The sequence below is a fragment of the Eutrigla gurnardus genome (genome assembly GCF_963514095.1).
Source record: "Eutrigla gurnardus genome assembly, chromosome: 20".
In the NCBI taxonomy this organism is placed as follows: domain Eukaryota; kingdom Metazoa; phylum Chordata; class Actinopteri; order Perciformes; family Triglidae; genus Eutrigla; species Eutrigla gurnardus.
In genome coordinates, this window is record NC_139931.1 from 11,704,652 (window position 1) to 11,828,895 (window position 124,244).

The following is a 124,244-nucleotide window of genomic DNA, read 5'->3' on the forward strand; positions in this document are numbered from 1 at the left end:
CAAAATATGTAACAAGGAGAGTGAGAGAAGACAGAAGGGATGGCGCTGACTCAGTGTTAGCACTCTGTTTTGAAGAAAAACACTATCAGGTTTGCATTTTCACCCTGTAGAATAATAATTATGCATCATTTTTCTCCGCGACATGTTACGGCACTAAGTGAATACCGCTCCGACGGTAGATATTGCAGTCTGAGGCATCATCCCCTCGCTCACAGCGTCGGCAAAGTCAAAGCTCGAGCGCGGAGCTCTCATTTCTTCACACTTTGAAATCATCAGCGAGGATTAGGCTGGTCTAGGGGTTTTATGATATACAGAACCCGAGTGATACTGAGGTCTTATTAAAAATCAGATTTCATCAGTCATCTGCTACTAATATGATACAGGTTTTTCTGTCAGACCGCAATAATCTCCTTCGCATAATTCTGTTTTTTAATCTATTTTTGTAAATTATTTCTTCATTTAAATGACTAATATATCCACAAATCTATTTATATATTGAATAGGTGTATTGGGTCAGCCTGACAACCCCTCTGGAAATTTCATTAGTCTGGGGTTTCAGAGATTTTGGTGTCTCATTATAGTGTAAATGTGGTTTTAGAGGCTTTTTCACTCGAGAAGAATGACTTCCAGGGCATATATGAATACATGGTTCATACATATGTTTAATTAAAAAAAGGGCATACTTGTATTATAAAAACCCAGTCCACCATTACGAGTCTGTAATCTGTTTCATGCTGCATGCAGGACTGCAGATGTTGAAGTAGCTGATTAGGGCTTTTGTTACCTGGATACCTTCTCCTTCCAGATGAAATTTATTATCATACCGTACCTCGCTGCAGTCTCGCTGAATTCAAATACGCTTGATGTTCTTTGATATTCTGGACTGTGCATCAGGGTGGTCATGGTTGCGCTCTTACTACAGGCACAAATGTGTAGAAGCAGATGTACACAAGCGTTTGCTGCCCACACACACACACACACACACACACACACACACACATGCACACCACCTAAGTGGTTTCATGCTTCAGCATCCTAATAGTCTCTCTAACCCCGCCATGCCAATCAGGGAACCTGGAGTAGAGCGGACAAGCAGGTGGGCCAAGTCTCAGCCACAGAGCATCATGGGAGATGAGTTACATCAGATAAGGACAAATACAGGATCAGCCTCTCAACCCCCGCAGCTCCTTTCATGATGGAGTGCTGCAGCCCCCACTGTATTTCCAGACAGACTGGACGCAGGGCACACACGCTTGACGGACGCCACGAGAGAGGCTGGAAATTGATAGTGCAGCGAAGGGGTTGAGTTGAGGAAGCAGCGGGAGGGAGGCGGAGGCAGCGAGAGCTTGTTGCAAAAGAAAGCACAGATGGCCTAGGGCTTCAACATGGTGGGTAGAGGAAAGAAGAACGGAATAAACTAATTAGAGGGGCTGAATTTCACACACACCTCCATCAAGTCAGCAACTCCCTACCTCCGCTTGAAAAAAAGGTTTTATCTATAAATCATTGTTACGCACAGAAACCGAGACTTTGAGATGGAAATACTAATATCAAAGCTCAGGGTTCTGACGCTTCGCTGCATCCTGCAACACAACAACAGGAAAAGCGGAGAGTTTGGATTGAGTGGCGGCAAATGTCGCCATAAATCGAAGCCAAGGTGGAAATTCAAACTGGGCGTCCATATCGGGCATTGTGGCGGTATAAGCTGGAGGCCATGATGAACACATTAGGGCTGTGATCTCTGTATTAGCCCGAAACGAGGACATTCCCACTTAACTAAAGGAAGCGATGGAGAGGAGGGGTAATTTAAAATCAGTGACAAGGCTTTAAATACCAGCCAGGGATCACAGTTGTGCCCTTTGGCAAAGTAATTATTCACTCCCTTAGAAGAAGATCAGGTGAGGATGTGCGGTCATGTGCACGCACATGCATTTGACGGGGTGTGTGTCAGCAGTGTGTGTGTGTGTGTGAGTGAACCGGGAGGGAGCGAGGGAGGTGTGAAATGTTACAGTTTCTCCTCTTTTCATGTAACTGAGAAGTGTTTATGCCAAACTCTTCAGAGGAGAGAGCGGGTGCTCAGCTGAGGGCTCATATTAGGTGATGAACGTGAGAAGGAAGAGAGAGGAAGGCGTAAAACAAGAGTGGGTAAAGGTTAGCTCTCCACCGCTCCATCACTGTCTCTGGCCAGCGCGTTCCCTCCTCCTGTCCGTATTTCCCCCGCTTTATAACCTTCAACCAGAAGCGGCGTGATCTGGAGAGAGAGCTCTCCTGCTGAGGCCAGACCGGAGTTCAGCCCAGGGGCTGACAAGATGAAACCCTTTCCTGGGAAACTGTCCTTCAAAAAGTGCAGCCTGATGGGCTTTTTTTTTTTTTGGCCCTGGTTTTGCTTCTATCTTTCCCTAACACATCCTCGGTACTTTCCTCCTGGCAACACTCCATTTCCCTCAAGCACCCTCTCTTGCCCGGAAGTCACCAAGTAGCCCCAACACACACAAACAACACACACACACACACACACACACACACACACACACACACACACACACACACACACACACACACACACACACACACACACACACACACACACACACACACACACACACAAGCGCACACATTTCTGCAGGTTTTCTTTTTGCTGACAGTCCACTCCTTACTGTAGAACTGCAAGGCTGTTGCTTGACAAGTTAAAGTAGCGTTGGGGGCCCTGACGTTCTCATTATCTTTGGGGGCTGTTCACAGGGTGCTACCCCCCCCCCCCCCCCCTACACACACACACACACACACACACACACACACACACACACACACACACACACACACACACACACACACACACCTCCTGCATGAGTTCATCACAAACACAACGATGTGCAGACTCAGCTCAGCTGCAGACATTCACACAACACCTCAATCAGTCTTCATTTGCCGCCTCTTCCTCGTCATATTTCAACCCTTACCTGCTTATTTGGGGAAGAGAAAAACAGGGAGCTCTCAAATGAGGGGAGTTACTTTGCCCCTTAGTGAACAGTTGGATTTTCACAATAGGTTATTTGTGAAACATTTCTAAGGACCGTGTGACCCAAACATAGCAGCAGGCAGGCGTATCCCCCTACAGGCACTCAGGCAAATGACACATAAATGAATGCTGTAAAAGTAAAGCTCCCCTCGCATAACACTAAAACACATTCAATGGACAAATAGTTGGCTCACCTCGGGAGTTTTTCTTTGTAACAACAAATGCGAGGCTTCTTCATATGAAATAAAAGCGTCTGGCCATGGTCCCTCTGTAAAATGTCTGAATAAACTTCCCGCTGTAAAGACCTCTTTTTATTGCTCTGAATGAAGTGAAATCAGAGGCCAGGCTCTGCCATTTACAACTCAGTAAAAAGACAACGCGACGATAGAGAGAAGGTTCATTGCTGGAAGGTAATTGGAAAACTAGACTTTAATGTGGCCTCTCAATGACAATGGACGGTCATGCAAGTCTCACTCCGACATTTTAGCAAAGTTATAAGAGGAGGAGAGCAGCCTGGTGTTGATTAATTATCTCATGTTGGAATAACTTAAATGTTGGCCAAAAAAGAGCAAAAACTTAATGGCAGCGTTGCAGCTCCCCCAGTGTGAATGATGGTGGTGGTAGAAGTACATCCATTAAACTAAGTAAGTTTATGTACATAAATTGTTTGGTCACTTCAGTCCAGAGCAACAAGCTGTAAACACTGACATGATATCGTCCTGATGTAGGGGGTGGTATAACATTATGTCAGCTTCCTTTCTGTATAAAAGCCCACATGATCATGTGTGTCACTTTTCCTTTTTGCTCTCATCATCTGGCTCTTTGGCTGCTAAGTGCTTCACTTTTCACCACATAATCACTAAATTGCCATTTGGTGTTGATTGAATAAATAGCATACAGTTGGTTTTCGGAGCTTTTTCACTGAACACTCCGGCCATTGATGATGCTGACGAGAGGAGCGGAAGTGAAGTTGTTTACTTGTCAGTAAAACCAAAACAATGAGCTGAAAAACACTAAAAATATCTGTAAAGCTGAGGGGGAACTGCAGTCATGGGTTAAATAGAAAACATTCAAAAAGACACTTCACACAGAATTAAATTCAATTATTCAGTGTGAGAATATATATATATATATGTTTTTTATCTTGCAGTAATGATGACCAGCAAAGTAACAAATATAGCTCTCCGGTACAGCAGAGGAAGTTAAAGGAGTATAAAAGTACAGTGAAAATTAACGAGTACACAGAAGACAACACCACAAAATTTAACTAAAATACTTCAGCAAACAACAGAATTCCCCTGAAGAGTAAATAATGACCTGAAAAACAGCAAATATACTTCAAATACTTCAGCCAAATGTGTACAGACATACTGTATCTCAGTACCTCAATGTAGTACTCACCACATGAACACCAACTATTTAAAGTATTTACAGCCAAGGTGGTTTCTTTCGGCAGTGTCCCTATTCAAAAAGTGTTCTCTATAATGTGCTGACAATTCAGCAAATATTTCCCTGCTCATTACCTGCAGAATAACATCAGCTTGTATCTGCTGCCTGCACCTCCTCAGACCACATCTTACTGTAAAACAGGATTACAACTCTCAGCCCAATCAGGACCTTGGTACTAAAATAAAAGGCCAGTCACGAGCAAATTAATGTCAACATGTTTGAATTCGTCCAGCACGAGTACAAACAAATTGTATAGTATATTGAGTGACCATTATTAAAAGTTATCATGGGCGTCGCCACCATGTACATTTTTTTTGTTCAGTCTGATTGGCTCAGCCTGACCCTCAGCCGTCACTGACTTCCCTCTGAAGTTACACAGAGAAACGAAAACATTTTGTAATGAAAAAAAGTGGTGGAGATGAGAAACAAATGGGTGGCATGGATCATCAAGTAGCCTGGGGAAAAAAAGCCTTGTGTAAATTAGAAATGAACTCTCAGATTAATATTTAGGCTATCATGAGTGTATGCCACTATGGGATCACTGTGCAAAAGCTTGTTTTGATTCTGTAGTCAGTTGTATAACTACCATTGCAAAGGCATTATAAAAAAACGTCAGTATAACAATGATAGGCCATATTTAATTCTCATTTTCATTTCTAGGAACAAGAGAGATTAGATATGGAAGAGACATCTTCTAAAAACATGTTAGAATGCACCAGAATGTGGGAAATAGGACCTACTTAATTCCAAAATTTTCTGGGGGAGGACCCCAAGACCCCCGCCTAAACAGAACCCCCCCACATATCAAATGCTGCTGATGCCCCTGGGTTGGGGTTGGGGTTGGAGTCAGGGTTACTTCCTTTTTTTATTTTGGCTGTATCTCCGGAACGGTAAGTTGATGAAACCACAGTTCAACATTGGCTTTATGCTCGTTACGTATTGTTGTTCCACTTGACTTTAACTCAAATAATGATCTTTTTTCAAACCTTAACAAATTACTTCTGTTATCTAAACCTATATCATCATAATCAAGATATGGCATCGTGCTGATATGGAAATATATTTGTATTTTTGGTTCAGAAACATAATCTATGGTTTGCAGAAACATGACTTAATTTTCCGTTTCGTCCTGAGCTTCAAACATGACCTCACCAAGAGCTCGCCGTACCCGTCTTGACGTAAGCTATGAAATACCGCCACGAGGGAATAATAGCCAACCGGGGAGCTGATGCCATTCGCCTTACTATGCTGTAATGTGTCGACCTTCACCTTAAAGATTTTACCATTCCACTATAACTTCTATTTTGGCTTTTAAATAATTGGATTATGGAGGTTGCATGGGCCAGGGGTTTCTAATTCATCGCTGGATGCCTCCTGCATTATGATGATTAATGGCTGAATCTGCAGGGCCCTCATATTGGCTTCAGGTTGTCTTTTCAGACACATACATATAAAACTGCCTCAAATGTCCACGGTGAGATTTTAAATTCTGGGTCTGCTTCTGAAGATCTAAATCACGGCCAGAACGCTTCCTCTCCACACACACACACACACACACACACACACACACACGCCATGGAGCTGCTGGGGGAAGGCAATTCCTTTCACACTGAGGGATTTCTTTCTGCATCAAACAAGTCAGGCAATTGGAATTATGACCAGGGTCAATTCTCCAGATGAAACGGCGAGTCTCCCTTCTCCTGATAAATTCACTTTCCACCCACCTCCTCTTGACCCTTCCACCTTGGGGGGGGAAATTGAGTTATTCAATGGTGCAGCTATCACCCTGCAGCCATAACTTTGAAAGCTGACCTTACTGCCTCTCACAAACATGGTAGTCATAGCGCTGGCTTATTGATGGAGGCTCTTTAACATGGTTCCTTTGTCTCTGCCCGGGGCAAACAAAATAGATCACCTTTCACCAGTGTCTTTTTAACTCCCCTGCAACACAGCGGTAGGAGGTGATGGTTACCTGGGGTCAGGGGCAAAGGGCTGCCACGGTCCCTGTATATACACGCAGTGACACATCACCGCTGGAAACTGCCATACTACGTGAGCTACGGCTCCCACAGATTGAGGTTGAAGGTGGCCCTTTCTCCTCTGACTCTATCCATCACCACTATCACACCATAGGACGGATGTGGAGGGGCAGATTTGTTGCACATAAATACAATCATGTCCTCACAAAAACAAATGTCTACACGTGTCTATCTGAGTGTTAAGAAAGACAGTCACAATCAAAGACACGGGCGACCAGTCAGCGGTGGTGTGTGGGTGGAGATTTAAGGAGGGAGGGGAGACGGATTGTGGGAGGGAGATGTGTGGGTGATGTGGGGGAGAGCAGCATAAGACGAGGGCGGGGAAGTGGATGTTTTATGAGGCCCTTAACATTTACTTCCCCAGCGTTTCAATCCGCCGTGTCCATTAAGGACGGCTGCTCCTCCTACGTGTTCCCCATCCGTCAAAGTCCACGAGACACGAGGCCCCACACTGACGGACAGCTTGATATGATGGAGGGAGAGAGAGTCAGCATCAAGCAGGGGAGGGAGGGAAAGTCAAAACGGAAGGAGTGAATGAGAAAAAGTGTAAAGCAGCTGAAAACACGGTCACGGCCGGAGAACGGCGACAGAAGAACGCTCTCAGGTACGAACAATATGGTCAGAAATGAGTTCCTGCGCGAAGAGCTGAAGCAGCATTTTGTGCCGTGTTCAAGGTGGGCTGCCGTCCCTTTTGCTCGTCTGAAACGCTCCAGAAATTGTGTGACTCTGCACAATAAACCATGCGCACACTGCCTGCAGAACAACATATTGCGAGGAGCAGTGAAGTCAAAACAAGCCATAAATAAAAATGGACTCTGAGAAGCTAGAAGAGGTCTCCATTCCCTGTGACAAAGTGTGAGGTGTGTGTGGGTCAGGGAGGTGTCCAGCTCGGTTCAGGCTTTAATAATATGTGAAGCCCCTGCAGGTCACTGCTATTAATTCCAAACCTAGCCAGCTACCCTTTCATTAATCTAAATTTAGAGTCTAGACTTAGCTCCCGCTTGATGCTGCCGTAACAGAGGGCTCTGCTAACCAACCAATCACAAAATAGATTTCCTGCCCTCTAGCCGACCGAAGACAAGGTCCACTATCTGCAAACTAATCATAGGCGCAGTCTGAAACTCCCAACCTGCTGGCAGCCAAGGTCGGCCGACTACTGACCACCATACAGACCTGAGGTGAGTTTTCTGCAAATCACAGTGAGACAGTGGGAGGCTGAACATCTCAACCAATTGAAATGCATAAAATGAGACTTCTTAATGAATACATGGAGCTAATGATCATAGTGGTGATGAACAGCTGGTTCGCGTTTGCCGTTCATCTGCCTTCGGCCTTTTATCTTAATTAACGGCACACATATGTGCAGCGATGTTCCCGCTCCGAGGCGGCCCCGGCCGGCACTCGCCGGCGGCATACGTGGGTCAGACAAGGAAACGTGGGGGAACTGGCTTTGCAACACATCGGGCGAGAGTGAGAAGGTAAATGAGACAGAGATGAAGAGGAGGGGAAAGAGGAAGGGAGAATGTTGCTGAAAGGAGACAGGAAGAGAGAGAGGGAAGGAGGAGGATGGGATGGAGAATGGATAGGGGGTTATACTATGCTGTAACCTTGTGTTCCCCTGGCCATGCTGCCCCTGGGCTGCTGTACCCCCCTCCAACAATTAATCATCTGATACTGAGCTTACTCAACCGACAACCAGCTCCCCCACATCCTAATTAAGCCGGGAGTGGAGAGGAGAGGAGAGGAAAAACAAAACTGCAGCTAAAAGACAACAGATAAAGGAAAAGGATGGTCACTGACAATGCAGAAAAAAGAGCAGCACATGTACAATACAGTAGAGTTAGCTGGAAGCCAGAAGCAAATGAGGAATAAAAAAAAGGGGAAGAAATCCAAGACTCACTTCCTATGGATTGGTAGTGAACATAATGAAAAGCCTGTGCCAGCCTGCGTCGAGGACCATCTATCTACCAGACTGGTGAAGCAGGCACCACGCTGGTGCCAAGGTTATTCTGCAAAGCTCAAAGACTGTGTGTGTGTGTGTGTGTGTGTGTGTGTGTGTGTGTGTGTGTGTGTGTGTGTGTGTGTGTGTGTGTGTGTGGTACACTTAATAAAATAGAGGGCGAGTGAGTGTGCATATGTGTGCTTATTTTGAATTTGTGTGTGTTGCAAATGCTGAAAGACACATGTGACTATATGTATGTGTGTTATAGCTTGTTTGTAAGTGGAAGTAATAGGCATGCGTGTGCATGTATGTGTGTGTGTGTGGGTGTGTTATTGTGTATGACTTGTTTTTCATTCCGCAGAAGCCTTTTCATCTTTGGTGCAGGATGCCCAGTAGATTTGATGTCCCTGCTCTTCTTCTTCCTGGCTAAGAGACACTTGTGTTGTCCCGGCCACCTGCCAGCCAATTAGCTGAGCGGGCAGAAGCAGCTGCCCGGTAGCAGGTGGACGTCCATCCCAACATCCCCACCACTTGCTAATGCTAATGGCTCTGATATCAGGGGCCACTGGAGTGGACTGCCGGGGGAGGCAGGTCAACTGTGGATAGAAATCACTGAGGCACAGGAAAGCCCTCTTGTGGAGTCGTTCATTAACCAGCATGCTGTCATGTTAATGCTAACTGCCTGGTATAGTCTTTTGTTCTCAACGATGCCAGGTAAAGTTGTTATATGGCTGGGTTATTACAAAGTCTCTTGATTTGTTGCCATGTCGTCAAATTTAGCATTCTCAAATACTTTTAGCTTTAGGCAAGAAAACGACTTGCTACTAATTCTACTAGGTTTAGTAAAAGATCAGGATATTAATTCAAATATGTACTTTACTTTCACGTTTGGTGCCTGACCTCCTCCATACGAGGACTCTACTTCGACTAACCGTATTTGTAACACATCAAATACAAACTTAATCCAAGAGAAAATGTAATTGACAATGCAGTTTTGTTGTATTGGAAATATAATTTTAAGGAGGCCAGGCTGAGTGTGCACGTTGTAAACACAATACTCACTAAAATATTCAAAGCATCTTAACTAGATTTCAACAGAGGGTTCCTCTAGGGCCGTAGCAATTAAGTTTATATTGTGCATCAACAGTGCAAATTACCAAACAAACTTGCCGTGAATCAGATTACCAGAAAACAAATTGTGACAGTGAACCAGTTGCCTTTGGGAGACTGGTGGAGACCTGCTTTGCATACTAAGGATGAATTTATACTGTACTGATACTTTTATCTACACCTTTGACATCAGTATTGGTGGAATACTTTCACATCTTTTTTGTCTACGATTGTGATTTGAATTGCTTTATTTTTCTATGTTAATTCTAGGCAAATTGCCTTTGCCAGGAAAGTTAATTGCATCACTCTGCATACAGCATCATTAGGCTATTCTTTGGTACGCCTTAACAACGTGTTAGTAAATGTGTAACCGCTCATGAACTGGCTGCAAGTTGTTATATCAGTCAGCACGGACACAAGCAAAGTGGGATGCTGGTTGTTACTTGTGAAAAATGTGCTCTAGACATGCAAATATTTCTTTGCGATTTTATGATCGGTTTTCCCCCTAAATCTTCCATACACTGACACCGATATTTAAAAATAAAGTTGCATTGTCCCTGAGTCTTTTTATCTGCAGCCCAGCCTTGTGTGCTCCATCGATCCCCCCCGTGCTCTCCATCACACTGCAAGGTGAATAATTAGCTCAGTCCACAGGTGGAGGCAGTGATGAGGTGGCTTTTTGTGATCAGACCCGAAATAGGCCTGCTCCTCTCCCCCTCGTAAAATGCCTCGACCCTTTTTCACTTTTATAGATGGAGGTGTGATATATGGCTTTATTTACGAGGACAGGCTCTGACAGATTTAATATTTTAATTCGATTTTACGACCTGAACATAGGGCTGCGCGGGACTCTTTATGAGTCACCGCCATGAATGGACGGAGCGGCGGGGACCACCGGGCGAAGACAGGAGGGCAGGAAGTGACAGATAAAGCCATCCCTCATGTATCTCTGCCTAAATACCAAGCATATCTCTGCCAGCTCTAACGTCTGCCCATGCTCCTCCCCCGCATGTCTCTATCATCCGGCGACAGTCCTCCCCCCCCATCTCCACTCCAGCCATAACTCCATGAGAAGACATGGCCATGGAGCAGACAGTGCCAGTCTAATAGAGGGGAAATTGATGGTTCAAACGATTCAGGGCTAGTACTGGGGGGAGATTCATGCCTGAGACAACTCCGAGCTATTGGTTTAGAGATTGATGAATCAGAAGATGCGGCCCTAAAACTTTCCAAGCTTTTCACGGCCCCAGCGATGCCCTGCCAATACTTTCCCAGTTCAGGATTCACAATACGAGCAGCTGATATTAGAGCGAGAGCGTTGGGAGAGCTGATTGATGAACGTGATGGTTCCAACTCTTCTGTGTAGATTGGTGGTCATTTTAAAAACAGAAGTCAAATAGTTTTTCTCAGTGAACAAAAAAAAGAGATTCCCACACCCGTCTAGTAGCATGAAAAGTTTGATTACTTTTAATGGAAATCAATAGGGTTTCAGCACTCGCTCTTCGAGAGAATTTTTAATCAAGAGAAATTCATTATTTTACCGTACCCCACACACACGCGCACACACGCACACGCACGCACGCACGCACGCACACACGCACACACGCACGCACACACACACACACACACACACACACACACACACACACACACACACACACACACACACACACACACACACACACACACACACACACACACAGTGGAATCATCTGTCTGAAGAAAAAGAACCAATAATAATCAAGATAGCTCCTAACCTGGACGCCCATTTCCCCCCCCCAATTTTCCTGCCAATTAAAGCGTTTATCGTTTGACACAATATTAACTGGCCTCAAAGGTTGATTGAGTAAAACTTCCGAAACAGAAACTTTGACCAAAAAAAAAACAAAACAAAAACAAGGAGGTCTTCAAAGCGCCATATCCAGTGGGACTCAGAGCAGTTCCCATGGGAACTAGCAAATGAGCGTCTACCCAGCCTCACCCCTCCAGCACAGCATCGGGAGAACATAGTGATTATCGATCTGTCTGAGGGGCGAACAGCTCAACCAATCAATGCCCCTTTGAGTCCCCTAAGGATTGTGGGATAGAGGAGTAACTGTTTGGGGGGGGTTAGTGATTTCTGTCCAACACAAATCACCACAGGGCTTGAAATTGGTTTAAAAGGCCTGGTGCCCCTGGCCCCTTCCTAGACTGGCATCAAGGCAGAGCGCCACTTACAGGTATTAGCACGATTATCCCCCCTGGGGATGGAGGTGAGAAGCCGGTCAGAGGCTGAGCAGACCAGGACAGAAGCAATCAAAACACTTCACAGCCTGGTGGGGTACGGTTCATACCTTTCACCCACACTCACTCGCTCCTGCTTGCTAAGTGTGTGCAAGCATTGTTGAGTCGTAACAAGGCACAGAGCGAATGATTAATACAACCACAACACAGAGAGAGACAAAGACAAAGGGAGAAAGGATAATTAGAAACAGAAGAGGCTACGACAAGTCCTGGAAGTTTTAGACTTAACATGCTGAAACAATTAAATGGTCAATTAGACACTTGACAAAATATTAACCGATAGCAAGCAAAAGTATTAAACATCTCTTGCTCCAGCTGCTCAAATGCATGGACAGTATATAAGAAGTGTGACATTCATGAAATAACATACACATTTTGAAAGGGTTAAAGTTCTAAGACAAAAACACGGACAAATCCCAGCGTGGACATCGCCGCGGTAGCAACCTATCAATCAGTTTAGCCACTCCCTAAAGCATACCCTGCTTTAAAGTCTATTTAACTCTAAATAGCATAAAACTAGCAACTAAGAAGATTGAACTCATGTTGATGACGTTTACTGAGGTAATAAACCAAGTAAGAAATCAGGTAATTTTCTCATTGTCTTCTATACAATCAGACTCCTTTTTGCAATCAGTCGCCCCCTGGTGGCCAGTAGAAAGAATGCAAGTTCAACACACTCAAATGTGAGGACTTTTCTCTGTTTTATAACAACATATCATTGGGGTCATACATTTGGCCACCTGGTTAATGGAAGTCCAATAGATCAGTTTGGAGTAGACATCACCTTCACATCACTGCAATTATGCACGCATTGCTGTGGTAGAAAAACAGCGGAAACAAATTGAAAAGGATGATAGCCTCTGCAATTAAAATGTCTCCTGCCGTCTTCATTTCTAGAAAAAAGCATCGCCGAAGACGCCCCCTTTGAAGCAAAACGCAGGACGGCGTTTATGGTTGCAAGCCATTAAACCCTGATTAAATCATCCGGAATTCTCGTCTCTGCAGCTCATTTCATTTCAGATTTCTCCAGCGTTTTTCACACACAATGGCAAAATCAATGATCTAGTTAATAATGATAAAAAAGTCACAACCACAAAACTGTAATTCTAAGTAGGCTTTTTTTTTTAATAGTTAACACGATGATTAGCATGTAAGCAGAAGTAGCATGCATACAGACCACGTTAATATACAGCATGGCTAGCTAACATTAACCAACACATGGGTTCAATCATGTTATTTGCTCATAATTCTACGTGTATTGCTGCCTCTTTTATGTTCCCTGCTAACCCGATTTTTTTCTATGCAAAGTGCAAAATGTTTAAAATGTAAAAGGGAAGTGTTCTTTTTGTGGTAATCTGGTTAAGGTTAGAAACAGATTTTCTGGTTTCTGTTAAATGTTGAAGTAAACGTGTCTCTTTCTCATACTACACTTTATTCTTCAAACGTATTTAACCAAGAGCCAAAAACACAACTATAAAAAGGTTTAATCATCGTTGAGTTATCAAGTGGATATTAGATTACAAGAGCAGATATTGTGAGAAAACAAATTGTTGTATGTTTCATACAATTAAAGGGGGATTTTTTTGTAGTTTGGCCATGATTCCTATACATCTATAATGATAACTTTCTACTCAACAAAATTAATTGCAGAAATCTGTGAACAATATCACCAAAAACAAGTCAGACAGGGAAAGAAACATGAGCAGACGATTATAGAAGTTGTCTCTGAGAACAAGGTTAGCATAACTTATTTGGAAGAGAAAATGAAGACAAATTTGAACCCAGTTTGTTCTAAAAATCTGCCACTGAGCAGCTTTTGGGTTAATCTTTAACCCGCTGCACTAATACTTCCACGACTGTTTTGTACCAACGTCCCCATCTTCCCAGATCTCAGCAGCTACCTGGTTGCTACAGTAAATCTACCGGAGAATACAGGCTCAGCGAGAAACTGATGTTTAAGCTGTGGGCCTTCTTCTGCACTCAACAAGTCACCCACTGATCAAACTGAAGGCCAAGAATGGACTCGCCCCCTGGAGCGGACTAAATAATTAACAGACATTTAATTAAACCTATAAGCGAGCAAATTACCCCCAGGGCCTCGGGGAGCCGTGGGGGTGGAGGGGGAGGCATCTGGAGCGGAGGGCAGGGGTGTGTGTTATATGGTTGATATAAGCTAGTAACAAACACGGAGGAGAAAGTGGCCTGATGAGCACATACGCCAGCGCAGCCCGGCCAGCTCATTTACTTTGACATTTGAGCAGAGCCATCGCCGCGGGAAGCGACTGTAAGGAGGCAGACACCATCGGACTCACAGGACTGACTGACACTCGGAGGCCCATCCGTCTGAGCCCAGGTGAATGAGACGAGAGAGGCCGATCAATAAGGCAATGGTTTGATAGAGTGTTTGTGAGTGGCTGCATTTCCAGCTATTGAGCTTTCTGCGTTTCTAATAAGGGGGAAGATTTATAATGGCAGCTAACTAATGACTGAGCACTTGAATGGTTGAGCTGACAACCAGAATGTGGTAACCAGTGGAGCCAGAATTGATTTAGAGAAATGAGGATTTCAAAGGCTCTATATGTAACCCAAGTGTAAACCAGAACCTGCCGTTCCTCTCACACGAATCAGCTCGTTTTTTAATACACAGAAAACACGGGTCATAAACGCTTTGTAAGTACTTCAAGGATTATTTAAAATGTGTAATTTACTCAAATGTATGTGCCCCCATGAATATACAAGATTAGGACTTAAACTACTCCTTTATTTTGGGTTAACTTGCATTTAATAATAAATGATGTCTAATCCACCAATATGGCTTGAATTTCCCAATAATGTGTGATAAAAAAAAGAAGAAAAAAAAGAAGAAGAAGAACTATGTACTCTAATTCGACCTATTCAACATTTAGCTCTGTAAGCTACATATTCTTATTATTATTATACATATATTTACTAAATGTATTTGTGCAAAGCTTTAAGGACATCTGTAAGTGTTTATTAATAATTGTAATTTTTGTCACGAATGTAACTTCTCCAAATAATACATATATTGTATCAATACAGTTATGTTTAAACACCTTTTCATTCAATATCTGTTAGTACAGATAAACAATTTGGTTAATGTTTACATGGTGCTTATTGATACTAAATTGGCGAACTTGCAGTAAATTTGCTTACAACAAATGTTTTCATATTATATTTCACATTATAGTGGAATTCTTGTGACTGATTGTGATGGATTTGCAGATTTACTGATCGTCTGAAATAAACTGCATGAGGAGACCCAACAGTACAATGTCCAATTGGTCCTCCAGTTCCTACAGTTCCACTTAAATGACTTCTCCGCTCCAAATAGTACAAGACATGGAGCATTAAGATCTAAAAAACACCATCATTTTCATCAGCCTAATATTGCAGAAACGCGAGTAAGATCATCTTTCTCATTGGTTACAGTGACGGCACTCTCATTTAATCAAATTAAATCTCAAGAAGCGTGTCCCGCCACACACCACCTACATACTCTCCATCTCACACACACACACACGTTTCAATCTTCTCACACGCCTGCACACTCTTAGGTTCGTTCGCTTGCTTCCCAGTGGCACAAGCACTCAGAGATCCAATCAATCACACCTTTGCTCAGACACACACAACAACACACACAGGGCAAAAAGGCACATAGGCAGACTTGCTAAGTTCACTACCGGACCAATGATATCCATTGTTTTACCCATCAGCCCCCGTGGCACGCCGCAGAACAGATCACTCTCTTTTCCCTCCATTAAAGCAACTCCCGACCCTGATGCATGCGCCTCTTTTTAAATGGTGGTAAAGAGGAAATTAATCTCTCCCTGGGCTGCCGTGGCAGGATATTAATCGAGCAGCTTCACTCATCTCCTCATCTCTTCTCTCTTTGCCTGATAATCCCCTCCTCATCAACAACATATGCAAACCGCAGGTGAACGAATGGAGTAATTGATTAGGATGTGAAACTCCCCCTCGCACTCTTCTCCCCTCTTCTTGCTTTTCCCCCTTGTGTCAGCCCCTCTCTTGCCCATTGTTGCAGGTGTAGAATTTGCCCACCAGTTACAACAAGATATTGATGCGACTGGTGTCTGGTTTTTTCGTGTTGATTTCGAGGGGGAAATCAGTTTAGGATCGATTGCAGCCGAGTTTCAACCTTCAATTTAGCGACAGTTGGTCTTTGTTTAAAAGTAAGTAATTATGGCCACAAGTAGGCTAAATGGCATTCAGAATCAATCACTATGTGCTGAGTGATGGAGAGATAAAATAACTACGGTACAAAAATAAACATGTCTCCTGGGAACAAAGACGTCTGCCTGTGGGCTCCTCTGTAACAGATACGCCACCTTGTTTTGATCGGTGATTATAGCTCCCACCCTGAGCCCATCAATGTCACCGCACAGCAGGGGGGATGAGAAAAAAGATTATATATGTATGCACACACCCATTATATGTAAAACAGCACATGATGAACAAATTTGTGGTTTGGAACAATGTTGCAGCATCTTTTCTCTGTTTGACATGTAACAAATGAATGGGTGTTATTGTAAGAGACAAAATTATGACTTTATGAATAGTGTTCATATCGTTCCTAAGTGCATCTTCACACCATATCTCCCCCCCGGGTATATTAATACTGTTTCTTCCAGAGCCGCTCTCAGCTGAGGAGCCTCCAGTGAGAGCCGATAAAGCAACACGATTCTTATCTGAGCATTAACCCCTGTACTGCTCCCGGAGTTTACACTCGCCGATGTTGCAGCGTGAGGTTGTTGTGTGGACCCTCGGGGAGACAAATGGGGCTGATAAAGCTAAGCTCATTATGTGTTACTGACACATCGGCCAGGGGTCAGGCCTAATCTGAGCCCAGAGGAGTCCGGAGGAGCCCGGACGCTTGGCCACTCCGCGACCTGGCTCTGTTACAGCCCTTAATCGGAGCCGAGGTTAATGCGACTGCCTCTCCATGACAAAAGCAGGGGGGAGAAAGCAGAGAAATAAGCACCCTCTCGCTCTCCCCGGAGATCCAACGCTTAGCCCACACGACTGAGCCACGAAAAAGATCACGGCACAAAATAAATATCATTAACCCACAATTAAAACCCTGTTCTCTGTCCTGACATCCTTTATTGTTCTCATATCTCTGTCCAATTACAACATGCGGGAGTAATTACAGCTGCATTAAAAAGTAATGAAGTTATACGAGCAGGACGGTTTCCACGGGGCAATCTGACAGAAGGTGGAGAGGAGACGGAAACGGCTGGCGCTGGTGGACAACCTGCTCATCGCTGCCCATGAGGTGAAACGTCAAACAGATGACTCTGCAGCACCCAGCATTAGCCACAAATCAGCTGATTCTCCCACGTGGCAAACCGCAATCAATCACTCTGCCTCCCGGGTAGCCATTATTTGTTTTTTTTTTAGCTTTTTAACTGGTCAACGTGATCTCGTAGCCATGGAGACAGGATCTTGCCCAGAGGACACAGTAAATAAATGGCTGCCTGATCTTCGTAACGTGCGTTGAGAGATTTGAATCGGTAACACTGCACTGTTCGAGGCAGCAGAATCAAGGATATATAGTTATCGGTTTAGTTCCTCTGATGAATGCGTGTGTGTTGCCGTGTAAACACGCTTGTTTTTGTGCGTGTGCGAATGGGCGGTGAATTGCCGGAGTGAGGCTGTTAGGCGAGGGTCAGAGATGAGAGCGAGGCAATTTGGAGTTGGAAATGAGTGATGTCCTTTCTTATTTGAGCGCCACAGAAGCCTCAGTCTCTCAGACGCCGCCTCCTCTTACATGCCAACACGCCCGTCGTGTCTCAGCTGGCCTCCGTTGTGTTTGTCTCTCAGCACATTGAAGAGAGAGAGGGAGAGAGAGGAAGAGGAGGCCGGTAAAACAACTGAGAGGCCACAGTGATTTGGAAATGAAATATCAGGCGCGGCCTGTGAAGAGGAGGTAATCTCCCTTTAGAGGGAAAGCCAGAAGATGGAAAAAGACAGCGAGGCGGAGGAGAAGGAGAGGAGGAGCGGAGGGGAAGGAAGAGAAGGAGAAAACAGAGGGAGGGAGTCAGGGAGCTGGGATGGTTTGAGCTTGTGTCTGAGCTGCTCCACACATGAGTGGAGATCTGACACTGACACAGCACTGGTCCCGCTGGTCTGAGAGCTGCACAGAGAGCCGTGGCTCTGAGGGAAGCTCTCGAATTCTCATGGAAGGAAGGATGGCTGCAGAGGACGGAGGACGGATTTCTGGAGGGAAAAATCATAAAATGTCAAGTGGAATGTAAAGGATTTATGGCTGAGTGGCCAGACAGGAAGGATGAAGAGATATGTTTTGTTGTTTTGCTGTGTTAGAATAAAGTGCAGAAAGACATGAAAGATGGAAGGTCATAGGTCAAATTTGAAGCGAGAATGCTACAGGTGCGTTGTGGGTGCTTTAACCAACTGAACTGGTCGAGACGAGATCTCCACATTAAAAGCCCTCCAAAGCGAGGCGAGGGCAGAGCAAAAACATATTTTCTATGCTAGCCTCGTTATTATCGTCGTTTAGCCACGCTGTAGCTGCCAGTCGCTCCTCACACAATGCTGATTAAAGCCTGATGGATTTTCGTCTGATCTTGTGACATCGTGAGAATCTAGCTGCCGTGCCAACTTCCACCCACTGTGGATTTTGTGTCTCTATAACAACAACCCATTATTTCCTCCATTTCTACACAGAGAAGAGTCGGCTACAGGTCACTATGTGAACGTACACATGTCACTTTTGGGCATTTGCTGAAAAGTTGTGAAGACAGACTGGATTTGCATACAACTCATCCCAACTCGTAACACTGTAATGGGAATTTTGGATGTTTGTACTTTATAATCAGAATATTTGTCAGGATAGACGTCGATCCGCATCTCCTCATCTGACTGTTATGCTATGACGAAAATGAATGCCTGTTTGTAGATGATATGAACATGAGTGCCACATTGACATAAGATAATTTCAGGACTATGACGCCTGTGTTCTGTAAATCTTGACCTTGCCTGTACATCTTGTCTTTGTAAGATAGGACATGATCCGTCCTTTGGTTCCTCCTCCTTAAAAGGGAGACTGTTGTTGGACTCAGGGTCTTCCCTGCTGATTCTGAACCTTTGCATTAGAAGGCAGGGGTGAACAGTACTTTCTTCTGCAGATGAGAATACTTAGTGGAATAAACCTCGGAGAAAAAGCAGATCCTGGTTGTTGATCTTTATTGGGCAGATTCATTTTTTCCACAACAACACTTAAGGCAAAAAATCTACTCGGTTAGGTTGATTGAAGTTTGTTTTTAAACGTTACATACGTGACAGTTACTCAGAGTGTCTAATAATGCTTTTCATTGGGGTTACTTAAAAGCCTGGAGCGCCTCAGACAGACGATGATGCTGAGGGCCGTGACCAAACTACGCTCTTTGATTGGGCTGCTTCATAACCAAGTAAAAAAAATCAATATTTTATCAACAATATATTTCTTTGTATTGCAGACAGGGCAGCAAGAATTTCAAAAAGCAAGAAAGAAAAGGGCAAGCTATTGAAAATAAAGACGCACACAAAACACCTACATGTGCTGCAACAGGTGCAATTTTTTTCCTGCCACATTGAACAACTTCAATGTGTTGTGAAATTATCGACTGTAAAATGTTGTTTACAGGCTTTGCCTGCGAGTTCAAAAACATGATGACATAATCATATATATATATATATATACAAAAGAAGGTGTTTCGATCCATTTTGATTGCCATGTAGCTTTTATGCCAGTGACCATTTTTGCCCCTTCTGTCGGTCCGCTGGCTCCAGGATCCATCGGGAAGGATTTGAAACTACATTACTGAGGTATAAATGAGGGAATGTCAACTAGACCTGTCATGGCTGTCTAGCACACCTGGCACTATCTTTTATTATTGAAGATTGTTTGGGATGGAGCAGAGACAATACCTGGCTAACGAAACACCGATACAATACAACTTGCAATAACGGCGGTGTGCATGATGACTGGGATTGGCGACACAGGTCAACAACAATGGATTCTTTGATAAGCATCAATCCAGCTGTCGGTCCTCATGGGGCTTTGATCGAGTGGTTGTGTGCTGTTGTCGAGAGGCTGGCTGGGGATGGAGGTTGGTGGGAAACTGATAATGGGCTTCAGAGAATCACAAGAGATGAACCCCCGTTGAGAGATGGAAGACAGAAAGGGGAAGGGGCTGAAGGAAAAAGCAGCAGGGCAAATGAGAGGAGAGAATGGGAAGGATGGAGCACGCTGGATGGGGAGGGAGGTTCGCCAGGGCCCATATTTCCCCCCCCAGTCCCCTGCTGGATGACCAGCACACAGACAGCAAGGTAATGAGTCCCAGTCACAGCTGAACACACCGCTGTGCTTTACAGCACCAACAGAAAGACCTGCCACCATGAAAAACAGACTGCGTGCCACAATCACAAACCCCACAACAAACACAGAGTCAAATGGGGTCCTTCCTGACGTATATCTCCAATATAATTACGTTTGTTTGTGTCTTTGAAGGTGTGTAAGGGCATTTTTTTTTCAGCCACTTGCCAGTGCAGACAACCAGGACACCCGCGGCGTGCTCACAGCATGCACTCGCTCTGCCTTGCTTTCGCCTCTTTGCCACCTGTTCGGTCTTCTTTCCGAATGAACCAGCCAAGTGCCTACGCCAGATAGCAGCATATCACATAGGCAGGCTCCTTTGGTTCCCAGGGAGAGAAAAAAAAAAAGAAAAAAAAAAAGCTTGTATCATGGAGCGTTCACTCACATTTCACATTCACTAAATCCATTCAGTAATCTCCTTATGCGTGTGACATGGCAGTATCAGAGGAGGGTGTTGAGGTAACTGTCAGGGAATTTGATGCGAGTTCCCTTGTCACAGTCACTTTGGCTCGCTCCCGTCACTCAGCCCGCCGCGCCCTGAGGGGCCGCTGACAAGAGCAGGATCGGGCGGGCGGCGAGGATGTCCTACAGGGCACTCATTCCAGATACAGGACTCTCGATGCGGACCTGCCAAGTTCACGATGGAAAGGCATTTGTGCACATCCCGCTCTGGCTTGTGGAAACAGTCTTTCATCAAATAAGTGGCATTGATTTTGTGGAGCCCGAGTCTTTGTTGCTGTATGTATATTGATTTTGTCCATCTTTGACATGTCAGGCTGGGAGTGAGCCGTAATGTGAAAAATGACCCCCCCTGTCTGCCAGGGAGCCAATGAGGCGATGCCAAAACACAGCAGGGAACCCTGCCATCAAAGCGACGCCCGCTGCCCAGCCACATTACAGTCTATTATTTTAAATTGGGGGTCTTTTGATGCAATTGGCACTTACAAAAAAAAAAGGATGCAGCAACTGCAACTCCCATTTTTCTAAACACCCTTTGTAGCTCTGGCCCAAAAAACACAAACACACACAGAAACGCACACACCAAAAGCCATCTGAGAGTATGAGCGTAATCTAGTCCTCACCCTGAGTCTCCTGTGGGTGTCTGTGGTTTGCTGTGCCAGTGAAATGAAAGCAGGCCTCTCTAATAACAGCGAATTTAATACCAGCACTAGTCCCTTAATGAGAGTGCCCTGTGTTTGCTCTAGGCTCATATCCGCAGCACCAGTGGGAGAGGAGGCGAGGGAGGGAGGAAGGAGGGAAATGTAGTTAAAATCTCCCATTAGCATCACCTCCAGGGCAAGCGAGCATCCTCCCCAGGCGTTGGCGGGGGCGGCAGTCTACGTGTTCGAGGGTGGGGTGGCATGGGGGGGGCAACGAGATGCCCGTCCCTGCCTCGGCACAGCTGGAGCTCCTCAGATGGCGGTGTGCGCCGCCATTAATAACACCCAGAAATTACTATGGCGCTTATTAGAAAACAGCATGACACTGGAGATCGGATGAGAAACAATCTTCCGCGATAGCGAAGAGAACGGCGAGAATGATAAATGATGTTAAAAAGAGAAATGGAAGATACATTCAATGTCTCTCCATATAATCTGATGGCGGGTGAGGACCTAAGAATAAAAGATCAAAGAAGGAAGGGGGAGTATCAGATTTTGAGGGTATGTTTGTGCATATTTGGGATATTTTGTGGGGTATGTATAATATTACATTGCATGCAAACAGGGGAGAGGGGCAAATGAAAGCATTACATCCAGTCAGGTGACGGGAATACTTTCACAGTGGTCAACCAATTAAATAGCAATCCTTTAGCAATTAGCATGTCGGCCATATGAGGAAACAATCCTAAACAAAAACAAACCATTGCAATCATCTCTGCTTTAATAGTCTTGGTGAGATCCCCTGAGTGTTTACTAAACAGAGTGATTGCGGTGGAGATTTGAATATTTAATAACAGGAAGAGATCGGAGAGGAGCAGCGTCTGGGGAGAACAACAATCCGTTTGGACTCAGTGGGCAAATGAGGGAAACTAGGCTGAGCTCATTGAATTTGTCCCTGTGGTATTAATGAATTTTAAATGAATTTTATGGAATAGCCATAAATACACACTCGCAAAACAGTGAGCGGGGAGCTTTTCCATCGCTTCATATGGAGACAGAATATCTGACTCTTTACAATGAAGGTGCCCTGAAACAAGGCAGCTTTGGGTATTAGGGAGCAGACAGACAGATGTGAGGCTCATCGGGATTGGAGACCACTCCAAGGTCGATTTGATAGAGATGTTTATTTTCTAACAGCTACAGTACAAAATGCTTCTCCTATGGGACACATGTATTTTCAACACAGTGCATTCCTTAATCCAACCCTTCCATCATCTTATGCAGTTAAAGGGATCAAAATCACCCACGCATGTAGATTTATGTCTTCCGAAACATCCAAAACCAAAATATGTAGTCGCATGTCAAGTTTTTGAGTTCAAAGTTTGTCTCTGAACACTTTTTACTCTCTCTTTCGACTCATCGCACCTATTAATCATCAAAACGCCACCAGTGTACGACCTCGGCAATAGGAAGAGCACAGCGTATCTTCAACTTCAGTCCAGGAATGTGCATGTTACCATAGAAACTGTTTAGATATTTTCTAATTAGGTGCAACACCAATCAAACACACACACACACACACACACACACACACACACACACACACACACACACAGACACACACACACACACACACACACACACACACACACACACACACACACACACACACACACACACACGGCCAAACAAACACTATCATTTTAAATCTTCAAATTAAAACATATCACGTTACAACAAAAACATGTCAGTGTTTGCACTGTAATTGACACAAATATGTATATGCTTTGTCTGCTATCTGTTTTTTCATTTTCTATATTAATTATACATTTTTAAGGCATAGCTATTAAAATTGTAAAAGTCCCTGAATACTTTTTTTGAAATGTAAGCTTCACTAAATGTAAAGCACTGAACTATTTCAGTTTCACTGTAGTTTTTGGATTTGGAAGAGTTCACAGTTCATCTGGACTTTCTTAGATCGTAGGATCAACTTTTTTTTTCATCATCACTTGATGATAATTATTAGTGCATGAATGTGGTCATCACCATATGTCGCAGCTGAAGGTGGAGCTAATTAATTTGAATTACCCTATATAGTTTGTGATGATCTTATCTTAACCTGCAATTATACAGCATCATGCATTTGTTGATTACATTTTCTATTAATAATCTGAATCTGCAAGTAATGTTATTTATCAAAATATCAAATAAATGAAAAATTAAATGGATATTAAATAACAGTGGGGTTTACACGTTCCAATACCACTAATGAAATCACAACACAGAAAAGCTGGCTTGGTGAAAAACACACATCGCAATATACAAACACACACACACACACACACATCTATATATATATATATATATATATATATATATATATATATATATATATATATATATATATACACACACACACACAGATACACGCACACACATGGAGACAAATTCTTGCGAGCCCAGTCCAGGTCTATTAGGCAGGCATCAGGCATTCGCTGTGGGCCAGGTCTGGCTGGACTCCCAGGTTAGAGGACGTCTCCTCCTGGCTCTCTCTTACCATCTGCTCCATCCAGAAGGCTTGCACCACTGGGGGGAGGAGGGGGGCCGCTGGTCCATCAGATCCAACCCAGAGGAGAGGAGAGGGAGGGGGAGGGAATGGAGGGGGGACACTGAGGAGTGTGGTGGTGTGCTGGGCACTGATGGAGGACCACAAAAAGCTGGAGGTGTTCAAAAGGTTGTGCGAGAGGGGTGGAGGGTGTTGGTGGAGAGACAAGGAGGGGGAACAGTCGGGGCAGGGCAGGGCTCAGCTGTCCTGAGGGGAGTTACAGGGTCGTCTGTTACCTGTCCACCTCCGACCAAAGCCATCTGCTGCAGGGAGAGGGAGAGGGAGAGGAGGTGGCGGCAGGTGGGGAGGGCAAAAAGCAGACGCTTGTAGAAAAAAAAGGTGCTGATGTGAGATCTACATTTGTGTTCCTCATTTTGGTTTTAATTACTATTTCATATTGTGCCCAGGTATGTCGGTTTTTCTAACAAGACAGCAGGGTAATCGAGGAAGAGAAAGGTAATTGAGAAAGGGAGGAAATAATATTAATGATGGATTGAGTTGGTGAAGCAGTCAGGGAGAGAAAGAGAAAGAAATGATTCTTTTCTGCATGGATATGAGCGTTTAATTGGACACTGTGCTTTCAACTGGGCGGATGCAGGGGCGGCTGCTGACGCAGGGAGTTTTGGAAAAATTGGGTTTGAAACAAGGGGGGGGAAATTCTTCGCTGAAATGAGAGATGGAGAGATAAGGCAGAGCTAACACAGGACAAAGGAAAAGGTCAGGCACTTCATCTGAACGTGACTTCATCCCCTCTGCCAAATCCCATTCCAAATGAAATATGCCATAGAGTTCGCAAAAAAAAAAAAAAAAAAAAAAATCATCACACACAGCATTGCATGCAGCCTTCTGATCTCCCATTCACTGGATTTATAATTGACAAGAAAATGCAGTGAGGACGCCCGAGGATATAGAGAATGTATATCCCTGTCGTAGCTATGTCCTCATTCTGTCCTGCTCCCTGCTAGCCAAACACAGGTGGTGCTGGACTGAAGGATGGACACGGCTTAACAGTGGATTTACACAGAGGGTAACTCCCCCATCAACCGCTGAATAAGTTCAAACTCAGAAAGGCTTTAGCCGCTGCCGTCCCTTGACAATGACATCGCTGTTTCACACATTTTTTTTTTTATTATGTTGCAAATCAACGGCTGATTGTCAAAGGTTACAAAACAAAATCAACCTGTGAATACAAAAATACTTCCCCTTGAGATCAGACTCTTAAAAACAAACACAGCATGACCAGCAGCATCATCAATTTCATAACTACAGAGGCAATCTAAAAACGGCCCTCGCCTCCACCAGCAGTTGAAATTTGCGAACGCAGACTTATTATATACTATTTATCAAATCACGACCGCACATATCTTTAAAATTTGTCGGCAAGCTGCGAGCCGTCGGGGGTGTGTGCTACATCTCCAGCCCCGACAGAGTGATAACAGGACGTTCACTCACTCACCAAACATGTCACTACAGGCACTGTTTCCACCACTTCTCTAGAAAATGATTCATTATTGGACAAAGACGCATTAATCTGTACATTTCTTGAGGACACCAGTGAATTCAAACCAGAGTCAGCAGGTTCTTGATTTGCCGCTCTAAACAATCAGTGCCTGGTAGTTATTTCCTATAATTGTATAACTGATGCATTTCTTTGTCCTGTCGGCATCAGTGGTTTGTTTGGAAAACATTCGAAAGTCTTGAATTGCTGCTAAGTGGCCGTCTACTTAGTTAAAAGTGACTTGTTTTTCACAAAAGTTGTATCGTTACAAAGATCCATGGAGGCTCAAAATATTTGGTATTTTAAGGGCTCTTTTGGTTATGAAATAATTGCTGCTAATTAAAATATATTTGATTATAACTGATAAAAGATTGATTTTCAGAGGTGGAAGAAGTACTCATCTCATTTTAGTTAAGAAAAAGTGGCAAAACCACAGTGTAGTAATACTCTCTTTGGAACTAAAGTAAAAATGCAAAAGTATAGCATCAAAAGTGATATACAGAATATATGAATTATAATTGATGCGTTAATCTGACCACCATTTTAAAGCGTCTCACAGCTATGGTGCTCACAGTGCAAACAAGGTACCAGTGTAAACATTGTTTTGGAGGCTGCTTCCCAAACACACAACTTCCTGATAGACGGAGCTGACAGATGAGGGGCCACCAGCCTCCCAGCCGGTGGGCAGTCACCATGCCAGGCATGGCTGGTGATATCAGGTTTTTATCATGGCTCCCCTGCCGCGCCACAATTAGCAGTCATTAGCAGCTCTGGGGAACTGGGTGGGGGGGGGAGCGTCGGGGTAGGGGACAGGCTCCGACAGCATGGCGAGAGCTTATAGTGCTAATCAGGTCTGCTTCTGCATCCCATGACTCTACTCATCCACGCCTCCACAGCAAACACAGTCCCTTTGATGTCTGTGTGTGTGTGTGCGTGTGTGTGCGCGGTCACGACCGTGCACGGAGAAGCTCGCACCGCCACCACAGAATAACTCCTAACATACACACGCTGTCATGTAGAGATTGAGGCCGATGAGATGGAGTACTTAACACAGTCTAGAAATCCCACAGGATCAATACTTAGCCAGAGTTATTACCTAGTGTATTACATTTATATTGGCAACGCAGCTCTGAAAGGCCGCCCACGGTGAACCGTGCGAAATTGATGTCAAAGGTGACACCGCGTGAACGGAGCATAAAAGATAATGTGGAAGCAAAACCAAATAAGAGCAGAATCCAGACAGCAGGTTAGCATCACAAGCAAACTTAGATGGCAATTCTTACAGATAAAGAGGAGCCGAATGGCCATATACAGCAAAGTGGGCCTCTGGAAAATGACATTGATGCATAGAGAGAAGCTACAGAAGAGAGTGGCTTTCTTTTTTTTTTTTTTTTTTACTGAGGCAGCAGACTGACAGCTTGTCCTCTGCCATGCCCCCCCCCTCCCCCCTCCCCCCAGCTCTTAGATCGGCGGGACGGCAACATCTCATCTCTGCTGCTGTGATTTGTGCGTCCGATCACAGAGGCGACCACTTTTACAGCCGCTACATCGTCCCGGCTAAGCAAGATGTGGCGTGTGTGTGCTGTGTGTACGTCCCTGTGTGTTTGTGTTGCTGCCTATGAAAGGAAGACATTAATTTGCTGTATCATTTTATGCCCCACCACACCCATACCTCTCCACACACACACACACACACACACGCGTGCTTTAAAGCCATAGCTGGCCTGTCTGCCATAACAAACAGCTCGTGTTGGAGAACTGAATTTAAACCAGGGCCATATCGCATATTTCTGTACATGAGAGAAGGAGGACGGAGAGAGAAACACATCAATAAAGATGACACCGTTTAAGAGGCAGACAACCTTTACAAAAGAGCGCTGGGTTTAATGGGCTGGCCCCCTGGCTCATAAACCACAACCACATCTGACTGCCATGAGACCGAGAGCCGGCTTTAGTCAAGGCTGCTGCGGAGAAATGTTACCACTCGCGTTGCAACGACGGGTCTTTTTGCATGAATCAATCACGACCGCAGGAACTCAAACAATCTAGGCCCAAGGACTGCAGGGCGATCAGCCTGTTGAGGAAGCGATGCATTAGGTGTGTGCTGTGCAGTGTAGCTAACAACCGTAGCTGATGACTACTGTGCTAGCACACCTTCGTCAGGGCCAAAGTGGCCTTCACGGCAGCCATTTTTAGTGTTTTTGTGGCTACAAGCATGGAATGGGAAAGAAACTGGCACTAAAAACGTCCTAACGTTGCACTGAAGAACAATTTTGCTGTAGTTATTCTTTAAATGGAATTTTGTGTAAATTTACTGCACTATTTCTCCAAATATTGTACTTCACGCTCCAGCTGAAGTTTGCAAGAAGATATTTTTACATAAAAACATTTCTGAAGATTAGAGATTCAAGATTAGCACCACCTGTTCCACCTGAGAATCTGTGCTATTTTGCATAGCATGCTAAAGAAGTATTTGGTGTCCTTGGAAAGAAACATTGTGATCTCCAATGGAATTCAAAATAACTAAAACAGTTTATCACGGCCGAGTAAAATGGCGTTTGTATTAAACGATGTATATTCAATGCTGATGTCATATTAAATTAACTGCAAATATTCACAGCAACAATATTGATGCTGCTAAATTGCCAGATAAACAAAGTTTGGGCTTTTCTCAAAGTAAGTAGTCAAGAAAATGCTCTCTGATGTGAAAAATAATGGGCTTGGCCAAGAAAATGTCTTTTTTTTTGGCCTCAATACCAAGTCTTGCACTCATGGTGTATTATCACTTCATGACTCATCAATATAAGTATTTGTTTGCTGTGGCTCAGTAGTGATAATACTGTTGTTTTTTTCTTCACAGTTAAAGTGGAGTTCATTGTTTATTATATTTTCATATTATCTCATTCATGAAGATAAAAATTAAGAATCTAATTTTATGAAAATGACCATGAATGATTCCAGCATCTCGGAAGACAATATTGTCATAAACCACATCATTAAGAAACTTATAATTGTTGTAACCAAACGAGTAGGGTGATTGTTGGCGTTTATGAAATATACACGTCTGTGAAAGCAGAAGGCTCAGCAATATTACAAGTGAGTGATCAGCGTATAAACTGTAATTATTGAACAGGAGTCAGTGGCCGGGGGGACGAGGCACAAAGCCACTGGAATATCTACAAGTATATCACATCATTTTGATGTAAATGTATGCAAATACATGCAAAACCAGACGCTGACCTCAACTCGCCAGACAAAAGAGCAGTAAATATCAAAATTTCAAAGTTTTAACCACTCTCTGTTTTGCCACCTGACAAAAACACTCAACATTTTTTCTCATTAATATGCAAATGTCGGGAATCAGATTTGTGCGTAAGATTGAATTAATCCCTGCCACCCCTTCCGCGTGTGCCGTAATCACAAATTACAGACAGGCGTCTGACGGTAGGCTAAAGCCTTGAATCCTGTCAGAGGGTCTCTTACCTCGGGGGAGAAATCCCAATCAACCCAACCGGTTGGACACACGGATACAGCAGCAGCATAGTAATGTGGCACATCCGCTGTCAGTCTCAAAAGGATATTAATTCTCCCTTTTCTCTTTCCCTTATCTCTCTGTTCTTGTGGCGTCATTGTGGAGCAGCTACAGTAGGCCCATGCTGTGGCCGGCTTCCTGACATGTTAATCAGCGGGGCAATTTGTTCACATTTAACAAGGGGGGATGTTTGAGGAGATAAAATGGCTCCATCCTCACTGCAGGATTCCTTAAGATTTACAGTTAATGAGCAGGGTGCATGTGGAAAAAAATGGAGATCAGAGGGATGCCACTGGTATTCATTCATCCATCCATTATCTGTAACCGCTCATCCCATTCAGGGTTGTGAAGGGCGGGGGGGATGGAGGAAGAAACCGTTCATGCTCGCAAGCAATTTAAAGTCAACAATTAACTTAACCTGCATGTCTTTTGACTGCAGGAGGAAGCTCCACACAGAGGGGCGGGGCCAGCCGGCTAGGACCTGCCTCCTTTAAACTGATCCTATATCATGACGATGTGTCTGCATGCGAATAGCCAGAACTATTTCCACAACCACCAAGTGGGTGCTAAAGAAACGGGCAGCCCCACGCTTCATCAGCTTATTTGTGTGTCTTTAAACGGATAACAATCGTCTGGGGCGGTGCTGCAGGATGCAGCGCCTTTGCTCTTGCAAAAATAGATTCATTCAGAAAGTGGCCGGGGAGGAGACTACCTGTAGTCAGACTCACATTCGAATAACAAAAGCTAAATGATTAGATGTCGAGTTTCATCTAACCGATATAGATGATTAAAAAAAGCCCTGGGGAAGTTAGTTAGTATGATTTCTTATAGAAACCTCCCTCTTGTTTCTCATAGCTGTCATGTTATACTGTAATTGTTGCCTGTTTATGCATGTGTGCACATTTCCAGTCGTTGCTGTTTGCGTGTGCACTATGGAATCCTGTGTAAATCCTAATTCGATTGAACATGTGTATTGTGTCTCCTCAGCAGCTTCTCCCGGAACCCAGATGGTTGCGTGATGAAATAATAAAGACGACATGAACATCCACCTGTAATGTGAGTGTCTGCTAAGACCGGGCGGACTCCGGAGACTTTCACAAGCAGAGGAGTGAAAGTGTGACGTCCCCCCCCCCCGTGAGCGGCATCGGTAGTTACATCTGTGAGAGAAGAGAGGCAACATCCATCCATCCATCCATTTTCTACCGCGTATCCAGTATTCAGGGTCGCGGGGGGGCTGGAGCCGATCCCAGCTGTCATTGGGCGAAGGCAGGGTACACCCTGGACAGGACGCCAGTCTATCGCAGGGCCGACATGTAGAGACAAACAACCATTCACACTCACATTCACACCTACGGGCAATTTAGAGTCACCAATTTACCTATCCCCATCCTGCATGTCTTTGGACTGTGGGAGGAAGCCGGAGAACCCGGAGAGAACCCACGCTTACACGGGGAGAACATGCAAACTCCACACAGAAGGAACCCGGGCCGACCCGGGGATCGAACCCGGGACCCTCTTGCTGTGAGGCGAGAGTGCTAACCACTACACCACCGTGCAGAGAGGCAACATGAGAGAAAAAAAAAAAAAAAAAAAAAAAATAGAACGGGCCTCATTCAGATGACAAAGAGGGACAGACAATGGGCGTAGCGGCATTATTTCAACTCCCCTCTGACAGTACTCTAATTTAATGAGGCACACTGTGAGCGCTCGGGTGAGCCTCTGTCTCACTTTGTCTGGAGCAAGGTCAATCTGCGAACACAAGGGCACACAGAGGAAACAACAACAAAACAAAGCCAGGCCTTGTACAGGAAAAATGAGAAAGTGAGATTACAAACCACCAACAGTGCAAACAAGAAAGGCCATGCTGGCAGCCCAGAATATCCAATAATTAAACTATAATGGCAGACATGTTGTAAACAATGTTTGCTGTGCAGAGAGTGGTAATAGCATTTTACCGAGGAGAGGACCTGGCCAGAATATTAAATGGTGTTGCTCACCTCCCCTGATGTGTTAAAGTGCAACACTGCAAACACGGCTAACCATCGCCGCAGTGACGACAGCCAAGCAACAACAGCGATGATCTCTTCCCCAGACAAACACACACAGACTTAGAGAGACAAACTCCAGCCTCTTGGCTTCGCCACGTCCTTCCTCCCTCCATCTGTCTGTCACCACAGACACACACGCGCCATTCCAGGCAGCAGTCGCCTGGCAACATGGCTGCAGCCTCTGAACATATTTCCCAGTTCGGGTAAGATATACACTTTCAGCTATAGTGTTATTTCATTAGAAGAGAGCGTGTGGGTTTGTGTTTCTGCATCTCTGTCTCCAGCCACCTGCTTTTATTGGAGCCTGCCCCCGGAGTGTTTGCCGGGGGAATATTAAAAAGACGACTGCCGTTGAACGGGATATTATAACATAATTAGCAGGGGTTCCGGGCTGGCACACCGCACGAAAACAGATGGCCTGCTAATTCTATTAGCAGGGCAAAAATGGCTGCATAGCTTTTAAAGCTGGTAGAGAGCTGTGACCTTCAAGCCCTGAAAGTGGCCTCGCGCACAGACCCCCAAACTATTACAAGATACTTTCACTGACCCTGGACACTTGTTATTACAGTTTTAATGAATTGGCAAGACCTGTATGGGAAAAACCTTCACAGTGCAGTGGTCCCATATTATTCAGTTTTCTTGTTTTTCTTCAGGTTCAGATAAGATTAAGACCTTTAATTATGTTTCAAATAAGTGAAATTAAGCTGAAAAGCTTTTTGTTTAATAAAGTCATATTGACCTGTCATAGGAAAAGCATAGGTGTTAATAACAAATAACATTAACAACAGCTCTCTTCAAGTGTCCCAGGAAGCCATGACAGTGTGACAGTGAGCCAGCATGACCAATATCCTGAAACTGAATCAGCGGAATGAAATTCAGCCGTCATTAATTTCATCCTTCACACCCGTGCTTTCCCTACACTGACATGTCAAAATGTCTTTTTGTGCAAAAAAAAAGAGCATATTTCAGTGGCTGTAACTCAAATTAGCCGCTAAATGGAGACTTTCCAGGCGACCTTTTTCACAGGAGCCATTTGCACTTCTCCTAGCAGGCGAACCGCAGGTGAAACGCATGACGGTTACTCTGCTGCACTGCTAATTGCAGTCTAGCCACACGTAAAATTACTAGTACCAGAAAGTGGCGAAAGGAAACTCACACTCCCTTTAGGAAGGAGGCGTGCGAGGAGCCTGTTGTAACTACTCGCAGGCCGTGCAGTGGCTGTTGTTGTCGTGTCAAAATGAAAACCAAGAGAAAGGGCTTTATTGATGTTGCTTTCCCTTCGGTGAACGTGTGACATGGTGAAAGCTTCTTCCATTTCAGTGTTATTAATGACTTTTGGAGCTCAACCAGAATGGGCAAAAAAAAAAAAAGACACAAAGGGTTAGCAGGAGCAGGATTTGAGTGATTGATTTCTCGCGTAGATGGCACCACCTCAACACTACCTGGGTGTATTAAATGCCATCAGGCTGTGTCTTCCTTTAATTACATTGCCCGCCATATCTGTGTTATATTATTTCATTTACTTTAGGATATGAGCAACAGTGTGAATATCTCTTGTTCCCTTCCTGAATACGGGACTATCCATGCAGCATGTGTTCCTGGAAAGATAACTGAGGCCTTTTTTACAGTATGAATGTTTCCAACGATCAGAATCTAGCTGCAGGCGCCCTAAATGGAAGTTACATTTATTTTGATACTGCATGTGTATAAGTGGTGGACCATTTGAATTGTCCATTTATATAAAAGGGAAGATAAGCTGTGGTCACATGACTTCATCTATTTAACATCGAAATGGGCCGTAGAATTAAACATAATACTGCCTGGTTCTTAATAAATGTTACCATCCATCTTTTCAGTTGAACATCCTCACTTTGGCCACAGAGGCACAGCTCCGAGATGTTATCAGAGCATAAATCGTAAGAGATATTACATCGTGGAATATATTCTCTTCTCTGTTTATTAATCCAAAACCACATTCGAGACTGTGATTTCAATCATCCTGGTCAAAGAATGATGAATGAATACAGTTTTTATGTACAGGAGCCGTGGAGGTAAAGCAGCCGTCTGACTGGCCGTATCCAAACCTCTGCTCTGCCCCGAATACTGAATACTGATCCTCCGACTGTCATTCTCACACCCACTCACTTTTCATCTTTACCTCAGCCCCGACGTTCTCCTTCCCAGGTTTCAATATGCCGTCCTTCATCCTTCATTTCTCAGAAGATTCCATTTACCTTCTCTATATATTTCACTGACACATTTTCCAGCCCTTCTCTGCTCTTTCTCTCAGCCCCCCCCCCCTCTTCATCCCTTCATCCCTTCGCTGTCCCTCTCCCTCTAAAGCAATCATCCTTCTTCCTTTCTCTCTTTATTTACATGACACAGAGGTTCTCTTAGAGGCAGGTGTGGATGGCAAAAGGCCGGCTTTTACAAAACGCTTCAGGTTTTAATATCTTCCCCTTGCTTTTCATCAGAACCCAAGAGCTTCACAGCAGAACCAACGGTCTTCTCGTAATCATATTGTCCTTCTGTAAATATCACGGGCCCAGTCTCATCTTTATTTTATTACCACCTCTATCACTAAAGACTCCCAGTGTGGGCCGATATGGTTGAGGCTCTAGGGCCAGACGACGCCGGTGTCACATCCTCCACACAGCCTGCGCAAATTACTGCAAGTGAAACACAGAATACTTCTTCAATATAGAATGAAACCTAAAGCAATAGTTAGGTTTATATTTGGTCTAATACCCTGTCAGGACAATAAAAATGTCTCTTGTAATAGAACATACCTATACATAACATATCTCCATTGAACATTAGGTACAAATCTCTGATAAAACTGTATTAGTTCATAGCATAGCACATAAAATATATTAGAGGTTTGAAACAGAGTTGGTGCAAATATCCAACTTTTTGTACTTGTTCATTTGGGAATTGGCTTGTGCTTTGATGGTTGACTGGTTAAAAAAAAATCCATCCTTCCTTTTTCATATGCGGGGTGAAATAATCCCTCGAAACAATTACAGAAGAGGTAAATTCTGCTCCAACTCAATTTGCTCAATTTACAAAGAACTGCAGAAACACAAACACCGGGCAGGCTTTTCATCGTTATATGGACTGGCTGATATGGCCCAGCGGGTAAAGCCAACCATCCTTTAATTACAGGGTTGGCAGTTTGATTCACATATTCTTGAGCAAGACAATGAATCCCGATCACCTCAGATGTTTGAGTCAGTGGGCGCATGAAAAGGCAAATCGCCAAATACTAACATAAAAGGAGTTCATCAGCCACATGTTTTTTCAACAAAAGCCAATATTATGTTATCGCAGATATATCTTCTGTATATATGTCGTTTCGGCCGATAAGTAACAAGTACAGAAATGCCAATCTAGGTTTGTGGTCATTTATAAACAGTTTCACTATTACTGACAATTATCTTTACAATTCTTAAAGGTGCTATTGACAACATTGATAACATCCAGCCACTAGATGTCGCACTCGCACCCGTTTTTTCCGTTTTTCCACACTAACTGGCAACCCCAAAGACTACGCAGAGATACCACGTGATACCGACGTCGTCATTCTATTTGCGCACATATATATACTTCCCAATTATCAGTATGAACCTAAAATAAACCAGTATACAAATAAAGCAAATGAGTGGTTATAATATTGTAGCAGAATGGAAAGTTAATAACATTCTAAAAACTTTTTTAAATGATAATTATGCCGTCTATTTTCAAGCTGCATAAGAAATATAAAGAATATACTTGCCACAAGGACAAATATCAAACTTCCAAAAATAGTCCAATCCTCACTGCCAAATGCAATGAAGGGCATTGCGAGTTATTAAGAAATGAATGTATTTGATTTAGTGTGCGCAATAAAAACAAGTTGAGGAGATTTATGAGTCTTTGGACGCCGTTGTAACATCATAATGTTTTACAGTGAAAGTCACAGCGTGAGCATGATGGAGTCGAGATACTGGTGGGGGTGAAAGAGTGAAGTATAATTAACAGCAAGGAGATGATTTTACAGAGGTTGTGGCGACATCTGGTTGAAGAGAAATGTGTGAGAGGCCTCAGTCAGCTGACTGCAGGTGGAATAGGAAAATATATCTTATCCGAATATCCGAGGAGACGCCATCAGACAGCTGATCGGTCATGTGAGTTAAATGTTTCCGACGTCAGAATTTATTATCCCATTTACCGCATCAACGCGTGTTCGGCAAAGGCAAAAAAAGTGAGCAGAAAACTTTTGAAAGTTTTCAGAAATTTTCCATACAGCTTTTCTAATGCAATACTTACAAATGCACAGCTAATCACATACACATACTTTACATATACATTTCTTCTCGTGAGTAGGTCAGACTTGTATTCATAAGCAATTCAATAATAACAGACTGCATAAATAACAGCCCATACCACGACAAACACACACACGCGAGTGTTACTGCACTCCGCCTGAACTTCCTCAGAGGCTGAACAGATGTTTTGTCCGACAGAGATCTGAGCTGCATCTTTTCCTCAGCACAGAGGAGAGAATAGTTGGAACAACAAAAATCCCCATCAGACTCCTCATCAGCTAAATAGTCCACAGCAACAGCAGCCTCTCACATGCTATCTGAAGCACGGTGTGGAGGAAATCGTCAACATGCATCACATGTGCGTAGTCATGACAAGTGTCCCATTGTGGAGTCCTTCATTATGACCAGCCAGCACAGTCTCGTCTCCCCACTATTTCCGTTTTATAGTGTGCGTCACGTCGACAGCTGTTTATTAATGGATTCCCACTGGAGCATCACATGCAACTCACTGATTGCTGCAGAACAGGAGTGATTCAACCTACTTACTGTGTGGCCACTTTATGTAAGCTTTCACACTGCTGCTCTCACTCTTTTCTGTGGGGGGATCCGTCCAATTATAGCTGTTCTGTTGCGTTTGGAATAAAAAGAAGAACAAATGATGAGTTTGCATGTCGATAAGAAACTTTAGCAATAATGTAAAAAAAAAAATCCAAGTCATGATAAGTTATGTTTTACAGCTTTAATCTATGGTGAACTATTTGTTTAAGCCCCAGACCGTCTGCAATTACACACTCCAAATTAGCAGCAATGGAGCAGTGCTACATATTAAGGCATCGTGCTCGCAGTCATTAGCTGGAACGATAGCACATTGATGATTATTAGTCCCATCGTTGCACTCCCACCTTTGTGCAGCTACTGTAATACATTCATGTATTTATTGACTTTGGATTTCATGACGACGTGGCTCATTAAGACACACAAACTACTGTCACCTTTAGGATCCCATAATATCTCTCTCTCTCTCTCACACACACACACACATGATATTTTTTACTTTTGTTGTGAAGCACTCTGAACATTGTTTTTCATATCATCATTACCAGTGTCTTTCTATAAATTGTAGCTAATGCACCTTGCCCAGAAACACATGCATTCATCCAATTTATTTCTCATATAAAACCGTAAGTAAACAGAAACCACCCACGCCGTGTCACTCCTGAGTGATACGGCTGGTTGTTTGTTGTCATGTTATTGTCATTTTCTCTTAATCATAATGCCGGGATGAAGAAATGAAATATTAGCTTCATGGTCAGGCGATCTTGGCCGCAGATTTTGACGAGGACATCTGCAAACAGAAGTAAACGACTGACTGCCCTAATGCTAAGATGCAACGAACACAGAAACAGTCAGGGCGAGTAATTGGCCCACTGCAGCACAGATATTGTATTTCCCCAGCAGAGAAATAAACCGGCCCTCAGCAGTACCCAGAGAGAGAGAGAGAGAGAGAGAGAGAGAGAGAGAATAAGAAAGCCTTACAAGTAAAGATAATAGTCGAGTGCAGTGGGGGGAAATTGGCAGATTGAGGAAGAATAAGTGAGAAAGGCAAGAATCCTTTGCATTTTAATGAAAACTTTAAATTGAACGTGAATAAAGAAAGAAATAAACAACAACAAAAAAGTAAGCAAAACAGAACCGGCTTTGGAGGTTTTGATGGAATTCTTAACCAGACAGAAGTGTGTGTGTGTGTGTGTGTGTGTGTGTGTGTTGCACACTGACGAGGAGGGCTGACACGCCTCACTCAGGTGTGAGCAGCATGTGCGATGACTTGAGGACGGACCCGTCAGCTCACCTGAGTGATCAGGGACTTCAGCGGAGGGCAATCGGCCGTTTGAAGAATTCATGAGGTCCTGAAAGAAACGTCTCATAAGCAGCGACGATTTCACAGAGTCAGCTGGACAGAAATCTTTTACAACTAACGAAGGGTAATAGTCAGAGTGATGGACCAACATTTCTCACAGTGACCTTTCAGGTATGGCACGGCTTATTTGTGTGTGTGTGTGTGTGTGTGTGTGTGTGTGTGTTGCCTGATAAAAGTGGATAGAAGGACGAGTGACCTCATACATCATGCTGGCATTCCTCTGCCCAGTGGTGAAATTAGGGATTTTCTATCACACTGTCATCTCTCCTCACATTCCAGTATATACACACACACACACACACACACACACACACACACACACACACACACACACACACACACACACACACACACACACACACACACACACACACACACACACACACACACACACACGTCACAAGGTGATAATATGCAGGCTCGCAAACTCATCTGGGGAATTATTTACAAAAAAAAAACAGCTATGAAATGCGGATTGCTAAATGTTAATGTCAGTAATGTTATAAAAGAAGAATTTGAAACAACTACGCTAGCTTAGACTCCATGGGAATAGCATTAAAACAAGCGGTGCTGTCTGGCGTTCGCTAAATCAAAACAACTCAACGTATCAGGGTAATTAACAGTCCTATGCCTGACACCTTGATTGGCTGCCCCCAAAGAGGGCAAACATGCTGCTGTAATGACAGAAAAATACATATTCTTTGAGTGTCTCTGCACCAATAAAACCCTCCCCGTTCGTGCACAGGCAATTATAGTTGTTATGTTGTGTTTGGAATAATTGGAAGAAGAAATTATGAGTTTGCATGTCAATAATGCTATGGTGAAATATTTGTTTAAGCACCAGACCGACTGCAATTACACACAAATAAGCAGCAATGGAATATATTATAAAGAGATATAATATATATATTATATCTCTGTCCAGTAAAAATGGCTGAATATTTCGAGGCAACCAGGTAACCCCTCCCATTGTCAGCTGGCAGAGAGCTGTCAGAGGTCGGAGGTGTGTGTTTGGATTTAATTTGGCAAAAAATAGCATGCTGTGGTCTGGAATTTAAATGACACCATCTCAAAGCGATACCTTGCTCACATATTAAACTGCGAAGTGCGTCAAACGAAGATGATTATCTGCAATTTTACCGTCATTAACACCAGACAGGACAGGCCAATATGTCCCCACTTTACAAATATGTCCTCACTCTCCGTGCAGGACTAACACTCTAAACTTGGTACTCACGAAGATAGAAGAAGGTGCACACACGCACACACACGCGCACACACACACACACACACACACACACACACACACACACACACACACACACACACACACACACACACACACACACACACACACACACACACACACACACACCCCTAAACCTCAGAAGGTCAAGCTACTGTGGGTTTCTGCCTGTTTCCATGACACTGCCCAAGGGCTACACTAAACCTGACTATCAATCTGCAGACAAACCGTACACACACACACACACACACACACACACACCTGTTTCCCCTCTCTCCCTGTTGTGTAATATGAGCGTGCGGCACGGCTATCTGTCAGTGATCTGGAGATGTAGCAGGAAGCTCAGCAGCACCTCATCTGAGCAAAAAACTTGCTGATTAGCACCAGAATTATCCTATTAACAGAAATGATTTCACAAGCTTCAGCATACCAATGAGTCATTACAAAAGTTTCATCTGATACTGGCGCGAAACTTATTAAATCATTTAATTGTGAGATTAAAGTGGGCTAATTTGACAAACCAGCGCTAATCAAAAATGACAATAGGACAGCCTTGAGGCCCGAGCGTGGATTGCAGGCTCTCGTTTATTTATACATTTTTTAATAAGACCGACTGAAGGGACAGAAGGGGCGTCAGCGAGGAAATTAAGATAACTCAAACAGCTGAAACGGCAACAAGGTAGAGATTGTTTGCCACGTCATGTCAAAGCGCTAAGAGACGATCAGAATAAAGGCACAATTGCTGCCCGGCGAAGGAGACACAAAGGCTCGAACCAACCTGAGACCCAGAGATGATAACGCTGGAAGTAGCGGACTGTGATTAATCAGTGACAGCTAACCACTAATTACAACCCCCAATCAATTACCTCAACGCTCATTATCTAGTCAACACACCACCTGGAGAGCCCTAATGTGCTTTACTTGCTGTGGGAGGATTCGGCATATACTCTTGTCTTTAGAAAGCACTGACCCTGAATGGAACGTGTGGGAGCTGCTCAAGAAGAAAATGTGAACAGTGTACAGCTTGAGTGTGTAAGTCTTTGTGTTTTGGAAAGAGACCAAGTGAATAATCCCCTGTATGTATTAATGCATTGTGTCTTTATAAGGCATGGGGAATGCAAACGTGTGTGGCGAGGGGGAAAATCTCCGCCGTGACCACAAGCCTCCAGCCTTTGCTTTACATTCTGAGCGAGACGAAAGATTAAAGCTCCTCTCCCAGCAGCCCTCTAACAGAGCACAACCCAATTACACCTCGCCGGACCTGCACCACGAACCAAGGGGAGACAGACGGAGGCTCAGCCGAGAGAATGAGACAGACAAAAAGGAATGAAGATGAGGGAGGCTGGAGGGACGGGTGGGGAAGGGGTTCATCTACGCCGAAGGAGTGATTGGCATGAGGGAGGGGTGAGGGTGAGGGTGAGGGGAGTTGGGTTGTTGAGTGCAATGCAAAGGAAGGTGTCAAGAACAGAGAGTGAGGGTGGAAATTGGATTGAGAATATCAGAGGTGAAAGGAAAGGAATGTCAGACGTCTCCCCGGGGATCAAATACTGTATTCAGTTAAAAGATGCAACTCTAAATGGCAGGTTAAAAAAGAAGACGGTTTGCTCTTGTTTCACAGCCTAAACAGTCTGTTTTGCTTTGAATGACCTTTGGCATTTTTGATCTTGACCAATGCGAAATAAAAAAAAAATGTAATTCCAGCAGACATCAGGCCAATATTAAATTAAAACGTTAATTCCCAACAATGCAGCCAAAGAACATCATGTGTGAGGGAATATCCTTCTTGAATGATGATATCTCCTGGTTTTACTGCCATCACTCCTCTTAATGGCTACAACTGCCCAGCAGAATAAAACTAGTCCATCCAGTTCTCTCTAGTTGTCAAAAAGCATTCTGCAAACCGAAGAAAAATCACACATTTAAGTAGAAGTCAACAAGGCAGGCTATACGAAAGTATAAAGTGCTCAAATAAATGAAGACACGCCATCACAAAATCAATTCAGATTGTAGATATGGTGGATGTTTATTATCACCAGTTAGAGTTGGAGACGTTATGCTGCCAATGACACCAACACCAGAATGTAACGTGGCGTACCGCAGACTGACGAGACAAGTGTAGACCTCCTACAACATGAACACACAGATAAGTGAATCCTCAGCAACAAATGACAGAAACATCCTCCTTCACAGCCTCCCGAAAAATGTTCAAAGCAATTATACAGTTGGTGTTTGTACCTATCAAAGAGTTTGATGCAACATACAGTCAGGCAGAGGAGGAGGCGAGGAGAAGAGATGAAACGGGAGAGATTAAAAGTGTACGTCTGCTGTCTTTCTCCGTTTCCTTCTGGTAGCAGATACTCTTTGCGGGGAGTGAGCAGAATTTAGCAGGTCTGCTGTGGGTGACTGATGATGTGGGTTTTTTGGAAGCCAATACCAATTCATCCCAAAAGCTGCAAGCTTGCTTCCTTGTGAAATTTGCTCTTGGCAGGATGGAATGTCATCTGGACCGACATTAAGGCCCCGGGACGCGACAAACACTGCATCCAGATACTTAACTTTGTGCTCAGGTGAGTTTCAACACACTTTTCTGACACTATGAATCACCTATATCACATCTGTGAGCATGCTGCTGCAACGTCTGCAAACTGGTTCCATTTGGTTCCCATATGATGCAAAAAAGACACGCCCGAGACGTCATAATCCAGCAGCACCTTCATTACTACGTGTAGCTGTTAAAGTGTGTGACAAATTAAAATTCTGACTGGATGATGACGAATGACATTTCACTCTGAACCAGAAATGTCAAGCTCATGGCTGCACGAGGAAAAGTCAGGAGAATGTGCCGTACAAGATCCTCAACCAATCACTTGTGGAGTCCGTGGGACCCGTATAGTTTGCTCAATGACACCTAGACCGCTTTTTTGTTGTGGATGGATGATATGGATTTTCTCAACTGCACTTAGGTTGCAAGGGACTTTCAAACTGACCAAACACACTAGCCTGGGGTCTGGAAAAAAAGAGCTCTCCAATTGTACTAAAATGCAAAAAGACTCTCCACTAAATGTAATTGTAATATTCATTTTTACACCTGTAGAATCTACAACAGTGGAATTCAAGGCCTTAAAATAGACATCCAGTGTAGCATTAATCATGTGGGGGAAATGGTTTGGTGTGTAGTCTACTGCCACCGGTGTAAGAGCATGAGCATGAATGGAGATCCCCTCCCTCCCAGACATGGGCGAAGTATAAATAAATAAGACATGGCTGTGGGGGTCACCGGGCCGCGACCTTTTGGCCCAGTTGCTTTGGGAGTACAGGAGTGCAGCCTCAGCTAGCTGCTCCCCCAAACTGTGGAGGGCGAATTTGAATCAGCGGCGTGCCGATGGCCGAGGCAGTGCATCATGCTTAACGAGGCGAAAGAGGGCTTTCATTTACCCATGTGCAGGTAACAAATGGACCGCGGTGCTCATAAGACAACCCTCACTCCCTCTTCTCCTGTGATGTCATGCAGTGGATCTCTCCTATTTTTTCGCTCCTTGACCAGACCTCAGCCTGCATCAGAGGATCTCATTTATTAGGTTGAAACTCTTTAACTCTTCGGATACCATTCCTTCTTTCTTCTTTTGCTTTTTACTTGGTTGTCTTTGCTTTCCTTAGATGGGTTTAATGATCGGTGGCATCAATCTTTGTGTTTGTACTTTGGTCCCAGCTCTGTCACTTTCGTCCGGGATGAAATATCTCAACAACTTTTGGATGGATTGCCGAGAGATTTTGTGCAGACGTTCACTCTGTTGATCCCCTGACTTTTCATCCAGCGCCACCAGCAGGTCATCAATTTCATTTGTCCATTACTTTGACCAAATACCTGCAAAGTGAATTACTTTATCATCAGCCTCAGCTGTATATCATGTTTAAGTTGACTGCTAACACATTCACATCTTATTGATGGTGAATGTGGAGGACATTGTACCTGTTAAATATCTGCATGTTCACATTGTCATTGTGAGCGTGTTAGCATGCTGATGGTACAGGAGCATTTAGCTCAAAGCACCACTGGGCCTAAGTACAGCCTCACAGAGCCGCTAGGACGGCTGTAGACTCTAAAGTCTTGTTTGTTTTTATAGTGCTGTTTTGCCTATTACTGTATTTTACTATTCATTTCACTGCTGTCTATAAACCAAACTGCGCCTAAGAGACATTAAAGCCCTTCGACTTTACTTGCAGCTCTCTTCGTCTCCCCTAATGCATGCTTGGATAGACTCAGGCTCCCATTTATTTTTCATTCATCTTTCCTGCTCCTTATATATCTTCAGCCCTATTTGGACAGGATTAATACTCCAGAGGGAGACGGGTTGTAAAATGTTTCCCCTGCGATTTTGGAAGTAAGGCAATAATTCCGGACGGAATTGCAGCCATTGCTTAAACACAGGAAGTGTTCTTTTTAAGAAGATGCGACCCGATCGCATCCGTGGTTTCAGCTATTTCACTTCAAAGCGCAATGCCGCCTGTTAGATCCCAATAAACAAATGGAGCTCTACAACGACGTGAAAAATGATGCATGCCATTTATTGCTGTGTTTCTTGTGGCCTTGGTGCGTTTCCACCATCCGACTTATTTATTTTCTACCCTTCCCCGCTACCTCTCTCTCTCTCTCTTGTAATGAATCTTGTCCTGATGAGTTCAACTCTATCACTCCTTGGCTCCACAGGTCTCATTATAGCCGGGCCAGTAGGGAACATTCTAATAAACAGATGAAGATGACACTCATACAGCCTGCGCACGCACGTAAGACACACACAACCTTGAGGAAAAATTACACCAGGGACAAGCACAAAATAAAAACCTTTCACTTGATTATTTCAGGCAAAAATAAATCACAGCCCTCAGACACCCACTCCAACCTCAGAGCAAGAAAAATAGTGATACAATAACAACCGCGGCGAGAGTGCGGGACATGCGGCGATAGATAACCGTGCTTCCTTGTTAAGAGGAAAAAAATGGACACACACACGCACTCAAATTATGAAACACATGCACCTTCCTCTGTTGCGCTGTGCACAATAAGTCTTGCTTCATTAAAGCCAAATCTCATCCACTATCAGTTTACAACCACAGAAGTCGTTTGAACCACCGGGGAAATACAATTCCATTCCGTTTCGGGGTTATCTTAATATATGAGCTTGTCTCCGCCACATTGGTCTGCGGTTATGAGCCAAGCAAACACCCACAGCACTGCAATATTGCACCGGCACATTCACAGGATGGATTGGTGCACACAAAGCAATTAGCAGCTCATACATATATGCGTAATTGTGTCCGTGTGTGTGTGTGTGTGTGTGTGAGAGAGAGAGAGTGACTCAACTCCCAAGTCTGGTTCTTAAATTTCCACATCCGGAGTTATTAGCAAACAGTTCATTGTGGATCGCTGTTTGTTTGCCCGTGCACATCCCTTAATACCTTAGACAACCCTTTCCAAATGGAGGATCCTCCTGCTGTGTACGGCAGGTACAGTATGACAGCAAACCCACTGCTGCCGCATTGTCAGAGTAAATAGCTTTATGAGATTTAACTCACTCGGACACGGAGGAGAAGGAGAAACAAGACAAAGTGAGCACAAAGAAGACAAATCTCTCAACGCCGCCGATGTCTGAGGTGCTCCGGCCATCCATCCTCCATCGCTCCCTTCATTCACCATGTCTGGCCCTATCCCACCTGTATGACACCCCATCGCTCTTCATCCCTCTATCCATCCATTATCCCTGTCACTTCATCCTTTCATTTCTCCGCCCCAAGGCCTGAGCTCCCCCTCGCTTGTCACAGATGATACCATCTGAGTGGATTACTTGGGATATCATGAGGGATATATGGTCAAATATCTCCTCACAAAAGGTTATGATGTGCTCTCATTACTGCGGTGTTAGGAAGCACTGGTGCCTCACACGGTTGGGCACCACTGTTTTAATGAAGCATACTTTATAAAGGGTTTATAAGCTGTGACTAATAGCTTTATTAATGCTATCGTATCAGTTTCACTGATGTCATTAATTCAAAATTCAAAATAATAGTAATTAATTAGTAAATAATTAATATCTTTTTTCCCCACAGAAATCTATCAAGTCTTGGTTTATAAATATTGGTTTTGATTAAATGGATTTTTGGTCTAAACGATTCGCAGCTCTATTTAAATGGATAAGTAGTCGAACTGTGCATTAGACTAATTTAAGAGCTCATTCAAAACACAAATCAAATTATAAGAAAAAATGTTTTGTTAAACACTCACCAGCTAAATGGATTTTCACAAAACATCCAAAGTTGTCCTTATTAATCTCATTATCCCTTATTAGTCTCATTAATGTTCTGATAAATACATCTATCAAGCATTAATAATCAAAATGTTAAGTATGCCTCATTAGAGGCAGACAGATAGTAAGTGACTATATGGTGAACATAGTGGAGCATTTAGCACCTTAACAGTCTGATATTTCAAGAGTTGGTGGAGACCAGATCAGAACTAATAGGTGAATGTTGGACTTCTCGGACCCTCCACCCACTTCCCTCTACCCTAAGTGCTGTCTCCTCCTCCTCATCTTCCTCCTGCCGGGCAGGGCGGACCAGCAGGAATCAATCTCGGCCCGGCTCGTCCTCCTCTTTAGTGATGGCAGGCTGACACGGACGCAGAGCTTGTCACAGGCTTTCACAGCATTGACCTGCTACGCCTCGCTCTCCTTCCTCCCATAAAAGGAGGAGTGGAAGACGGGGAGGCGAGGCGGAGGTACAAGAGGAAGAGCGGGGAGGAGGGGAGCATGCATAACAACCGAGTACGCCTCTCCACATGCATCGCTCTATCCATCTCCCCCTGACGGTCTCATCTAAGGCCAATGGACACACACACACAGGGACGGATGGACAGACACACACACACACACAGACACACACACACAGACACACACACACACACACACACACAGACACACACATCTTTACAAAGACACAGAAGGTTGGCTGCAAGCTGCTTCTCAAGCTGACTATCAAAGCTAGAAAAAGAAGAAGAAGAAGAAAAAAAAAATCACACCCTGATGCCTCAAACTCCAGCTCGTATGAGGGAAGGTCACGCCGCCAGTTAACAAAGCCTCCTCCCAACTCAGGGACATTCCCAAAAAAGCACATTGTGCTGACATACACGCCCGCTCAAAGAGCGCCATATGTTTGCCATGTTCTCACACACACACACACACACACACACACACACACACACACACACACACACACACACACACACACACACACACACACACACACACACACACACACACACACACACCTTAACTGTGAAATTCTCATATTCCATAATACCAGCTGGAAGAAGACATTGCAGAGAAGAGTTGCATTGGATCATATTAGACTTGTGTCTAAGTGTATATCGGTTATAAGTGATAAACAATTATTATTACACAGTTTTATCGAATACTCAATTCTGATTGGTCAATTACGGAACTTCTATGATCTGATATTTCTCCATAGGAGACCGTTGCTATGGACGCAGTTCTGATCTCTGTATGAATATTTTTAAGCAATACTTTTTTCAAAGCAATAAAATAATGTTTGGATCAATATTACATATTAGATAATGATTGATTTATAAAGCAGGTAGCTGTGTAACGAGCAGCAGGACTCAGAAGCGCCTCGTTGATTTCACAATAATAACCGGCTCGCTGTACATTATCCCTTGCTTTTGTATTATTTATTACTACCTATACTTGCCATGTTGGGACATATATCAAAATCCACAAATATGCTTAATGTACTATATGTGTGATTTCGGTCATAGCGCACAGCACAATAATGTGACAATATTTCAGGGAGAACTTTATTGTCCACCAAGATGGATAATCGTCTTTGGTCCATCTGGCAGTTCACAAACACACACAGCACAACACAACACAACACTGTGTGGATAAAGTAAACACATTTAAGCAGAGAAAAACAAAATGAACAAAATAGTCTTTGAGCGACCGAGCAAGTCGGCTCGATGATAAATGACTTTGTGTGCACGTTCTTTAAAAGGGATGTTTACACACGGGACATTCTGAGTAAGCAAATGACTGGTAATGTGAGGCGTCCATGGCTCAGGAGTGAACTCAAATATGCACTTGTATTAAGACGATGCCAGATATCCCGGGAGATGGTCGGCCACGACCAGCTGTTTGATGAGGGGCGATTTACAGGGCTCAGGGATGAGCTCCCCTAAAGCCTGCTGAGCATTGACTTTGGTCAACAAATCGAATCCCTGCTAAGGTAGAAAGGTCCGGCCTGATGAACTGCAATCTAAGGAAGGCTACAGAGACCGAGTCAAACAGGCCCGCGACCTGAGGATGACTCACCCGGCTCTCAACAGCTGGATATGAGCCCTTGTGATCAGACGAGGTGAGCGGCACGTGCACTGGGGATTGAACTTTGATCACGACAGGATTAAGCTCGGAACTGAAATGTGTTGCTCACACACACACCAACACACACACACACACACACACACACACACACCAACACACACACACACACACTGATCAGGCAGCAAGCTGAAAGAGGCTGTGTGTTAATGAGTCAGTAACTAAGCATAATGAGAAATAATGATGATATCAAGGACGGAAAAGACATGCCAGACAAAATATAAAACATCTGTATTTTTATTGGTTCAGTCAAAAGGGAAATGTTCTGTGATAAAAGGTGAGTACAAAGTGTTTTTTTTTTCCCCATTATGGGTTTCTTTGATATATTTTTTTTAGAGCCGGGCGGACATTTTTATTAATCTCCTACATTGTGTTAACTCACTGGCTGTTCACACTGAATGGAAGAATGGAACCCAATTTTGTGCAGTGACAATTCCAATAAAGTTCATTCAAACAAGACAGCTGTGCCCCCCCCCCAGAGAAAGAGAGAGAGAGGCCGTGTTTGTGCAATTCCCATATGAATGAAAAGTATGAAGAAAAAAAGAAAAACGTGGAGCCGCTGATGGCTGGAGGATGAAAATGACATATGCGGTGTGTTCTGCAGTTCTCTAATTATTAAATTATTAATATTATATTATATATATATATATAATATTATATTATAATTATTAAAACCAGCTCAGTGCACTTGAGAATGGATATTTTGTGGGAAATCGGACTGCTCAAAAAGTAATCCAGTGGACCCAGTTGTGCCAGAACTCCAACCAATAGCTGATAATTCAGTCATTTAATCTGGCATCATGAACTCTAACTGCACGTCACAGGATAACCAATAGATGTTGAGGGTGAACACACAGTGTCTGTCCGGCTTAAGGCACAGGCTGGAGAGTGAACATTAAAACATGTCCATTTTTGTTTTTTTGCTCTAGTAAAAAAAAAAAAAAACCACAATGCTTTGTACAAAATCATCAACAATGGGAACAATCGTCCTTCACATTCTGGTTGGTCGATCCTTTTCACGTGTCTTTTCATAGTGAAGCACAGTTTGGGCTTTAACACTTGAGACAAACAAGACAATATGCCACAGTATTGTATTTACAGGGACTCAGCACTGACTTTTCCTTTTAAGCCAGAGATCAGTTCCTCGTGTGACTGACTCACAGATTATGGTTTTATCTTTCCAATACCCTTAACAAAAGGATTAAGGATATATGGAATACGCCTGGCTCTGAGCTTGCAATCCATACATATCCAGGTTTTAGATCTTATGGAAGTCTCCCCATCCCCACCTACAGAGATGTGTAGTACCTCCTCTGTGGCTTCAGTCCTCTAAGTCTCTGGTCAGCCCAGCTGAGCAGCTCCTACTAGACATATCCTTGCTTTCAGTCTCCGGCGCCTGAGGGTGGTGTGCAAGAGAGAGGAGGACTCGGGGGGGCGGGGGAGGAGCAATGAGGTTGCCGGTACAAGAAACCACAGCAGTGTTAGGACAGGCGAGTCCCTCCGCACCACTAGGACTGTTTGAGACGTTTTCTTGGGGGACCCAGGAAGGGGCACTGAGCCGAGGCCAGGGAGTGATAGGCCTCTGCCACCAGGTGTGGGTGAGAGGACACCATGGACCTCCAGCTGGATGTCTCCATCACATCAGCTGCGTGACTGAGAGAAACAGTGCAAAGAGAGGAGAAACAGAAGTAGAGGAAAGTGTGGAAAATGTTTAAGGAAAGAACTAAACAGTGACGAGCACAAGTAAACAAGTTTCACAAGCGCTTCGGGATTGTATGACTCCATCTGTGTAGTGCAGTCTGCAACATTAAGGATTTGTCATACCAGCTGGCAGAGCTGTTATTTACTTTATATTTTTAAATGTTTAACCCTAAAGGTCTTTTTCGGAGAAATAACATCACACAAATAAAAGGCAACTATCATAAATATGTAGGCAAGCGATGAGAAAGTCTGTTGAGTCACATGATATATGATATCATATCATTTAGCTCACTAGTTCCAGACCTTTTTGTCGTGACCCTTTCTAATCAATGAATACTTGCAATACATTTCACACATTATATACCAAAAAATGATGAAAAGCCTCAGGTTGCCAAATACATTTACAGAACATCCTGTGAGTCTTTTATTATGTATTTAACTTAGCATGTATGTATATGCAGTACACCTTTGAGCCACATGAGGGAGCCTGAATATTCGTATTCTTCTGATAATTGTAGCCTTTTTACATAGAAAGTACGACTGTTAATTAGATTCAGATAGTTTTACTGATGAAAGAGAGGGACGAGAGCCTGTTAACTCCACCTACATGTGTTTATCTGCTTGTATTTATGAATAAACATGTGTTTCCAATAACGCATGCAGAACATAAAGTTTTCAAATGTATATATCTACATAAAATCATTAGTTTACCAATTCAAGATGATATAAGTTGATCCAGAATTGGCAGTTCATTTACATACGAAAGTACGTCTTTTCACAATTCATAAATAAAGGAAACGCTGATACAGTACATGAGGATGGGAAGGAACAGAAAGCACAGTGATGATTATTAAAGAGGAACTTCACATGAATTAATAATTCCTAATATAGCTCTTTTTTTTGTTTGACTCCATGAATTACTGGTGCTTTTCAATATATTTTTAACTCTTTGGAGTCCTCCTGGTTGGAGCTTCTGCAATATGAAGCCAAAATGTTCATGTATTTAATTTCTGATCAGTTTAATCCACAGATGTGTTTCCATCAGCGGACCCTGTGGCGGTATTCAACCTCCTGACAGCCTCAGGGTGCTGGGCTGCACTATCACGCACACCGCTGTGTGGCCTTTAATGACATTTTTCATGTTTTGCTGTGTGTATCTAAACAACAGCATGTGTGCCTGTTTATGTGTGTGTGTCGTGGCATTGCTACACTTGGCATATGCGTGGTGTGTGTGTGTTTGTGTGTGCTCCAGACCTCCAGCCAACCTGTGACCCTCCCCTGTATGGATGAGGTGACCCCCTGCTTACAGTAATGGCCAGTGTGCTGAGGCTGAGGCAACAGGCCAGCGAAGGGCACGAAGAGAGCAGCCACAGCGTGAGAGGGAGGAGGAGGGATGGACGGAGGGAGGAGAGAGTAAGACAGGGAAGTGAGGAAGAGAAGCGGCTGCAGAGAGGGACAGGAGCAGTGATGTGAAGGTAAATTAAAAAGAGGCCAAACTATGACCTCCAGCCAGTGGTAAACAAGGCAAACCACCATTATCAACAAAAAATACTTTCAGAAAAATAACTTTTTTCCTTAATTTCCTATTTCTCACACTGTGTTTGTACTACTTAATGTGATTCCTCCAATGAGTTTACTCTGGCCTTAAGATTCATGTTTGGCTAAAAAAAAAAGGTGGGTAAAGTCTATTCTCTAAACAAAGTGGATAAAGAGTGTCTGGGTGACTTTCCTCTCCGCTCCATCCCTGGGGAGGATGAATAAACGAGACAGAGGTGGGTTAAAGACAACTCCTATTGTCTCCACTAAATGACTGTAAGCTGCTTGTAAAGGCTGGTCTGGAAAGAGGTTGAGGTGCTACTGGGGGGAGGATTATTGGTTCCTCTGTGTCGTCCGTTTTCTATATTCGTCCTCTAAATTGATTTTTGTTTTGTTGCTGTCCATTGTGTCCGCAGGAGGAGCGTTGATAACGCTTTGCTGGCCAGGAGTCCCCAGTGGCCAATTTCCCCACCACCACAACAACCGCGTGGCAAATTAAACTGTCATAACGCCCATAACCACAATTAATGACTGGGATTAGGGGCAGAGATCTGCATTATTGAACACCTTTAGGCATACATGAGCTCTTAAGCACAGAACAGGGGTGGAGGCAGGGAAGATGGGAGTGAGTGGAAAGGGAGGGAGATGGAGCTCGTGCAGGAACAAGGCCCGGAGATGGAGTAAAGCTGTAAAGAGAGGACAGGGGAATGAACAAAGGGATGGATAATGTGTCTGGCTCCGAAAACAGAGGGAGAGTATTTAGGTGTAGTGACTGGGAGAAAGCATTCTGTTTCAAATGGGCATTCAAATAGTGGATCAATCACCTCTCCGTAGACATGAATAGCATTCATTGCTGTTAATACGGCAGTCTTACCTAAACAGGCTGCCTGCAACGCGATTAACATCAGCCGCTGAGCTTTATTGCTAAATGGCCGATATGATACGGCAGCAAAAATGGTCCGATCTGGGGATTAAATTAAATTTCCTTGGGAGACAAAAAATTCCTCCCACTGAAAATTAATGACTTCCTCTGATGAAAAGCTAACTGTATAAAGTGTGTGTGTGTGTGAGAGAAACGGGAAAGAAAAAGTGTTTGCATAAGCGCGGAAGTAGTCTTGGAGATGAACAATCTGGGGGCAGGTAGTGTAACTCACTAGTTGATGAAGTCGACGGCCTGCGTCTTGAGCTGCTCGGCACTGTGCAGATCGGCGAGGATGAGGATCTCGGCGGCGTTCTCCGCACTCAGACTCGTGCACAGAGCGTCCTCGCACATCACCTTCAGCCTCTCCAGAGCATACTGCCGGTGACAGGGGAGCCGGGGAGGGAGAGGAATACAGAAGGGAAACCAAATTACTTAAGCAGCGCTGCCACAAATAACTGTTGTCGCACTGTGTAATGATACGGAAATACCGAATTACTCCACAGCAGCGGCAACAAGCCTCCGATTGAGTGAGGAATAATATAGCAAAGAGAAGGAAGAGCGACAGTTAGGCAGACTGAGGGGGGAAACACTTCAGAGGCAAAACCTAATGTTTAAAAAATTGCAGTAACAATAACCGTCTCTAATATTCGTACACACTTCAGATTGAGTCATGCCGGTTCAGTAGAGACGACGAGGATTTCATATTGAGCGCAGTATTTATTAACACTAATGATGTAAAGGAGCTCATTTAAATGAACTTCCACTAAATAAGACTTGTGCGAGGATGTCTGAGACTCACATAAGTAAGCGAAACAAAGTGTTCTCTGCCAACAACCTCGAAATATCGCTGAAAGAAAAAAAACAAAAAACACTAATTTGAAAATGCAACTTTGCTCTCAAGCGTGAAGGCTGCAAGTGAGGTGAGGGGATATCAATATTTCTCTCCTGAAAAATGCAGAAGACATTCAAATCAGTGTCTGGGTTTTAAAAGTCCTCCCAAAATGATTTGGCAGATTTTTGTTGTTATTGAATATTTCAAAACTCCTTTGACAAGCTTATTGCTGTAATCATAGAAATGATTTAATCTTAATGTCTGCATGCTAACATGCTCACATTGACAACCATAACATGCTGTTTATAGCAGGTATGATGTTTACAATGTTCACCATCTTAGTATATCATTTTTTTTGCAAATTAACACAAAATACAAACAGGATGATGGAAATGTCATAAGTTTTGCAGGTTGTGGCAAGTGTTCAAATACTGGTGCTACATTAAAGTGATGGTTCGGAGTAAAATGCACCCGAGGTAATTTCCACACTGACATCCAGCCAAATACCCCCTCAGAAGCATTTTTAGCGATGGTCAACATTGGTCAAGATAGGGCAGCCGAATGGCTCAGTACTGGCGCGAACGGTACATTATGTATATTTCGTAAATTACCCCACTAATAATGCATGGAATGTTACCAAACTTCTGCAGTAGTACACAAAAGAACACTTGCCTGATAGCTTCTATCCTCGGCTGCTAACGCTACCGCTGCAAAACATTTTTATAAATGCTTGTATTATCAGGTCAACAAGTGTTGACAAGTGTTGACCTGATAATACAAGCATTTATAAAAATTCAGCGAAACGTTTTCATACTCTCGCGTGAAACTCGCGTCACGGAAACAGCTGGGTAAATACGGAAGTGGCGTCGACGCACCTGTAGCGTTAGCAGCCGAGGATAGAAGCTATCAGGCAAGTGTTCTTTTAAATAAATAACTTTCAAATGCCTCGTTTTGCGAGTACAGACCCTATGTGTACTACTGCAGAAGATTGATAACATTCCATGCATTATTAGTGGGGTAATTTACGAGATATACATAATGTACCGTTCGCGCTAGTACTAAGCCATTCGGCTGATAGCGGCTATCTTGACCAATGTTGACCATCGCTAAAAATGCTTCTGAGGGGGTATTTGGCTGGATGTCATGGTGGAAATTACCTAGGGTGCATTTTACTCCGAACCATCACTTTAAGTCAGGGGAAGCCCAAAGTTGTTAACAATTCATCCTATGGGGACCATGAATGTATGTACCAAGTTTTGTGCCAAACCATCCAGTGGATGTTGAGCTGTTTCACAAAAGAGACAAAGCTGACCTGTGTGAATGTCAGTTGGCCTCATCCTGCTAACCGTTAATGCCTGCAACATTTTCCGGCAATTCATTCAACAATTATTGAGTTATTGAGCCATTAAAAGTTGGGAAGATAAAATCCTGCTTTATAACGAGCAGCTTGATACTAATAATAAAGCAAATGCAATACGCTCTCAGAAAACTTTCTCCCAAGTTAGAGTGGAGGAGTAAACAAACAAACGATGAGGATTCATTGTATATCTCCAACATTTATATTTTCTTACAAAAATGTGTGTGTGTGTGTGTGTGTGTTCAGAGCTTGAGGAGAATTTTAGGGAAGGCATACCAGCTTAAGTACATGCACACGGTAACAGATGCTTGCATATTCAAACACACACACACACACACACACACACACACACACACACACACACACTCCGTGTACCTTGTCAGCTGCAGCCAGCAGGTCATCAGCCATCTTGTCCAGGTTGGGGGCCTTGCCTGTGTAGATGAAGCACATCATCTCTTTGAAGACATCTGGCTCCACGTCATTTATCTCCACACGGTTCTGACGAGAGGACAGGGGGAGAAGAATACACACAGGGTTACAGAATGAAAGGCCAGAGAAGAAGAAAAAAGAAAAAGAAATCTGAAGAACCTTCTGAACAGTCTGACCACGTTTTAACATTCTAGTTAATTTATTTAATTCTTTTCAGCGGATTCCTGAAAATTAATCCTGAACATTCATTCCTTGACGGCGCCTGCAGCCAGCAAAGTAGGTTTTATCACTCGCTGGCACAGTGACGGGAACCTGAATCTCTCCCTCTGCACCGAGAGGCAGAACAAAGCAGTAAACCAATTATAACGGTGCTTTATCGTCACCACGGTGACCAGCGGCGTTTTAGCAGGGTCAAGCCGAGTGTACCAACAGCTTAGTGCGTTTGTGTAAACTCTGACCGCTCGACAGTAACACAAACACACCAACAAATAATGGAGGGAGAGTCTGAGAACAGCCGGGTTGAGTTTCCAATGTGCTGCAGCGCCCTTTTACAGGAACACATACAGCACACATCAATACCAGGCATGTGAGCTCACATATAACGTAAAAACTAATAACCTGCTCCATAATGCACATCGCATCTGCGTGTACTTATTAGCCTCAGACTTGAAAAATACAATTTCTCATCACAGCCTGTGCTTTCCCACTTCTGCTTGTTTGCACGCAAGCGAGGAGCTTTGACATACAGAAGATGGAAACTTGACTCATTTCATTCTGCTGATTTTTGACTGCAAGGTGCGTCAGAGTGCTAATGAAATAAAAAGGCAAAATAGCAGCACGCTGCAAGTCACAAGAGAGGAGCGAACAAGGCTTCCTTCACCTTCCTTCTCATAAACAGATGATGCTTCTGTAGTTACAGTGTCTGAAGCTCCCCTCTATCCACAGAGCAGTCCTCCATTAGAGTGCTTCTTTATGAGCTCATTTGTCTCTCCTATATAGAGTGCTGCGGTAGAGTGTTAACCCATCTATCTGTTTTCTCTGACGCCGTATGGGGACGTGGCCCACCATCTCTCCCTCTTTCTGATGAAGACGCCCACTTAAACAGCAATTAAGATGCACTTCCTGCCTCTAAGCTTCATAATTTCCCTGTTCGAGGCGCGCAGGCATCAATATTCCGCTGACATGACGGCTAAATCACCAAGGTTCAATTTCACCACCTCCTACCAGATGAACACAACCAACTGTAGCATGGTGAGCCATGGCACGCACACACACACAGAAATACACACACGGACACGGAAACACACTCACATAAAAACACACACACACAAGCATAAACAAGCTCAGATGCAAACACTGCATGCGTTGTTGAAAGACGTGGACACTAAACCACAAATATATTTAAAAATGTAAAATAGCCATTTTTTCCAACACATGGATAAAGATTGAAGAAAAGGTTGTGTTTGAAGAGCCTCGTCGAGTGTCAACCATCGCATGGACAAAATATATTTTTTTGTTTTGGTTTATTTTACTTAAATGTACGAATATTTGACCTTCAAAATGCTGGTGAGGAAGAAATGCTCACACAAACTACGTTATACTGTACGCATAGAAAGTGTTGCCATTACATAGTTGGTCCACCAGAGGGCACTGACAAGTTTATTTTTAAATTGTAAAATGCTCAGTACATAACAGTTCTTAAATAAAGTTATATTTTCAGGAATATTCATGTTGTGTGTTAACGTTAAAAAACAAATATTATAGTCTTAGATTTTTTAAACTCAAATACTGATAATCAAATATCCAGTATTGGACAACCAAAGGGTTAATTCCGATAATGCCTTACAAACACATCATGGTAGACAGCTAACATCCTCCTCCAACCTCAATTCCACACTGGGAACAGTGAGATGATGAACACACTGGTATCGTCTCATTTACTCTACAACCAACAGCTTGCACCTTCGGAATGCTTTTCAAATTCAACGCGTAGTGGCTTTAAAGACACCAGATAGTAGAGTAGCAGTCAACAAGACATGAAGGAAACAGGTTTTGAGAGGTTTTGAGAGGTGAAGACTTCCTGACGCAACAGAGAGAAAGATTAGAATTGAGAGTTTGGGCTCGCTGCTGAGGGAGCAGGAACAAGAGAGTCAAGTGCTCGACTCACCTTCTTACTCTCTTCCATCTCGTGCTCAAACATGGCACTGAACACTGGCGAGCGAGCTGACAGAGAAACACAAGACAGAGAGAGAGAGAGAGAGAGGGAGAGTGAGAGAGAGAGAGAGGGAGGCTTGTTATTGTGTGTAATGTTGATGCACGGTGAGGTCTCTGATATGCGTTAACGGCCTGCCACGGGGCCGGAGGAGAGCGAGGGGGATGATTGACAGCGGTGACAGCAGCAGAAGCATCACGTGGAAAAAAGCGAGTGCGGCTCCGACCCGCCAACTGACTCGTGATGACCTCGGAGGTGTGTTAACCACTTTAATGCTCGTTTGACACATCGTGCTTTAATTAGGATCTGTCTTCCTGTTTTGATAGCACGGTCGCCTGCTGCCACTCAACAGACTACTGTATTATAGCATGCTGCTCAGGCTTATTTCCATTTAAAAAAAATAATACTCACATTTTTTATTATTTTTTTTTTTTAGCTTTTATGTCCATACAAATCCCAAATTTGTTCCGTCTCTTGCTGCAAGAGGACACTGTTCACCAAATTCAAAAAAAGTATTTTTGAGGAAAGGACAGTTCAGATTGCGGCTCCGTTTACAGAAAACGAAGCAGAAAGTGGAGACAAAAATGCAAAAGGGCTGCTGATTGCGTGTCAAAGTCCTTCAAAGTAAAACAAAGTGTGTTTGCAATGCAAATAGAATTTGTATAACGTGAGTTTCATCCAGATTTCGTATTATTGATTTCCATAAACAGATTTTTCTCCACACAAATCACATCACAGTTTCAAAAACCAAACCCAGTGACCCCAAAGTACTGGAGCCACTGATAGAAAAGGACACATGGATTTTAATGTTTGCGTTATTATCACTGTTTAAGTTTCCTCTCTGACTACTTCGGATGCTCCCCCAGCTGGAGGTGTTATGTTAAATCCCTTGCAGAAACCGACCATGTTAACTGTCTGATCCAACCACAGCACCAACAAATGATGTAAATCAGTCTCATTTCTGTTCCTTGAAACCACGGCTATATGATAATTCTGCATGCTTCAAATAATCACCGCATCCTGTCTCCGTCGTTGTGCTTAAGGCAACATCACAGAGGATTTACTCCCTTATCGCCGTGACAGCGGTTCGTCTCGGCCGAGGATGAACCTCACAGACAGTCTGGGTCTGAACTTCATTACCAGTTGTTGTTTAACAGCGGAGAGAAAGTGTCTCTACAGAAGGTTAGGACTTTAACCCGAAGGCCTTTTACGAAAAATCCAATATCAACCAGCGTGCTTCTTCTGATACGGTTCACTTATTAATGATGTGTTACATTACTGTTCACGAATGAAATGAATGCTTAATTAGGTAATGATTAAAATTTAACAAATGTTTTAACACATTATTAAGTGTGTGTCAAAGTCACTGATATGCTAATTAATTTAAGTACTTAATAATGAGTTATCATCCTCACAGCTAGCATTTAATTATTCATTTGAAAGCGTGACGTCATCCATCAAACTCCACACAGGCCGCAAATAAGTAGAATGCTGATAATATCAGTATAATGTGGACCACGAAGTGAAGGGAAAAGTTATTAATGGGACACGGTGGTTATAAGGTCAGCACCTGCTGCTTCGGGCGTAAATCTAATCATCAATTAAAGAAGTAAAATGAAGTAACATCAGGTCCCACAGCATTCAGCCTGTATAATGAGATATTCCAGATATGCTGTGACTTCCAATCAGAATAAATTCCAAGGTCAGGCCAGGAACTAAACCTCTATCCACCACAACTTATAAATAAACAGCGTTAGCTTTTCATTTCTGTTTTCAAGTAAATCAAGTCTGGTTGTCAAGATCTTTTTTACAAAGATCCTAATTCCTTTAAATTATGGCTGTGGCAGGCATCTAAATAACGTTCCGGTCAGTGTCGGAGGGAGCAGGATAGGTTTTAACCACACAGCAGTGGGAAGATTTAAGTGTAGAAGCTCAAAAGTTGAAGTGATGTTTAATAAACTAACAATCGGGGTCACAAAAAATGAAAAATGGATCATCGTAAATCGTTTGTTTTAATACACTTGTGTTTTCTCTTTCTTTTGTTTACATGGGAGGCGGAGCTGGAAGCTGGACAAACAAATTACGATTTTTGGATGGTTGATCTCAATAATGATGAGGATTTTACCATCAGAAAATATAACTGACAGACAGAGAAGAGAGAGTTTGTTGAGTCATCCAGGTCAGATGACATCTAGATGTGCCAAGTCACAGACAACTTCATTCTTGGTTCTTTGTAGTCACCTCCAAATAAACAGCTACGTCAGTCAGAGACATGGACTTGGTGTTGCTGCCGATCCTTTCGGCAGATATCAGGTCAAGTCACTAACTGACCAATGAACGGCTCATGAATGTGTGTGTGCATCCTGGAATGGAAAGCAAACTTAGCAGCTAACGGGCAGGTAAGACTATGGGGACAAATCTACAGTAAGTCTGTCTGGTGCAGCTCAATACTGGTGAGCTCATACTGCAGCAACAAAGGGAAGGGGCGGGCGAGAAATAGAGAGAGGGATAGGGGGGGGGGGGGGGGGTCATAGAAAGTGAATTGAGGGAGAGGAGAGAAATTCGGAGGAAGAGAAGAGTAAACAAGAAAGAGGAGTGAAGGGAACTGAGCAAGATTTGAGTGACATAAATACTGAAATGTAAGGAAGACCAAAAACAGAGGGATGTGAACACAGACAAGGAGGACGGAGTGAGACGGGAGAGAGGAACGAAGAGAGGAGGAGGAAAACAGAGACGGGAGAAAATGAAAAACATGAAAGTAGAAGAAGGAATATTGAGAAAAGGTAAGAAGGATGGAGAAAAGAAAAGAAATGTTGAGAGACATAGAGGGGGGACCGATGTGGTATAAAGATCACATAGCCAATGTGATGCCAATTTGAGTTGCTCTCCCTCCTTCGTTTGATCCCTCTCTGTCCATCTCCACGGCGATTAACGGCCGGGAGAGTTGTCACGGGAACGGCCGAGAGGGGGAATAACGAGGAGGAGGGACGTCATCTGGACCAAGTAGAGCGGAGAGGGAGAGAGAGAGAGAGAGAGGGAGAGAGAGCGAGAGAGAGAGAGAGAGAGAGCGAGAGAGTGGGAGACCCCAAACCACAGCAGCACATAATTAAAATGGCTCCTCACACACACATTTCAACAAATCCAATAATGAACAGCCGCTCATCCCTCCACAGAGGCACACAGTTCACCAGTTTCCTCAAACCTTTCACTATGTGACGCTGTCTGTCATTAAAGTGCCAATATCTGCAACAAGTTGCTCACCCCGGTGTGCATGTGAGCACGACAGGGCGAGGCCAACGCACACTCTATGAAGGCCGACGCAGGCTAAGTGCTAATGGGGCCAATGGCTGATACTTTCGATGGAAATTCAATGTATTAAAATGTAACCATCCCCCTGGCAAACAAAAATTAATCATTAAAATGTTTAATTTGATGAAGTACTTCCGAGGGAATTCCATTCTGATCAGAGAGGGAAAGCATTTGAAGGAGGATTTAAAACTCTCAAATAAAATCCAGGATAATGACAAATATTTACTCCAACTCGTTGGGAGGTTCATCTTAGAACTTCAAGTCAATTACTTGTTACTTGTTAATCTGGTGTCTTTCATTGATTTCCATCTGTAGGCAACGGGACAAGATTTTGGTATCGGGGGCGAAGTCCGAGTAGTATTGACCAATCACGGTCGAGCTGGCTTTGGTTGAACGCACAAGAGGGGGAACACGTTGGCCGAAATGCAATGATTTTGATTTTAATTAGCTTGAGAACTGTATACTAGTGAAACAATGTGATCAACTCAGACTCTCAACTTCAGTGTCGTAGCTCAAGTTGCTAATCAGATTGCAAACAACAAGCAGAGCTCAGCTATCCGCTGGCTTCTGAACCTTAGAAATACAGAAATATCTGTCGTCACACCGATAGTTTTCTTAATAATGCCTTTTTATGATGCTTATGTGTTATATTATGTACTGACATGTATGGTTGTTGATGTTGATACTCTTTTATGCTCTTTGTGCAAAGCTAATTCCCATAGAGGCAGAAAAGATGTCACTCATTCATTTATTTGTTCATTTTGTTTAGACACCAAATTTGATAACCTATTTATAAAGGTAATTTTTCAAGCATAAATGGAACATATTCACTGGTTCAAGCTTCTCAAATGTGACGATTTGCTGCTTTTCTTAGTTTGAATTGATTATAATTTCAGTATCCAGGTGTTGGACAAGATAAGCAATCTGAGGACTTCACCTCGGACATAAAATGCATGTTAATGTGTGTATAACTGGAGTTAACGTCTCCATTAGTCCGTATGATGCTACGTTAACGACCTTGTGTATGTGCCACATGAGAATAACCATCTGCATGACGTGAAAGTTAAGTTAGAGACACCACAACAGAAATGTAATAACATGAACAAGGTTTTATACTTCACATTTAAGTCTAAGGGTTTGGTCATAACATCCATCCTATGATATTTCCCCACGCAAGCGACACACAATGCTTCGACCATCTGAATGATGAGCAGATGTCTTTACACATCACTGAATTAAAAGGATATTCTCACCTGCCAGGATGGCTTTGTGCGCCAGGAATTTTTGGCCCGCAACACACAGGGAGCAGTCGGTGAATCGAGAGTTTTCCCACAGATCTCCGAGCTCCTCGGCCAGCCTGCAGTCAGGAACCTTCACCATGTTCATTGTGGTCTCGCCTGAGATGTTCACCGAGTCCTGCACCACACTCACCTGGAAAACACACACGAAATACCACATTCATTAACTCTGTCAGGATCACGGGATCGGTCGCTTGCTCATCTGCGAGTGAGTGAGTGTGCGCCTTTGCGTCTGTCCACAGCCAATCTTGTATTCTGCTACAGCAAAACTGCTAAATATTTTGCTCAAGGACCTCCTGTGGTTGCGCTGGGCCACACTTCTCAAAACACCTTGTATTGCCCGTTTTATACTGCAATTGGTTGCCTGGTGGTAGGCGTTGCTATTGATGAAACCCACTCATTTTGAATGAAGTGAGTTTTACGCCGCCTTACATGTCACTGGCGTATAGAAGTGTGGACCAATTGTCGGTTATATTCATTCAATCACACAATAGTGGTGGCTCTCTACACCATTCTAGTTTGCTTCTTTAGCTGCCTGCATACATAGCAGCACTTATACATCCAGAGTTTTCAAGGGTGAACTGCTCCTTTAACACACTCACAGGTTCAAACTGGGGCAAATAAAACGCATGCACTGTTTATAAAAAGAAAATAAATCAGCTGCGAATGATTAATGTGGGTTCCTTTCCTCGGTAATCAATACATCAGACATTCAATGAGGCTATTCAAAGACAACCTATTCTTCCTTCTTTATCCAATCAGATCGGCTACGCTCTCAAACAAGCCAGAAAATCGGCATTGTAATCAAATTGGGTGTGTGAGCGTGTGTGTGTGTGTGTGTGTGTGTGTGTGTGCATGAGAGTTGTCTTCCCTGCTGACTTCACCACCTGTTCCAGACAATGTCAACCAGACTCATTTATCTCTCAACAGGACTCACTGCAAACACACACACACACACACACACACACACACACAGACAGAAAGAGAGAGAGAGAGGCTCATGAGCACAAACACTCTCTCTCTCTCTCTCTCTCTCTCTCTCTCTCTCTCTCTCTCTCTCTCTCTCTCTCTCTCTCTCTCTCTCTCTCTCACACACTCACACACACACACACACACACACACACACACACACACACACACACACACACACACACACACTAATTACTGGGTAATTTCCGACAGCCTGGGCTGACTGACTTGCAGTTTTGCTCCTGCTTGCTGTGTCATATAATCAAATAACAGGTAGTTACTGATACTGAGAATACAGATAGTTAGGGATTTCAATATTTACAAAGTTATTTACTCACTCACAATTGATAATAAACAGACAGCTAAATACAAGCATTATACCAATTTTAGAAAAAATCTACAGTAGTCCTTGATGGGGTAGCAGTAATAAAGTATTAAAGTGTGTCTGGTTCTTCTCGAGGTCCTTGAATCAATTTAGCCAATAACATCAATGGTGAGTAAGTCTAAGTCTTAAATAGAAATAAATCATCCAGTTGAGTCATAAGTAAAAACAATAGCAATGACATCTGGGAGAGTGCCGTGCTGTAGCCTTGTGCGTTGTTTCCGCCCATGATGAAGCTGTGGCCAATGCGTAGCGTCTTACAGGAGGCAACCGTGAGTCAGGCGACAAGGCAGATGGAGGACGGAAGGAGCTGGTTAGATGGGGGAACTCATTAATGTCCTGGATGTCCAAGCTGTTCGCAGGCGGCCTGGGGGACACAGCCAGCAAGGCGAGGGTGGACAGCCTTATTCACCCACAACATGGAATGTGTCCCTACGCTGGAGTGCCTCCTGCGTTTGCAGCTGGGGTTGGTGTCTACGCCAGACTGTACAGAATATGAATGAAGTCTCCGTGACATAACCCATAGGTTTCTAAAGAGCTGCCGTGAAGCTCAAAGTGGCTCCAGCGCCATCTTGGCAGTGACAACACAGGCTAACTAAAAAATCGGTGGAGCTTCAGCGGGCTGGACATGAGAGACGACACACGCCTGTCACTCAAAATGATGACTCCCTTAATTATGCTTAACATTAAGCGTCAATATAATTCAAACAGAGGAGAGCAGATTTGGTTTTCTGGTTTTCCTCCTGAGCCAAGACTCCTTGCCTAAAGTTGGGATCGGCTTCCCCCGACCAAGGGGATTATGGACCGAGCCTGAAGGCCATGGGAGCAGTTATCCTGGGCTGTGGCTGCAGTTTAAACCTGTCTGTCTCCCTGAGTTAAGCCAGCAAGTAGCAATGTCTTCCTTTACTTGTGAAACGATAACATGGCAGTTTCCACACACAGCTATGGTTTTATAGCTGGACCCCATGTAAAGTCAGCAGGTTAAATAGCAGTGGTTTATTCCCGGTTGGTGGTCCCAGACAGCTGAAATCCTCGAACGCGGTGGGTGGTGGGTGCTTCACCCAGGACTCCCACAGTGATCAAAACCAGCAAAAACACAGAAGGAAACCTATGTTAAAAACCCTGATGGTGTTCTGCAGACCAGAACAGTTGTCACATGTCTTATTGCTTTAAAAAAAAAAATATTCTCATTATAGTTTTATATACTTTGTGTGTTTTTTTCCTCTATTTTTCTGTCCGGCTGCAACTACTGAATTTCCCCTCTGGAAATCATGTATCATAACAATTCTGCTAAAAATAACTAAATATCTATTGGAGGTACCAACACAAGTGGAAATCATTTGGTGCTGTCCTAAATTCCAGTAGGAATAAAGGGCGGTATTTGACATACCAAACTGACTAAAGAAAACAACTTTGTGTGAGATAAAGGTGAAATAATAGTAGACAGCCTTGACATAATCCTCCGCCAGGGCTGCGCTTTGTCACCAATCCCGTTTGTGATATTCATGGACAGGATATCGAGGCGTAGTCGGGGGGAGGAGGTTTGCAGTTCGGCGTGCTGCGGATCACATCGCTGCTTTTTGCAGATGATGTGGTCCTTCTGGCATCATAGGTCTGTGACCTCCATCACTCACTGGATCGGTTCGCAGCCGAATGTGAAGTGGTCGGGATGAGGATCAGCACCTCTAAATCTGAGGCCATGGTGCTCAGCAGGAAACCAGTGGATTGCTTGCTCCGGGTAGGGAATGAGTCCTTACCCCAAGTGAAGGAGTTCAAGTACCTCAGGGTCTAGTTTGTGAGTGAGGGGACAATGGAACGTGAGATTGGCTGGAGAATCGGAGCAGCGGGGGCGGTATTGCATTCGCTGTACTGCTCCGTTGTGACGAAAAGAGAGCTGAGCCGGAAGGCAAAGCTCTCGATCTACCGGTCAATCCTCGTCCCTACCCTCACCTATGGTCATGAGGGAGGGATGACTGAAAGAACTAGATAGCAAGTACAAAGCCGAAATGGGTTTCCTCAGGAAGGTGGCTGGCGTCTCCCTTAGAGGTAGGGTGAGAAGCTCAGTCATCCGTGAGGGACTCGGAGTAGAGCTGCTGCTCCTTTGCATCGAAAGGAGACAGCTGAGGTGGTTCGGACATCTGGTAAGGATGCCCCATGGGCGCCTCCCTAGGGAGGTGTTTTAAGGCACGGGGAAGACCTAGGAGTAGGTGGAGAGATTATATCTCCACCCTGGCCTGGGAACGCCTCAGGATCCCCCAGTCAGTTTTGGCTGATATATTGTTACTTTGATTGAGCTATATTTCTTACCCGACCATGAAATACAAGATCTAATTAACACTATAATGATTATGACTATAATAAGGTCAGATTTCAAATGAGGTGCAGCCTTATTTAATTAGTGTCAATCTTAAAAATGGCATACTCTCAACATAAACCTTTTATAGAAATGCCAAAAACATGTACATCATATTTTCCACCAATTCCTTAATAATACTCCATTATGTTATACAAATTATTTCCAATACTAAATAAAATCTAAAGATGTTTTCATGTCATCCTTCATGTAACTTTTCATTGCTGACATCTCCCTAACACATTCAGTAAACTGCTTTAGAGAAAAATCCCCACAAAGTGACCTTGCTATTAAAGCCTGAGGGATGCTGACACCCATGCCCCCCCCCCCCCCCTCCCCTCCTTAAAAAAAATAATCCGTCCTCATCCATCCCCTCCGTCCATCTGCCCGCCTATTCGCCCAATAGCACATCCATCCACCTATTCAACTTCAACAAAAAGAGTCCTAGAATAGGAGGAGAAGCACATACAATAGACAAGTGCACGGCAAGCAGGAAATTGAATGTCAAGGAGCCTTGTTTGCTCCTGATGGAGGTTTGAGAGTTAGCCTGGAGGGGACAGAAAGACAGAAGAGAAAGAGAGACATAAGGAAAGATAATAAAACAGAAGAAAAGGGTGAGAAAAAGGAGGAGAGACAGAGAGAGAGAGAGAGATTGGGAATATATAGGGATAATAATAGGCAGAAAGAATACAGATGCAGAGACGAGGACATCACACATAAAGGGGGTGTGGGTTGTGAGAGGGGTGTTAGCAAGGTGGGATCTACAGTCGGAGATGGCCTCTTATAAACAGCAGCTCATTTCTTGCAGAGAAATGACAGGGACATAGTGAGAAGAAAATGTGACTTTTCTGAAGAATAGAGCATTCATTGTGTGTGTGTGTGTGTGTGTGTGTGTGTGTGTGTGTGTGTGTGTGTGTGTGTGTGTGTGTGTGTGTGTGTGTGTGAGAGAGAGAGAGAGAGTGTGAATGTGTGTGTCTGTCTGGTTTCCATAGCTGGGTCTATTAATCACACTCCAGGGGGATGCAGGTCTGTCTGACTGACGTACATCCATCTCCTAACACTCGCAGAGGAATGTTCTTTTTCTCTCTCTCTCTCTGACACACACACACACACACACACACACACACGAGGAAGAGACAGACCCGTTCACAGACACTGGCATTCATAAAACACTGATTAGCGATACAGAAGGCCTGGTAGAAAGGGAGTTTTGTGTGGAGGAAAGGAGGGGAGAGGGATAGAAGAGAAGGGGAGAGGGAGAGGAGACGGGAGAAGAACAACAAATACAGAGAAGAGAGAGAGAGAGAGACAGAGACAAAGAGACAGAGAGCAGAGGACAGAAGTTCAGTCAGCTCAAGTTGGAATGAAAAATGGCTTTAGGAGAGGAGTGGGAGGAGGGCGGCGCTGTGGCCTGAGTACACACTGAAAAAATAAACAAGTCTGAAAAGTGAATTGGAAAGGGAGGCCAGCGAGCCTGGTCAATGCATTTCAGTATAAATAGCCCAATTAGCATGGCGGAGCCGTCGCTGGGCTCTGAGACGCAGCGTGGCAGAGCCAGTCTAATTACTGGCTAACTTGACCAATTATTCCACTGTTTAACCAGGCAGAAACGAAATCGCAGCACCTGGTTATTTAGACACACTGGCTGCCCCGACAGTCTTCACGCCATTAGCTGTCATCTTCAGTCATTGTCAACCACCTCCTCTTTCTCCTCCAAACACTCCCTCTCACACTGAGTGGATAGGGATGGAGTTTAGCTCCATTTGTAGCTCCATTTGTAAATGCAGAATAGACCAGCATCTATGATATTAAGTCTATCATATGAAGCATTATAGATATTGTTTTTCCTATGAAGTGTAAATGGAACTGCAACTGCATTAAGTTGCGCAACCCTGCCTTCGCCCATTGACAGCTGGGATCGGCTCCAGCCCCCCCGCGACCCTGAATACAGGATAAGCGGTAGGCGATGGATGGATTTTGACCTGTGATAGATGAGTCAAGAGATCATTAAAGTGATTAAAATGCATCCTTAGGGTATCATGAAAGTCTGAACCAAATGTCATAGGAATTCATAAGCAGTTGTCTAGACATTTCACAAAAAGCAACAATTCTAACCTGCTGTTGGTGCCAGAGGGACAGTCAGGCCATCACCAAAGTCAGTAGGATTCATCCTCTGAGGACCAGGAATGTCCGAAATTACATGCCAGTCGATCCAATAGTTAAATATAACTATTAACTTATTTCTTAATTTAATGTCGACTTGTCATTATCATCAAGTTTCTGGTTATTTACCTTTTCAGAGAAATCTGGTCCTTTTTACCTATTGTATACCAGTCATCTACATGTCAATTAATAGTGTAAGTAATGCATCAGTGTAAATCAATGGCAAATTCTGACCTGATGGTTTTGGGGGGTCACCAATGTCACCAATCTCATTAAGAATCAATCATAAAATATCTTTGCCAGAACGCATTAACTGTCAGGTCTGCGTGCCCCGAGATCAGATCTTGCTCGCATTGGGATCCAGACCACATGCCGAGTTGACATGGCTTGCATTGAGTTCAGATCTCAGTGAGATGTGGACAGCATGTTGGCACGACCAAGACAATTTATCAAACTTGGATCACCTTCACCCCCACAGGAGTTCCTCTCTCGAGGAGAGCAAAGGGAAGAGAGGAGGAAAACCAGGACTGGAGCCCAGCTGGGTTCTGCTGCAGAGTCACGTTTAGTTACTGCTGATGACAATCAACCCGATTTGAATGCTTCAAAATAAAACCGCTATAAATAAAGAAAAAATAATGGGGAACTTATAATGTGAAGAATTTACAGGAAAATGAGCTTAGGACCAAATTAGTGGAGCTGTGTTATTGTTTAAACACATCTACTAATACTGCAAGGAGGCAGAGGACAAGTAGCAAAAATAACAGGACACTTTTATTCTGAACAAAAATGTGTTCCATCGCTTTACAGCAACTCTTAAGACCAGGACATTAATCGGAGCCCCATCAGATGAGGCAGGTTGCACTGAGGTGACATGCACATATGAGGACACAGCTGAGTTCCCATCTGGCGCATCCGTTCACAAAGGTCGCATCGGAAAGACAAGTGTAACCACGGAATTAGTCCCAGCAAGATGCTGGACTAACCGACCCACTGACTTTTATTAATTCCCCAATGGTGTTTATTATAGCAATGATGAAGACAGAAATACATCCTGTGGACAACCGCAGGTAAAAAAATAACAGTAATGAAGAATCATCGCCGCTATATCACCACAATCATCGTTTGTTTTGTTAATTAAGTTCCCAGGATAAGTACTTATAAGCGCTCGCCTCCCAGTTAGTTCCACAGACATCAGGATGGATCTGTCGTAAGCTCCCTCTCAACCCTCCAGGCAACGTAGAGTTAATATTGAGTTTTTCGGTACCCAGATGATTTATTCATCAAGCATCAATCTTTTTCTGCCTGTTTACCTGTTTGTTTATGGATTTACAGCGTTTCGCCATGTGTGAAATAGTTTGGGGGGTAAATTTAATCAAATTAAATTCATTAAGTTATGGAACTCTTGTTCTTTCCTTTGTAACTGATCTGCATTTCTGCTGACTTTATGGGTAAAGAGGCATTCATTATCTGTGGAATATCCCTAAGAACTCTATGCATTTGTCAAGATATGTCAGTCACATATCACACATTTTCACCGCTGTCAACACATGGCATTCAAATTTAATCTTTAAATAATTCTACTCTCAACATCTCATTCTATCTATATCAGAAGGGCTGCTAGTCTATCCACATGCAAGCTTTGGAAAACAGGTATGTATTATACATAGTATGGTATGACTAACAGAAGTAAGCACCTGTTGATTGGGGAAACAATGGAGAGCTGCTGACAGGCAAAAGCACAATGTCTAATAATGTAATGATCTTCCTAGAATCTATGTAGTTGTGTGTTTTTGTGACAGATGACCGATCTATCCACAGACTTGTGTATGCATTTTTTGAGACATTCTTCTATAGAATAAACAAACAAAAGCTGACAGAATGAGGAGGAAAAAAAAAAAACCTGGCAGAGGCATGGTCCGACAGTAAGTTTCGGGAATGGCTGCCAGGTTTGCAAACAGCTATTGGCAGAATGTAAGGCGCATTTTAATTGTTAATAATGAGAGTGATGATGGCAAAATGGTTTCTATCTTTACAGCATTAACTGCATTATACCTGCACTATGTTTCAAAATGAAAAGCCATAGTAGTGATGCCACTGTACAAAACACATGTATTCAACAGAATGATTCAATTATGACACATTCAATATCTAAGTCTGTATTAGCTGACAAATGGGACAAAGGGTAAAGTGAGCAGTAAGCCCAATTTTCATTAAAATCCAAAAATATACCCTCAACACGCAGGCAAACGTTACAACAGCTTAATAGATCTGCGATCTTTAAACTTTTCCTCTGAACCCTCCAAGCACAAAGCTCATCGCCAGCTTTTTATGATGCATGACTCGCCCTCCGCTCTCTAGCCAGCCAGAGTAAACAGGCTTGATGTCACGGACCTACTCTGCAGCCTCGCTTTCTCCCTCTTCCTTTCTTATTCATCCTCACCACCCACTTTTAGATGTTATTGCTCATGAAAATCAAAAACACTCAGAGCAATGACAGGATATTCTGAGTAAGCCGCCCTCTGGCAGATGCAAAAGGTGACTGATCTGAGCAAAACTGAAAATAATAGCAGAATCTGATTTGCTCCCGACACCATTAAACAAACATAGCCCCAAACCCCAAAGCCATTAAATAAAAGGCAAAAAATAAACACTGCACTGGCTGTCCTCAGAAGACAATAGCGAGAACATCCTTTTAATTACAGGCTATTCATCCAAGTTGTATAATTATAATTATATTTCAGCCACCTTATTTAACCTATACAGCGCTTGTACTGTCCTAACAAGATACTGTTTGGTAGGTCTTTTGTTTTGGAGCACAATGTATGACGTGCTTTGTGTTTCTGTGTTTGCTTTTAAGAAAAACCCCAAGAAAAACTGGCCAGTGACAAACACTGCGTTGAGGCTGTAAAAATAAAAGAACATAACGTAATGTTGCAGGCTGCAGACTCCTCAGCAAGGTTACCAACGTTACACAACGTTCTTCTGAAAGTAGACTTGCAGTATGAAACACATGAAAGTGCTCATGATTCTTCACTCAGATTTAATCTTACATAATCACACCACAGTATGTACCTACTCATGTGCTACAGCGGCCTTTCTGTTGGCCGTGTCCATTACAATAGCTCAGTGCGCTGACAGGTGGGCCGGCCTGCTATGGACACTGAGGTATTTAGGTATATCTGCACAGACAGAGGCACATTTCATGCATGGTTGGAAGTCAAGCTGCTGAATGAGCGTCGTGGCCTGTGTCCAGATTTACAGCCAAGCGTGTTCTGCCTGGCCAACCCTGTTCCACACACACACACACACACACACACACACACACACACACACACACACACACACACACACACACACACACACACACACACACACACACACACACACACACACACACACACACACACACACACACACACACACACACACACACACACACACACACACACACACACAGAGAGACCCAGTTTCACCACTGGCAGTGAGCATGAGCCTCTGCATGGTGTCTGTGAGCACCAGCTATTTGGGTCTCGTTTTAAGCACTTTTGTTTTCTCTGCTGGAAGATCACAGACTCTAAAGTGATAGCTTTGAGACTCTGAGGCCCAATCTAAAGTGCTTGAAGGAAATGTTTGGACAAATAAACCAGATAAATAAGCAGGCAAAAGCCCCTTGTTTGTTCAGTTTCTGCCATCTTTATCTTGGGAGAAGCAAAGAGCTTTCGGTGGGATTAAAAAGACCTGTTGATGTGGTGCTGCTGTTGCAAAGGGCAATATCTATTATAGGATCCTTAGCGTCTTAAAATAGGCGACGACGAGCTATCACAGTAATCATCCCATTGCGGGAAAAAAGGTTCAAGCTTGTGCTCTGTTTGCTCATTCTCCTTCTGTGTCTCGTCTCAATCAGCATTTGTATTTCCATTTCTCTAAATTTGGCCCTGATCCCCTTTTCACAATCCAAATCATCTCACCATTTTCACTGTTTGCTCCCCAGAACTATGCAAATATATTTTACCTAACTTTCCAATTTTCCAGAAATGAGAAATTGCTTTTGTCTTCAATCACCCCCCCCCCCCCCCCTCCTTAAAAAAACAAAAACAAAAAAAACCTCAGTATACATCCTTTCTCCCTCGTCCCATCCTCCTACCTCTTTCTCTTTATCCTGCTCAGAAAGCTGGTTAGGTGTGTGTGTGTGTGTGTTGCTCAGTGTGCAGGGAGGGAGCAGCTGGAGCATCTGCAGTCGTCTCCTCTGACAGCAGCACGGCATATGGCAGGGCCCTGTGAAGGATGGGTGCTGTCACCCGGCAAAGTGCTTACCCACCGACAGGAGAGGAGAGCTGCACTAACACCATGAGGAAGAGGAGGAAACAGCTGAACATCAGCACCCTACTCATTTATTCTCCCGCCGCCAACTCGCCCCAGGAGGAAGGCACTGAAGAAAAGACCTCCGACTGGCTGGGGGGCCGGATTGGTGGACTCACTACAGCTCCATATCACAATGTGCTCGCTCAGCAATGCTCACTTCCGAATGATCAGGTGGAAGATCTTATTTAAATCTGTAACATCAAATTATTGCTAATGCTAACTTCTTCCTGTGATGATGCATCTATAAAAGAAAAACTGCAAACAAAAAAGCATTTTTCATTGAGTTTACAGCCACAGTCTGTGCATATATTCACCATCTGATTTTACCAACACAGCAGCTCGGCACACAGTCAGCTCCTGGACTAAACTTGGCACTGAACCTCCGAGACGAGATCTGCAAGTGAATGAGAGCTCACAGTTCAGAGGCCGGATTTCACCGAGCTCCAAAAAGAAATGACTCACCGTGATTACATTTACTTTGGTCAACTACCCGACACTGAAAGTATTACTTGTTTAATTATATACAATGTTTAGCATATATGGAGTGGGTGGAGGTGGAGATGGTGTTGAAATGCCGAGGTTAATGCAGCCAAACACATTAGTTCAGTGGTCAAGTTTGATGAACACAAACCAACACACATGTCCACTATCGCATCACAATAATTACATACTGTGTCCACTAATGAAAGCCTTAATGCTTGCTATTAGTTTATGTACTTAAAAGCCACTAAAATCTTCCTTGTGTGTCTCGTAAATCCCATCACTGTGTATTTTTACACCTCCTTTGTCAGAGGCAGTGAATTTTCAACTGGTACTGTGACCTCAGCAAATCCAGCAGAAGATATAATTATCCTCTATTGATTTGTGTGACCCCCCCACCAGCCTGCCGGGTGCATCAGTGTTCATTTTTGATATAGTTAGTGTTTAATGACGTCAGTGCTTAGTCACGGGAAAAAAGCTTTCGTCACAAAATTCACACTGCAGGTACGGCAGAATGTTTCACGCCTGAGTCTAAAAAACAGGGTCAAAAATCGGTTCTTCCATCTGATGCAAAAAAAGGAAAACTCATTTCGCAACAGCTTTCAACATGAATGGAAGACAGGAAAATCAATCTAATTATTATAAAAAGGTTAACATCAGTCCATAGAGCACCTCTTGAACCTGATATGGATTTGACTCAAAATAGGTGACTTTGATGCTCAGGTAGGCAACCCACGTCTGCCACGCCGCTTTCTTACGGCCCTCAAATACAAAATGCTTTTAGTATATTGGCTACAGAACTAAGAGGAACGGCTATCGACTGCATGCCTGCAAGCCCTCCAATGCTTTACACACATATGCACCTGTTGTGTGGACGTATCAGTATGTCTCTATTATCAATCTGTCTATCAATGGCTAAAGACTATAGAGTAATAATCGGTAGAGTACATCGTGTCTGCATGGTGGATTTCCCCTGTGAAATGAACGCGTCTGGCTGCAGCAGCAGCTCTCTGACTCCACTTGTGGCTGACTAAAAGGTGGGCTGGTGTGTTCCTCCACTTCCCAGCAGCCAATTTAACATGACTGACGGATAAGTTTCACCGTAAACTTCTTCCTCCCAAAACAACCCCTTCTTTTCCCTTTAGTCAGTCAAAACAGACTTCCAGTCTCGTAACCATTACAGTATCAGTCATCCCGACTCTGCCTGCAGGCAAATCACGGCAGCACGGAGTTGTAGAGATTTTTTTTCTTCTGGTAGTACTCTAAAAACTCTCAGAGCATCGGCATTATCTATAGCTTGAACAGCCATAGATAAAGCAATGGTTCGACCTCAGAGCAAGAGGTTACCTGCGCTGTGCTGACAGGGAAAAAGAGAGGATTTAACCTCTTTTACCTCTGCGTCTCATTAGAGGAGCAATGAGAAAAGAAGGTGAAAACATGTCTCATCGACATAAAAAACATTCTATTTGAAACTAAATCTAATCCAAACCATCTTGACCCTTTTTTTTAATATATATTTTATCCGGTATCATCTTTTATTTTTCCTCAGCCCAGTTGTTTGGATGCCACCCAGTGTGCCCACTTTTCCTTAGAAGGCAGTTCCTTCAAGCTCTTCTCACTATGCCTCCTTCCCCTCCTCTTTTATCTCTCTCCGTCCCTCATGCTCTCTTTTGACAGCCAACGCAGCACCTTTAATGGGATCTCCTCATTAAATACCTGCAGGTGTCTGCAGCGCTTTGGCAGGGACGCAGAAGAGAGAGAGAGAGAGACAAAGAGGGAGGCAAAAAAGTGGGAGAACAGTGGCTGGTGTTGTTCCCGCTCTCCAATGTGACATATAGTCAGATTCTCGGTCCTAAATGTGAATCACTAATGTCTCCGGAGGCAGATGAACCAAGTACTGGGACCAAGGGTCAGGGAGGGAGATTGAGCCAGTATTCCCCTCCAACAGTGATCTGGCCTCTCCTCATAGTGTTTGCATCTCTATGACACTCTACACAGAGTAAAAGAGGATGAGACGAAGGAGGGCAAGGAGGGAGGAAGGAGAAGTAGGGAGGCCAAACAGAGAGGGGGGAGATGAGGACACATGGGAGAGGTGAAGGTAGAGTGAAGGGGGGAAAAGTAAGAAAGTGTAATGCTGGAAGAGGGAAGCAGCCAGAGATGAAAGGAAACGGGGGAAGAGGAGGAGGAGATTGGGTTTGAATGAGAGATAAGATGGAGGGGGAAAAGAGGAAGTGGAGGGGATGAGAGAAGAGAGAAGAGAGAGGGAGTTGGGCTCCCCGGCGATGGGGCTCTCAGATGCAGGACGAGACCATCTGGACGAAAGCGGAGCCAGGTCTCTGACGTTAAACACTGGGCTTCACTTTCACATGGAAGAAGACAAGCGAAAGAGATTCAAACACACGTTCTGCACTTTCCCACCACCGCCCTCCCAAAATCTAACTCCGCCAACCATCCGGCTCACGTGTCGGTGGAAAACGCTACCAGACCTCACTTTTCCCAATCTCATCGTCTGCTCCAGATAATATCCCAGCTCCATTCTATAACATGCACACACCAAGAACTGAATTTAAAATACCGTTGTCTATATATCAAGTGTCTGACTTGCTTTAAGAATAGGAACTCTGTAGACTCTCTGAGGTCATCAGGGGGCTGTTCTGCTGAATCTTTCCTGAGGTTAAAAATTATTATGCAGCACACAGCTGGAGAAAACTTCACATGAGACTTCTAAATATCAAATAAAATAGAAAAAATGTTCCCTGCCTTTTTTTTATTTATTTATGTTTGAACCATATTGATTTTTCCTAAAATGTGTTGTAGAAATCAGGTTTGGCTTGCCTCCCTTGTTCATCAGCAGAGCTGGCAAATTACAACGCATATTTATGGGGGAGGAAGTGGCCACAAAGGACTTGAACCAGCAACCCCATCTCCTCTCCTTCAGGAGAGTGGATGCATTCAGTGAGTGAGGACTCTTCAAGGTAACTAATCCCTCTCTCTTCCAGCTAATTCCCTCCAGCAAACAGTCTCATCCTAAGAATTACATCCCAATGAGACACACACACACACACACACACACACACACACACACACACACACACAGTATATGCATAAGATAATCCAACACACAAACACACGACTCTAACCCCCATCCCACATGGCTGTGGAGAAGCAGCACTGCCCCTCCTACCCCTCTGTCAATAAGCCCAGTTTGGAAACACTTTAAACAGACTTGCACATCGCTCCGCTACAAAAAGGGAAAACTTCAAGACATGCTCTTCTCCATACCCGCAGGGTTAATTAGAATTGTTTTAAACAGCCACTGCCATGCTTTTTAAACATTTATGGGTGCATGCATTACAACTATGGCATTAACATATCCGGAAAGTTTAACCTCTTCTCAGCTCCCTGGCTCCATTATGAGGAGCAGAGGGGGGACGAGAGAGAGGACAGTTGACCTCTGCTGCCCCCTGTGTTACAGCTGAAAAACAACAAGGGAATTTTCAATGAGGAGCAGCAGTCGGCTTTGGATCAGAGGAATCGGAGCCAAGCCACCATGCCGGCTGAATGACAATCAGCTTGAATGTTAGAGATGAGAGAGATCTACACCCAGAGGCGATGTAGTACCAATATAAACATACATTATTCACTAACAGGGACATACAATGAGCTGTAGTGTTGAGGAAAAAGAAGAGTGAGAATTACAGTTCTGATCACTCCGAGGCAAAAGCACCGACGCAAACAATACATTAATTTTTTTAGATTTTTATTAAACTGATTTATTCTGGGGAACTAAAAGTAATTATACTACTGTACAAACACTTCAAACCTCACAGCTTGGGTTTTAAAAGTTAATGACAATGTCTGTTTGTCTGCAAAGTTGAAATATGAATAATAGTTTTGATCAAGCAATATAATCAGGATCATCTTTTTTAAATGTGTTCTATGGATTTCTTTTGTGAAAGATTTGGATGTTTAAACGACAGAGTGAACTCTGGGTACAAACAAATAGTTCAGAAAACCTGTCTCAGCCCTTACCTCACAGAAAAGGGTTAGCTTGTCATCGGGAAGCAGGCCGTTGGCCTCGTCCAGCAGGAAGTCCCTCCTTATGAACTTTTTGAAACCCCAGTCCTTCCCCTGGACAAAGCGGTACGCTCTCTGGCTCTCTGGGAAAGAAAACACACGGACAAACAAGGAGAAACACGATTATTTGGAGACTTTCACAACGTGATTGGGCCCTGCGTGTGTGAAATGTGTGTGCGAAAGAGAAAGTTTGTTATGAGTCATGGCCATAAGCAACGGAGAAACAATGGTGAAAGAGGCTGGGTGCAGGAAGTATTGCCTGCAGGGAGCTTTTAACACTTCAGAAGAAAGCAGAATCTCTCTCTCCCTCATTCTCTCTCTCCTTCTTTCACTCACTATATCCTCTCGCTGCCACATAAAAACGAGTGGTAAACATGAGACAGAACTGCTGTGCCTCTTTAGCCAAGAAGTGAGAAATTGCAGGGATCAAAGCGGTCCAATTATCATGTGTTTATGGAGTGCCAATTATCTCTGACAGTGGCAAGAAGGATTCAGTAACACTCAGTTGCACTACAAAGACGTAGGAAAGGTGCAGAAGTTCTTGTGTGTACAATAGTCACGCTGTGGGGGTGGTCACAGAGTTCTACCGCCACCGAACAGTCACAAGCGCTCACATACCAGGTCAAAAGATAATGACTGTGGACTATGACTGCTGCGGAGATCACAGCAAATTGAAGCTAATTGCCGACAGAGAGGAAGCAAGGGACTAAAACATACATTCTGCAAGAAACCGGAGCTCTGTTAGAGGGATGTAACACCATTCTTTGGAGGAATTACATCATTCGCCATTTTGTTAATGAGTCGAAAACGCTTCCTCGGGCGCTGCTCTGGGATTTCTGAGTGTGTTCAGCCGAGACAAGCTTCAGACTGTTTCTGTGTGTGGAGACATCTTTGTCTATTCCTATCAGGACGGACATGCCTCACCACATGATGATGGGAATAACTTAAGGCTGTGGACGTCGGTTATTATGTATCCTGTCCCATAAGGGATTACATGGCATCAAAGGATGCAGGGAATCCACTCAAAACCAATTCAATTCACTAGTCAAGTTTTTTCATTTCTCTGGTTGGTGCCCACACGATGCACTTCACATGGTGTTAGCATGCATCTGGATGATTGGATTGTGTTGAGAAAGAGCAGAATCACAACGCAGGATCAAATGTATATAAAGCACACTAACAATCTAATCACCATGAAGTCACCAGAGGAGGTTGTCTGATGTGTAACAGCGGTAAAGCTGGACAATAATGACAAAAATCACTTTATTTTTGACCTCATACAAGATCATCGATACTGCAACGATATTGAAGGGTTGACCATTGCTGCCTTCTTAAATTATTCACACAATGAGATGTTTGATAAATAATGATAGGTATGTGAGAATCCTAGTATCACTTTACTGTAATGCAGCCTTGAAAACAAGGAAAACACTTATTACAACATTATCCAAAATTTAAGATGATATCTTGTCTCATATCAAAATATCGATATAATATTAATACATTGCTATATCCCCAGAAGAAGCATTTGTGCAAACCCAACAGAGAGTATAAAGAGGATGGTGAGGTGCACTACACTCAACATGTACATAAGTATATACATTTTTTATATTAATGTGATGATGAAATATAAAGTTTGAGACATTATAAAATGGAAAACAAGAAAAGGGTGCAACTAAAAAAAACTGTATAGAACCAATGCCTGCTTCAGCGGCCTGAACGCTTATACTAAAAGATATATTCAGTGTTTTTTAAAGCCTCCAATTTATCATCTATGAAGATGTCTGCAGGACATGAAAACAACCTATAGCCATGGACAATCTACAGATTCATCTCATGTGTGAATGCCATATTATGAAGTAGTAAGAGGCTATAAGCTGCACAGCCACCACATACCAAGAGGCCGATCCCCTCTCACATCCATACGTCTGCAGTGAGTGCGGACTACATGTGTTTAGCCCCAGCAGTTCAAACAGATTTGTCTTCAGGCTGCTCTTGCATGGAGATCCCAACAGGAGATCTGCTGACAGATCACAGTGTGAAGCACTAAGATGAAGTGTCAATGCTGCTGTAAGATCCTGTGTCAAATCCTCCGTTCTGGATCTGAGGGAGGGGGGGGGGCAGCCTAAGAGGGGATTGTTGGGAGGAGTGCAGTGCATATGCAGTTATTCTAACCACTGCTCATGCAGGCAGTCCTCCACTATAATCCCCTGCCTCCAGGGACTGTGTACGCAAAGACGCTGACAGAAATCCCCATGCAACACACACACACACATGCATAAGCATGCAAGCAAAAAAAAAAAATTACAAATCCTTGTACTCTACTTTATTCATTGTTCTGTCACTGAGTGTAACAGAGGGAGAATGGCGGTGTTTCCCAAAAAAAAATAGAGTTTTCGATCTCTCTGAAAAGTAAGTCAAACTTCTGTGGCTTCGATACACTGAACTGTACTGTTTGAGGCTGGGTAGACATGAAGTAATAGACAAGGTACAAGGATCCCTCTTGACTTTCACCCACTCTTTCATGCCCTTTAAACATGTTTGATAAGACCTGGCATGTGAAACCCACTTGAAGACCCGAGGCACAGACGTTCCTTGTGAAGTTGTGTTATTGGGTAAGAGGAAGAGGGTGAAGACTTCCCCAGCGGCGGCAGTATCTAAAGCTAAACCCGGGTGTGAGGAGAGGTTGGCAGGAGAGTGAGACGGGGGCAGAAACCAAGCCAAGAGGCAGAGGTGAGGAGAGGTGAGAGGGAATACTGAAAGAAGCAGGCGAGGGAGAGAGGGGTACGACTTCCTCAGTGTGTACCTGTGATCGCGAGGGGCCTGTGTGTGTGTGTGTGTGTGTGTGTGTGTGTGTGTGTGTGTGAGAGAATGTGCACATGCATAGAAGCACCAATAATGAGGATGGACGTGTGTGAGTGTGCATGTGTGGGTGTGTGTGTGTGAGAATGTGCACATCCATAGAGGCACCAATAATGAGGATGGATGTGTGTGTGTGTGCATGTGAGTGTGCATGTGTGAGTGTGTGTGTGTGTGTGTGTGTGTGTGTGTGTGTGTGTGTGTGTGTGTTGAGCTCAGTTAATGCCATGCTGCCATTTCTAGTGGGGCATCAGAAACCTGCGCTGGCAGAGAATCAACTGCAGGTCAGATCGCTGGCGCTCACTCTTTCTGCGAGTTGGCCACGGCGGCGGGAGTACAACCACTCTGCCAGAATACCAAAAAGGAGCTGGACGGGGGTGGAAGGGGTCGGAGCACTTCAGAGATCCAACGGGGGGAAGTGCGAGCGATGAAAAAGGCCAGTGTGACGGACAGTTTAGCAAGCATAGATAGGAGATTGTGTTTTGTGTCACAGCTGATAATGAAAACAAACTATGCTTACAAGGTTGACATGTTTAGGCGTCACTCAATAAAGTAGTTCCTACCATGTCGTGATGTGCTGTTACAGTTTCTCACCATGCCAATGAAATAGCAAAGGCGGTGGAGATGGTGAGAAAAATCGAGCGACGGAGAGAAGACGAGGAAAGCAGCAGCGACGCCACGGTGTTTAAGTGAGCGGGGCATCCATATTCAGGCGGGGGGCTCGGGGGCACGGTTGGCACACAGAAGGAGAAGGTCGCCAGAAGACGAGCTGGCATGTTGAAAAGTCGATACGGCAGCCAGAGCCGACATCTTTCTCGCTCTCCCTGTCTGACACTCTCCTGGCCTTCCCTTTCACACATTCAACTTCAGCAAAGTCCCACCACACTAACCACTACTCACGACCACCAACAGACCAAGCTTGCATATATTCCCCAATCCCTCAAAACACATTGACGTGAAAGCCAATTAGCATCTCCATAAACATGTGACAATCATCTCATCCGTAAGTTACCAAATATGAAACCCTTACACACCGATTAACACCGCACGAAGCAGGGAGATGCACATAAACACGACGCGCAGCCTTTCCGAGAAGAAAATCTCCTCTCTATTGAAGATGGAGCTCTCTAAACTCGTGTCAGCACAAACATGTCTATTGACATCCTATCTACCGATGTCAATACCATCTGATTATGTACAGACTGACCAATAGCTTCTCCTCTATTAGCCGGGCTCCGCTCACACACACACAGAATGCCTGATCAGCTCCATCAGTTACAGAGGGCTACCGACTCTGACAAGCTCACACACAGAGCTTCAATTAACTGAAACAGAAAAAAAAAATTCACTGAATCGCCAGCAACAAAATATCGTAGCAGCCCACAACAAAGAGCTGCCGCAGCGACACTCGACGCACATAAGCTCACTTAGCCTTTGGCTACAAAACAACAAAACCTTTGTCTGTAGGGGAGACTTAACAAGGAGACTATTTGAATACAAACCAGCTTTCTATCTCTCCTCTGCGAGCTGTCAGAACAGCAGTCTGCAGGTGGGCAGATGTTTTACTCGGGCAAAAAGGAGGAGGAGACCAGTTACAACCCACCCAGCAGCCTCAGAGGAGAGAACCGGCACATTAAGTAAGGGAGAGAAATGATGTGGCCAAGTCGAGACTATGGGAGTACGATGTGAGGGGGGGGTGTTGGGCTACCACTGTTGCCTTGCCTGAATCTATCTCCATTAGCAAGTAGGGACCATCAGAGGATCCAGACTGAGACACACACACTCTCTAGTGGGGGGCTCGGGGGCCTGACTGATGCGGATGTGGTGTTTCATCAGATAATGTCAAGCGTTCCAGTCAAAAGCTGCCATCGTAGAACAGCCTTCAAATCTTGGACTGTTTCCATAGCTCCTCAGTGATGCTTTAGTTCTCAATATGCACACGCCAGTCCACACAAAGAATACCTGCAGAGAGTCTGCATGTAAATGAAACGCCGCTCGTCTGGCCGATGCTTCCGCGTTCGTGACGGAGATTGGCCTGTGAGTGAGTGTTTGCCTCATCCAAAATCTACAGAAGACAGAAATTCAGAACGACATGTCAGCTGCTCAGGTGTTCAGCTGCTTCGATACTAATGTTGTTCGGCTTTCTTTCCAATGCAGTTTGAAAATGTTGCGTTCTTTACAGATTATCCACTCATTCTTCTCCCTCACTATTCCCGTACTCGCACAGTTATACACCTAATATGCATTGTATCAGAAATTGATGCATAGGAGGCCAAGCAGTGACCTGCCACATAAACAGTCCACAGCCACCACGCTTTTCTAATTATGACACTTTGTTTTTATTTGGCCTTCTTTGCTAGAGGCCCGGATTAAATTGGATTCTAAATGATCCAGAACCAATGGGGCAATCTTTACTGCCGTATTCTTAGACGGAGTGTTCACTTAACTGTCACAAATATGGTGGCAGTCAGGTAATTTTCTCCTGTGACAGGGCGAGCGAAGATGAGGGCCCAGGTCTCCCCAGGGGGACAGTGGGAAGATTGGAGGATGGCATATGGCAAAAATGGGATGGGGTGTGCACCACGGAGCACACCATTTATAGACGAAAGCCCCTTGAGACACAAAAGAGAGGAGGAGAGGAAAATGAGATCCTCTTCAGTTCACTCGGTATTCCCCGCTCAGGCTTTTTCTGGGGTCATTTAAGAGAGCAGTGTTCACGAAATGGCCAACCAGTGAAATCACACACCTCCAAGGCCTGTTTATTACTCATACCGCAGGCAAATCCTTCCCCACAATACTACGCGGCACCGGCACACGGTATAACAGGCAGGAGAGAAAGCTTTAAGGACAATAACCGCAGTGAGGTTCAGTTTTCATGAGTCCGGTGGGATAAGAGGCGGTGTTGCAACATTACACGGCAGGAGCGATTTGTGAAAGAGAGGAGAGAGAGCGGTCTATGCGAGCAAATGAGCGACACACAAGGAGGTGGGAGTGTCAAGTTCACATGGGGGGATGTTTCTCAGCAGGAAAAATGATTTCCCTTTCTACACAACCTTCACCGCAGGGGGTTGTACACAGTTTTCGCTGCATACGCCTCCGATTTAAACACACTTCCGCCTCCCACCTCTCCTCCTCTACCTCCCACCCGCCTCATCTTCCCTCCTGCACACTTCCTGTACAGTACGCTGCAGGGCACTGGGAGAGAGGGAGGCAGCCAGAAAGCCTGATAACCAGGAAGCGGTCACATCTGGTCCACACTAATTCAATTCCACACAAGTTTGCTTTTCCTCCCCATAACATAACCCAATTAAAAAAAAAAGGCAGGAATCGGAGGCACATTCATTTCCAATTCATCAACGGGCAGAGGCGGACGAAGACTTCTAAAAAGGTTGGGTCTTTTTTAATTAAAATCAAAATTGCCCCACACTACTTTGAATTATATATTTACTAGAAATGAAACCAACTGGCAGTGATTACACCAGCCCATATGGCTATCAATACCTCGCATTATTAGTCACACTTGGAGCATTAGACACACTCCCTAACTCCTGCATTTACAAATTTCAGTGCCCCAAAGACACAGGTGTGACAGGAGTTTTTAATTTGGAACCTCTCAAACTTTAAGATATGCTCAGTTTTCCACTGAACATATTTATAATGCAAGTTGGGCCAAAACGGTATTTCACTTATTAACTTATTTCCGATTAAAGAAAATTAAAAACGGAGGAATCAGCTGTTTTTAGTTACACTTACCCATGGCTTTGGTCTCTTCTCCCTTGGCATTGAGGATAGAAAACTTAAACTTGGCGCGCAGCTCACTTTTTGGGCAGCTCACTAAGAGCAAGTAAAGTGACAGATAGTCTTTACTCTCCTCATCCAGACCTTTAGGGTTCACACGCAAACACCTGGAGGGAGGAAAAGAAAGAAACATACTGAGCAGAAAGCTAAAGCTGAGAGGTAAAGTGACGCTTCGATTTCTGGAAGCATTTTTCTGAATGTTTGTATGCAATAATAAAAGGATTGCATCGGTAATGGCCCTCTGGCTATTAGAACATATTTCAGACTTATTTTGTTGAAACTGTTCCATCCTTGGCTTCACAGTCAGATCGATTGCTTTCATCCACAACCCTTCACTTGCCAAAGTGATGGTCTGATGGTATTGATTCTGCAATACACACTAGTGTTTATAGCATGAAACCGTGTAAGATCATTATATCTGTTTAAGTGAAGTGGAAGATCCAACACAGAAAAGGGCGTAAGCTTAATTCAAAACCACACACGAGTCACTCCGTAATGAAAAGCATTTAGTTCCACAGGGTCTTTATACTGGGATGAAATATGGTGGACCAAAAGAGTCTGATCCTTTTTAAAAACATAGCCTTGTGCCGAAGCCTAAACGTGTATGCCAATAGTCCAATGTCAAACTGAAATGGCAAAAGAAAAATCAATTTCTATACATTCTGTAATGTATGATTCATTTAGTAGGCAATTGCCCAATTACTTGTGCTCCACTTATCAAATGAACACTATTAAAACACTATTAGAAGATAAATAGAAAAAAATGGCAGTGACTGAACATTTAGGATTTTTTCATACTGGCGTTGTACTGCCAAACGTCTATTCCATGCGTGAATTTGAGGTCGCGTCTAGGGCTTTTGTTGTGAAAGGTAAGAACTGAAGGAGGGAGTCTGGTCTGTGCTGTATTTGTCATGGTTGAAAGGAGTAATAAAGTTTTGCCATCTTGTGCATTTCAAATATGTCCGTTCCACACAACATGTTCAGTTGACGCCTTTATTTGAGATGCGAAAGCCCTGAAAATCCACCTTGTTCCAGAAAACATTGGCGCTTTCTCATTGCATAATATTAGCCTTCAGTCTAAAAATGACAGCAGATCAAAGAAGAAAAAAAACGTGCAAAATAATCTCACGGGAAAAAAACCACCCCCGGTGTGTGAAAGCCTTAAGTATTTTCATTATTGTTACAGTAGTCGTGCTCTCTCTTGCTGTAATGCCTAAAGGTGTGGTGCTGACCTGCAGTGTACTCTGAATCTCATTTCTCTAACAAGCATCTATGAAATCATCAGCAAAACAAGCGATAACCTCTCTACCGACAGTGAGGTATGATACAGCAACAATGTTCACTCAGATCATATGAAAAAGCAGGTAAATAGTCTTGGTTGGGCACTTCCAGGAAGACGTGGACTAATGGCTTAATATCCAAAAACAACTTTGAAGAAAAGCCCGGATTTCTCTGAAAAATGTCTATTTATTTCTCATTCGAGCAGACAACCTCGATCCCAGACACACTGCTGTGTGTTATATTATCCAAGGCTAAAATCATTGCTTTCAAAAATCAGCCCCCTTCCAAATGGACATGTTTTTGTGTGAGATACAGAATATTTTCCCCTGCTCTCTGGAAGCTCTTCCGTGAACATGAAACAGTCCGATTTTAAATCAAAGTCTTGCGTAATGGACCTGTATCCCTATATAAATGGTAGTCCAGAGGTTCTTCCCCTCTAGCCGCTTGGTCCAGCTCCTCAGGGGGGATCCTGGGGCCTTCTCAGACCAGGTGGGATAAATAATCCCCCCCAGCAACACAGACGAGATGAAGGCACACTAGATGCCACTGAAGCAGGCGTTGTTTCAATGCTGTACCTCAAAGATGGAACAAGTGGATCATGCTTGAGAATGCTTTACCCCAAAATCTCAGAGCGATATCGATATCTGATGGCTTCAATGACCAGCCTTCACTCACCATTTGAGTTTGTCGTTGGCTCCAGAGGAGAAAGTGGAGCTTTTGATGACTTCTCCCATCTCCTCGCGGCAGAAGCTGAAGTTGTTGATGGTCCACATGTAGGAGAACTTCACCACTTTGATCTGTGCGGGAGAAGACACGGTCAGAGCTGAAACCGGATCTATTTTATTTATATATTTATCTATTCTAACATAGGTAAGTGATGTTTGGTCAGCCCGGACTTCAAAACCGCACATCAAAACCGCCTTTCATCTTAATAAACACCAACAACAAACGCAGGGAGAGAAGAAAGGATATTGTAAAAGTGGCGGCAGAAAAAAAAATAAAACAATTTTGCAAGAGGACATGAAAAAACAGACTTCATCAATAACATTTTATCTACCTCGGCTCTTAACGGGAAAGTGAATTCTGAACGAGCAAAGCCTGCAGTGACTCAAACAAACGTCATTTCACAGAATACGTATAACTTTTTAACAAGGGAAACAAATCAAGCTTCTCGTATTTAATATTCATATATAGTTTTTAATTTGTGAGGAAAACACTGTTACAGGAAAAATCCTTACAGGGTTTATTTCATTTAATTGCTCATTGCCCGAACACTTAAAATCACTGAGGTATATTCAAATGACCTTCTTCTGTCTTGATAGGCAAGTCCACACAGCAAAAAAATCACTCACTCACAGTTTATATATATATATATATATATATATATATATATATATATATATATATATATATATATACGCCCTCCCTCCTCACCTGAGTGTAACACCAGCTCTCAGCCACAGGGCCGCTGGACATGTCCGCCGGGGGAGGGGGACTTGGGGCTCTGGACATTGCCAGTCTTGACACGGAGATGACCTGAATGGGGCCAGAGTGCCGGCCAGGTGTTGGGGGTGAGCTGCTATGAAGCACAGGGGGAGGTAAGGGCCAATAACCAGTCAAGCTGCAGTACGTAGAGCTGAATCCATTCCACCGGGACGTCCAACCTCCGAGCTACGGGGGCGCTGTAGGGACACATAAACAAAGTCATTACAATCACTTTAAACTCGTGAGGCACATTGCTATAGGTGTATGTTCCTGTATGTGATAATGTTAAAGCAATTCCTCACTGAACGGTTCGTCTAGTTGAGCTTTGACCGTTACGTCATTTTGTTTGTCATCAAGATCTGATGTGTGATTTAAGTGGGGTGTTTTTAGAAGCAGCGTAGGCAGTGAGGGGTCTGAATTAATTTGGTTTAAAAGGAGTCGTCAGCATTCAAAGCACAGCAGCAGCTAGAGCTCTGCTTCGCTGGGGGAAGCCTTCCTTTATCTGTGCATGTTTTTCGCCTTTGTTTTGCTTTGAGAGGAGCGGAGCAGTGTGCCAGCCATCTGATTCCAGCCAGGCTGCAGCCGTCCACCGTGGCTCCAAGTGAAGTGCGAGACTTTCATCTCAAGCTGCCAAGTCCGTACTCTCACAAACACACGGACAAGGTCATACGTTTCCTTTCAAAAGCCAGAGATGGCTCAGAAAGGTCAAAGTTGTTTTCAGAAGGAATTTCTTATCCAGAACTGCTGCAATTGAGATTTACACCGCGTTTGGCTGCCACATTGCAATTGGCACAGGGAAGCTTCCTCATTATTTTTTGTCTAATTTTAGGTCCCTTTCGTACTCTAGCAGTCTCGTGGGATTAAAAGTCTTGTTGGTAAAAAAGAGGAGGGAAAAAAAAAGGACAGTTTGGTTTCAAAGCTTTATTTCTCTGCTGCCTAAATCTCTCATTTCCGCTGGTTCCTCCCCACATATTTCATACCTAAGTCGACACAAGGTCTCCGGATCTGGCTTTTCTCACTAAACTTGTACGTTCCCCCCGATCTCCTGCCAAAGAAACCCTTCCACTCCGCTGCTTAATTAGTGGCTGATTGAAGGAGGAGTTCAGGACCTGAGAAAACTTGGCAGAAAGTGAGTATCAGAGCAAGAGCGCAGAGCGACAGAGCGAGAAATGAGGGAATGGGTGAGAAGGGAGACAGACCTCTGTCTCTGCAAGTAGATTGTAGACAGGAGAGGCGACCTCAACAGCTCCAGACCCAGACACGACTTAATTAATGTTTAGAGATAACGCCTCCATCTGATCTTCCTTCATACAGTGCCCCCCCCCCCCCCCCTCTCCAAACACACTTTTCTTCTTTTGTGCTATTTGCATCTGACGAAAAACACTGGTGGCATTTTCGCTCACTAAAACAATAAAATATTAATCACAAAAGTTGGGAGAACAAGGCTGCTCTGATTTGCAATTTAAATTACCTGAGACTTCCTGGCAATTAATTATGGTCTATATGAGTGAGTGAGGGTGTATGCGCAGATTTGAGCAAGTGTCTCTGTGTTCGCCATTCCTGCTTTGTTTCCCAGCATATCTGAAGCACAATTTACCAAATACGTTTCTTCTATCCTGTCCTTTAAAGAGCAACATGAATGGCAAGTAATCACAGGGAATCAATTTAAGAAAACATGACAACACTGGCAGCGCTGCTAACAGCCTCGCAGCTTTCTAAATAGACCCAGATGACACTTTACCAGAATAAAGCTTAGGATGTTTTTTTTGTTTTTTTTTTCATCCTTTTCATGACAGACATCAAGAGCAGAGCGGCAGGAGGAGAGCAGCAATAACAACTCGGAGAGATGGAGATGGGCGCTAATCATAGGACTCCCTCAGAAGAAATGTCTGCAGACAGTTCATTTGTCATGGGAATCAGATGATGACAGGGTGAATGGGAAGAATGACTAATAGGTGATAATGCGCACAGCGGAGAGAAAATAAATATTGTCACATTACAGTGTACGGCGGTCAGATTTACAAAGACAATGTTCATCCAGAGGCAATTAGGACACAAAGTAAGGCAGTAACGGAGGTGCTGTGCTTCAGATAAGGAAGTGTTGTTGCTGCTACTTTGGCTCCATCGGCGTCTTGTAGGTTGAATAAAAAGCAGTGGAAATAATGGTGAGAGCGATGCAGAATCAGAACAAAAGTTCAGCTTCTGCACAGTACACGTCTTAATTTTTCCTCTGGCAAATACAGCAACTAAAAAAAGAGATTATCATATGGCATACATGCATACAAAAGGCCCTGCAGTGAATACGACATTGTGAAGCCTCAGTTCTGCAACACTACAGTTTCTTATTGTACTGGGGGTGTTTTTTTCCCTCGAGTATAAATGATAATGTTTCATTATGAGCTTCACAAAGACGGTATGTACCGTACCTAATGTTCTTTTGGTTTGTTTTTCATTCAAAAGATTCAGATGAAGCTTTGAGTGTCTCATTTCTGAAAGGAGATTTTTAAATCCTTAATTTGAAGAAAGTGATTCATCGGTTAGTTTTATTTTAGTGAAATCAACTTCTTTAATGAATATAACTATCAGTGCGTGCTTCCCAGAAGGGAAACCGTTTTCTGACTACAATGCAAATGTTGCTTTTGAAAAGCTTAAAGCCAATACATATGGACTGAAGCAGAATATTTATTTCCATAAAAACATGGTGTTACATAGTTTTTTTTCCCAATAAATCTGACTTTTGGACTCTACAAGTTATTTGAAACATTTGGATACAATCAAGTTGGAAACAAACTTTTTCATTCAGTTGAATAAGATTGTATAGATCTTCATAACCGGGATTACCTCAATACAAAAAAACATTATGCAACTTTGTCATTAATAGTTTTAGAGTATTTTGTTACGATTCTTCTGTGGAATTTTTGGTCAGTCAGTGATTGATTAATTTATTAATTAATCCATTCAGCACTAATACGATGTGTATTCATCTTTCATTTTTATGGAAACACTATCTTTCATGAAAAAAATATAAAACACAGGATTCAAACTATGATGAAGTTTCAGAGTGCTGAGTCAAACTAACAGCTGTTTTAGCTGAACTGGGACCCAAAGCAGTCACCACAAAATCAAGAAAGAAAGGGATTCGTGAGACTGTAGCTGCTTGTGTTTATCTATGTACAATGCAGCAAGTTTGTGAGTAAGTAGAGAGAGAGAGAGAGACGGGGAGGAGGAGCAGGGGCAGCCTCCATCCAACATCCCCGTCCGATGCTTGTTTTCAGAGAGAGGAGCCAGATGAGGAGAGTGAGACCTGGAGCACATTTATATTCATTACAGAGAGACAGTCTGCTCTCCCTCTGCCAGTCCAGGCACCATCTCCCTCCATCTCTCTGTCACACACCTCAACACGCAGGGGAGGAGAGTCTGACAAACCAACAGACAGATAGCTTCACCTTCCTCTGTAGAAACAAGAGCCGAGCGAGGCGTTGCCGCCCGCATCTGCCTCCCCCATCAGCATGAGAGCTGGAGGTCGCCGGCTGCTCAGATACTGACCGGACCGTTTCAGCCACACGACATGCAGTAACCACATCACAAGTTACACCCAGAGTCGACACAGGATGCTCAGCTCATGGTGTAATAAAGCTGGAGCAGGAATATTAACTGCATCTCTGGATTTGTTGATAGCATACATTTCTGCACATATGTTACCTCCATCTGCAAATGTGATCATCTGAACAGCTTACAATGCATATTTACAGTCAAAACACATTTCTGTTCATTTGTTTTTCCATCTGAGTGCATGACAATCTGATTAAGTGGTGAATGTACATGTTGTCAAAGCCATTCACACCTGCAAGTTGAGGGTGTATTTTTAACTTGCCCAGCTGTCAAACTGTACTTATTAATTAATTCCATCTTTCTCATTTCCCTCATGCAAAAACAAATCATGAGCGCTTGTTAAGTCAGTGTGATATAACACAAGTCCAGGGCTCTGGTGCTTAAGACACTTACCATAATTATCTTAGCGCAATGTCCCCCAGTTCAGTACCCGCCGAGGACCTTATATGTCATACCCCTCTTATCTTTATGCTTTCTGCCTGGACTCAACCATCACCATCACAATAAACACATAAATTCTACTTTGTTTAAACAATTATGAATTCAAAAAAGGCACTTAACCTTTTCACTGTTAGGATGCAGACACACTACAGCTGCTGGCAGTGTAAGCACTCAGATCTTACTACTGAGTGAAGCAATACTACAGGGCAGAAATAAAAGTTATACATTACTGCATTCAAATTATTGCTCAAGAAAAAGTACAAAAATGTCCTTTTTTTAAAAGAGACCTTTAGAAATATTGCAGCTGGTAAAGGTGGAACTAATATATACACAGAAATATATACAGTACTTGAGTTAATTTACTTAGCTACATTCCACCACTGGCTGCTGGTAATGATGATGCCCTGCAGTTCTTTCAATGGATTTGTATGAAATAGTTACTCCCCAAAATGCTTCAGTATGGCCATATGGCAGGGTTTCCAGGCGACCAGGCCTGCTGTGAAAGAGGAGGTGAAGAGTGACAGAGCAGAGAGATGGAAAGCCTTCTGAAATTCATTAAAGCTATTACAGAGGCACTAAAAAAGAGAAAATAAAATTATGAAAAAAGGAAAAACACACACACACACTGAACATCTAAAATCCCTTTAACTCACAAAATGAAAGGGGGACAAAAACAGGGAAGTTCCCACTAGCCTCTCCCTCGGGGAGCCGCTTATGGGAGGAGAAGAAAATGGGTGGCGTGGTGCAGAGACACCACCACCACGTGGACAGGGGGTGGAGTTGTGTGATTTGGCTGCCGCAGAAAAGGAAGGCATCACAGCAGGGATCCTGGCGTGTTTAGAGGGTCACCTTGTGCGACAAAAGGCGGCGAGCAGAACAGCGCAGTACAGAGACGGGCTGCAGAGTTTAGAGGGACGGACTACAAAGAGTGAAAACATGCCAGGAAGCTGAGGCTAAGGGACAGAGTGTTGCAGCTTTGAGCGTATGCGTGACGCATTTCTGAACGTAAATCAAACGCCCACATGCTCACTCGCTTTTTCACAGCTTAGCATCAACCCTGTGACTTTTTCTTACACCCCCCCATCACCACCCTCTTCACTTCAGCTCTGGTGAGAAATCTGACAGAGTTTGTGAAGCCTGTTCATTATGAGGTTAGATAGCATTAAAAGCGGACAGCTAACAGGCAAGCGTGTGCAATCACATCTCGGGGATCAGCACGATTGATCAAGTGAAGTAGCTGACTCCCATTTTCTAAAAAAAAAATCATATACAGCTGGCTGGAGGAAAATTTCCTGTCAAATAAGCACACACACGGGAACAATATGCTTGGAAGTGATTCCAAGTCTCCCTTATGAGAGATTCAGGAGTTTTTCGGCAGCAGAGATGAGCAGTGGTGTATCCGATGTTAATGGCAGGAAAACAAACACGAGAAGCTGTGGGCATAGGGAAGGGAAATGTCTTCTCAGGTGCGAGTGAAAGACTCATGTGTGAACCGGACTGAATGTGGAGTTTTATGAAAACACGTCCGCTGTAAAACAGTGTCCGTCCATCTTGCCCGAGGCACTGCTGATGGCCCTGACACTCAGTCAGAGAGGGTGAAAACAGGGATAAGAGAACGCCGGCATCAGTGGGCACACATGCATGACAGGGCTCGGCGGCGGTGGCGGCGGGTTGGGGAGACACTGGAGTGTGTCGGATCCAGGGCCGCAGGAGGTGTGATGGATTAAGAGGCGCTGGCAGAGACAGAGGCCCTCCCACCGTGGCACAAACCCACAGTGAAACAACATCACCATCCTTCTCCATATCACTGGTCTCCTCTCCCTCTCCCTCTCTCTCTCCCTCTTCTAACTCCTTATTCCACCCCTTTTTTAAGCCATTACCTAAACTCCCCCATTTTCTCTGTCTCTCTTAAACCCAGTCATGATTGCTATAAAACCAGGCAACCATGCCAACACCATACTTCTTCCTTACTTCTTTTTGTCCCTCATCTCCTCCTTTAGTAGATATAAAATTGAGAAATGTATTCATTTCTGCAGCTAAGATAACGGAAATTACCTCAAGCAGCCCGACATCAAGAAAATGGGATAATTTAGCCCAAAATACTGATGTGAATATGCTAGATGAACTTCACAGCATACAGTCCACCTAAATTCTGGTGTCACCGTTGGGATAAGCAGTCATTGCGTGGACTATATAAGGAAAAACTATCATATCTTTAACTCAGAGGGGGGGAACAATGAAATCATGTGAATTTGATGACTCCATAGCTTTTTAATTATTCAAATATGCATGCTACAGAGGGATCAGTGCGATTCTCAAACCTTGGTGACATGAGAGAAAGAAGCTCAGCCCTCAACACTAGAATATCTATCATCATTTAATATGATCAATTGCCTAAGGTGGTTAGGAGCCACCTCGGCTGAGGTAATTCAAGAGTTGAAAAAGACAAACAAGAGAGTATTTTGCATAATCCTTTCTTCTCTCCCCCCATCGCTCTCCTTTCTCTTATTGATCTCCCCCAAACTGCTTCCCTGTTATGCAGAGCTGACCGGCTCCTCCGTGACTCAGTGTCTTTGTATTAAGTCTATATTTGAACACAAGCTCCAACACATTTAAAACATATTATACAATCGATTTGCTTTAGCTACAGTCAAAATGTTCCAAAACCTGGGAAGTTTACACATCTGACCACAAAGTTCAATCTGTGAATAAATGTTGAGTAAATACACTGTCGAGTGTACTTCAATACATACAAAAACCTTTCAGTCTCATCACATTACACATGCAAAATGATTTGAATACGCTTCCTTCTCCTAATATGTTGCAAACTCAACCTAAAACATTTGATATTACAAATTCAATATGATAATGCAAGAAGATAAAGGGCTGAACTGGCAGACACAATCGTCTTAAACCCCTGCACAGCTGCTCTACTCACTTGGCGGTGGTGACAACTTTGCATGTGGCTTATGCAGACAACCCAAAAGGCTGCATGAGTACATGTGTGTACAGAAACGTAAAAAAATCCTTACAGGAGCTTTGAGTCCCACACGCCTTCGAGTCTACGCTCTTGCAATTTGTCCTTTCACTCTAATCCAATGTGATCCATTAGTGCACTAAACATAGCAACACTTCCACAAGCACACACAGCAGAGAGAGCCAAATGCCACTATGAACATTTGAGACATAAAGAATGACATACTCTGAGGAAGATATCAAACTACAGTGGGCCCATGGAGCCGAGATAAAAACAGAAAAGTGTTTTCTGAAAGACAAAATGATACTGGCTGCAGCAAGTCCAAAGCTCAAAGTTTGTCTAGCCATCAAAATAAAAATATCTTGTCACAACACATTTCTTCCTTTCTCTGAACTAAGCTACCGGTATAGAGAACAATATCTGTGCAATGTTTGCATGCACCCACACTGAGGCAAAGCTCCTTCCACCTTCATCCACACGACGATTGGATGTGCTCTTACGCATTGCCATGCATGTTTTATTTTCTCTGCATGAAGTTTCACTCTCGTGAAGTGAGCCAAAAACTTGCAGCAAAAGGGAGGAGAGAACGGAGGGGAGAGGGAGTTGTTTTTGTTACCGCAGTCCGTGCGATGATGCAATTTCTAATTAAAATGCAAATAGTACAACAAGGAGTCTTCTTCACCTTGTTTTCACTTCACTCCGTTTACTGCCCGGGATCAATGTATCCAAGCCAGGTAATCAATATTCATACGGAGAACTGAAATCAATTTGAGATTCAGGCTACGAGAAAAAAAGCGACGTCTTAGCTGAGAGAAATCTTGAGATGCATGGAAAGACACATCCACCCTGTGGCTATGAACCTTTTTTTCTACTTTGCAATGATGATGTGTGAAGGATCTTTCCTTAAACTGAAGGCCAAAAGCAATTATTTCTGCAACATGAAAACACAAGCCTGTCTGACACATCCGCCATTGGCCCGTCTCTGTTTTGACTATAGCTTATCACAATAGGTGGCTCAAACATCCCCTAAGCTTCTATCTCAACAAACAACAAAGACAAATGCTGTGGAATGAATGATTTGGGGGAGTTTTATTTCAAAAGTGTGCCTGACAAAGAAACCAGGGGGGGATGTGGGAGAGGAAGCCTTTCTTAGTGGTTGTCCTACAGCGTGACTTTGTCATGTAACACATTTCCAGTTCAATTATGTGCATCCAGTGGATTTCAAACACATTAAGCAGGGAACAGAGAGTTTGGTAATTAGCAGGAGCCCCGTCTCATAAGGGGGCCAAAAACAAAGCCTGTCTTTAGCTCTATCTTTATCCCCTCGAATTGTCTAATCCCCTCAGATCCTTCTCTTATCACAGAGCGTGTTGGACATCATGTGTGTGCTCAGTTGATGCTTTTAAAGACCAACATGTTTCAGCTTTTACAGACCAAAGAATGACGCAAATGATACATTTGATCCATTAGAATAGAAAGGAAGTGAACCTGACTATTTGTTACGAATGGCGATACTGAATGCAACACAAAAACGAATGTGCAAACAGAAATATAGTATACTCACAGAAAGTTGTCTTTAGAGTCGATTATGGTCCTAATGAATATTTGCCTGCCGAGCTTTATAAAACATCAATAACTCCAGAATCCAGTTTTGATTTCCTAAGGAATCAGAACTTGTAGTTGTGATGACATTTCACACAGAAATACAGCCTGTGCAACAACAAAAAAATCCATTCAGTGTTAAGTCCTGACATGATTAGAATTTCAAATATAAAAGGTTAAAACCATGTCAGACTTTGGTCGCCATCGTCCCCCTGATGTGGTTTCCATTTTAAGTATGATTTGAAAACGTGTCGGCTTGCTTTGGCGTAGAAATGTCGCCTTAGGCACAACCGCCTCTGTTCTCCCCCCCCCTTCACGATACAGTGCTTGTACAGAATCGTTCCCTATTTGCCACCAAGTGTAGTATATACTTACATTAAGCCATTTCATTTGACAGCCTGAATTATATGTCCAATGTTTATGAGGTATAGAGCCATAAAGAAATCCCTCAGAGGAACACAAAATGTAGAATTCAATGGCTGGCCGCTGCTCCTAAGATGACAATGGTGATACGAAATAACGGTGCGTGATTAGTGTCTGAAATCTCACAATAGAGTCACTTACCCGAGGGTTTAATACGGAGAGTAAATAAGGGAGGGATTTCAGACAGCGTGAGGTTACATTCCCTTTCTTACCTCCGTTTTCCCCTCACCATCTTCTCCGTTCTTTTCGGCAATTATAATGATGAACTGTGCCGCTAGCAGTACAAGTCACTGAATTTGTGAGATGTCATCTTAAACAGAGTGAGTCATGTGTGAAAGAGGAAAACAAGAGAAAAAGAAGAGTGGTGTGGGCAAACTTTGTTCTTTGTTTTTGGGGAGAGAGAAAGAACATGACATAAAAAATAATTTCATAAATGTATCCTGAAATATAGAAGGCATGATTGACGGCAGGTGTAGTACCCCGTTTCAAGACACCATCAGTTACCAGAATATCAATGAAAAGTCAACATCTTGTTGTTACATGCGTGTGTTCCTCCTGTTGGGCCTCCAATTAGAGGAAGGTACTTTAAATCAAACTGGATCCACAAACACAGACGGAAGAGGAACCAATTAAGTTCAGCCGTTCACTTAACTTGTCATACTTGTCATATCGCTTTGCTGAAATATGAGGATCAAGGGCAATCTAATACCGTGAGGGGGGGGGAGAGGCTGGCATTTTTTTCCACACAACAGCCCATCTTGCACCTGAGGAGACAATATTCCTGCATCTTTCCAGGTGTCACATCTAATCTCTCTCATGTTTGAGACCATTCAGCAGTAACCACTGAAGCAGAGGGAGCCAGCGTACAGGGTCACGCCAAGTGGTGCTCCTGGGTCGACCTTTGTTCAAACTCTTCTCTCAGGAAAGATAAGGAAAATGTTCAGCAATGCACCAACACAACCATGATCTTTCACCGTCTATGCCTGACCAAACCAGTGTAATATCCATTAGAAGAATGAAAATAAATCACATATACAAGAACTCTAAATTCCAAACTGATGTTTAAAATGTTGCAAAAAGGAAAATGCAATTAAGGAGTGTTTCCATTTCCTCTTCTGAGGTGAATAAATTGGCATTCTGAATAGAGACACTGGGAGTAAAGATTGACAACAAAGGTGCAAAGTCTTCAAACATTTGGAAATACAAGGCAAGATGTTATTCTCCTTTGCCGTCTACTGATGTGAAGCCGTATTTTATAACATCCAAAAGACGGGAGCTAAATAGTAGTCATTCACTACCTGACGGTTATACAACCACAGGCATTTTACATTCTATTTAATGCATCTACCTCATTAGCTATCAAATAATTTGCCAAGTACAAGGGTGGTTTTTTTTTCCATTCCTATTCACCTTTTTCTCATTCTCTCCAAATACAGATTTCACATATATTCACTTGCAGTGTTGGAAAGCCGGGCAGAGTCTCACAGACCGTTAAGGAGATTTGGAGACAGGGAGACAGGTGCACACGGTGCTCTCTGTCTTATTGCTTTGCGGTTGCTCTTTTCAGTGAAAGGAAGGGAGAGGAAAGGTAGCTGCGCTAATAAGTTCAGTTCTATCCATCGGTTGCTCCTGGTACGACAAGGGTTACTCCTTGGTGTGCCCCAACGTCACTCTGCCTTCCAATTACCACATTTACACACACATACACACACGTTCATTTATATTCACAGAGAATTTTAAATGCTCTCCATTAAATTCATAAAAGATGGATAGTCTTTAAAACCAACAGTGATCCCCTCACCTTTTATACACTGTTATCTATACATTAAAGAGCACATGCATTATACAGCGAGGGCTGAAAATGAGCCGTCTCACTGAAAAGTGAAGGAAAGTGAAAAGTGTCAAAGCAGAGCCCTGATTATGAAAAAGGGAAATGCCAGAAATACAAAGCATCAAAATTGTTGTTGGCCAGGTGAACCATTAGGAGTAAAAATAAATTTACAAAAAAATACACTCACTTTCACCGCTATTTCCATCACAAAATGCTCAGTGTTTCTCACATTGTTAGCTTATTATGCATAATTAAAAAGCAGAAGCACATCCCATGTGTGTAGCGTACAGTATGCTAATGTAGTTCGTATCACTGTTCTAGCTGTTTGTGATTTTTCTCTTGAAGCGATATGACGTTAAAAATGGTAATATCTCAACAGTTTCAATATTTACATATAATTTCCAGGTGACATTTTCAATATTCACTCCTCGAAGAACCCTCGTGGAGATAGTGGTGGGTGTCGAGTGCTTGGTCGTACATCTCTGTTTGGCTGCTGGCACCTAAATGCCAACCTCTATCCTCACAGTGCCGAAGTGGGAAATGACTGCGAAGTTGCGCGGCCACAAGCGGAAATGTTTCATATCATCTGGATTAATCAGCCAGCAGTCTGATTTGAGATCATTTCATTATCCGCAAACAGGGGCTCACAGAAAAGCCACCGTGGAGGAATCAAATGTGAACGCGACACCATTAAGATAACACCCTCAAAATACCTGATGGTGTTAGTAAAGGTGACAAAACCCTGCATGTCATCCTTAGAATCCCAGCTTTCCTAATTCATGTTAAGGTTACATGAGTTCCACTCAATATTCCTTGCAGCGCTGAGCCTTTTGGAGGGTCATCAGATGGTGCCTGGTGCAGTAGTTGGTTCTGAAAGCAGGAAATGCCACGCAGATAAAGCTGCTAGACGACACACACACACACACACACACACACACACACACACACACACACACACACACACACACACACACACACACACACACACAGTGACATTTCAGATCTCCGCAGTGAATCTGGGACTGTGACCAACAGCTATGCTGGGAATCCAAGCCTTCCCTAATTCATCTCCCTCCCTTTCACCATCCCTGACAGCACTCCTGCCACTTCACCAAACTTCCTATGCCTATTTTGCCATTTGAAATTACCCATGTTAACTATGCGACACGTTTCATCTTTTGTCTAAATGGCGCCGACAAATCAGTCGCATCAGGCCGCCTTTGGTGGAGACCCCCTCTGAGATTATTTCTCTCTAATGAAGTCATTTGAGTCAGGCAGGCACATTCCAATCTCTGAACGGCCAATCAAACGCACGAGAGAGACTTTCTCTGCTCCGACAGATGTCAACATGGTGGCAACAACAGGCAGCGATGGACGGAGAGAGACGGCGAGAGACGGAGAGAAAGAGTAAAAAAAAAACAAAGAAAGAAGGAAAGAAGCGTTTTTCTTAGACTATCTTGAATACATACGCACGCTTTGGGGGGGGGGTCTTGTTTCTTTTATTTAATGCTTCGCATCAGAGTCCTGCTTACCCTGTCAGGGTTCATTTTGTAATAATGACCGGCTCGCTGTACATTATCCATCACTTGTTGTGAGCTATTCACAGATGGCTGGTTGTTCTGTGTGGAGCTGTCCTCGGTGCTGAAACTCACTGGAAATTGTTAGTCTCATAAAATCTAGGTATTTTATTATATGTCCATATGTTTTCATAGACTACAGTAAATTTATCAATTAATTTTTTCATAAGCCTACATATGAGCAAATTTGTTTCATGATCTATCACTGTAAATTTGTATTTAATTTATGCGAGCTACACATTTCCAGCCATTTCTTTATCAATTAAAAGGATAATCCTTGAAGTCTGATTTTGTTCTAATTTTCATGAGGCAATAATAGCAAAATAAAGTCGAAATATGAGTAAATAATGACAGAAGTTTGAGGAGAGTTTGACAGCTTGTGTCGTTGGTGTCTTCCCTCCCACCGACACACGGGCTTACAGGGGCTCAGGTCTGATGGAGTGAAGGGTAGGATGCTGTAAAGAGGAGGTTCTCTCCCCCTCTCTCTGTGAATATACTGGCATTATGTGTGAGAGGGATTTTTACAGTTATGTCCTCTTGCCAAAGCTTCGACTGAATGGTTTCAAACTGTAATGATGGAAGAGAAGGGAATAAATGGATCAAGCAGAAAATGAGAAGGTGACGGAACCTGCCTTTTTCTACACTGATGTATCACATCACAACACAAACAGATTGTGTCCACAGAGTAATACAAATAATCATTCATACACGTTCACATAATGGGGGTTCAGTATCTTGCCCAAGGATACTTCAGCATGCAGATGGAGCCGGGATTTGAACCGCCGATCTTCTGATTGGAGGACTACCCTCTGAGCCACAACCAATGAGAAAATGAAAAGAAGAGGAAAAACAAGTAGTTGGAACACTGTGACAGAGAGCGCCGGAGAAAGTGAAGCAAACAAGGAAGACAGATGTCAAAACAAATCAGATTCCAGTCCCTGTAACTTTGGATAAGCAGGATGGACTCGTCTCAAAGAAGTTACTGAAGCAGCCGAGCAGAGTCATTTTCATTCAAGGAATATCCAAATGCCAATATTTCAGTGTACTGTTATTGTGAGACACCATCATGCATTTGATTATACCCATAAATCTTTGCATTTTTCAATTATTTGCCCTTTGTTGATATTTACTCCAAGGAAGCTGCACTGAATTACAAATTAGAAAAATGCAAAGGCCGACAGATTCAGAGATTCTGGTGTGGTCATCCGTTGGCATTGAGATATCGACAGTACAACACAATACTACAGTTCCAGAGATAAGTGTGGCAGGAAGAAAAACAGACAATGTGAGGGAGGGAAGGATGAACAATAGGAGACAAGGAAGGAATGAAACAAAAAAAGAGAAAACTCCTGCTGAGCAATAAACAAGAGACTGTCCTGTACCATGGCACATCTATATTGTACTGGTATTTTAGAATGTTCTAAATTGATAACCTTTACTAGAGTAATTTGTATTTAAAAAAAATATAAAATCATGAACAATAGGATGAGATGTCCCCCATTTACAATAACATGTTTTCACTGTGCAAGTCTGCATTTCACAGAAAAGCTTTTAGGGAAGCAGCTGCTGTAGAAAAAAAGTAGGACAAAATGATTTTTCACAAATTAAATCTTCCGCTACATAGTTCAGTTCAATTCATTTTCACTCATCTCCTTAGAGTGAAAGCAGAAACTGAAACAATGTAGTGATTGATATGTAATAAAGCAGGGCAGATACTAAAAACAGCAGTGTTTCACAAATAACACACAGCTACCAAGCATATGATGGCATTGCAATGAAATGAATAGTAACCATGAGAATTATGGATAGTTAGCAGTTATTTGTAAAAAGTTTAATAGTCGGCGCCCCTTATGGGAGTAAGCTACAAATGTGTGAACATTTACTGATGTGCCTGAACTCCATTTAAACCTGATCTGCATAAAAGCAAACAATCAGACAAGGCACACTGAGCAAACTGGTGTGGATAAGCAGAGATGGTCCAACTTGTGTCCTTGAGTGACCACAATTTCCTGCACGACTGACAGCTAACAGTGGCAGTCTGCAGCGTCATGAGAAAGACAACACAAAGACAGGCCTGCAACCAAACAAAGGCAGGAAAAGAAGAAAGCAAACAAGCAAGCAAGAGAGAAGATATGAAACGGAGATACAGTGTAAGCACACATACAACACATCATTGACCAACTCTGCCACACTTAACAAGGGGCTCAGAGAGATGAGGAATAAGTGGAGGGAGTCATCGGGTTGCTGCGGCAACTGAAAATGAGCACCTGGGATAACAAGAGAAATGAAAATATGAGGAACGACCCATGTGAGACGAACGGCGAGGGGAATAGACTGAGAGGGAGAAAAGATTCATAGAGAGAAATTACAAAGTCGCCTTCGTTCCTGTGAACTTATACAACCATAAGGACTCCAATCCTTAAAAAGATGGCAGCAGCTCATTCAACGTCACACATGAAGAAACCAGAAACGTACGCTCCTGTGTCCTGACGTCATGTTAATAAAACACGCGCTCGCATACTGCAGCAGGATTATCGGAGAGGTGTGAAGATTGCAGTCAAGATTGGGTAATTATAGATACAGTGTTTGAAATAATTCAGCTTCCACTTCCAGTTATTACCGAAGTCAATTTGTAGAGCCCCTAATCACATCGAGTCTCGAGGGGTTTCTCAATCTTCACATCATAAGAATAAAAGAAAGCGACACCTTCCAACCTCAGACCCTCACTGACAAAAATGAGGAGAAAGTCTCGCAGAAACTTCATGAAGAACAAACTGAAAAGGCCTTTGACACAATTACTTATCAGTAAACAACAGACACCATTTCTTTTTACAACACTCATGAATTGAAGAAAGGACCCATCTCACCACAGCTGACAGAAATGAATTTAGCTGTGGGCACTAATCAGGCACCTTTCTCAGACTACTTGTGGGTTGCCAAGAGACATAATGCCAACTGGAGGCTGGCAGTTTGTAAGGTCTGAGTGTTAAGACCTAAAATGTCAATATTTGTCCCGAGGGAAGGAATAATTAAGGCGTAAAGATCTAAAAGGCTTGTCACATATGGCTGGCCAGCTGTCACATCTGTCCGTTCATACTCATGCCGGTAACAACTAGGCGTATACTAAAGCAGCGGCGGAGTACGTAATGGCTGAGCATTAAATGTCAGCTGACGGAGAACCAAAGGCTCGCACGCGAAGGCACGCTGCATGAGGAGGAGTCTGGCATTTTAAACAAAACACAGGCTCCGCATTTTGGATGTTCGCTCCCGAGTGGGTTGTCATAAAAAAGATCTGGGCTATTCCCTGTGGTTCTTTTTCACAAATCCCTAGTGTTCACCTTTAAGGCAGCACTGCCAAACCAACACAGGAGCACAACATTTAAGAGGAAAGTATTAAACCCTGCAGATTTCAGATAGATTACACCATTGCTTGTTTGTTCCATGGTATCTTTTACTGGCCTTTGCAAACTTTACGCAGCTTGTTTTGGTCCAAATCAGGGGACTAGTAGTTGCTTAATTGCATTCATGCATTGTCTGCTTTCATGATGATCATATACAATTTTCAACAAAAGCCAAGCACCAGGCAAACTAGTCCAAAAAATCCTATTGGAGTCTGTGTGGACTTTGTGGACTCTTGTCTCTTTGTTTGCACTGAGGTTGAAGACTTCTTGTCTGCTCTTTTGCAGAGTTTAGAAATGTATTGGAAAAGCATTTCATTGGATCTTGAGAGAAAGTTTGCCCTTGGCTCAGTTTGTTTTTCTTTTTCTTGGCTTTTCAAGCATGAGTCACGACTGGCTATTGGACAACAATATCTGTCTCCTGGCTATAAAAACACATTTCAGGGTCACTTCTTGTAAATGACGGGGGTAACTCCGAATAAACTACCTTGCACTTCATTTGACATCCACATTTTCGGACGCCTCTGTGGGGTTTAAAAGACATCACTCACCTGCCTTAATGAAAAGAAATGAAAAGCTCAAGGGTTTAAATACACTTTTTCAAAACTGACAAAGGCACCTTGGCTTAGATCGCAACTGGGAAGGATCCAGTGAGGAGGATATGGGTGGGTTTAAGGTTGAACGTTTTCTTTTAAGTTGCAAACACTACAATATAATAATTTGATCTGTTATCAAATACATTCAAAGGAAAGACAGATGTTGATTGTCATATAGGTGATCACAAAGACACTAAAATCATTCCCCAACCACAAGGCCCGCATATGGCATCGCCGTGGCAAGACTGAAAGCTGGCATCAAGGAGGGAAAGCAGAGGCATCAAGAGCGACTGGTGAGAGACCTCAACACCAACAGCACTAAAGACATGTGGCAGGCCATCCAGGATGTCACAGGCTACAAAAGCAGGAGCGCCCCCATCATGTGTGAAGCCACATTGTCCAGATGAGCTGAACACCTTTTATGTTCACTTTGATCTCCTCAACAAAGAGTCAGCTTCCAGGTGTGCCCCGCCGCCATAGGACCGGCCACTTTCAGTATCCACAGCGGATGGGAGAAAAACCCTGAAGACAATGAAGATGAGTAAAGGGGTTTTCACGTGTAGTCCTCTTTAAACGAACCAAACTCAATCCTCTTAAAGTGGATCAACAGAAAAGGGAATGGCTTTTTTTGCGTTAAATTTGTCAGATAATTTGAAAGAGATCCCGATTGTGTACTCAGAACACTTGCCAAGCAGACTGTCACATGAGAGTGTGTCATCTGATTCCACAAACATCACTGTACCTAAAAGGTCTGTATTGTCCACTCCAAATGACTGCACTCTGTGTGATATTAAAAGCCACCCCAGCCACAGCCTGTTTCCAATGCTGCCGTCTGGAACGTGACACCTACCTCCACAGATATTGTATTTGTGTGTTTTATTATGCACCATTATGGGACTACAAACTGCATTTTGATGTGGAACCCTGTCGTACACCGACAATTAATTAACCTTGTAACCTGGATGTATGCTGAGCGTCTCCTTGGGATCCCTGCTGTGTCCGGAGGTTTGAAATGTGATAGAAGACGATGTGTTAAGATGCGGTTGTGTATGGCAGGCAGCTGGGAGTAGTAACTGACAGGTCAGGTGAGCGCCGTGGATTACTCAGGCGTGCAGATCCAGCTCCTCTGACTGATCTGAAGTGGCTTCAATTAACTGGAGCAGCCAAGTGTGAGGGAGGGGACTTGGGGTGGTGGGGAGGGGAGGGCCGCAGACAAGCCTTTTGACAGATTTTGGGGGACTAAGATGAATTGGGCCCCCTGACAGGTCCTCTAATGCCCCAGCATCTCCAACCTTTCTCCATCTCCTCTTAGCTAATTACTAAGTATCCATATGGAGACACTTGTCACTGCAATTCACGGCAAATTGGCTGTAACTGCAGGGTCAGCAAGGACTGTCTTTTACTCGCGAACACATGCACGCACACACTCGCATCTAGTTTTGCACGAAAACCAAACATAATTTTCAATACTGAAACTATTTTGACTTTTAAGAAGCAACAGAAAATGAGTCACATCCAGGAAATCCCATATCACAGACACTGCCTCGCATACATCTGCAACACCATATTCATGTTGCTTCTGCACGATGCTCTGTATGTACAATAATATGGAAAGGAGGTGATTAAAAATACCCCGGCATTTCTCTAAAAATCCCACACAGAGATTTAATTTTCATGGATATATGCAGCAATGCTGATGTTAGAAGACACTGCCAAGTGAAATGCTAGTTTCACTTTGAATAAATGAAGGTAAACGACACTCCAAACATGTGGGAACATATGTATAACAGAATATATTTGAACTGTGTCCTCCAATTTCTTGTCTCTACATTTGCTTTCCCTTATAAACCAAAAGGAAAGATTCACTTTGCTAAACATTTGATGAAATAATGAAACTGAAGACAAACCTGTCCTCCCCAGCAGGCCAGTGTCACATCAATAATTCACTATCATTTACTATTTACCCCTCTCAGTACACACAAATGTGTGTCTTATGGCCTCGAGCTGAATAGAGCTATTTAGTCGTTTCATCTTTGCTTTTGCTCCTGCTTTCTTGCAGTTCTTGGTAGTTTTACATTATCTAATTAACATGGAAAAGTTTTCGGGGGAGGCATGAAACACACAGGCCTACATCATTTCCCCTGAAGGATATATTTTATTGTTTTTTCTTTTTTTTTTGGACTCTCGTGTTAACACATCTTCCATGCCTCCGCCCTCATTTCGCCTTCTAAAAACCCGATCTCCTTCCTCCTATCTCACTTTTTAGTCTTCATTCGAACTGGGTGCAATTTCCACTTTTAAGTGACGGCTGAATACAACCTCAAACTTCTTACCCAGCTACCATTTATATGATCAAGTGTCTGCTGCATCCTCAGTTCTCTTGCTACTTGGTATTCCTCCACTGGTAGCCTTCAGATCTTCTGCCACTTTGATTCTTTTTTTGAAGGTTTGCTCTTTCTATTCACACCATCCCTTTATTTTGATTCTGGATCATCAATTTCCTCTTACCCGCTATTTTGTATTAACGGGAACCATCTGAGAATAGGTGTACATGTCTCAAAAAGCAAAACAAAACTTAGTTTGCTTAAGAGAAACTACTAAAGTACAACATAGCAACTCATTATTTCAAAGACTATGCCAGAGAGAAATTAAAAGAACAGCATGTCAACCAAATAAACATGTAAATAAAATCACGTCACCTATTACAATATTGGTTTGTGTGCCTGGAATGACAAACCAGTGCAGAGTACAATGACAATGACACCAGGGAGACTGCAATAGTAGTAGTTTAAGTAGTTTAAGGCTAAAATACTTAAACAAGACAAGGCCTTCAGTCAAAACATAAAAAAATCACCATCATCAATCACCATCAGAAGTTAAAAGTGTTGATGTTTGCCCCTGAATTTCAATGTGAAAATGTAAAAAAGTAACACCTGACCCCCTCTCATAATACCAGCCTCCCTTCTCCACATTATACCTGCCATTTCCTCATATTGGTATCGACCAATACCCCCCCTCTTCCCTCTCCCAGATCCTCACCCCATTCGGTACTCACCTAGATCAAAGTCCCTCACACATCTGTTCCGCTTGCTGCTGCCATGACTCTCCAGCTGGACTCTGTCCGTCAGGTCTCTCAGTCTGTAGGTGTGTCAGTACTGCATGTCTGTCCAAAGCCTGAGCTTCTTGGCAAGCTGCGAACGCATACAGCGGAAAGAATCAACGAGACTGCTGCGAGAGCGAGCGTGGGTGTGAGCCAGTGCCTTATCATATTCTTGCAAGAGACTCCTTGTCAAGTTGACTGTTTGTGCGTGCATCTGTTATGTAGGAGACTTGAATGCATAACATTTTTAGAGATTGTGAGTGTGTGTGTGCGCAAGTGCCTGTGTGTGTGTGTGGTTCCCCTATGTGTCTGTGTGACAAGATATTACAAAGACACATGTTTTATGAAGAGGTACTGAGGTTTACACAGCGAGGCGTAACAAAGTGGAACAGGGGCCCTCCTTACGTAATTACACCCGGCATTAAAACACTAATCCAAACACATACTGTATCTGGACAGCATCCAAACAGCAAACTAAGCTAAGCCACAGGTGTAAACAGAGCCGTGGAGGAACGCAATCTCATTTCCACAAATCAAACCACAGTGTTTATAGCAATAAGATTTAAAGCAAGGCTTAATGCTTCTTTAATATTTCTTGGGGTATATTAACACTGACCCATAATATGGATCAAAATCTGTGTGGATATCATTCTGATGTACACGGTGCATGTTAATGTGGTGTATAAAGGCCCCACAGAGATCCAGATAACTGTGCAACCATCTGACAGAAAAGACCCACAGTGGCACTCAACTCTGGCGTGGAGGTACGTCTCAGTCTTATTAAAATGCTCCGAGTCTAATTCACTTTCAAATACCACCTCGACCTGAATAAACACGACTGTTTACTCGTACTCAACATGCCTGTCAACCACAGACCAACAGGATTTTCACGTGAGCCAGCTGGTTCCGTACGGCCAAGAGTGTTATTTCAGAGTGATGCTCGTTGGGCTCATAATGCATAAAGATGCCTGAAATGTAAGACATCTTCAGGAGAAACAGCTGACTGATCTGAGTCCATTTTCTTTTATGTTCAGCTCATAAAAATACAAAGCTGTGTTTTAAATCAGGCATGAACGAGTTGAAATTACGGCAATAGCGGCAGAAAAGTGAAATCCCTCGGAAGTTAAATAAATTCTGACACAAACTACAACACTAACTTACATTTGGTCTAGATGTGCTGCACAAAGAATAGGCTACGTTTTTAACGGAGGCTCTCTGTATTCATGACTAGCATCCAAACTGCCAGTAGGGAGAGACAGAGAGAGAGAGAGAGAGAGAGAGAGAGAGAGAGAGAGAGAGAGAGAGAGAGAGAGAGAGAGAGAGAGAGAGATGTTGTACATGAATGAATGAAATATCTTAAGAGCCACGTGTTTACACATACATACCAGGGAAATGTCAATCAGATGCATAATACAGAGGTTGAGCCCTGACAGAAATGTCAAAAAGGAAACCTGGCTCTGTGATGTGTGTGTGTGTGCACCATCTGATCAATAGCTCAGCTGAAATGAATACGTGATCACCGACAATCTTGACAAAATGAATAGATTCAAGCTGGATCAATAGGCCCCCATTTTGAAATATCTATTAATGCCAACATAGTTTGACCATCCTGCCTATTATACCCCTTCAGTACAATACAATCTCTTTTTTATTGCTTTTGATTTATTACATTTAGCAGTCAAAGTTGAGACTGGAATCCCCCTTTTCTCAGGGTCCAGATTCCACATTGCAGAGTGTAGTATGTCAGGTATTATGTCCATGGCTAGAGATCATCCTGGATATTTTTCAGATACCTGCACAGTATTGGCACATAGCTTTATACATTAAAACTAGGCAGCCTATAGTTTGGGCTTATTGCTGCCTCTAGCTGCTGCAGTAAGACAGTGTTGAAGACGGTGGTGAACGATGTGTCTGATGGTAATCGGAGAGAAAGACTTTCAAACTCTCAAAAGGACCCTCGTGATGGTCATTTTCTACTTGTTACATTTTCTTTTGACATTTTAAACAATTTACATAATAGATCATTAAAATAATGATTAGTTAGTGAGTCAATGTTTTGCCAGAAATCATAACATTTGGAACAAACTAAACAACTAAATCAAGATCAAGAATAGATTCCCAATCACCAATCAATCTTTGAGGGAAATAAAAAAGAATGTAGTTATTCCAGAGATAATGACTATCATTTTCTCTTGAAAATGCTCTATCACAATCTTCTTCCTTCCTTTTTTGTGGTCTATACTTTCTGTGTTCAATATACACACTGGTCAGAGGTGTGCTACTGGGTTGTGACCACAGGAAATTAAGTATGACCTGTAACTTGTAACAAGCCCATCAACAGTTTAGAGAAGCAGGAAGGGGCCGTGCCTTCATGCCCTTCCTGTCTCCTGTGTCCCGTGGCGTTTGCCCTCCTGTGACTCTGGCGGTCTCAAGTGTTCAGTTAAGACGAGGACAGATGACGAAAGACAATCCAACCAGTCGAACCACCAAGGCACGAAAATACAAGAGCATGGGAAAATAGAAAGCAGAAAAATAAAGAGCAGACACGACACAGAGGGGTAAGAGGCAGGATGAAAGATAGGTCGATGTGTACAACCGGCTGAAGAAATAGAGCAAGAAAGACGGAGAGAGAGAAAAGAATGGAAAAGGCAGCTCAAACATCAGTCAAGAAACGGAGGAACACAAAACGGGACAGAAGACACATTAAGCAGAGGTGAGAGAGGGACACAAAGAGATTGGGGTAGCCGGGAAAAAATGTCAGACTCAATTCTTGTCTCAAAAGAGGGGAGAATTAAGGTGGGAAGAAGAGCGGTTTGTTCCTCTACATCTCACCGCTCCTGAAACCTGTGCAGACTTTCAAAAGACCTATATGTACACTGTAAAAACTGTGATTGGGGTTAATTAATATTTACTAAATAAATAATAGTAACCTTTACATAATAAAAAGACTTTGTGAAGTTTGGAATCAGATTGAGCTGAAATCAACAAATTTGAATTATTTATTAATTGCACTTTACTCAGTTTTGTTTGAATAAAATCAGCTTTGAATCACTGAGTAGAATTTAATTGTATTTTATCGGTAAAGTAAAAGATGCCGAAAATTGATACATTTAACTCATTGGGAGGTCATTGGTTTTGATCACCTTTTACACTTTTACCGCCCAACGCATTTTGCACTTGAACAGCTCCACCTCCACCCAAGGCATTTGCGCAACATGGACATCAACGTTTCAGGACTGCCATTTTCCCAAAGGTGAGACCTGTTTAATTATTGTTAGTTTAGGAACAATTTATAACTATAGCAGTTGAACATTGTTTTATGTTATGAGTTACTAAACATGCCAGCTTTACTGCACTTTAAGTCAAAATTAAGCTAACTATATAACGCTAGTGAATTGAAGTCAGTCTGTGTTGTCTGGACCAAAAGCATGGCAAGGACTGAACTAGTGACTTAGACTTTCCCAAGTATAATTTTATACGTATATCATGCCCTATTGAGATACCAGCTACTTTTATGTATTTTCCTGGCCACCGCCCTGCTGCCACCCCTCCCCCACCTTAACAAGCTAGCTAACAAGTAGCCGCAGAGAAATGTAGGAACAAAATTATTTCTCGGAGGTGAGTAATTACCACTTACATTTACTGCATTCCGTGTTCTAAAGTAACGTTAGCCTAAATTGTACTCAAGTAACATTTTTACTGAAGTAACAGTAAAATGCTGCTAAAAGCAGTATACTTCTCAGCTTTCATACATTTTGAAAGAATAATCAGTAGGTTTTGTTGTTACATTTTGAAACAAAGTGCGCTATTTCCTCATACTTTGTGTGTTTTGTGGCTGGCTGATCCCATGTCTCTGCCATATTGGCCTGGCCTGTTAATAAATAAGAAGTAACGTTATGCAGGGCTCTCAAGTCTCACACGTTTATAGTACAGTACTATAAATGTGTGAGAGAGTATACTACAGTTATAGGTCAGTGGAGAATTTTTACAACATGAACTTGAATAATGTTTTTTTTTTCGTCATTTCAGGCTCCAACCAATCCAACCATCAACATAACCAGAGATGTTGTCATTCTGTGTCTGATGGTGTACCTTGGGGAATCGATAGATCAACTCTTAAAAGAGTATGATGTAAGTTGATGTACATGTTAAAATATAAAGAAGGTGATCTGGTATGTCTTGGGAAGGTCAAATCACAAAATACAGTCATAACTACAGTATATTTCTCAGTATAGTTTTGTAGTTTTGTTGAGTAAGTAATCATTGTCCTCTGTGTAAGTGTGTAAAGTTTTTTGTTTTCTTGAGTACAGAAGTAGGAGGTGTTACTAAATGTTCACCATCTCAATCTGATTTCACCAAATGACAGAATACAAAAGTTATCAGTTGTTTTCTTATCTTTCTCCCAAGAAGTGCATTACAAACAGTTATATTTTATATGTCTACTACAGTCTGAAATATACAATGTTCTTACTATTTCAGGATTCTGATGAAGACGGTGTGTCGCAGGACCTTGCTAAGCAGAGTATGAAAATCTACATCGAGACTCATACGTCAGAGGGTCCCGACGACATGGGTATCATGGTAAAGGGCATCACAGTTATGACAGCTCTGGGTACTTTTCCGCGAGCTTGCACCATGCTCGTTGGGTTGGCATATGCACTGAATCTGGCCTATCCCAAGGAGCTCAGGTACACCTTTGTTTTTTTGGGGGGGGGTGCTTGAGATTCAGTGCTGCAGGTGTTTGATGAAAAAAAACAAACAATAAACTATACTCATTTGCAGGGAGTGGTGTCATGTTTGTTTTTATTTTTTTAATTTTTTTAAGTCATCTATGCCAGTAATGACTGCAAGTGATGGGCAGAGGTCATAGGTCATTGTGCAGTTTTGGTAAATTTGTACGGGGTATTTGTCAGGTAAAAAATAATTGTGGAAAATTTAAGCCGATGGTCTAGCACAGACAACACAATTAAATGATTAAACCTTTATCAACACGAGTGACAAATAGATTGCCAGTATAATTGTATTCCTATTGTCCTCTTATGGTATATGTCATTGTTTCCTAATAGCCCCTCTCTCTATTTTATTGTTGTATTTTGGCATTTTGCGTTTGAAAAATGTTGGATAAACATGTTAGGACAAAGTTGAACAAATACATGTTTACCTGCTGTACTTTTTAAGCATGATGATCTGTGACCCAATTTAAGTAAACTGCGGCACTAAAAAGGCATGATATTGGGTGAATTAGACTTAGAAAAATTATGGCAACAAAGTGACAACCAATATTGTTGAATAGATTTAAAGTAACAATGTGCTAAAATATGAGTTGATATAATTAATTTTATTTAGTGAATCTTAATAATTTTTTGCCAGATTCTTAGTAAACATAAATCAATTTCACCTAGATAATTATTAAATATTAATCAATTTCACCCAGATATTTAATAAATATAAATTACTTTTGCTCAGATAATTAGTAAATATAAATCAATTTTCTTTCTGAAATTTATTTGGATTTACTAAATATTTTTGGGCTAATACAACTCATAATTTGGCATGCTATTACTAAATCCAACACATTTTAACTGTTGCTTCTATTACCATGTACTTATTTTTTTTGTTTAAATTTAGTTCATTTATTCAATACGTTTTAATCAAAGTTGTAGTACTTAAAATCTATTCAATTATATTACGTGTCACTTTGTTGCCATAATTTTTTTAAGTAACCATTGGTCACATTTTTTACGGTGTAGAAAGGAACAAAAGACCACGGGGGCTTCATCAAGTGCTTCACTACATTCAAAAAAGAGCCACGGAGGAAGAATAACTGAAACAATCAAGAGCATAACTGTCACCACAGCCAAGCAACCCAGTGGCTCCCACGCACACGGCCACCAAGCAATAGACGTGATGAGGAAGGATGCAGGGCTGCTAATTCCACCTAGCAATGCAGCACTGACTACTAATAGTGAACGCCATGCAGGTACCTTAAAGACCTGAAGGCTACACGGTGGTCTGAACAACAGAAACACCAGACACATGTTCATATTCGCTCAATCACACCACGTCCCCGGCTCCTTTGCATCCCGAGAGAAGAGCTGACATTTAAATATAATCCTGCTGACATGCAAATGAAGTGCAGCCAATTCCATAACCCGCACGTGTGTCAGGAAAAAAAAAAAAGAGACTGATGCGTGAATCTGAAACCAATCACAGGTGAATGCATGCCCTCACTCAGTGAAATACAAACTAAATTTAATGAGCTCTCAAGCTCCTCCACAGTGACATTTCCTATTCCATTTCTCCATCTTTTACAACTATCATTCACCCTACCTCCATTTATACCCCCCTAGTAAAGCCTGCCCCCCACCCTCCTTCACCCGCCCAGCTTTTCATTCTAAATCCACTCCTCTGCCTCCATCTTCTTCTCTCTCCATCCAAAACAACAGCCATTCCAGAAAGAGGGCCATCAATCTTCTTCAATGAGAGTGCGAGGGAGTGCCAAGGCTAGAGCAGATTACTATCTCTCCTTACCACCACTCAACACTGGATAACATATAGAAGGAGAGGATGGGCAGACGGTGAGGCAGGGAGGGTCGAGAGCTAGTCAAAGGAACAATCTTAGATAGTGAGTGGACACATTAGAGCTTAAAAGCCTCAAACAAACTTCCACCCCTGTCAACGGTGGAGGCTTGACAAGTAAAGAAGCACAGCAGCTGAATTTTAAAAACGTTAATCCTAACTGGCATCTCTAAACCTGACCCTTGATTTATTTCCACAGAGAGCTCCGCTAATGGAAAGACAGGAGCTCCACTGCAGCTTTCATCTCCTGCAAACAGCTGGCTTTAGTGGAGGATCGGAATTCAATGCTCAAATTTAATACATGTTTTAATTATGAATTAATCTTTTTGCTTTATTTCAGCGATCAAACTTTTTCCAAATCACCAACTCCCAAAGTCCAAGTCGACCTCTTCAGATTGCATTTGAAAATGCTGATATCTTTTTTTTTTTTTTTTTTTAAATGACTGTCATTGTTACTGTAAATTCTACAGAATTTTATCACATTACTGAATGCGGAACCTTCAAAATCCTTTACCAAATTTGATTTGACGTTAAGCTTAAAAATACTTAAGCTCAAAGAACTGCATTCACCTCTTGTTGGCTGAGAAGGCAGTAACACTACGCCTCCTCGAATGTGTGTGTGTGTGTGTGTGTGCACGCTACTAAGAAAGGTGGTCTAAAAAGCGTGAGAGAGAGAGAGATTTGTGTGTGTGTGTGTGTGTGTGTGTGTGTGTGTGTGTGTGTGTGTGTGTGTGTGTATATAAAAAAACTATCAGATTAATCACCATTCGTAAATATATGAAAAATTCACATTTTCTCTGTATATTGTGAGAACGGAAACATATGGGATTCCACATCATGTACAAAGCAGCAATATCAATTCGGCCATGACTGATGAAATGTTGTTGACAATAGAGGAGAGGGGGCTCACCTCCATGTGCCGTGCAGTTGAGCAACCAGAACAAGAAATGCCTCTGCGTTTATTTCCGATGTAATAAAATAACATCAATTATGTTTTTCCCCCAAGATGGATTAATAAAGTACTTCTTCTTAAACCAATGCACCTATATATTCAATCAACATTTCAGAGACTCTCTTGGCAAATCCCAGTATTTAAATTCACAGGAACCAACAGGATCCAAAACGGATCCCAAGTCTACTGACTGTTTCAGTACTAGCATGTAATACAATAGAAAGGAGGTGGGGAACATGACGGAGCAGCTAATGTTTATTTACTTGAAAAGAGGCTCCAGGCAAACAGTCGGTAGTATGTGAAAGCGTTGTGTGTCTTATAGAAAGTGTTACATCCTAAACTTGCAGTGTTGTGATATTTGAAGACTTAACAAAGTGTGTGAATGTGTGTGTCATGCCGCTTTAACACTCAGGTGGAAAAGCCAGAGCCGTGGCCTTGCAGCCCAGAGGAGTTTTTAACGAGCCGCCTCACTGACCTGTGTGTTGCAGTGGAAATAACCCCCCGACACACACACACACACACATTCACAGCCAAGTGTGTGCTTGCACTACGGAAAGCCCATGAGAGAAAGAGATGGGACACATGGGACGGTCTGGAGAGATTTTGCAGAGAAAATTCCCCTTTTAGCAGCCAACGCAAGTTCGGTGCAGCGAAGGCTCTGTGGTCTCTGATAACTTATGCAACATGGTCTTCTCGAGCGTTCAAACCAAGGACACAACAAGACCACCAAGTCAGCTCTGAACGTTACATCCACAATTGAACATGATCCATGGCTAATCGTCATGCAGCATTCTCGCTGAGGAGAAACTACATGGGGGGGACGGGGGGGGAGTTGTCAGGCATCTCTCTCCTTGGGTTGTCACAGCTCTGTTGAGGAGGAGGAAGGTTAAACTTAGAGCTGTCTGTAAAGCTGTCCCTCTGCAGCAGCGGCGTTCTGACTGGGGATCAGCGTAGGGTTGGGCCTCTGGGCCAAACAGCGACAAAGAGGAGGAGGAGGAGGCGGCGGGGCTCAGCCTGGCGCTAAAGACTTTGACACTAACATAATCACTGGTAATTGATTCGGCTGGCAAGGAAGGTGTAACATTAAAAGATAAAAACGGCAGCGGTGGTGTGAGCACAGCGTCGGGGCTTAATGCGAGCTGATGGGGCCGACGCCGCCTGTCACACGGCGCCTAATCACACTGGAGGGAACGTACACATATCATCAAATCACTATCAGCCGGGGATCTGCTCGGCACCCTCAAAGGGGCTTTGATCAGCAGCTAGCCAAGGGAAGCGAGGGGGCACAGAGGCCAAGGACGGCGGAGGGATGGAGGAGGAGGACGCAGAGGAGACAGGCGTTCTTCACTGTTGCAGGACGGCCGTGAGATATCACATGACAGGACAGCAGGGTCTATCAATGACTAGCATCCATTTTCAAACAACTTATTGAGCTTCAAGAAGCCTAAGTGATATCGTTGTCCTGTCCAGCGACCATATAGATATCGGCAGACTTACATTTCATTTCATTCAAATATGAGATGCTCCAAATTGGATTTGGCAAATAGTTTTCTCAAGCAAAGATGAAATAATGCAAAAAAGATGAGAGAATTAATCAGCTAGTCATTTTCACATTACTAGACTAATCTAAATTCTCAAATGCAAAGATTTGCTAGTTTTTCTCGGTTTTATATCACTGAATACTGAGTGTCTTTGGGTTTTGGACTGTCGATTGAACAAAACAAGACATTTTAAAACTTCCCCTAGGCTTAATCCCATGGTATTCAACACTGCATGAATTGGACGAGCAACTTGTTGGTCTTCTTTCAAGAAAAAAATAGATGAAAGCAATGATACACCATGGATAGATAGATAAATTGAAATTCATATCAATATCGGAGATTATTAATCATGTGAAAGAGAGAGAGAGTTGAAGAAAGAGAAGGGGTGGGGGGCAAAGCAGCGAACTATAAATAAATGCAGCCTGTACAAGATGTACCGAACTTAATCTATTTTTTATTAACTGTATATTTGCCTTGCACATGCAATAATCAAAATGTAGATTTACAGTCACCTAATATTGCAATAAAACCCTAGCCAATTTCATTCTCATTAGTTTAGAATTATTCTTCTTACTATTCTAATTTATTTTTAACCTGCTACACCTGTGATCCAGACCTTTGTGTCTAAACATGGCATAACATGGAGCGCCAATACTACTCACCCTCACAGCTTTGTTATTAACGTGTAATGGAGACACATGAGGTAAGTCTAGTAGCGGTGACTGGGCTGTGCCTATCTGCTGAGTGAACTGATGAAGACGGAGGGCTCCCTGTAGCCTTACAGTCAGAGCGCTGATAAATTGGCCAGCCTCCACCCTTTCCCCAACTGCAGGAAGGATGCAGGTACGTGCTTTAGGATCAGCATGGGCGTCCACTAGACTGGAACTGACAGTATGAAGTGCCGCGGTTTTCATGAACACAAGGAGACCAAGAGAACCGAGGGGCAGGAACGCCTCGATTATGTCACCGAACAGAAAAAAGGGGCCTCCTCTTCATGACCAGCAACACACTCACCTTTCCTAAATCAATGGTTGCTGAGTACAAACAGCATGAGGGAAACATTTCCACCTTGTGCCACAGATATCAACGCAAGCCACGCCAAAAAACGGCAAGAAGATCAAAGATTTTACAGATATTTAACAGAACCATGGGAGCTCCTGCAGAGGTACTGCAGGGGTCGGATATCTGACAGAGGAACAAGGGACAAAGAGGGAGGCTGATGGGAAAAAAGGGAGTAATAGCAAATAAGAGGGGGAAAGGGGAGCAGCGGAAGCCCCAGGCTGAAGATGATAGGGAGAGAAGAGGAAGAGTAAGTGAGAAAATGCAAATGAGAGGCTGCGGAGCAAAAAGAGGAAAGAGAGGAGAGAGAGAAAGTGAGAGATTACTATGGGGACTGTTGGAAGAGAATCTGAAGAACAGAACAAAGCTGACAATGAAAAAAGTGTGGCGGGGAGGGGAAGAGAGTATAGAAGGAAATGGCAACGCATGAGACATGACGAGCACGCGCCACGCAGCCTTTTGCTGCTAAAATGGGCCGCATGCTTTCTCATACGTCCTTCAAAAAGTAGAGCTGGCGGCTGTAGACATCACAGCACAATATGTTCCCTGAAAGGAAATGTGAGAGACACAGCAAATGAAAAGATGGAGAGGTAGCAAGAAAGATGGAGACGTATAATAAAAGGATGGCGATGATCCCCGGAGAGGCGGCCCATGGCATCTGTTTGTCACAAGTCGGAGCCACGGGGAGGAAGAGGAAGAGGAGGAGGAGGAGGAGTGTGGGCAGCAGACTGAGAGGTAGCTCCTCTTCTCACTCCCGCGCTTCCTGGCCGTCCTCCACCGGCAGCTGGAGGCTAAACTTAAGCTCCGCCAACAACCACCAGGGAGAGAAGAGAGGCCTTGGGAAGGGGTCATCTCCACAATATCCAACCAAAACAAAAACACAGGGAGGCACATCTGCATCATTAGCAGAGGAGCCAAGCTCGCCCTGATGTCTACCCACGACAGATCCCTCAGAAATGTGGCCGCCACACTGCCTGTGCACACAAGCATCCTCTGCACACTTGCCATGGAGCGATGTCAGCCTCCTCCTCATGAATATTCATCCGCCTCATTAACACTCAAGTGGGGAAACACGGCATATTGCATGAGACTCCCGTTACTTGGAGAGAGGATGAGAGTTGAGGGAGGGAGAGGAAAGGGGAACAAGTGATGGGACACATGGCGACTGGAGAGAAAGCAGAGAGGAAGAGAGACCAAGTGAGAGGCAAAGCCTGATTTTCATTGCCAGCAAACTTTTTTTTTTTTGACTCTCAAGAGTGGAGGGGGGAAAAAAATGTTGTTTATTGTTGGGGGAGCTGATAGCCTCCTGTCGCTTTTCCTTATGAAGCCAGACTAGGGTAGTATGAAAGCAGCGTCAGCAGCAGGGACAGCACAGCGGGAGCACAGCATGGGAATTACAGACCATTTTACCCTGCAAATCCTCCAGCAATAAAAGCTTTAAAACAGCTGCAATTTGTCCGCTAACGGCTGGCTGTTCACAATAACTGCTGAACTGTAGGGGATAAGCATGAGTACACCTCAGCGCGAGCTGCAGCCAAACAGACATTCATGCAAACCCCTTTGTCCTTGTTCAGTAACAGAACTGTACCCGCACATACAGACGTATAATGCCAGGCTGTCTCGTAAGCAGACGCCGGTTCTGTCAGTCCACTTTCTCTCTGAGCCACTTGCCAACAGACACACAGACACTACAATGCATAGAGGATTATTTTCTCTTCATGTTGTAATGCCAGTGTATCTCGTCACAGGAACTGCCAACAGGGGAAATCTCTCATCGTGCAGCTGCATCCTCAGAGAGACACTGGAAACTGTAGAAACAGAAGACTGTATTTCCTTGACTTTTTCTCTGGGACTTAAGTGACAGAAACAGCTGGCTACTCCGGGAGGGGAGATGCGGTGAAGGCAGGCGATGCCCAAAATGTTGCCCCGCCAGAGTCACTTCGGCCCTTTAAAGGGCACTGACAAACCTGTGGTACCATAATTGGACCAGGGCTCTGGAAATCAATACTGCTGCTTACATCAGGGGCCTCCACCAAAGCTATTTCATATTCCACCTTCTGCACGCAGTTTGACAAAATAGCCCTTCAATTTCAGAACAGTATGAACTATCGATTGCCCAGCCACGATTCTTTCTCTACCTCCTCCTCCTCCTCCTCCTCCTCCTCCTGTCCTCTCTCTGGTCCCTATACCATTAACATGCTTCTTTCCCAAGGAGTGTTTTCTTTTGGGGGAAGGAGGATGGAGAGGCTCTTACCAGTGGACTTAACAATTTTAGCACATTCAAATCCCTTACAAGTGGCTTTATATCAATTGGTTTTGCACAATATCTGTCAAATATTCAAATGAAGATGAAAACTGCAGTTAATTACTAATGTTTTTAGTGCATTTCTAATGTTTTGTTTGTTTATTTATTACTCTGAAAATAGTTAGAGCTTAATTGTTGAGTAAAATGTGCTACATATAGAGTTTGAAATGCAAATTGCAATGAACTTAAATTTTAAAAAAATGTGCTGATTATTCCAGATTAATCAAATTAACCGGTGAATAAATAAAAGAAAATAAGTCCAAAATGCAAATACATTCAATTCATTATTATCAAAGACTAAGAAAACCAGAAAATTGAGGCGCTGGGACCAGTGAAATTTTGTCTCTTTAGTTTTTAAATGAACAAAGCAATCAACTAGTAATCAATTAATTGTTTAGTTTCAGCTCCTTTATGATTATAATTGGATCAAATATACATTACAAACTCAGGAAGCCGGTGTTTGCAAAATAAAATGTTTCATGTCACACAATCACAGTATAATGAAAAATTTGTAATAATATGAATATAAAATCTGCATGCAACAACTATGTACAAGTAATTCTAAAATTAATGATATCCTTCTCAAGTGACATATCAGGCAATATTTCTGCCATAACAGAGCTGGATGTGGTAATCAAAGCATTAGAACGGGTCGACTTTTTCCAGGCTTAAATGCCAGTTAATTTCAGCAGAATTGGATCTGACTTTTGGGCGGTGATGCTTTAAACCAACTGTGTTGTCATTCATTTAAATTCAGATGGCTTTCCTGGGTCACGAGTTGTGCGGAGCTGCCTGGCAGAGACCGGGGACCTGACCAGTTCAAATCGCAGGTCCAAACTAAGCATGCGTGCATGCATGATTTAAATACATCTAAATGGCAGATGGCGAGAGAGCCGGCTCGCGTCTGGCTCCGAGACAGAAGCAGTGATGTAGGAGAAGCGCAGGATGAGGCTGCGTATTAGAGTGAGGGACGGCTTGGCTTGTCTTTAAGATTACTTTTCCTCTTAAAACATTCACTTCATCTGTGTCACTCCAGCTCCCAACTTGTTATTGGAAAATAGGAACGCTGGAAAACCATTCGATGCCGGCACTCTCTGCATCAGTCACACACTGACACACACATACACACAGAAAATACATTTCATCCTCCATATCCGAAACAGCCAATATCACTGGCAGGCATTTGCGACCCCAATCCATATTTCAATTTCCCTCCTCTCATGCAAACTAATTCAATACTTGTTGCCTTCCCTCACAAGCGATCAGCAATGTGAGAAATGAGCTTCTTCTCATACTGCATCTATAAAAGGCCCAATCAGAGACACTTTTGAGTGGGCCACTGCCTATATCAATTATGTCTTAGTGGGCCTGCACAGAGGAAGATTCTTGGAAGCAACATTAAAGGATGGAAAATCAGTGTTTTTCAATATTCTCACCACTCTGTAATAAAATGCAGATCTATTATTTTCTCTAGTCAGATTGCATTCAGCCAGCTACATTTAAAACTCATATTTTACATCACACACAGTACTTAAGTCAAGAGCTTAACTACCCATGTTTTCAAACCACTTAAATAAGCATTAAGCTAACAGTTGGATGTCAGTCGAACGAGTTTAAAATATGATACACTCTAATTTGAGATTTGACCTCTAAAAGTGGTAATCGAGTTAAAACACGTTGCATTTTTTTTCTCTACATTCATCAGTTCCCATTCGTGAACTTGGGAGAAAAAACGCTCACAAAGCCACACAAAGAAACGCCAAAGCTCTAGGCTGTGATGCTTATCGGCCAACACTTGATCCACCAACGCAGCTCAGAAGCCAGACCGGACCATATGACGAGCTCAATTATTATTTTTTTATTTTTTTATTTAGGGGAATGTACGTATACCTCTCTTAATCAAGCTCATTAGTGGGCAGAAACTATCCATTTAGACATGGATTGGATTCCTGACGGGAACATTATTCAATGATGATCCCCTCAGAAGCCGGCGTTTGACGTCCTGCTGCTGCAGCGTTTTACACGGTGACAGCCTAGAAAAGTCTCACGCATCTTGACATCTCCCCCTGCAGCACCGTCAACAACGCAACTCCCTAAAAGCACACAGGCAAATAAGAATATGAGTGGAAACAAAAACAGTACATGGCTAACGTTGCAGTGCAGAAACATTTTGTTTGGTCAAATCTAACTGACCATCCTCTAGTACTCACTTATACCACTAGGAGAGTCTATTATTGATCATGCACAGTCACGCATACTGCGTTTGATGCTGGAAATACACAAGTGTGCACACCAACACTTCTTAGATGTTGTATAAACAGGAAAAGATGAGTAACACAACACTTGATCCAACTCAGGCGGCCAGCCACACTTTTCCTCACAACTCTTTGGCCATGTAAAAGGGAGAAGCAAGCAGGTAATAGCGACAAATTTAGGGGTTTAAAACGACGACAGCTTTACGATGCCTGAGCGGCCTCTATGACTCCATTCCTGTCAGATTCTATTAGCTTGGCCTCCACAGCGTGTTTTCGATTGGCTCTTGGCCTATTCTCAGCAGTTACCCAAGCACCTCCCGTAAATAAACCAAATGGCTGCATCTTGTAGTGTATGAAGAGGAGGGGCTCTGGGCCGCTGGGTGCTTGCGTGTCAAAAAAAAAACAACCCTCTGACAGAGTGGTTGAATGGTTTAATATACAGCACGGAGCTGAGTGGACACAGTCGACTAGAGGGAGAGCTCGACACACATCAGCTGAAGAGTTTAGATTTGACTAGTGTTTAAAAAGAATAAAAAGCTGCCAGGCGAGAAAAAGCACTTCTAAATCAAGACAAGTGGTCTCATTCCACACCATACACACACACACTCCAATAAACAAAAGAAACAGTGTGCCTATCTGCCAGCTGCCAGGTGGAAGTCTAAGGAAAGGCCACCTGTCTAATAACTGTTTTTGATGCGTACAGCTCAGCAATATGAAACGGAGCATCTGGTCTGTCCCCTCCAAACTGATCTTGTTAAAATCATGCGGATCTGTGTTCCTCTTACACAGAATTTATTTCACCCTAATATGTTTTCCCCGACCAAAAAAAGGAAAAACATAATTTGGGGTTTATTAATTCAACCAATCAGGGCATGTGGATGAAGTTTTGCCAACTACTCTCAATTGCCAGATGTCCGCTGGATATTATTTTTTATAAAAAGCACACAGAGTTTCCATCAGTTTAAGGATTTACTTCTTGTTGTCCACAAAAATTGTTTGAACTATTGTGAAACCATGTCACCAAACCAAGCACCCTGAGAGTGAAACAGAAATGGGATAACACATTCTGGTAACAATTATTAAAATGCAAGGCTTGAGATTCTGCAGCTGAATAAACTTAGAGATGGCCTTTGGAAAACATTTCCCTGGGCAGATAAAAAAAGAAAAAAAGGGAGGCTGTTCACACAATGAAATCACTATCAGCTACGTGATACTTTGAAAAGTAAAAAAAAAAAAAAACTACACAGAAACAGTATATCGTATTCAATAATCAATAGCATAACTGTGATAAACTGTAAATGTTTAATATTAGTTGCCACTTTTGCTAGATGGGTCTGTTGAACTGTCATGACTTCGGTGACTGAGTGATGGAATAGTTGAAGCAAAAAAAAAACAAAATAAAAGCGTGACGAAATCAAATCTTACAGAGAACACCATTTCAGTTTGCGTATGGAGCTTCATCTTAATAAAACCTTCACAGCAATAATACTCGTGTTGTACAGAATCCCTCTTTACCACCAGCTACATAAAGAATATGCATGGCAGTAAAATGAGAAGAATGGAAAGCCAGCAAGCAAGTTATTTCTCAAATTCAAATACGTTCACTGGTATACATCAAACAAGACTCCCATTCAGAGTGTCTGAACTCCCACACGCCTTTCAGCACATGCACACCATTCCAGCACAGCTGAGGAGAAAACATTTCTTCTTTTTTTTAAATGCTTAGAACAAAAAAGACAGCAGGGCTTATACTACCAAATACAACTTTATAAGCAGGTTCAACTATTCAACCACAAAATGTATTCACATCTCAATAAAAGTGCTAATTTGGCACAATGGCACATATATGGATAAAGAATATTATATTTTTGGATAAGGATTACTGATGCATTGATATGTAAATACATTAGGTTGTTGCTTGGTAACGTTAGGGTTTATTTTTATTTATTTTTTTTTACCACACACACTCACTGTCTTTGTGAAACCATTTTTCCATGCCTAGGCTACTTTATTCCCAACCATGTTGCAGAGGTAACGTGAGGACATCATTCTGCATTGGACTCTCGTGTTCCGCCGGTTTGCAACCTGCAGCCGTCCTGCACTGCGCACGGAGATGCAACAGGACCGAGACTGAGTCACTATTTCGCAGGATACGAGCCCGAGACGGAGGATACAGCATCACATGTCCTCTTCGAGTGGGCTCATTATTTTGCATTTGCCTGTTGAAAATTTCACACAAAAACGTGTGTTGTGTTGTTGTCGCTGTGACGCGCACACACAACCAACATAGCTCGGCGAGACACAGAAGAAGCAGCCGAAAAGTCCTCCCGGCAACCCTGACACCATAGAAACCCGAGACGTGACTGACCCGCTAACGTTAGCCAGCTAGCGGCTAACGTTTCAGCGCTGTGAAAGTGCTGCCAGCGTCGGAGCGAGCCCGGACTCACGTCGTACGGGGCGGATAGCAGAAGATGTGGGCGACAGGTGGAGGAAAGCGCGACTGCGTGGCTTTTAACTCACCTCTGTTTCGCTGTTCCACGAAAGGGATGAAGGATTTTTGACAGGAGTTATCACTGCACTTCCGGGTTATACTGTGACGTGTACAGGCGACCAACAAGCGGCTGGCCATGCTGGGATTGTTTTGGTTTATGTCTGGGTGCAACACTGGGGGAAAAATAAAAATACATTTATTTCTTTAAGTGTCTGCCATTTAACCATTCATGACACTAATACTCAAACTGATGGGAGCAGTTGTATTCTACCAAAAACATTATATAAAATAGCAAAAGTGACATTTTATTGCATACATTTCACACATGTTGCTGATAATACTTGCATACTTTTATTGAAATGAGGTTTAAAATGCAGGGCTTTTATATGTCAATATGTTGATCCAGCAGGAGGGAATTTTAGTAACCTATAATTAGAAAATTATATGTAAAGTGTTGAATGTAAAAATTAGAGTTATCTTATTTTATGGATTCATTTTAATTATTTATGCTGGTGTAAAGCAACATTTTGTTGTTTAGTCTGGAGAGACGCATCAAATTTTAAAAGCTGCTCATATGTTCATAATTGAGTAGGATTCAATATTTTTCTCTGAAATGTAGTGGCATACAAGTAGCAAGTAATTAAAATGCCCAAGTAAAGTACATGTCTCAAAATGATACTGTAATTGTAACCCAAATACACGGCAACAGGATGTCGGTGTATTGACACTGGAAACCTTACAGGCACGTAGGCACTCGCTGGCTCAAAAGCAAACACCGAACACAAATATGAAACATTGCAATTACAATGATCAGACAACGGAACGATGGGAGCCGACCGGTACGTGTAATGAGAGGCTGATGAGGGAATGAGAGGCAGGCGAGGAGGTGGAGGGGAAGGCCATCCAACTGCAGAGCAGACGACAGAATGAGGTGTGTGGATGGGTGGGGCAGTCAGGTATTGGGGAAAGGAGGGGAAGAGGACATCTGATTGGTGGATGAAAAATGGCAACAATGAAGGGACCATGGGGAAATGTTTGAAGCAAGTTCCCCTCTTTGGACAATAAAGAACAGGCAATTCCATGAACTTCTGTATTTTATTCATAGAATTCTGGTCAATAAATTACAGAGTGGGAAGTTTGCCATATCTGTGGTTTTTGTAAATGATTGAGGATTTATATTAAAGCATGACTCGAAGATACAGGAGGTAATGCAACAAGCAATTAAAAGCGTACTGAGAATAATGCAAAACATAAATTATTTTGCAGCATCTTTGTTTTTGATAATATGACATGAAAAGATGTCCTTTAATGTGATTATGATCTTGATGCCAGCATTTAAATTGGCAGCGAAAAAGGATGGGGTACTGGCTTGTTTATGTTGCAAATGCGAGTAGGCAGCGTTGCAGATATTAAGTCACCACATGTGGGTAGCTGCCCATGTAGGGTAGTTTGGCAATTTCACAATCTTAAAAGTATATCATAATGTGATTCTCTCTTTTGAAGATTTAAATCAGATTCATCCAACTTCAACAAAAGCACGCGGGATACACGATGAATTTGCTGTGATGCTCATCCAAAAGGTTGTCTGGTGGGATATTTAGTTTAAGGCAAAGCAAATTAGAAAAATAAACAAAAAGGGGAGAGGAATCTGGCAATTGAATAAAGGGGAAGAAAGGAAAGTTGTTATGACACCTGGATTGTTTTCTTGTGCTGGATCTCTTGAGGAGCGCCGTGCCGCGGGGATGATATTGATAAGATCTCTTGTTGTTCATAACCGTCCGCAGTTTTGAATTATACACATCCACGTTGATGTACTGTGTCGCTCCTCTGGTAATGAGAATATTAATCCAAAGTAATGTTTTTAGCTTGTTGTTGTTTAATGTACAGTGCACCCTAACATGATTCATAATGTGGACGTTTCCCAGCTGGTGGGATGTTTGACTACATGGAAATTGTATTACTCCTTGACAATCCCAGCTTCCTCCACAGGTCTGGCACCGTGTTCAGCCGTGGCTCAGCTCTGGAGTTTGATGCAATTATAAATAAATAAGCATGTGGTTGGGAAGAAGACGGGGGCCCTATGGGGACGAGCTGAGAGAAAATAGAGGAAGTTTAATTAAAGCTGCAAAACCGCACTCCCACACGCCGGCACACAGAAATATAGGCAAACCAATACACACCAATTAACGTGTGTTTGTGTGTGTGTGTGTTACAACTATTCAAAAGAGGAAATTGTGTGAGTGCAGTGTGTTGACTGTCTACATGCTCACTTTTGTGCCAGCACCCATGTGTGCACGTGTCTACTGGCAAACCGATACAAGAGGAGGGAGACCTGTGTTGTATTTAGGTACGGTCCTCTAAATGTCCTCATCACATGGGTTGCCGTCCTGCCAGAGAGAAAGGTGTTTTGTGTGAAACACGCCGATCCCACCCTCGACACCCGCCACAGTAAAAGGGCTCGGTGTACACAGCTATGTTTTTGGTACATTATTTTCTGTAAAAATGATTGAACTGCCAGTCTCCTTGTAATTACCTAAGGGGTGAAGGCAAAGGCACAGCCAGTAAAAGGCTGATGAGGGAGTATTGAATTTGCACTTCAATTAGAGTGCTTATAAAGTGTGGATTACACAAGGACTCCGGGGCCCCTGCTCTCACTCAATTACCAGTGTACTATGGGTGGGGGGTGGGGGGGCAGCAGGCAGGAGGGATGGACGGACAGTGGAGGCATCAGGTCAAAGCAG

At 43.2% G+C, this 124,244-nt stretch overlaps 1 protein-coding gene and 1 long non-coding RNA gene across 4 annotated transcripts; one reads left to right on the forward strand and one right to left on the reverse strand.

Moving 5' to 3' along the window:
* Positions 1–46,654: 46,654 nt before the first annotated feature.
* spop (speckle type BTB/POZ protein) lies at positions 46,655–121,601 on the reverse strand. 3 transcript variants are annotated; one of them, XM_084036369.1, is made up of 12 exons: positions 121,533–121,601; positions 104,277–104,412; positions 84,714–84,961; positions 83,955–84,076; positions 81,954–82,105; positions 75,297–75,424; positions 60,511–60,688; positions 55,904–55,959; positions 53,683–53,805; positions 51,351–51,493; positions 47,036–48,612; positions 46,655–46,986 (listed from the first exon to the last, which is right to left on the reverse strand). In XM_084036369.1, exons 3-11 carry the CDS (start codon positions 84,789–84,791, stop codon positions 48,468–48,470), a joined length of 1,125 nt encoding a protein of 374 aa, XP_083892495.1. In that variant the 5' UTR covers positions 84,792–84,961; positions 104,277–104,412; positions 121,533–121,601; the 3' UTR covers positions 46,655–46,986; positions 47,036–48,467. The 3 variants fall into 3 exon arrangements, with proteins under 3 accessions (XP_083892495.1, XP_083892496.1, XP_083892497.1); XM_084036370.1 differs by having other exon boundaries at positions 47,024–48,612; XM_084036371.1 differs by lacking the exon at positions 104,277–104,412 and having other exon boundaries at positions 121,533–121,591.
* LOC311031339 lies at positions 107,782–109,014 on the forward strand. The gene is made up of 3 exons (XR_014599062.1): positions 107,782–108,051; positions 108,123–108,452; positions 108,801–109,014. It is a non-coding gene; the product is annotated as an uncharacterized lncRNA (long non-coding RNA).
* Positions 121,602–124,244: the final 2,643 nt, after the last annotated feature.

Bases quoted from the DNA above. Each gene is read 5' to 3' on its own strand.
- spop (XM_084036369.1), bottom strand. From the start codon at position 84,791: ATGTCCAGAGCCCCAAGTCCCCCTCCCCCGGCGGACATGTCCAGCGGC. The intron at 82,106-83,954 runs GTGAGTGAAGGC...TCCTCCCTCCAG, and splicing joins GCCAACGACAAACTCAAATG to GTGTTTGCGTGTGAACCCTA. The intron at 48,613-51,350 runs GTGAGTTACACT...TGTTTCTCTCAG, and splicing joins GCCGTCGACTTCATCAACTA to TCACGCAGCTGATGTGATGG.